This window comes from Salvia splendens, chromosome 11, assembly GCF_004379255.2.
Source record: "Salvia splendens isolate huo1 chromosome 11, SspV2, whole genome shotgun sequence".
NCBI lineage: Eukaryota > Viridiplantae > Streptophyta > Magnoliopsida > Lamiales > Lamiaceae > Salvia > Salvia splendens.
In genome coordinates, this window is record NC_056042.1 from 7,269 (window position 1) to 129,209 (window position 121,941).

Sequence of the window (121,941 nt, forward strand, 5' to 3'; positions counted from 1 at the left end):
AATGACTGATCAGTCGAATTTTACAATGGGAAATGATTTGAGTGCCTCGGGCCTTTCTAAAGCTAAACCCCGATGGTTACTTACGTATGGCATGATAAACTATATCTTTATTAAAAAAAATGTTTTCGGCATAAGTCCACTGAGTATTTTATAAGTACTCAGCCCTGCATATGTTTTCCTTATGTGCAGGTTGAGCGGCGACGAGCGGTTGGCGGTGTTGAGCAAATTAAACAAAATGATAATATGGTCTTGAAACTCCGAGTGTCGTCGTGTCTTCACACATGACTTCACTCTTTCTCTTGGTCGTTTTCCGCTGCGATATTTCTTTTACTTATTAGCAATTGGGCTTGAACTTGAATTTATTCCGTTATTGAATATTTTAAAGTCTTGTTGGATAATGTCAAACTCTTAATCTTTTCCATTAATATTAATGTCTGGCCCAACTCATTATTTAAACCCGAGCCCTCATCTTGTTTTATACTTAATTGCTCGTTTAATATGTTGGTCAAGCCTTATTGATGAAACCCTAGTCTATTTTCCTTGTTATATTTAAGTCTGTTTAAGTCGCGATCACCCGCATTTATTATACCCTAGAAGGGCGGTCGTGACATTGTGTGTTTCAAGCATGAAAAATTGGTGTTTGTTCGATGGAAGAGGAAAACCCTATTTTCGAAACTATGAACCTGAAATCTGTGGCGTACGACCAGTAGCTTCTGATCTGTAATTGACCAATCAAACGATCGAATTTTGATATGAAATTTTTACTGAGTAAACTCCAAGGTGTTTTCTATGTCTCGTGTGAATTTTATCCCTTTTTGTCGAAAAATGAATTTTTAATAAATATTTGAAGAGGACTGCGCAAATCTGCCAGAAACTTGTGTTCTCGCCAAGAATGTTTCGTTTTCTGTTTGACCGACCAAATGACCTCTGAATGATGTGATTCTTGAACTATATGAACATATGAAGTGTCTTCTGAGTCGTTTAAAATTTTCAGCCTTTTTGGGCATTGGATAAATTTATGGTGAATTTTTCAAATGATCTGCGCAGTGCTGTCAGAAATTTTATGTTCCGACCAGAGAGTTTAGTATTTGATATGGCTGATTAATGACGTGATTTCAGTGTGAAAATTTGTATGGATGAACTTGAATGTGTCTTCTATGTTGTGACCAAAATTTAGCTTCATATGAGGTCGGGTGAATTTATAGTGATTTTTACAAAACGGTCGCACAGTTCTGCCAGTTTTCTGCCTTGTTAAAATAACTCTTATTTTCAAGTTTAAAAGTATTATATGATGCATGTATGTCCAAGGAACGTGTTTAATGATGTGATCACGTGAGATAAGTTGAAATATATTATGGTGTGTCTTTCCATCTTTGTGACGTATGTTGGGGTTGGGTAATTGAGAAAAACGATGAGAGAGAAACGATAGGACATGCATAGTAATGTGTTTTTGGTGGAAGGCTGACTTGTGTTGTCATTTACAAGGGTGATTGTGTATTCGTGAACTCGGGGAACGAGAGTTGCCATAAGTTGGGTTGTGAATTGTTAAGCGAACGAGGTGAGCTTTCTTTTCAAACCTCTTTATTTTCTGAAAATATTACGTGGTGTTATAAGGGTGGTTTAACTGTTATGTCATGCTATGTTTTTGTTTGTGAGATTGTTGTCTGATGCCTAGTTCGTCTGAGCTTGCTCCGTTAGGCTATAGGGCGGTGTTGTGAAACGAATTCGGGTCTGAGTAGGGCTGCAAACCCTATCAGGCTGAGTACACTGGTGGGATCGTGAGCCGTCCTTGCTAGTCGGACGGTCTCGTGGGCGAATAGTGTGGCCACACTTTCGTCGCACTGCGATATGATGATTGTGATTGATGGATTGATGTGAAAAGTGGGGAGATAAATTGTCTGGCTAGACTTGAAATATTTTGTGTTCTCGTGATATTTTCTTGCTATCTAAAACTCGAGATCACTGGTATGGATGACATAATTATACTCCCTCCGTACCGCACTACTCGCACATTTCCTTTTGGGCAGGGAGATTAAGGAATGAGTGATAGACAAAGTCAACAATTACGGTTGTAGGTATAAATTGTTACTAAAAATGGAAAGAGTGCAAATAACTTGGGACGCCCAGAAAGGAAATAAGTGCAAGTAGTGCGGGACGGAGGGAGTATTAAAAATGTTTTCGGCATGAGCCCATTGAGTACAACAAGTACTCAGCCCTGCATATTATTTTTCTTATGTGCAGGTTGAGCAGGATGTTGCGGAGGATGTTGAGCTAGCCTTAGGATGCGTTGTGTCTTCATAAATAGGCGTGATCCTTGACTCTCTTTTTAAACCTTTTTCCGCTGCTATATTATTAACTATGTCTCAAGACTTAAATCGTTTCCGTATTGTGTTTTGAGCATGTATGGTTGTGTTAGGTTTTAACCAAGTAATTACGTTGTCTTTGAAAATGGTGTTTTCTGTGAATTAAATTAAATGTTTTACTTTAGAAGTTATTTGGGTCATTTCTAATTAATAGTACAATTTTAACCTTAAACTTTTTTATTTAAAACAAAATTGTTTTTTTTCTGCCTTTAAGTTAATTAAGTTTCTTTTTAAAGACGTTGTCCATGCATGTTGGTCACGATCGCCGCGTTTGTGGTAACCCTAGTATGGGCGGTCGTGACAATCACACATAGCATGCTCGATTTTCACATCACCAATTGAGATGGGTAAGGTAAACATACTTGGATCATTGCATTTCGAAGGCATCCTCCGCTTTTGAATCACTACAGAGATGTTCTCACCGATCAAAATTTTCCCACTAGGTCTAGCCTTCCCAGCTATAAATTCCTTGATGAACTTGCTAAACACCGGCAATTTCAAAGCATGTAAGAATGGTAGATTAATCTCCAATTTCCCAAAAATATCCATGAAATCCACCAGCTCTTCCTTTTTCTTCTTAGCTTCCCCCCGGCTTGGGAAAGGCTTTAGTCGCTTCCCTGCTCCGATAGAGCTTTCAGCTGAGAATTCTCCAGTTTCCTCCCTTATTGCCTCGTTCTCCAACTCCGGCTCTGGATCGAGGAAAAATGGTTCAGTTGACTTAGGCAGGGGTTTCTCCAAACCCCGATCCAACCACAAACCTGCATAAATTCAGAAAACAACTGCGAAACGCACCCAGTTCGAACAATCCAACTCCAAAATTCCAGAAATCAACATGACAGACGTAACAGAAAATCAAACTTGCATTAAAATAAGAGAATATTCAGCAAAAGCAAACAGAGGTCCGAGCTTCGAGCAGCGAAGCTCGGCAAAATCAGCAAAGTATGAAAGTGTAAATTAAATTGTTTCTTCACCCCCACTGAAGGACGGTGTTACAACCCAATCGAAAATATATGAAAGCTCAAAGTGAACCCCAGTGCATGACACCCCTGAATCTCCCCACGAAAAGAACCCAAGTGTGTGAAAAGTGAACTAAGCTACCGGCTGTTAGCGAGCTCTCCAACCGAGAAGACCCCTCCAGCGTGCATGCTTCTGCCTTTTATAGACGCGGACATAGCCTTCTAGAGTCTTCGTAGAAATCTCTATTCTACCCTTCAACTCCGAGGCTTCCTCCGTCAAGCAATTTTCCGCATAATGTCCACTCATTCACCTATTTCCTAGGTCCACGCAACTGTCTTCCTCCTTTCGTGGACCTGGCGAAAATCTTCACACACCTGGCTTAAAACGTGCGTTAGACCCAGAAATTTTACGAATTAAAACCCTAGACCTATGCATGAAATTCCGTCCCTTGTATAAGGTTTAATAGTATAGGAGTTTATTTGTAATTTCGTCCCTTGTATAAGGTTTAATTTTTAAAAAAAAACCCTAAACCCTATGGGAAGCAAGGGTTCTTCTTCCCGGGTTGACAATGGCTATGGAGTTCTCATCGCAGGTTTGGGTCGAGATGGATGCAGCAGCAGTGGTCGCGGTGTTCACTTCAGGATGCGGGGGAGCAGCGGATGTGAGACATCACATGGCTCGTATTCGCATTTTGCTCTCACAACTGCAGGTCAGGTTCTCTCACATCTATCGAGATGCGGGGGAGCAGCGGATGTGAGCAACCTGCCAGCCGATTTCCTGGCAGGTAGGGCGGCCCAGACCCCTGCCATCACCTTCTATGATGCGGATTCAACGCCTCGGTATTTGAAGTCGCTCGTGAGGATGGACCAGTTGGGCTATCCGAACTTCAGATTCAGATATCGAGATGGATGACTTGTACACTTGGTTCGTGGTTTTGACTTATGGTTTCTTATTTTCCCTTTGGATCCCTTGGCCATCATCCTTGTGATTATCATGTTTTTATGGTTCTTTTCTCTTTAGATCTCTCGATTGTTAGATGGGTAGTACCCGGTCTGTGGGGATACCATTGTAGCTTTGTTAGCTCTTGTGATTTGTAACTCTTGTGAGGACCGAGTCACTTTTGGACTTGGTTGATGTATGTTTCTTGGATGTTTTTTTATATAGACAGGTTGGGGGTCTGCCTTAACCCCCGGCCGTGATGGTGTTTGAGAAAAAAAACCCTAAACCCTAAACCCTCCCTTAGCACTCGATCTCCCAGACTCAACATTATAGCACTATGGGCTCTCTCCATCATGTCAAGCTTCTTGATCTCATCTTTATCATCAAGATTCGTATCTTTATCTGGAGTCTTGTACTTCATTGCTTCCCATAGCCCTTGCTATATAAGCACGACCTTCATCTTCACTTTCCACAAACCAAAATCATTCTTCCCCGTGAATTTTTCAAAGTCAAACTGTGCGCCAGCCATTGTCGTCGTCTCCTATTCCCACAGACGGCGCCAATTTGTAAAATTCCACGTTTGAAATAGCAATCAACACACACTAAACCAAACGCACAAGAACAACAATGCACATCGTTTACATGGTTCGATCAATTTGATCTACATCCACAGGAGAACTCGAGTATGTTGTATTGATGAAGTAAACCGAGATTACAATGCAAATCAACGATGAAACTACACAATCTATACAGCTTCTATACAAGATTCCTCTGCTAAATCTCAGTAGCAAGATGAACTAACCAAAGCTAAGATCAATGAGTGAACTCTCTTCAAATCAACACTTCAAGGTCGACGCTCCTCACTTCTTCTTGAGCAAGAATTACAGAGCTCTCTCTTTCTCTCGATCTCTCTCAATATGTGTATCTCTTCTTGATTTCTTGATCATGCTAGAAGTGTGTATGAATGCATATATATACCCCACTCTAACTAACTCCAACCGAGCCGTGATCCCATGCGCTCAACCTCACGTACACCCTCATGCACAACTAACTTAACTAACTAGTCAAGCTTGATGTTGTGAGACGCATTTGGTTAACAAAATCAATCTTGAATAATCTCATCTACCTCGTGCTTGTGATACGAATGATCTTAATATTAGGACATACTACTATATTTTGCAAGGGTTGAATTAAATGATAGAGAAGCTATGAGATGAACACATTGACCAAAAAGCCAAAAAAGTATAAAAAGACGAATCTGTAGATAGGAAATACTAGGAAATACTTATTTACAACCACATCCACATGTATATGAAGGGTTTGGAAAAGAGATAGGAGCAGGGATGGGGGCGGTGAGGGCATTTTCAGGTGCAGGGTGCCGCAGCAGAGATGAAGTATACGTAGCAGCTGTGGCCTTGAAGGGACCTGCTCAGCTGCTCTTCTCTCTCAATTTATGGGATTTGCAGCATTTCATGGTCATCACCAAACCCTCTTCCTCTTCTTATCCTCTTACAGTATATGACTTTCAGCCACAGGATCCTGAAAGTATATGGCTGGCTGCTGCTGCCTTATCTCATACAAAAATACCTGGTACCAATCCAGCGATCTTTCATTCTTATCTTAAATTTGAGCATCTTCTAACATTTATTAAGTAAAAGCAGGAGCTATTCTGGTGAGGAAGCTCTCAAAACTTCCTCAGAGGAAATGTTGGTTTGTAGGCTATACCAAAGAAGATGCAGATGTCCACACATTCAACCCCACCTGGGAAACTCACCTCCTTGTCGGGTCCCATGATTGTCGACATTATACTCAAGGTACTTGTGTCTAAACAGCAGCATCATCATCATCATCATCTTTTTCTCAATGTCTATATGTATTCAGCTAACAATAACTTCCTCTCCTCTCCATGATAGGCCTTGTAGAGCACCTAACAGGCAACAAATGTATACTAGACCATCTCAGGTCAAACTACTAGTAAACTCTCTACATACCTCAATGCAACAAATCACTACTCTCCATCTCTGCTGCAAAATAGATACTCATATCATAAAGTTGCATTCTTTTATTATATAGTAATGGCTTAATGTTCATTGTTATTTAGCATTACATAACTACATAAACATTATACAAGAATCAGACCTTTTTCATCTTTTGATTTGCATTTCAATCACAAGGTAAAAAAAATTCCACTATAATTCAGAAATTTAATCAATCATAGCAAGAATACGAATACCAAATACAAAATTATATACCAACAAAATATCTTTTAAACTTCACAAGTAGTGATGCGCTAGCTAGGGAAGAAAGAGAGAGAAAAACAAAATAGCTGGTTTATTAGTGTGGGCAACATCAACATATATATACTATATAAAAGTGAGATCACATGAGGATGGCATAGCGCAAGCTGTCACGAACCATGAGATGAGTGAGCTCGGATGAGGTCTGTGACATCTCGGCGGATGCCCAGACGCCATCGGGGCCATTGATACGGGGACGGGAGAGGCAAGAGAATAGAGAGAAAGGAGCTAGCATGATGGCGCAGAAGAAAGAAGCCCCGTGGTTCCAGGTAGACGCTGATTTTGGAGCTCCGGCAGCTGCCAATTCTTCGTCGGCTACGCGAGAGGCCTTCTTCTTGCTGATGGCAGCCATTATTCTGGTAAGGCCCATCTCTCTTCGTGTAGAATTTGGAGGAAGAAAGTAGTAGTAGTAGTGGGGGAGAGTGGTAGTTGTTTTCAAGACGCATAAATGTTTCTTTTTCAACCCCACTCTCCACTCTTCTCTATTCACATTCACACGCCTTAATCATCAATTATTTCCCACTAACCTCCCATTATTCTCATTCTAAATAGTACTATACGTTTTCAAATTTCAATTATTTGGATGAGATTTCTCACTCCAAAATCCAAAACTTACAAACTAATTTATTTAATAACGATCGAATAAGCAAAAATTAAACAAACCACTCAGCGAAACATCACCAAATAAGATACAGTATGCAATTCAAATCTCAATCAATGCAAGAGAAAGACATGGAATCGTATTTAAAATTTTAAGTTTCCGATGTGGTTATGTACTATTAATGGTAAAACAATGAAGAAATGGGCACACCATAATTAGATTCCCGCTTAAGTTGACTTCCAATAATCAAAACATCAAAGTTCCACCACCAAAATATTTGGACATACCCTCCGTTAGGCCATCCACAATAGCAATAGCCCAGCCATAGCCTAGCCACAAACTCCTCTTGTCACATCATCAACACTAAAAATCCTCCTGCCACATCATAAATAGCTCAGTCATAGCCTAGCCACATCATAAATAGTCCAGCCACATCACTAATAACAATTATATAAAAATGAAATAATTAACAATCACACAATATACGGAATTTAATTTATGAGACATATACGGAAAATATTAATAATACTATTAAAATTTTAAAAAGTACAATAATTTAAAAAAATTACAATAATTAACAAAAAATACAATAATTCACTCGTCGTCTCCGTCGTCGTCTCCTCCGTCGTTGTCGGCACCATCGCCTCCGCCTCCGTCGCCGCCGCCTCTACTCCCGGCGGCTTCCCTCCGTGCCGCCTCCAAATCCTCCTGCATGCTCAGGAGCAATGTTTGAAGCAAACTCTTCTCCACGGGGTCCACCGCCGCCCGCCATTCGGCCATTGTCTTGACCATCTGAGCGCGCGTTTGTTGACGCGCGAAGAATTTGAGATCCGTTGTGGATTGGCCAAGGGGGGATGCCGACTGGACCTCCTGGGAACCCCCGGCGACCCCCCTCGCCTCCCGTTGAGCCCGCTTGTGCCCAACCGGGCGAGTTCGGCGAGCGAACGAACGAGGGGTCGGGACCTCCTGGGCCGTCTCGGGGAGGTCGTGGGAACCACCGCTGCTGCCGCTGAAATCACCGGTATAGTTCAGTCGTTGCTTCTTCGGTCAGCCAGCGTCGACACCTACTCGGAACTTCTCGGAGTCGTTCAGCACAAGATAGCAGTTCCAGTAGGTGAAGTCCTTATACACCCCCTTCAGGAGGAAGGCTTTCTCCGCTATCCTCCTGCAGTCTTCCTCCGTTTGGCCACTGCTCATCATGCGGAGGGCGTTGGTGTACAAGCCCAAAATTCGGGAGACTGCAGCCCTGATTCGGTCCCACCCCTTCCGGCAATCCTCCCCGGTGCATCGCTTCCCCTCCGGGAAAAACCTCTGGTAGGCTGCTGCTATCTTGCCCCACAAGTTGACGATCCTCTGGTTGTTCGAAACGAGAGGATCGTCGCAAACACTCACCCACGCCTTGGACAGCGCGACATTCTCCGCGTCCGTCCACCTCCTCCGTACAGAGCTGGTGTTGACATTGAAATTATATGTAAAATATGATGTAAGATGGCATTGGCATTGAAATAATATGAATTAAATCGTCCATTTTGACCTTGAAATAATATGCTCTTGACCTTGAAATAATCTATTGTTGACATTTTTATTTCAATGTTGTTGACATTGAAATAATATGGTGTTGACATTGAAATTATATGGTGTTGACATTGAAATCATATGTACAATATGATGTTAGATGGCGTTGACATTGAAATAATATGAAATAAATCTTCTATTTTGTGTTATAATTGACAGTACTCGTTGACATTTCTGTGGGTGCTCGCATTAATCCTTTGTGGGTGTTCTCGTAGATATTTTTTGACATTTCAAGTTGCATATTCACAATAACATTTCTAGTTTTGTTGTATGTGTTTTCATGCCCGAGTGAAAGTTTGCCTATGAGCGGCAGAATGTGTTATGGACATTATTTATTTTTTTTATTTTTTGGTCATTGACTTAACTTATTGATGGTTGCAACTTGATCAGCGAGACGTCTAGCAAAAGGAAAAGCTATAGCCGATGGTGAGTCATGTGGGAAGCGGAAATCTGTGGGGGGCGTCCCTGCACAAACCAAGAGACCTCAGTTAAGGATCAAGAGAACTACTCGTTTTTTTTGCGCATTCTGAAGTCTCTGAACGAAAGGCAGAAAAATGTTGTAAGGCAGCTCAGCTTCGGAGGACTTCTCGATTTTGACGTTACCTCTGTACACACGATAGAGAATATGAAATTATATGTAAAATATGGCGTTGACATTGAAATAATATACAATTAAAGCCAGTTGACATTGAAATAATATACAATTAAAGCCAGTTGACATTGAAATGTAGGGATTGCGTGATAAAATTATAAGCTGAAATCACAAAATCCGTTTAGATTAAGCTGAAATCACAAGCAAGAAAAATTATAAGCTGAAACCACAAAATCCGTTTAGATTAAGCAATCCCAATAATATCGGTTATTCATCGCACCTCTCATTTATCATGCATTGAAATCAGTTGACATTGAAATAATATACAACTAAAGCCAGTTGACTACTCGATTTTTGCGCATTTTGACTTCTCCAAGAATGTCATCACGGAATGTCAGCGGCCAAATTGGCAGAATACTGTACACACGATAGAGAATCTACCTTGAGCTTCGTAAGACATTTCCATTTCCACACAAACGAGGACGTTGACCTTATGCCGGAGAAGAACACTAAAAAGCACGTCGGAGAAGATTTGGGATATGACTTTCAACAGGAGATCGAAGTTTATATTGCAATATTGAATAATTAAGATATGTTATGTTTTGTGGCTGAATGAGTAATGTAATCACTTTCCAAAAAATGATACTAATGGTAGTTTGGGAGAATGGAGATAAATTAGGGAGTCATCATGGTGTGATCACGCCTAGGAACGGTTACAAATAATTCTAGTTATGATTATACCAGATTGGAGTGAAATGAGGGTGTATGTAACTGCTGGCACAAAACGATTTCCATATACACCCCCCGCTGACATAAATTGAACTACCCGGTGACATTGACCTAGTAACCCCTTACCAGTGGTAGATTAGATACAAAGATGGTGTGTGATTGCAGTTTGTAGTTTGCATTTGATCACAACTCTATATATATATATATATATATATATATATATATATATATATATATATATATATATATATATATATATATATATATATATATATATTATGTTAAAATATAGTTATAGATATAAATAATAAATTTATATAATTAAAGTGAATCATGTAATAAAATAAGAATTACTCTATATAATCATTCATATAGTAAATTTATTTTAAATTTAACGAAATTAAAGTTATGACTACTTTTTAGTTCATGTCGATTATACTATGTAATTTCCAATATTTTGGTATAGTTTCAGTATTTAACTATAATGCTTCTTTTAAGAAAAATTAACTATGTTTCTATAATTAATATATCTAGTTGGAAGTGGAACTCTATTTATTTCCACTTGTCAATAATGTGTTTGTAGGACATACCAAATCACATTTCCACTTTAGTATGCCGTGACCATTGAATATTTTCTCCTTCTTGATATGATGGTATAGAATGGGGGAATGGAATGGCATTCCTACCTTCATTTCATTCCTTTACTTGGTATTTTTCTTCCTTAGAATCACCATTCCATTCCATTCCACAAGGGAATAATCATTCCTTCCATTTAGCTAGGGAATGGCCATTCCATTTCATTTTTCTCTTTTCTTTTTATTTTTAATTATAAAATATAGTAGTATTATATTATATTTAAATTTAATATCACTCACTTTTATAATTTTAAAATTTTATAATAAAACTAAAATTTCAGAATTTTTAATTATTAATAAAATTCCATACTACACACATTGCGCGCACACACTATGCACACTATACACACTCACTCGACACACACTACACATAATTTACATATACTGCTCGGAGCAATCAGAGCAATCAGTACAATAGGGGGTAATAATACTCTTCGTAGTGCCCTCCTTGTTGCTCTTCATTGTAACAATATGGACCATCCATTCCTACGAAGAAATCCATTAAAAATTAAAAATTAAATAAAAGCAGTAAAATCCAAAGTAGTAAAATAATCCGTTTGAAGATATCAATCACGTAGTGAATGTTATCCCCGGCAACGGCGTCAAAAACTTGATGCACTTTTTATTAGCACTAAATAATCCTGCAAGTATAAAGGGTATATATAGTATAGCTAAAGGTCAGTACCGGATATCGAACATAGGGAAAATAGACACAAATTGTCTACCTTCCATTAAGCTTCTTCTACTATTTGAAAAACCGAAAGATTTGAAATTTTTTGAAAATAAAAACTTGTAAAAACATAAATAAACAACTTTCGCAGATAAATCACAGAGATAAAGCAGATGAGATAAGGGAATTCCAGGCATGTGCTTTCATAGTTATGGTTATACAGATTCCAACTACAACACCCTAGCACAATTCATACTTCATTAGGACGAGTCACATAAATTTTGCTCATGCGGCACAAAGCATATATTACACACACTAGGGGCGTCAATCCTAGATTTGTAACTCCCAAAGCTCCTAAGACCCTTAAAATGTCACGACCGCACTTTCTAAGGATAGAAAGCCCGGTTGATCGCGACTAGGGGAGGATGAAAGAAGCGGGGAAGAAAGGGGAAAACTGTGGCACAACTGAAACTTGAACTGAAATAACTCAAATAATATATATCAGAGTGCACGATACAAAGGGCGCAAACTTGACTTTTACATTGCAGCGGAAGAGCCAAGAGCAGATAACGTCGTGTATGGAGACACGTCGCATCCGAGTACTATTCTATCGAAGGATCTTCATCGTCTATGCTCAACACCGCCCGCCGTCATCACTGCTCAACCTGCACATTTTTAAAACATATGCAGGGCTGAGTACTTGGCGTACTCAGTGGACACGTGCCGAAATATATTTTCATAAAAACTGGTTATGTCAAGCCACTCTTTGAGTGAACTCGGGGTTTTAGGAAAAGGTCCGAGAACACTAAAACATTTTCATTTTTCCTTTTTAAAAAGCGATCTGTCGATCTATTTTCCTATAACATATGCCGTATCTGACAAACCCGATTTCACTATCTCTTGTTCATTCATCGATCCATTCATCATTCATCGTTCCTTTCATCATTCATCATATCTTAACATTCAAGTGCCGGGGAAGTGGTCACCTCCCACGGTCACCCATCAATCCATTCCATTCAAGTGCTGGGGAAGTGGTTACCTCCCACGGTCACCCATCAATTCCATTCATCGTTGCAGTCAGATAGGCATTGTTCAAAACAAAACATGGCTTGACATAACCTTTGCAACTTTATTTTCCTCGTAAAACCTTTTTTGAAACATACACTCATTTGTTTTTCTTTTATCAAAAGCCGAACACATAACTTTTAAAACATCCCTTTTTTTCTCGTAAACGTATTTGGATCAAAACTCATTTCTGTCGGTCAAAGCCGAACTCAAAACTTCCGAAACTTCATTTTCCTCGTAAACATACTTTTAACAAAACTCATTTCTATCGGTCAGAACCGAACACAAATATCAACGAAGGCTGACACTTCACAAGCACTCATAAGGCAACACATAACATCATATATATCACATCACTTTCACTTTAGGTAAATAGCACTTTTCATAACACTGCACGTCAAATAGCGAGCACGCACTTAACATCACATCTTAAATAGAAAACACACAAAAACACTTCTCATAACAACTTTATAATAAACTGAAAGCCTACCAAAAAAACACTAGTTCGAAAGCCCACATAAAAACACTTTAGTTCGAAAGCCTACATAAAAACACTTTAGTTCGAAAGCCTACAATCATATATCACAATAGAAAACCCGTAAAATACTATTCGTAAAAACTGTGATTTTAACAGAAAGCCTACATAAAAACACTTTAGTTCGAAAGCCCACAATCATATATCACAATAGAAAGCCCGTAAAATACTGATCGTAAAAACTGTGATTTTAACAGAAAGTCTACCTCGTTCTCTTAAAACTCCTTAACTTGAATTCTCCTGACTCCACCCTTAACTCGCGGAGATAACCTTTTTTTAAAAAAAACAACACCGCTTACTAACAAGACTTAAGAAAATTCCTAAACTTTAATTAGAATTAGAAGGCATGCCCTAATTAATCATGGCCCAAGAACTTAATTAGAATTCCGGCTCAAAACCAAATTAGTTTGCATCCCAAGCTCCCTCGTAAATTATTTCCATCCGGCCCAACTGCTCTTCTCCCTCTTTAATTTATTTCGGCCCAAGGATCAATTATTCCAGCCTAACTGTAACTTCCACGGAACTAGCCCACTTTCTCACACCAAATCAGAAATTGGCCCAACTCTCTAATTAAATTATTGGCCCAACAAATAATTTTCGCCCCAAGTCCTTTATTAGCTCACTGGCCCATCCTTCCATTTAATTACTTGGCCCGATTTAAGGTGGCCCATCATAAAATATACTTTCCATAAATTCAAATGGGACTTAGCCCAATACTTAAACTGATCCATTAATTTTATTTGTCTTGGCCCAAGTGGTGACCCATTTACTCACCCCCATCGTGACTCCTTTCACAAAATCTCAAATTGATTTCTCTATCTCTCATCTTTCTCCTCAAGAGTGCTATATCGAATGTGTAAATAGTTTAATCGTCTTTTTAAAAGAAAATGAAAAAAATCCAAACAAAGAAAAAATTCTAATCTTCCAAAAATATTTTCGGAATGCCAGGTTTCTTTAGGGAAATTGCTTTGTCACCTGTGAATCCTTGACCTAGGAACCTGGTGTTTCAATTTTTTGTTTTTGTCCAAGTGTGGTATTGCGAGGGGGAAGCGTTTACATGGGGCAGAGAAATGTTAGTTTGGGAGGGAAGAGAAATGGTTTCGAAATTCAAAAATCACTTTATGGATAGGGGTACGGATGCTTACATCATGCCTGGAACCGTTCTCATTCCTACCTAAAATATCTTTTTTCCCTCCTTATTCTTTATTTCCAAAAACTGAATTTTCTCTCTCACTAAAAACCCCAAATTCTCTCCATTGCAATTACACCGATTTCTAACCCTAACCAGAAATTTCTTCCAAGATCTTTGTGAAATTTTCAGATTCAGGCCATGGAAAACACATCAAATGCAGGAAACCCCGCCGGATCTTCCGATTCCAACGCGACGACGTTCATGGCAGAGTTGATGTAGAAGTTTGGCAGGCCGGAGGAGGCGATGAAGGCCTTCGCCCTGTTCACGTCAATGATGGGGAAGCCCACACCTGCCGCGTCGACGTCCATCAAAACCACTGCACCACTACCACCTCAAGTCCCTGAGGATACGGTTTCCCTACTGTCTACCGTACATGCAGAAGTCGATCCGTTTACTGGCGAACCGGAAAAAGAAGTCACGGTAGGTGGAGAGCAGGAACAACGGACAGATCTGGTTGCGGAGATGGGACAGATGGCGGTTGTTGAGGGGGAAACCCTTGTTGTTTCTGCTGTCGGTGATCTTGAGAGGGAAACCCATGTTTCTGTTGTTGGGTTGTCTGAGGGGGAGACCCCCGTTGTTCTGGTGAAGTTTTGGGAGGGGAAACCCCTGTTTCTGTTTTGGGAATTGTTGAGGGAGAAACCTCTGTTTTTACTGTTGGTGTTGCTGAGGGGGAAACCCCTGTTATTTCTTATACGGTTGTTACTGTTGAGGGAGAAACCCCTATTGGTGAGTCGGAGGGGGCGACCCCTGATGTTTCTGAGAAGAAGGTGACCGAGGGGGAAACCCCTATTTATATCGAGGGGACAACCCCTAGTTTGTCTGGGGAGGCAGAGGCTCCCATTACTGAAGACATACAGGAACCCGCTTAGGAGAGGGTAAATCTGATAGTGGATCTGACGGAAGGGGCAGATTCACCGAGAAACGAAAGGGAAAAGAGAAGGCAGGCTCGCCGGAGTCTGATGGACGTGATAGGTGATCCCGTCCCACCTACTGAAGGATAACAACTGGGTCTAGCACCCATGGACACGGAGCAGGCTAACTCTCCTCGACCTAGCGAGGCAGAGAGTGATGGGGAGGAGCACGAAATGAGTATCCGTGAATGGTCTCTCCGAATGGGGCTGTTCACGCGCACGGAGGATGATGAGGGACTGTGGAATGATCGGGTGGTTGGAGCGCCGAAGTTCACACCCGGATTCAAACCACAATCGGCCTGGGAGTTCATCACCCACCCGAAGGTGGGACAGTTCAAGACCAGTGTTCGAAAGGGTTTCATATAGAGAATCGCATACTCCGATTTGCTTAGACCTTCATCGGTTACAACCTAATGGGAACTGCCAACTCCGCCTTGACAACGGCGGATTTATACTTCACTTGGTGCATGGCCAAGGGAGTACGAGTGCACTTAGGCTACTGGTTAGCTCAGGCATGCCATCAAATGACCGCCAACCCTTCCCGACACATGTACACGTGTCACCTTTTGGGGGCCTATCTTCAGCGGAACACGATTATAAAGATTGCCAAGTCGGCCCCTGAGGTGGTGTTCTGTGAGCCCCCTGAAATCTTCAACGTTGACTACTTTTTCAACAAGGGGTTGTTGTACATGCACGGGAAGGAGGTTTGTTTCTACGAAGTCGATGTAGCGGAACCCCAATTCAAGCGTGAACCGGAAGTTGTCAAGTCTGCAGCAAAGATTGAAGTTGAGGAGATGAGAACGGAGGTAGGATGGATGAATTCAGAAATCAATATGGTCAAGGAAGAGATGGTGGCCCTACGGGGCAGTGTGACTGATTTGGTGAAGAAGTCGTCGGCCCACAGCGATCGGATGGCGGAGGCTGTCGAGTTAATGATGAAGATGACGAAGTGGATAAAGGAGAACTTCTCCGAGCCCCAGACGAAACTGCCTACTGGACCCAGCAAAGTGTCCACCCAGCCAGGGCAAGGAAGTTCGACTCCCCAGCATCCCCCGTCCGTGTCCAAACCCCTGTTAGCCCCATCGGCATCGAAGACCCTGACAGTAAAGAAGCAACTGACCAAGCAACCGAGTGAGGATGTGAAGGAGAAGCCGGATTCACCGGCAAGAAAGAAAGTGAAAGTGACCCGATCGTACGTACCGCCCCGGTCTGGCTCCCGCGGGGGCCAGACTCCAAAGTAAATCCCCATGAACAAGTAACTTTTACTTTTCGGTTTTTCTTTCATTTCCTTCTTTCTTTTCAGTTTATATATGTTTTTTGCCAGCATGTTTTATTTTGTATATATGTGTTGTGCTTTCACACACTTAGCCCAATGTTTGGTCTAAGTGTGATAAGTGGTCGTTCTTTTATGCATGTTTTGGCTTTTGTCTGTTGCACTTCTCCCACTTAGCCCGATATTCAGTCTAAGTGTGAGAAGTTTGTGTTGTTTGTGCTTATCTTGTTTTGTTTATTGTTGAGTGTTTTGTACTGGGTTTTACTTCCATGTTTCCCCTCTTCACTGGGATATCTTGGGGACAAGCTGGAGTGAAGTGGGAGGGGGAGGGAGTGAGTGTAGTATTTGTTTTTGTGATTAGGAGTCTCTAGGTCTAGTCTAGGTTTAATGTTTTTGTCTGTCGCATGAGCTAGTGATATAATAAGGTAAGATTCCCTTAGTAAAAGCGATTGAAGATAGGATGCATGTCAACTTTGAGGCCTTTCTACCTTATAAGCCTATACACTTTAAGCTAACATGTAAAAAGGGGGGGCCACCACCGAATGCTTAGGGAGAAGAGTCTGAAGGAGAACAAAAAAAAAAGAGGGTCCTAGAGGTATAAGCTGGACGAAGTCCAGGAAAAGGAGGTATAAGCTGGACGAAGTCCAGGGGGGAAATAAATTTAAAAAATTGGAGGTATAAGCTGGACGAAGTCTAGGGAAAGGAGGTATAAGCTGGTCGAAGTCCAGGGTAAAAAGGAATATATAAGAAAGGGGGAATATAAAATATAAAAAAAAAAAAGAATCCTAAGAGCATGAAGTAATAAGTAACCTGACCCAGGAATTAAAAGGAAGGGGGACTGTAGAAAGGAGAAACTCTCATAACCCGAAGCATCAGTGGTGTGTCGTTGACTTAAGAGTGAATCGGTCCTAACATCCCTGGTGAAGAATGAGTGATCGAGCGAACCTAACATCTGGGAAATCGACGGGCTCTCTTGACAAACTGACAGACCGTTTAGGTGGAAGAAGGGAGGAGGAGGATTTGAAGACTGTAGTCAATCGGATAGAACTTAAGCTTGTGGGGATGATAGCCTAAAAGTTGAAACTAGTTCATGCTTGTGTGTTTTTTTAAGTGTTGTTTCCTTTTTGTGAGTCTGTAGGTAGGTCTAGTAGTTTGTGTTCTGTTCGTGTCTTGTTCGTAGAGTCGTTCGTGGGAACTGTGCATTGAAATTCACCTTACTTCTTTTTCTTGTCTTTCATGCTTGAGGGCGAGCACGATTTAAGTGTGAGCAGTTTGATAAGGCTAATTTCATGCATAGGTCTAGGGGTTGAATTCATACAATTATGGGGTCTAACACATGTTTTAAGCCAGGTGTGTAGAAGAATTCAACGGGTCGAGGAACAAAGAAGGTGGATTCCAAGGACCATGCAATTATGGTGAATAAGTGAGCAAATTCGGAGGAAACAGCTAGATGGAGGGATCGTGAAGCTGAAGGGCAGAATGGAGATTTCTGCGAATGTTTCTAGAAGATCCTACAGCGCCTATATAAGGAACGGAGCATGCAATCTGGAGGGATCCTCTCGGTGGGGACCTCAGTAACAGATTTAGCTTGCAGCACACTTCACTTCTACACACTTTTGGGTTTTCATGGGGAAATTGTAGGGAAGTTCTGGGTCACTGTTTACTAGTTAGTCGTTGGAGTAACACCGTCCTCGTGAAGGGCGAAGATACACGTTAATCGCTTTCATTTTAGTTTTGTGACGTGAATTTCACCGAGCTTCGCCGTTCGAAGCTCGGCCCTGTTTTCTGTCGAATTTGCTTTAGTTTATGAAATTTCTATTTTCCGCCATTAACGAGTTTTTTGTTGGTTTCGATTATGGATGTCGTTTACTTTGAGTTTGTTGATTGTTGAATTTGGTGAAATCGCTGGAATTGGGTGTTGATCGGAGTAGATCTGTTGAATCAGAAGTTATGGAGCTGAGATTGGCTGTTGTTGGGTTCGGATTGCTTAGATCCGGAGTGGATTAAGCATCCGACGTTTGGATCTGAAACAGAGTGATCAGGATTTATGCCTAGTTTTCGTGCTTTTATTTCATTTCGTCTCGTAGATGTAGATCTGTTTTATTTCCGGTTGGTTGCAAGTTTTCGTCGTCCGAATTTTTATATTTTATTTGAATCTCGGTATGTGCTCTGTTTTCTTCATCTTCGTGTTTGATAGAGTTGAAGTTATGCATGTCATTGTCAGTTAAATTCTTAGTTTGTTAGTTGCAGCTTTACTTCCGTATTTGATATTTCTGGAAGTTGGTCCCCACTTTGGTCTATGTTCTGTTTAGCTATAATTGGTGATTGTTTGCTTTGTCTAGGAAGTGAGTTTAAATTTACGTAGTTCTAAGAATGATCAATGCCTGCACGAAGTTTACAGTTCCTAGATCTAGTATTTGATTATGTGCCTAGGTCTATTAGTAGTTATACCTCAACCCCATTTTGCGTGGCAGCAGCCGCTTTCTGACCAAAAACCTCTAGATGCTTTCTTGCGAGTCCATCTTCGTGGGATCGACCCCTTGCTTCTCTATACTACTCTATAGTATGAAGGGTTGAGGGATCTTTGAACGCAAAAGAGTTTATGTGTCTGTCGTCAGAGTTTTCAGTGTTGCCTTGAGTTCCAAGACCTAGTGCTCTAGCGGATTCATTGCTCGACCCAGAACTTTAGCACGCGTACACTCACACGACACACTCTAGAGCGGTACTTTCAACGACCCATGAGATAAACCGGCTGATACAAAGGGCCTTGCAGCCGGCGGTACCTCGACCTCGACCCGTTGTCCACCGCCGAGCAGTGATTGAGCGGGATCACGTAGTTGCACATCAGCGGCTATATGAAGACTACTTCGCACCGGAGCCGCGGTTTAACGCCAACCTTTCAGGCAGCGTTTTAGGATGAGCAGGGCCATGTTTATGCGTATTGTTTCTGCTTCAGGCACGATGCGGCTGGCAGACCCGGCCACACACCTATTCAAAAGTGCACTGCGGCAATCAGGCAGTTGGCCTACGGAGGCGCGTCAGACATGTGGGACGAGTACCTCTACATCGGTCAGACGACTGCCCTTGAATGTATGAAGTATTTCTGTCAGGGCGTGGTTGAAATATTCCGTGAACAGTACCTTCGAAGCCCTACCCCCGAAGACTGCCAGAAGCTGATGCTGATGCACGGGGAGAAACATGGGTTCTCGGGTATGTTAGGCAGCATAGATTGTTGATAAGGCTAATTTTATGCATTGATTAAAGGGTTGAATTCGTGCATTTACGGGGTCTAACACATCTTTTTAAGCTAGGTGTGTAGAAAGTTCGCCAGGTCCAGGAAGAAGAGAGGACAATTGCATGACCCAAGGAATCTGGCAAATAAGTGAGCATTGTGGAGAAAAATGACTAGACGGAGGAGATCACGAAGCTGAAGGGCAGAATGGAGATTTCTGCGAAGGCTTCTAGAAGATCAAACCCGCACCTATATAAGGAAGAGAGCATACAATCTGGAGGACGACTTTTTTTTGGGCACTTTGCTCTTGGCTCTCTTAGCTCACTCACTTCCACACACTTGGGGGGAATTGTTCGGGAATTTGTAGGGGTTCGGGTCATTTCATTTGTTGTTTGATGTTGGGTAACATCGTCCTTGTGTAGGGCGAAGATACAATTTTTTACTTTCGTTCTATTTATCGTCGTGAATTTCACCGAGCTTCATTGTTCGAAGCTCGGCCTTGTTTTCTGTTGAATTCTCGTTATCTATGCATTTTCTGTTTTCGTATTTACTTTACTGTTGTTGATTTCGATTATGGATGCAAATTGTTTTGAGTTTGACTTAGTTGCTGAACGGGATGTTTGTTTCTCGCGTTGGTTTATTGAGTTTGAGTAGAATTGTTGGAAGCTTGTGTAGATCGGGGCAGATCTGTTGAATCGGAAGTTATGGAGTTGATTTTGTAGGTTGTTTGGTTCGGAATGCTTGGATCCGGAGTGGATTAAGCATCCGACGTCTGGATCGGAAACAGAGTTGGTCGAGGTCGATGCCTGGTTTTCGTGTTTTCGTTTCATTCCGTCTAGTATATGTAGATCTGTTCTATTTCCAGCTAATTGCAAGTTTCCGACGTCCGAACTTTTACATTTTGTTTGAATCTGGATTTGTGTTATGTTTTCTTCATGTTCGAGTTTGATTCAGGTAATGAGATGCACTTCATTGTTAGTTAAATTCTTAGTTTGTTAATTGCAGCTTTTCTTCCGTACTTTCTGTTTCTGGAAAATGGTCCCCACTGTTTACTCGCTTTCTGTCTAGCTATATTAGGAAGTTCTTTACTGGGTCTAGGAAATTAGTTTGAGATCTTGTGGTTATAAGGATGTTCGGCGTCAGCATGATGTTTTCAGTTTCCTAGGTCCAGTGTCTGATTTTCGTTTTTAGGTCTAGTAGTAGTTAAACCTCAACCCAAAATTGTGTGGCAGCAGCCAACAACTTGCCCAGAGACTCCTAAATGCTTTCTTACGCGTCCATCTTTGTGGGATCGACCCTGTTTCTCTATACTAATCCATAGTATAGCTGGTTGAGGGTTTTTGAAAGCGCGGGGGGTTTGTGTGTCCGACGACCGAGACTTCCAGGATGCTCTGAGTTCCTAGACCTTGTGATCTAGCGGATTCTCTGGACCTGAGGGCTCGACCCAGCATAAAAGTACACACGAATCTTCGGTTAAATATGCTTGCTTCAATTGTATGCATTGGGAGTGGAAGAACGGCCCCGCTGCCTGGAAAAGGTTCTACACGACCGTCTACAAGGGAAAGAATCCCACGATGATCCTCGAGGTCGTAGCTGATTATCGGCTGTGGATTTGGCATGCATATTTTGGGGTAGTCGGGTCGAACAACGACCCCAACGTCCTCAACTCGTCGCCCCTTTTCAACGAGCAGTGCCACGGTGTCGGTCCGGCCATCAGTTTTATCGCCAACGGGAACAAGCATGATATGAGCTACTACTTGGCGGATGGGATATACCCTAGGTGGCCCGTCTTTGTGAAGACGATCAGATGCGCATCAGATGAGAGGAATGCCTACTTTGCGGACCGGCAGGAGTCGGCGCGCAAGGACGTGGAGCGCGCATTTGGTGTGCTCCAGTCTCGATGGGCGGCAATTAGGGGTCCAACGCGTTTGTGGCACGTCGACTGCATTGCTGATATAATGTACGCCTGTATTATCATGCACAACATGATTGTCGAAGATGAAGGTGTACAACTGACTAGTTGGGCCAACGACGATAATGAAGTCGATCCAAGCCACGGCGTGGCCGCCCCCAACGTACGAAGTGGGGTACCTCACGATGAAGCCGGCCGCCTCCAAGCACATGCCAACATGCGCCAAGTGAAAGCTCATATTCGACACCAAAAGGATTTAATTGAAGAGTTGTGGGCGCGGAGAACTGCACGGCGTTAGTTTTTTTTTAATTATGTAATTTTTTTTAATGTACCTTTTTTTAATTTAAATAAAATTATTGCATTTTCCCGTATCTGTGTCGTAAGCTGAATTCCGTATTTTGTGTGATTGTTATTTTTATAATTTTGTTTATTGTGGCTAGCCTATTACTTGTCCAGTTGCTTGTCCTGATGATGTGGCAGGAGGAGTTTTTAGTGTTGATGATGTGGCAGGAGGAGTTTGTGGCTAGGCTGTTGCTGGTCTATTGCTATTGTGGATGCTCTAAAGGAATTTGACAATGTCTCACAATCTTCAAACATGGTGATCCGTACAAATTTCGAATATGAAGGACATTCCATCTACGTATTTATAGATTAGAAATGAAATGTTACTACAATAAAAATAAATAAATTAGTTTTAGAAAAACCTCCTACAACATATCTTTAGGACCAACAATCTATCAACCTATCAATCTAATAACTATTTAGTTTTTAATTTATACCTTGATCAATCTATTAACTATATTAGTAGCTTTTTTTAGTAAGTTCATGTCGTTCATTTATTAGCTCCAAATTTGGCAGGAAAAATGGCAATGCTGTAAAAAATTTCAACACTCTTGATGCACTATTGATACACTATTTTTTAGTATTACAACTATTTGCAAATATACAAGACAGAAATAATATAGTTAAAGGTCAGTATCAGAATATCAAACACATGTAATAGAATTACAACTGACTATCATATACTACCAAGCCTCATATACTATCTAGAGAAATAAAGTTTTGGGTTTTAAAATATGAAACTAAACAAAAATAAAGTAAAAGAAACAAAAAAGATAGACATAGAAATTAGATGAACTTCAAGGATAAAGATTTCACTAACTCTTTAGTTATTCTAATTAGTTCTACGTTCATCCGACTCAAGTTTTACCACGATTTCTCTCTATCATGCATCAATACTCATGTCACAATTATTGTATGAACACATAAAGATAAACCAATCAAAGCTATCACCAACCAAAGATTGACAATAATAAAGGTAACAAAATTTCAGGAGTAATCAAGTGTAATGAGTTCTGAACATTAAACATAAAAAGAACTACATGAAAATCAATTACTTTCAAACCTTAAAATTCTAGTATTGTTTAGCATTACATAGACATATGAACTAAAACAATAATTAAAGTATGAGACATGTAATAAACCAACAAAACTCAAGGTTGACTCTTGAATTCTTCATGCTCTTCTTGCCTTGCTTCAATCTCTAATAATGGTGGAAGAATTAGGTTATGAATTGTGTGTCAAGAATGGTGAATATTATGAATTGGGTTATGGGGTATATATAGGCTTGAAAATGATTTAAACTTGGTAAAAAGTTTCCTCCAAGTAATAACAAATATGGAATTTTCATGCCCCGTATGTTAAGGAAAATATTTGTCTTCACAAGTTAATGTCTTCTTTCCTTCCTTGAATTTCCGCCTAAATTTTGCACTTGACAGCTTTGCATGGCCTTCGTAGAATAGCCATAACTTTCGCCACATAACTCTGATTCAGATGATCAAGATACTAACACGAAGCTCTTTCAAAGACAAAGAGAATGGCATATAGAAATCACTGATATGACTTCGGAATCGCCGAAAAAATAAGTTTGCACAGAGGCTGTCGTGCGCGACCGGGCACAGCAGGCCGCTGGACAGCTCCAGAACTCTCTAGACTCGTTTCAACGACCGTTGGCATGGGTCCAGTGGGCCACAGGGTTGCGCTTCTTCCCCAACTTTCAAATTTTGACCTTTTTATGCCCTTTTTCTGCTCTATTTTGCATATTTCTCACAAAACACTGTAAAATGACCAAAATGGATAAAATATGCAAATAATAGACATGTAATGTAACTTTGACACTCAAAACAGACCAAATAATGGCATTAAAACAATGCAAAATCCGAGCGTATCATATTCTCCCTCAATACATATTATAGATTATATGTGTCTGCTCGCTCACTTAACAATTTAATTATTAACATAAAGTTGTGTCGATAGCTGATTAATATACATAACCATTTCGCAACTCGACTGTATCATAAAATTTTATTTTTCATTCGGGAAATAAATTGTACTATACGTTAAGCTAATATCTTTTCTAGGATATATTTCCTATAATTGTACGTGATTAAGATTAGGACTCTCTACATTGCAGACATACTATATTATAGGAATATTTGTTTGTGATTAAAGTATATAGGATTGTATTAAAATGATAACCATATTTAAAATAACAATAGACCACCAATAAGAACCCTTAGATTTAGAAGCAACTTCAATCTTAGCCTGCCACGTGGCAGGCTTGCTTGCTTGTATATCGCATTGTTAAGAATGCGATTCTCAACGTTCGAATTTCCCGTACAATCAAGAAACGATTGTCGTCGTTGTCGAGCGCCCAACGTTTGGGTCGGCGACGAAGACGGCAAGAGGGGCGGCTGAGGGCGAGAAATTCTCGTCGGCAGCCTGAGAGAGTGTTTCTTGATGCAAAAGCAATTGAGCCAAATATACGTTTATTTCATAGATGATTGAATAATTGACTCAATAAAATGATAACAACCTATCCCTATTTATTGTCACACCTCAACCTCTCTGACGTATACTCTATTAATAAATGAATCCCTTAACATTAAAACAATCAATACACGTGTCTAATTCATAGAACACTCATATTATACAAGTTCAAACCAACTCTTATCCGATACATATTTCAAAACATTCTACACAGTAGTGGAACCCTCTCACCACTCTATGTACTATACATTTATCTACATGCAAAATGATGAGGAGGAGAAGGTTGCCAATATGCGTCAGCCGCCGAACCTGATAACACGTGGAGTTCCTATGACCCACGTTAGTCAAAACCTTACTGCATCTTATTCCTGAAAATTTTAGTGGTTTATATGAGCCACAACTCAGTATATATAAATTTCCACCTTTAATCTCACATGATACAAACATCAAGCATATTCTTTTATCAATACATACAATCAGAAATAATATATAACATAATTTAAAAACAAACCATTTCATATTCATATGCATATGCCACTCTATTCAGTTTATTATTCTGTAACAGTCAAGCCTGGTATCTGCCCGGGATTTCCAATATGCTTGACCCGTAGGTCCCATTATGATTTGACCCGAAGGTCCCACTGTGATTTGACCAGAAGGTCCCAATATGTTTGACCCGAAGGTCCCAATATGATTGACCCGAAGGTCCCACTGTGATTTCAGATCCAGGGCAAAACCGTCACAGACCCTCTTTAATCCAATGATTAACATAATCGGTATCATAAACATATCATTTGCACCAATAACATATCCATATCATATTCCATCAAATTATATCAAATAACACATAATCATATTGGATCACATCATATAATCAAATCATTCATTTTGTTTAACACCTAGCAAGGAAGCAAATAAAACATATAAAATTAAAAGTGTGATTTATACACACATAATTAAAACAGATGATCTAACCGAGGATTTTATTCCATCTCCTGTTCCATAGCCATCAATCTGGAGACTGAAACTATACGTGAACTTCCTCTTCTAAATTTTCAACCCTCTTGTTTATTTATTTTTTTTTCCTAAAGTTCCTCTCATTTTAACTCTCTAACTCTCTCCCTCCAAGCCAAAAAAAATCATGTTCTTGTTTCTTCTTTTATTAGTGATATAGTAGAATAAACCGACTCACTTATATATTAACTAAATCTCTCTTTCTTTTTTATGTTCATTTGTGGACGTCAATATCCACAAAATTACCAATCCTACACTTATTTTATACACGTGTGACTCTGTAAGGAGTCCTTATCCCTAATAATGCATGCATATCTATATAATAATCTAACATATTGTTACACTCTACACACTCCTACACGTACACATATGCATTTATTACACTATTTTATATGTATATATATATTTAAGTACATATTTATATAGTAGTACTATATAATTCCATGCATCAATTTCCATGCACACATTTACGTTAGTACACATGCATACACATTTATATTAATCATTTAATACAAATAAAATAATCCATACTCATTATATATTATATACACTTACATAAAAAAATTCCCGTGAAAGGAAACTATCTGTTCGACTATACTGATTGATCGTAACACTAAATATATCTTCTATGGCACACACTTAATATATTATAGTAAAAATGATAATTTAATATGCAATGACAATATAATATGATAATATGCAAAATAATGCATGTTTCGGGTCAGGGATGTCACATTTATAATACTAGAATACTAGCTTATGGAACAAGAAACAAATATAAGAAAAGATATGCAAATCCCTAATATATCTAAACTAATTAATAATGATAGAATACTCGTATCAACTCCCCCACGGTTAAAATCCACCTTGTCCTCAAGGTGGAAACTACGAACCAAGGATGAGAGTCGAACGCAGAAGCTTTGGCGAGGTATCTCCTCCTGGATCAAACGCCCACCGAATAGGCGAACGTCTCCCATCATCTCCATAAAAAATCAACAAAGGAGACCCAATGTGGTCGGCAAAATTCCCCGCCACAACGACAAGCTTGTCCACGCCTCCAAGAATGTTCGAATCCAGCATGTTATTGCGCGGAGGGATCAACCTTGCATCGGTATCGAGCGATGTTGATTGATGATTCATACTTGTAACATCACTGATATTCAAATCTACATAGGCACCGGCAATTATGCGTGAACCGGTGTAAGCACCATCTCCTTTCTTGCCCCAACAATTCTCAATAATAGATTTTGATTGCACTTGAACAACAGGGAATGAGGCGATGACCTTCGGCACTTCCTCAATGGAATCGTCCTCCTCTACATCGTCTCATGATGCCTCTTCCTCATTCTCTTTACTCATATCGGGGCTGCGCGGTAGGTAGATTTCCACAAAAGATAAAACTGGTTGGTCGTCGGGGCCGGTATCTCTACGTTCCCTAGATCCATGTTTCTCACTAGGCAATCTAATGGCAACATTTGATACAGATCCTATATCCGAACTGTCAGCATCACGATCCCCGGTCCTCTTTGCTGCTGTCTCTATTATGGAGTCCTCGAAATCACCAAGCTCCTCTTCGCCCGTACCACGATCACCAACGCAGTCGAAAACTCTGGCTTCAACACATGAATTTGCAATCTGCTCATCTAAAATCGAGGAATCAGATGTTTCATCTCCTTCTTGCTCTCTTATGCCAACACTAACTTGGTAATCTGATTCACACCGACTCCCAAGCGAACGAAGACTAGGAGTAGCTTTCTTCTCCGTCACTAGACTTGGCATTGAGCACTCCATATACCTAGTATGAGAGAGATACGATCTTCTCTCCCAACATAGATCATCACTTCCAAATCTCTCAAAAGATATGTCATCTGTCGGGTATCTCTGCTGCGTACGGAATCCCGACGAGTCCCAACAGGTAGGCAATCCCGGAGGCTGGTCAGCGGTGTGGTGGGGCTGGTGACAGGCGGACTGGCCTCGTGGAGCTCGCACCTCCTCCTGATGGTGAGGTCGGTCCCAGCACGTCTCCATGCGTCGGGACTGGTGATCAAAGGTCGGATAACCGCGGTCCTGCTGCTGAGTCGGTGGGTCCTGGCACGCCGAGCGGTGCGGTTGCGTTGCGTGGATCGGGTGGCGATCGAACCCTAATTGGATTCGTTGATCCCAGCGATCAAATAGGTGGCCCCTCTCGGCGTAGCCACTGCGGCGTCGAGGCCACGCATCCTGCGCGCGCTCGCGGTACCCGATGGACAGGTATCCCGTCCGTGGGCGACGATCAGGTAGATCCAAGCGGCATAAGACGTAGGGTGGTTTTGGCTCGGGATGAGTGGGTGGACGGAGGTTGTCAATGCGCCGCTCTGCTGCGTCCAGACGATATTCCATCATGTCCAATAGGCGATCCAGTTTTGCAATAATAGGGTGTATCTGGTGCGGGGGCTGATATTGTTGGTGAGTACGCATAATGGCGGCGGTGAAGCTCGGTGGTGGGAGGTGATCGGTGGTACCCTTTTTTTCTTTTTTTTTTGGTGAGGAAGATATCTTCTTCTTTTTCTTTTTTTTGATTGATGAGATTTGGGTTATGGATGAACGAAGACAGAGGATGAGCTCTGGATGAAAGCACCAGTTGTTAAGAATGTCATTCTCAATGTTCGAATTTCCCGTTCAATCAAGAAACGATTTTCGTCGTTGTCGAGCGCCCAACGTTTGGGTTGGCGACGAAGACGGCAAGAGGGGCGGCTGAGCGCGAGAAATTCTCGTCGGCAGCCTGAGAGAGTGTTTCTTGATGCAAAAGCAATTGAGCCAAATATACGTTTATTTCATAGATGATTGAATAATTGACTGAATAAAATGATAACAACCTATCCCTATTTATAATACTAGAATACTAGCTTATGGAACAAGAAACAAATATAAGAAAAGATATGCAAATCCCTAATATATCTAAACTAATTAATAATGATAGAATACTCGTATCACGCACATTGCTTGATTATCTCTAATTTCGTATCGCAAATTGTTTGTCTATGTATAGCAGATTGTTTGCCTAGATTGTCATTTTAACTATGGTGTCACCATAGTGCTCTGATTTCGTATCGCACATTGTTTGGAACCATATGCCGAGTTGTTTGCCTATGTATTGCAGATTACATGCTACATCTTTGTCAAGTTGTCTATATATATGTATATACATATGGATTATAATAATGTATAACAATCTTAATTACTACCTGTTGAAAAAACTAGGTAATAAGGTTATACGCGTAAAGAGTTTGGGAGGTTTTATATTTGTAGGGAACCCCGCGTTTGAGGGGCACGATTAAAATACGCCATGAATTCCATTACTAATTTAATTTAGGGTTTGATGGTGAATGGTTGCAGAGAGTATAAATTGGTAATGATGCATGGCATGTTATTACTCTCAAAGTCTCAACATCATCGATCATCATGGAACAAATGCATGTAATCACCCTGGCAATATTTGGTGTCCTCCTTTTGCCGCTTTCGGCATACGCAGCCGTGTACGATGTGAGCAAGGAAGGAGTCCAGAACAGAGATATAACCAATGTAAGTAGGTATATGAATGAGATGAAGAAGCAGATTGATATGATAAGATTGTATTTGTGGTATACAGGCTTTGCTGAAAGTATGGAAGCGGGCGGTGGAGGCGCCGACGGCGTCAAAGGTGTTAATACCCAAGGGTCAATGGACGCTGAAGCAGGCTCTTCTGGCTGGACCCAACAAGGCCCCCATAGATTTCCAGGTGGAAGGCACCGTGACCGCTTATTCAGACCCTTTCGACCTCCCTGACAAGAAGGGAGAATGGTGGATAGGCATGAACTACCTCCACTCCCTCACCGTCTCCGGCGGGGGGATCTTAGACGGCAACGGCAAAGTCGCCTGGACCAAAAACGACTGCCACAAGAACACCCCGTGCACGAGTAAACGACTCCCCTACAACCTCAGCTTCAACTTCATTAACAACTCCCTCATTAAAGATATCACCATCAAAGACAGCAAGTACTTCCAGTCCAACTGCATCTCTAGCCGCAACGTCACCTTCCAGCGCATCAAGATCAGCGCCCCCGCCGAAAGCCCCAACACCGACGGCATCCACATCGCCCGTAGCGTCAACATTAAGGTCCTCGACTCCGTCATTGGGACCGGCGACGACTGCATCTCCTTCGGCGACGAGATCAAAGACGTCCTCATCAAGAACGTCAGGTGCGGCCCTGGCCACGGCATCAGCATCGGCAGCCTCGGAAAAACCAACGAGGAGAAAGACGTCACTGGGATCACCATAGATAACTGCACCTTCATTAACACCGGCAACGGGGTCAGGATCAAGACCTGGCCTTCCACTCCCAGCACCTTGAAAGTCACTGATATCAAATTCACCAATCTTATCATGCAAAACGTCAGCAATCCCATCATTATTGATCAACAATACTGCCCCTGGAATATGTGCTCCCTCGACGTATGTATATATATATATATATATAATACTCCACATATATACACGGTCTATAATCAACTCTAATTCCCAATATCTCTCTCTTCTCTTCTTTTATTTTTATATACATATACATATACATATCAATATGATGGATTTGTTTATATCTCTGCAGAAAGCATCACTGGTCCAGATTAGTAAACTGAAGATTGACAACATCAAGGGTACCAGTGCCACTCAGGATGTGCTCATATTCTCTTGCAGCTCAACTAAGCCATGTCAAGATGTGCACATTGGAAACATTGATCTCAGGTTCTCCGGAGATCCTAAACTCGGCGGACCCACCACCCAGTGCCAGAACGTCAAGTACACTTCCACCGGCAAACAGAATCCACCTCTCTGTGTCAAGACCAGCGCCCCTAAACCTCTACCTAAGTAGATTCTGCATTTTCCCAATTCTATTTAATTTGTTTATGTCCATATTTATATATAGCTAGATTTAATTTCCACAATAATGTATTTCTAATAAAATAGTTACATTATTAGAATGTAATGGAGCGATGAGAAATCATGGATAGTATTATTAATCTTGTTTCCGTTTTTTAACAATTGGAGTATACATTTTCATTTCTTGCCCCTTTGCAGATGTCTATTAAACTAGTTCGTGTACATGTTTAATTTGTTTCATTTTTATTCTTCTTTCATATATGTATATGGTTATACTAAAATGACAATCCAAATTAAAATGACAATCTACCATCAATGAGGATCTTTAGATTTAGGAGCAGATTAGACCTTGACCTGCCACATGGCAAGCTTGTTTGTCTATGTATCGCAAATTCTGTGATTTCATTCGCAGATTACTTGGAACCATATGTCAAGTTGTTTGTCTATGTATCATAGATTGTTTTCCTATGTTTTGTAGATTGATTGCTTTGATTGTCATTTTAAATATGGTGTCATCATAGTGCTCTGATTTCGTATCACGGTTGCTTGGACCTTATGCTGAGTTGTTTACCTATGTATCACAGATTGTTTACATATGTATCACCCCTGCATGTATATGTCTATACTAATTAAAGAACTAGATGTATTTTTTAAAGTCTTTCACTTCCCCTATTCATAATAAAAATCAATAAACTTTTTAACTTTCCCCATATTAAAAACTATGGAGTATTTTGTAAGATACTAATTAAAGAGATATTATTTTTTAAAGTCTTTCACTTCCCCTATTCATAATAAAAATCAAAAAACTTTTTAACTTTCCCCATATTAAAAACTATGGAGTATTTTGTAAGATCAACATAAATGTTACGCTTGAGTAAAATAAATACTTATTTCACAATAAAAATAGGTACGGAATACTATTTTTTTTTATTAATATGGATTCATTATTTAGTTTAGTGACTTTGTGGTTCAAAATCCAATTTCATTAGGACGAAAATAAATATTTAGATTCATCATATTTTCCAAATTAATCATGTTTGGTAGAAATAGTTTATACTCCATAATTTTTATCATCTTTAGATATATGAAAGGGGAGTTTTGGAAAAATTATCAAAAATACCATTATAAGTTAATTAAATTCTTATAATAAATTTGAGTGTTATTATGCATGTAGTCAGTAGTTACAATTACACTCATTATTGGCGACGCGATATCATAACATCTTCTTTTTAAATATTAGCTTATACTTCAATTTTTAATGAGGAAGACGTTATGGAATACTACTTTGTAATCTTACATTAATAATATTTACATAAATGGAAAATAAACAAAAATTACACAAAATTATTAGTGATAGTGAGTGTGGCTTCACCGTGACTGAATAAATGAAGATGGAAAGAAATAAGCATAGATACTGAGTCAAGTCAAACATAAGTTTCAAAGTACGAAAGTGGTACATGGCCAATCAAAATCAAAGTACGATAACTAGGTCTGAGAAATCCTAGTACAAAACTACTAGTGCAGCGTAAGAGACGCGTGTCATTTGGTATCTTAATGCTACTTATTATCGTCTCTGCTCAACATTGCCGCCCCTCGATCACGTTCAACCTGCACGTTTAGAAAAGACATACAGGGCTGAGTACTTGATATACTCAGTGGACACATTGCCAAAACTATAGTTTTCGTAAAAATGTTTTGTCAGCCAGTTGAGTGATCTCGGGGTTTCAACTTAAAAATGCCCAAGTCACTAAAGTATTTCTGTTTATAAAGTCGATTGCAATCTAAGTTCATCATAGATACCATATCTGAAATGTATGTGAACCGGGAATGTGGCCACATTCCACGACGGTCACTGGACCGGTCAACTCATGATCCCCATATGTGTACACTAGTCTGAGTATGGTTTGCGGCCCTACTAAGACCAGAATTCGATTAAACATAATTGGCATAGCTAAGCAGATAGGTTTTTCATAAAACATAAATAGCATGACAAAAACATAAATAGCATAATTCTCACATAATCATGCTAAAAAGGCAAGTTCACATTTGAAAGAAATGCCCACCTCGAAAGCTTAAGTCTTGATCAGAAAATCCTTAATCCGAGTTTAGTTGACGTGCGAAAACGTCCCCTCTAGAAATAAAATATTACTCTAGTTAGACTTTACAAAGTCATTAAACTTAAACATGAATCCATCATATGTGCGGTCATTTTATTCCTTGTATAGGATTCTTGAGCGTTAAATAATCGGGAGATTTAATTATTTGCTTGCTTAATTCGGAAACGTTATTCTCTATTTCTTCATTGTTCAGGAAGCCAAATAAATCCATACTCAAGACTAGTGTACACATATACTCCCTTCGTCCCAGATAATTTGTCTCATTTTTCCATTTTGGTCCGTCCCACATAGTTTGTCCCATTTCACTTTTTACCATTTTTAATAGTGGACATCATCTTCCACTAACTCATTCCTACTCACATTTTATTATAAAACTAATATATAAAAGTAGGATCTACATTCCACTAACTTTTTCAACTCACTTTTCATTACATTTCTTAAAACCCGTGCTCAGTCAAAGTGAGACGAATTATCTGAGACGGAGGGAGTAAGTGTTAATGGTAGTTGTATAAGTTGTAAATAAAATGATGTGTAGGGGTAGTATGTTGTTTGAATTTTTTAAAATTAGAAAGTTCATACTCTTTAGGGATGGACGAAAAAGAAAATAGTCCATACTCTTTGGGGACGGAGGGGGTAGTAGTTTTTAGTATTGTAACAATAATATTGTCATAATAATAATTAAATATAATTATGACTATAATATTAATTAAGTATATTTGAATGATATTAAAAAATAAATAAATTATTAATTTATAACATCACAATAATAATAATAATATCGATTAATAATAATAGTATAAAGAGTGAAGAGAATGAGTGATGATATTATAATATCACTTTTGGTACTAATTTTGTGCATGCCCAAAATATCCTTATGACACAAATGGAAAAATGTATTTGTATAGAGGGCATTTTAGGGTGAAATTGAATCAGGTACCAAAAATGTGATTAATAGATACCAGAAACGATATAAAATAAAGATAATGTACCATTTATGTGTGAAAGTGAAATATCAGATACCATTTGTGAAGTTCACTCTATTTTTTTAACAATGTATTGATATCCGTGACTAAATAATCTTATGCTTTCATTTAATGATCCAATGAACATCATTTAGTTATAGTTAGCAATTTAAAAATTAATTAGCAATATAACACCCACCTAAAAGGTATAATAAATAATTTTACAGTATATAATGACATAAATAAATAATTTGTTGGTATCGATGCATAGTAGTAAAATGGATAATCTATTTTCCCAATCGAAATACGTATAATATACGTCCGTATAGATAAATACAAAAAGTGTGTACGAATAAAATGTTGAATTTGGCCCACCATCCTTTAGAATTACCAATTTTACCACATTATGGTTGGTCCAAGTCAATTCCTATGCTTTCTTTTCCACTTCCACCGCCTTAATATCTCTTCCGCCGTCGCGTCCCCGCCGCCGCCGTAGATGACACTACCCCAGGTAACTCTCCCCCTATCCCCTTCAGATTGACGAATTTCGCTTAGTTATCTTCATGTTCTGTAATTCACGGCCCTCGCTTTTCTGTTTTGGGGTTTTATTTTTCTGCTACTTGTTTATTGATTTTGTTGATTTGTTGTGTGGATGACATAATTTCGGTTTTCATCAATTTCCCAAGCAGTTTATTGTGTTTGTAAGTAAATGCTTACTCCAACTTTGCTACTTCTTTCTTCGTTGTTCTGAATGAGTCGACATAGTCTGTATAAATCGGCATTTGAATTTATTTCGATATTCTGATTAGGGGCTTTCATTTAAGTGTATTATTTTTGTTTTTATCCATTCAACTGTTTTTGGTCAATCTTAGCCCTTAACTGTAGCTGCAGTAATTTTTAGGAATCAAAGATGTGAATTTGTGTTTTCAGCTTGTTGTCACTTGCTCGATGGAAGCTTAGTTATTTTCATTATTTTATTTTTCTTGGTCGTCCATCAAGACCAGCTGATGGTTAGGCATTTTGGGACCTTTAAGGATGTTTTTCGATGACTATATCCTTGTACACTAGATTCCTGGCCTGAGTTCTCTTTGATGTTTGCTTGCCGTGCCTTTTCTTGCTAGTTTCGTCTGCTATGTATTTTGATATTATTCCGACCTTATTTGACAATCAATCTTCACTTACTTTCCTAGATTTCTAATACAGTGTTTCTTGAGTCCATGGCTGCTTCTTTTAGCAACGTTTGGGAGATTAATATAATGCTGTCACAGGTGGATTAATTTACTGCTTTATCAAGTACTATAAGGGAAGGACTTGACGGGTGCAGTTTCTTCAAAAAGAATTGAATCAGAAACAGGTATCTGAAACTGGTTACTGGAGTTTGCAAGCTAGAATATCTAATCAATAAATCAAAACTTCCAGTATATTTGTCAGGTGAGCTGGAGATGAGTCCTAGCACCAACTTACCATTGGCAACATCAAATTCTAGTAAAGAGGCTGCATTCCCTGTGACCTCTGAGAAGATAATGATTGACATGCTGCATACAAAAAGCCATCCTAATGTCAAGCAAGAGAGTGACTCCTGTATAGTGCCAAGTCATTTATCGCAGACACAAAGTTCCGATACGATAAACTATACATCATTTTCTGATAAGGCCTCCCCAGTAACCAAACAAAAACGGTGTGAGGTCCATCAGAGACAAACCTCTGGCGTCACACATGATATTCCAGAACCCCAAATAGAGAGGATTCAGCCGGGTAAGAGTGAAAATGAGAAGGACTCAGTCTCTCAAGTTATTGGAGTTTTCTCTAGAATCCCAAAGGATGAACCTGCTGATTTGCACTTGAGTCAGAACCCTCATATTGGAATAAAAACATCTTCAATATGTGATGGAGAAAGAACTACTGAAAAGAGGGAGATGGTATCTGGTAACTCACTCTCCATACAAAGTGTCAACGAGGAGCCTGCATCGCAGTCCAACAAGCAGATGCTGACTCAGTCCTCTCAACCTGTAAAATTTTTGGAGAAATTGCAGCCCAGGAGGAACCCAGACTCTGGGGGTTGTAGTTCTCCACATGATCAATTAGCTTGCAGTTCGGGTCACTCTGGAAAAGTTTCTGCTGTACCAAAAGAAGAACATCAACCTGACAATTCGCAGCCTAGACAGAGCATACATGATAGAAATCATGCATTACTGAGCAAGGAAAAAACAGGTACTAATACAGAAGTCGAGTCAGTTCAAGGGTCAAGTTTGAGCATGGGAGTGCCTGTACCTGAACCTGGTCAAGAGAGCTATGCATATCCTATGAAGTTTGAGAAAATGGAGAAATTGCAGCCAAGGAGAAACCTTGACTTTGTAGTTCAGGGATCACATGCTGATGTTGAAAGCACTCCCTCTAAAGCACAAGACAAAGGATTAGATGATGGCTACAACTGGAGGAAGTATGGACAGAAGTTTGTAAAAGGAAACAAATTTGTTCGAAGCTATTACAAATGTACTTACCTCAATTGCCAGGCTAAAAAACAAGTAGAGAAATCACATGATGGGTGTACATTAGACATCAATTATCTTGGGAACCATCATCATCAGAAACCACAGCAGAGTCTCCAGCTGACTACTACTCTTCAAGTAAAAACGCCTGAGATGCCCATTACGTCTACATCAAAAGGTAAGTTTGAATATCATTCAAAGATTCTAATTTTTGTATTTTGTATAATGTGTAGTTATTGATTTTGTGATCACCTGTCAGCCAATGTTGAGTCGATCATCAAGCATGTCAGTTCTGATCAACATATGCCAGAACCCTCACCTCAATCAGCTGTTGGAAGAAGTGCTGATGGTTTGTCAGGAGCAGTTTCCTGTTCACATAAGGATACTAAGGATCTAGATGATTGCCCTGATCCCAAACGGCTGTATGTTCATCAGGAAGCTTCTTATATCCTTTATTGATTAGCAATAATCACTGCTATGCTTATTGGCCTGCCTCTGTAACAGGAAAAGAGGCACAAGTTCTGCAGATGATGATGTGGTGATTAGATCTAGTTCTGATTCAAGACATGTTGTTCAAACTTTGAGTGAGGTTGATTTGGTTAATGATGGATATCGGTGGCGTAAATATGGGCAGAAGTTTGTAAAAGGCAATCCAAACCCAAGGTAACTATACTTTCAGTTATGTGGCATCAAACTCTGTAATGACCTTAGCCAACGTTTACGTAAATCAGGCTGACCTTTGCATCAAATACTATTTTCCTTCGGCTGACAGCTCCTCTCCAATTTCTTAAACACCATAGGAAAACCAAGCTGTTAGGCAGCTTTCCACCTAATCTCAGCTCCTTATGCTGTGCAGGAGTTACTACAGGTGTTCAAACACTGGTTGCCCAGTAAAGAAACACGTCGAAAGAGCTTCACATGATCAAAAGTTAGTCATTACGACGTATGAAGGAAAACACGTCCATGACATTCCCACTTCCAGGACTGTTAGCCAAGGCCTAGCCACAGGTGGTGATGCTAGTATGATGAGTCCAAATAGTGAGTCTAGTTCCAAACCCGAAGACAAGAACCCTGTTCCGCTTGAAATGGTTGTTCGTGTCAGTGCAAACTGATGGATCAATCGTGACTGCAGGCTTTGGCATCCTCTCCCCGACTCTAAAGGTGCTTGTTACTTCAGTCAAAATTGTTATCAGCGTGATTAAATTCAGCAACTTATTTTTCTTTATCATTGTAGACAGACACTTTTCTAATTCGAAGAGCTATCATTGTAACAGTCCAGTAGCTTAACTTGTTCATTGGTTGGCCCCAGGCTGTGGAAGAATATGTATTAATTGTATAAAATTGCTAATGTGAGTTATAAATTGTAGTTTAGATTACCCATTGTACATATTCTTTGCCATAGATGGCATTGCTGCTGCTGTTATTCTGAAAGCTTGCAGAGTCAGAGCATTGATCGTCTAAAAAGAACCAGATTTCTTGTAATAGTAATGTATTACAGTTATTTTGCTTCAAGTAAAAAGGTAAAGCATAGCACCTCATGTGACATGTCACATCCAAGCAGAAGCAGACTCTTGATGGTGGCATTCACCAGAGAGCTCAACGGTACGGGCTGAAGCCGGCCATGGTGAGGCACGATCTCCACTTCCCATGTGGTTCGTGCCTCTCGACTCTCTCAGCCACATTTATCCTCTCCTTGTGCTCCCTCGTGCGCGTAACGTCAATGGACTCAAACATCTCCGTGTAGTAATCCAATGCCTCGACGAAACGAGGGTAGAAAGCAGCAGTGTTGGTGTTGAGCTCAAGGCTCAACTAGTGTCACCACCTTAGGGTTAAGCCGTTTCACCATCCTCAGCAGCCTGTCTCTGAGGTTCTCTGTGCTCACGCTCTCGTCGGCTATCCAGTGCAATATGAAGGCGAAATTCACGGCCAACGCCTCACCGGCCCGAATGCCACAGCGTGGAATAAGAAGGGAACTTTGAAGGTGTGTGCAAGCTTAGCTAGCCTCCTCCCCACAATGTTCAACCCTCCTCCACGAGCATAGGCCGATGTAACGCCATCCACCCCCGTTTTCCGAAAATAATATTAGATCAACAAATTTTTAATACTTCTAATGATTTGTTATTAAATTATTTAAACTAAAATTTATAAAACTAATTTGTAAAGAAATCCAGTATTTTTTATTTGCTAATAAAATTATACTACATATTTTAAAATTTTCTTTAAATAAATGCAATAAAAGGGGAATAGATAAAAAAAATATCCAGTCATATTTAAAAGGGGAAATGATTTTGAGACATAATGGCAATCTCATAATGAGGTTAAAATGGTAATTGTATATTATATGGATGGAAATGAGTAATACAGTACTTAATAAGCAATAAATTAATTACCAAACTAATTTAGGAGTTTTAACAATCTATCCCCTTTTGGGCCTTGTAAAATTACTTATACTTTTGTACTCTAGTAATTTTTCTAAAAATTATCTACTCCTACCGGCCAAGCCCCGCATTAATATTTGAATAAATTTAATAGCACTACTCCCCACTCTAACTCATCAAATTTCACACATTGTTCTTATATTCCTTATCCCCCAAATTTAAATTTTCAACAAAAAAATAGTACATGAATATGTACATTCACATTATTGAGACTAAGATATTTTGAAGATATTTTTCAACACTCCCCACTTTTTGAACAGGTCCAAAATTACTACCGACATTTTTTTTGAAAAAAAAAAAAAGTTAGCATAAGTCTAGAAATTGTGTAAATCGTAAACAAATTTTCATTTACTTGAAATCGTTAAGCACATCTTGCTCACTAAAAGTGCTCTCTGGTGGGAAAGTTAGGTAAACTTGCAGTTGGTGTCCGTTTTCAGATCTAAATCTCGCGTATCTGTGCATGTCTTCTTCTAAGATTATCGACTGCCTCCTGTGTGGCCTTTTTCCAGCAAGAAAAACCCAAAAATCAGTAATGCCTAAGCTAATCATCTGCAGCTGAAAAAGGGAGTGTTTGTGAGGTTACTTGTTAGTTAACGAATGGAGGTTGTAGTCATTCGAGCAATAAGTCTGTGAATCTCCATTTGATCTGAAGCACCTTCCTGTACCTGTCAAAGTATAGGATAGGCAAGGACGAGACTGAGACGGGGATGCCCCGTGTGCATCTCAAAAGCTCGACCAGTTCAATCTCGAGCTGCTTAAGGGAAGCACTCGACATCACCTCATCCGAAGGTGGAGGACTTAAGCACCATACACTCACCATTTTGCATTTGAAAAACATGCAAGAATCTGCAGCTCCCACCATACTTACAATAGCCCTGCCTAAAGCTATTGCAGACCTGCATTTCAAGCTGCCTAAAATCGAGCATTTGATAGTAATATGGGGTGTCCCCAAACTGAGGAATCCGAGGTAAAGGAGGTTTAAAAAGTGTGAACATTGTTGTAGGGGCTGGCTTTGGGGATAAATCAAGCTCTAGCTTCACTTTTTCGACCAAGATTTGGAGGGCTTGATCTGGACAGAAGGCGAGGCGTATCATTTCAAGCTCGGGTTTGTCTTTTAGTAGGAGATAACCGATGATTTTTGAGACGTTTTGGGGCTCTATCTTCTCGATTCTCTGGAAAACAGCCTTAGTAGAATTGAACAAGTCCATTGAGAAGGTACGATCTGTAAGTTTTATGTCTCACATATGTGACATGTGATAGAATCCTAAATAGAATTGGATTTTAATATAATATATTAACTTGGTATAAGACACGTTTTTCCCTATTAATTAGCTATCAATTAGTTATAAGTTTGATGAATGGGACGTTTCTTTGGCAAAATCAATTAGTCATATAATTTCCATGACTAATAACCAAAATAATGAACTATATATTTTAATCATATATGGTAAGGAATCAAGTTTGCGATTGCCATTAAACTTGTAAATCAAGTTTGTAATTACGATTAAATTAATAAAAAAGAAACGTTCTTATTATTATTATATTATAGCCACTTTGATGGAAAGGACTTTAATGTTTTATAATTAGGGTTTGTCCTCTCTCTGTCTATAAATACAAGTGTGGTGATCCCATCAAAAGACACACATTACAGAGAACACATAAACGAGGGAAAGAGAGAGAAACAAATCCTTGGAGTTGCGCCACTACACCAAAGTCCGAGGAAGTTCTCTCCGTCTTCCCCAAAGTCCGAGGAAGTTCTCTCCGTCTTCCCCAATCGCTTTCGCTATGGATCATAAAGGTAAGTTTCTGATCCATTATGTTTATAGTTAATACGTGAAATACATGATGTTCAAAAATCTTGCTTTATTCATATTCAATTATGTATTCTTGAATATATTATGATAAATAATTTCCAACACGATCTACTAAGAATCAACAATGCAGCTGCATAAGGATGGGATCTTTCATCTCAAAGAAAAAATAAAAAAATTAGATGAAAAAGTTGGGATAAATGTAGCAAGAATCAGGTCAAGAATGCAGTTTGCAGATCTTTGATAAGATACATAACTTCAAATCAGATTTAAAAGTTGCATAAATGTACCAAAAATTAATAACGCAGAGTTTGCATAAAGTTGAGATATTTCATCAGAAACGCAGCTGAAAACCAAGAAAATCGGATTAATAAAGTTTCATACATAATTTTCCAATAATCAAGAATGCAGTTTGCATAAAGTTGAGATATTTCATCAGAAACACAACTGAAAATCAGATAATAATAATAAAAAAAAGTTGCATAATTTGCCATGAATCAAGAATGCAGCTTGAAAAAATTTATGCTTTTAAGGTTTAACAAACCGTAATCTAGCTTCACATGATTATATCCAAGTATATTTAAGATCAGGTATTAATATTTGTGTAATTGAGCACAAATTTGAAAATGAACGAATAGTTACTACATGAGAAAATTTTAATAAAGCATAGTTATTGTATTTCATCTGCATGGACCATTTTCCACAGAATTCATCTAATTCTTGTCCAAAAATCAATTCTTTCTCCACAACATTACTCAATAAATGCCCATAATCAAACTTGCACATGCACAAGCAGCAAAACAAGATGAAAATCATTGTTTTAGAGAAACTCTGCAAAAATATAGTTTTAAATAATTTGAGAATACCCACCAAAAATTTTCCTCTGAAAACCTGCTGCAGTTGCAAGAATAGCTGTAAAAATGTGGTTGGAGTTTTGAGTTTATTTATGGTGATATAAATGTTAGCTCAAAGAAAAAATAAAAAAATTAGATGAAAAAGTTGGGATAAATGTAGCAAGAATCAGGTCAAGAATGCAGTTTGCAGATCTTTGATAAGATACATAACTTCAAATCAGATTTAAAAGTTGCATAAATGTACCAAAAATTAATAACGCAGAGTTTGCATAAAGTTGAGATATTTCATCAGAAACGCAGCTGAAAACCAAGAAAATCGGATTAATAAAGTTTCATACATAATTTTCCAATAATCAAGAATGCAGTTTGCATAAAGTTGAGATATTTCATCAGAAACACAACTGAAAATCAGATAATAATAATAAAAAAAAGTTGCATAATTTGCCATGAATCAAGAATGCAGCTTGAAAAAATTTATGCTTTTAAGGTTTAACAAACCGTAATCTAGCTTCACATGATTATATCCAAGTATATTTAAGATCAGGTATTAATATTTGTGTAATTGAGCACAAATTTGAAAATGAACGAATAGTTACTACATGAGAAAATTTTAATAAAGCATAGTTATTGTATTTCATCTGCATGGACCATTTTCCACAGAATTCATCTAATTCTTGTCCAAAAATCAATTCTTTCTCCACAACATTACTCAATAAATGCCCATAATCAAACTTGCACATGCACAAGCAGCAAAACAAGATGAAAATCATTGTTTTAGAGAAACTCTGCAAAAATATAGTTTTAAATAATTTGAGAATACCCACCAAAAATTTTCCTCTGAAAACCTGCTGCAGTTGCAAGAATAGCTGTAAAAATGTGGTTGGAGTTTTGAGTTTATTTATGGTGATATAAATGTTAGCTCAAAGAAAAAATAAAAAAATTAGATGAAAAAGTTGGGATAAATGTAGCAAGAATCAGGTCAAGAATGCAGTTTGCAGATCTTTGATAAGATACATAACTTCAAATCAGATTTAAAAGTTGTATAAATGTACCAAAAATTAATAACGCAGAGTTTGCATAAAGTTGAGATATTTCATCAGAAACGCAGCTGAAAACCAAGAAAATCGGATTAATAAAGTTTCATACATAATTTTCCAATAATCAAGAATGCAGTTTGCATAAAGTTGAGATATTTCATCAGAAACACAACTGAAAATCAGATAATAATAATAAAAAAAAGTTGCATAATTTGCCATGAATCAAGAATGCAGCTTGAAAAAATTTATGCTTTTAAGGTTTAACAAACCGTAATCTAGCTTCACATGATTATATCCAAGTATATTTAAGATCAGGTATTAATATTTGTGTAATTGAGCACAAATTTGAAAATGAACGAATAGTTACTACATGAGAAAATTTTAATAAAGCATAGTTATTGTATTTCATCTGCACGGACCATTTTCCACAGAATTCATCTAATTCTTGTCCAAAAATCAATTCTTTCTCCACAACATTACTCAATAAATGCCCATAATCAAACTTGCACATGCACAAGCAGCAAAACAAGATGAAAATCATTGTTTTAGAGAAACTCTGCAAAAATATAGTTTTAAATAATTTGAGAATACCCACCAAAAATTTTCCTCTGAAAACCTGCTGCAGTTGCAAGAATAGCTGTAAAAATGTGGTTGGAGTTTTGAGTTTATTTATGGTGATATAAATGTTAGCTCCCCCGGCGCAGGCCTACCACGCTTCGCGCCTGCGGCGTTTTCGCTGTCTTCTAAGATTACCGACATTTCGGTTTTTCATAAATTTCACATAAGATAAAAGTTGATTTAATCATATACTCCCTCGCTCCCTCATTTAAAGAATCATTTTGACTCGGCACATGCTCATTTATAATTTAGTTTTATAATGTAATGAATTGTGAAGAATTTGTGGAATATGAATGTTCATATACTAAAAATGAAATAAAATAATTAATTTTATAAACGGTGGACAAAGCAAAATAATTGATTTTAGAGCATCCAACAATGAGGTCGTCCTCTTCCATTTAATTTATAAATTATTGTGTGCTTTAATCATATAATCTATGATTAAGCCGTATTTATTAAACTCATTCTTCTTTATTTTCTGCAAGCCTTTTCCTCAGCCACTAAAATAACTCGGAACCATTTTTCTTACTACTTGATTTGGATTTCAAGGGCTTTTGTCCGCGAATCAAATCAACCTTCGATCGGAAGTAGTACTACAATTTAGGGACGAGAAGATCCACGCAGTATGTGTGATTGGTAAATTACTACAGAATTTTTGGTTGGGAATAATGTACCAGTGGCGGAAATTCGAGTTCTTCGAGGAGAAGAAGACCAAAATTCCAGAGGAGATTGAGGCTGAAATTGGATGTTGCTCCAACGGCAGAGGCAGGATCGTTTTAGGCTGCCGCGACGGCACCGTTTCGCTCCTTGATCGCGGCCTCCAGCTAAATTACTCGTTCCCAGCTCACTCCGCCTCCGTTCTCTTCATCCAGCAGCTCAAGGTATGACCTATTACCGCTTCTTTTAACTCATCTGTCTGATTTTGACTATTTTGCCTAATTTCGAAACCTTAGGCATTCTCAAGCTTTGATTGGTGAATGCTCTAGTTTTTATGTTATTGAGGACTGCAGCTAGAATCGACATTTTTTTGTGTTTCTATGGTTGTCGTATGTGTCTTTCAGTAGTCTAATTCTGCAACATTTGATGGCTTTACTGCTGAATCAGCAACGAAACTTCCTAGTGACAGTTGGAGAGGATGAACAATTGCCGCCACAGAAAGCAACTGTTTGCTTGAAGGTTTTTGACCTCGATAAAAGACAAGAAGAAGGGTCAAGTACTTCAGCTCCAGAGTGCATTCAGATTTTGCGAATATTTACCAACCAATTTTCTGAGGCCAAGGTACATTATATATCCAGCTTCATTTCTAGGCTTACTGATATGTGTATGCATATTTGCGAAGGTCGTGTAAACTGATGCAACTTGTTTGTTTCAATTGGTAGCGCAGAAATATATATGACTGCTTATGGAGAGTTTTCTTAATGTTTGTCTTACAGATCACGTCTTTTCTAGTTTTTGAGGAAGCTCCTCCAATAATATTTATTGCCCTTAGATTGGACAATGGCTGTATTTATTGCATTCAAGGCGACGTTGCACGCGAACGGATCAAGCGCTTCAAGCTTGAGGTTCAGAATGGTCAACCCGGAAAAATACATTCTCCTATTACTGGTATTGGGTTCCGTGTGGACGGACAAGCCTTTCAACTCTTTGCTGTCACTCCGAGCACAGTGAGCTTGTTTAAAGTGGAGGCTCAAACACCTACAGCTCAAACGCTTGATTACATTGGTTCTGAAGCTGGTAGTGTGGCAATGACTGATCGCTCGGTAGGTTACTCATCTTGCATATTATGTAGTAGTATTTTAGCTAGTTATACTTGTACCGCACTTTAGCTGTAACTTTTCTCTTGTAATTATTTTTGGATTAGGAACTGATCATTGGCCGGCCTGAAGCTGTCTATTTCTATGAAATTGATGGCCGAGGCCCATGCTGGGCTTTTGAGGGAGAGAAGAAGCTTGTGGGGTGGTTTCGTGGTTATCTCTTGTGTTATTGCTGATCAAAGGACTGGCAAATATACTTTCAACATTTATGACCTGAAAAACCGTTTGATAGCCCATAGTATAGCTGTTCAAAAAGTTTCTCACATGTTGTGTGAATGGGGTAATATATTACTTATAATGGCAGACAAATCTGCTCTTCTTGTTGTGGAGAAGGATATGGAAAGCAAGTTGGATATGCTTTTCAAGAAAAACCTTTACCCAGTGGCTATTAATCTTGTCCAGAGCCAGCAAGCTGATGCTGTGGCTACTGCTGAAGTGCTAAGGAAGTACGGCGATCATTTATATAGCAAACAGAATTACGACGAATCAATGGCTCAGTATATCCATACCATTGGGCATCTAGAACCTTCGTACGTCATACAGAATTTTTGGATGCGCAGAGAATACACAACCTAACAAATTACCTGGAAAAGTTGCATGAGAAGGGTTTTGCTTCCAAAGATCACACCACTCTCTTGCTTAACTGTTATACCAAACTGAAAGATGTTGAGAAGTTGGATGTGTTCATAAAAAGTGAAGATGGAGTTGGGGAACATAAATTTGATGTGGAAACTGCCATCAAGGTATGTCGAGCTGCCAATTACCATGAACATGCAATGTACGTTGCCAAGAAGGCTGGGAGACATGAGTGGTACTTGAAGATTTTGCTTGAGGACTTGGACAGATATGATGAAGCATTGCAATATATAAATAGCCTTGAGCCAAACCAAGCAGGGTTGACTGTTAAAGAGTATGGAAAGATTCTCAAAGAGCATAAGCCAAAGCAGACAGTTCAAATATTGATGAGGCTTTGTACTGAAGAAGGAGAATCTGCAAGTGGGGGTTCCTCATCCTTTCTATCCATGTTACCATCTCCTGTTGATTTTATCAATATTTTTGTGATTCATCCGCAATTGCTTATGGAATTCTTGGAAAAGTACACAAATATAGTGAAGGATTCTCCTGCTCAAGTTGAAATCCATAACACATTGTTGGAGTTATACTTGTCTCATGATTTGGACTTTCCATCTCTTGCTCAAACTGGTAGCAGAGAAAATGGCGAACTTACAGCAGATAGGGAATCCAGTGCTGTTGTGATGTCAAGAACAGAATCTAATGGAAAGATGCAACCTGATGATGCATCCCTAGAGAGAGATCGCCAGGAGAGACGTCAAAAGGGGCTGGTCTTGCTTAAAAATGCACGGCCATCTGAGCAGGAGCAGCCACAATACGATGTTGATCTAGCAATAATTCTGTGCGAGATGAACTCTGTTAATGAACGGCTCTTATATCTGTATGAGAAGTTGAAATTATATAAGGAAGTAATTGCCTGCTATATGCAGGCACATGATCATGAAGGTTTGATTGCATGCTGCAAGAGGCTGGGAACTCAGGTAAGGGCGGTGATACCTCTCTCTGGGCCGGCCTGTTGAAATACTTTGGTGAACTTGGAGAGGATTGTTCCAGAGAAGTTAAAGAAGTTTTGACTTATGTTGAAAGGGATGATATTCTGCCTCCGATTTTTGTTCTTCAAACCTTATCCAGAAATCCATGCCTTACACTTTCTGTGATCAAGGATTATGTTGCTCGAAAGCTTGAGCTGGAGTCAAAGATGATTGAGGAGGATCGTATAGCTATTGAAAAATATCAGGTAGATTTTACGTGATTTAAGATGTCTTAACTTGGATACAGGAAATATTCATACTGATTTGTTTATATACAGGAGGAAACATCATCAATGAGAACATAAATCCAGGATATCAGAACGAATGCAAGGATCTTCCAGCTTAGCAAGTGCAGTGCTTGCACCTTCACACTCGACCTCCCCACGGTACATTTTATGTGCATGCACTCGTTCCACCAACGCTGTCTTGGTGACAACGGGAAAGAATGTCCAGAATGTGCTCCCAAGTATAGAGCTGTTTCAGAGATGAAGAGAAGTATAGAGCAGAATTCCAAAAGCCAAGATTACTTCTTCCAGCAGGTTAGAAATTCAAAGGATGGTTTCTCAGTCGTTGCTGAGTATTTTGGTAAGGGAATCATCAGCAAAACTAACAAAGGACCAGTTGAAGCCCCTACCCAGGCCAATGAGTATTCTAATGGAAACTATTGAGAGCCTCTCGTGCCTATCTGCAAATGATCTGGTAATCTCTGTATCTCGTGCCCAGAATTCTTTCTTCTTAGAGAGTTAGTGCTCGATTTGATCCAACAACTTTTTGGTGTATATTGGATAGATGGCAATGGGATGTGAATGTCTTCAAAAGCTTCTATATGTTTGTATTTTAGATCTTGTGGTTGCTGAGCAAAGTCCTTTTTATCATTGACTTTATTGGAACATTGTGTTTGTGATGCATTTTTTTTCTGGATTTGTTGTGAGGAAGGTTCGTTCTCTCTTAGAACTGTTACAATAATTAAGAATTATCGAATTACTTTCAACAAAAAATGAATTAGTTCAAAAGTTTGGTTATGATGATCAATATGGAAAAGTTATTGGGCCTGATGATGCAGCCTATAGCTAAAGGAGCCTTCGACTGCTTCAATCATACAATGACACTATCTCTTTAAGGATAACGAGAACAATATAATTTTCAATACCATCCTCTTACTCAATTATTTCCTTCAAATTATTGCTCACCTTTTCTCGTTGTCTTTAGCTCTCTGCATTCACAAAATATAATCAGTATAATTTCATAAAACTACCATTTTCCCCAAAAAACACCAAATCCTCAATCTTTTTCTAACAAGGAGAAACTTCAACTTCTTGAATATGTTGATTAAATTCCATTCATCAATTATACGATGCATAGAATATGTTGTGCAATTTTTAAAATTATAATTATATTAGACATTTTCAACAATTTAAATTAAACAAATACTAATGGAGTAATATAAGCTTCAAAATTGGGTAAAATGTGATTTGACAAGAACAAACACGAGACATAATGTTAGTCTTTTTAGTTTAGTAAAGCTTCTCTCTTTCTCCATCCATCTCCTCCTTCTCCTCCTTTTCTACGCCCTCGTTCACTGTAAAAACTCGTCAGCAAATGTAGAAATCAGAGCCCTTAGTTGCCCCAAAAATTCAAAGGTTTGGATTTTGCCTGTTAGCAATTATAGACATCAACTGTATTCTTGCTATATGCGTATGCGAAGTTGGTAAAAAGTTAGAAGCATAAAAGTTATTTACTGCTTTGATCTGATATTTTCCCAATTGAAATTTTAGGTTCTTTTCCCCCTTTTCTTTTTCTTGGAAGAAGGGCCTTGGTTATTTTTCTTTTCTTCTGAGACATGTGCAAAGAAAAAGAGAAGCCGGAGCCTCTGGATTTCTTTATTTGGACTGTTGAGGTAATTCTTCAATTTGTTTTGTTGTTTCTCTCTTTTGGAGTGTTTCAATTTTTTCCCTATTTGTTTGTGATTTTCTTCTTTTGATCTTGGGCTTTCTTGCTCAGAGTTGGTTATTGTAAGGGAGGTTTTGTGATAATTCAGAGTTTGTTCAGAGGTTTGCTGAATATGTAATTTAATTTGTGAGAGTGGTAGTTGTTTTAATATTTTGGTTAGTTTTTCTGCCTAATGTGGGAATTTGGGTTTGAATGCCGAGTGATTGAATAGCCACCAAATAACCATTTGATTTTGGGCTTATTATGAGCCCTCCTCTGTTAGTTGTTTCAGTAAGGCACTTTTGGGAAATTGAGTGTCCAATTGGGGGTGTTGGATATCAGTATGTTACTCGATGTGAAGATCGTGTCTGCTTGAAATGTTGGATCTTGGATAAGTGCATATTGACTTAGACACCAGCCTTAGAGAAGGTTCAATCTTATTCCATATGGGTGAGATATGACTCAGCGAAAAGAGACTCTATGGAATTGGAAATGCAATTCTGATTATAAATGGAATTGTCATATTCCTTTTGCAACAATGAAATTGGTAATTTTTCAAATCGTGCCAAAAGAGTAGTGCTAGTGGATTCTCGAATGAGGTTGTTGAAGCAAGGAGCTGATCACTTCTACTCTCCCAGAATGCACTATTCAGGGATACTTGCCATGTAGATAGGTTTTGTTGGTTACTGGTTACTGATCTGATATGTGTAGCCCAACATAGCTAAATTTACGCATGCTTTTACGACATGCAATTAGGACTTCACGTGTATGTGCATTATGCCTGGCAATGTGGCCCCAGATGCATGTTAGTCATTTCAGTTGTCATGGAAGTGGCGTGGAGCTACACACAGTCAGTGATACCATGCTTTCTCTTTGGATTTTTCTATCTACCATAATTGTATCATGTTATGGGTGCTTTGTCATTATCTTGTTGCATCGGCATGTAAATAAATGTGTTGAGGCCCTTTTTGATTCCTAACCTAGGTTTTTGCATCAACTTTAGGCTAAAAAACTAAAATATATATGTTTTTACACAGCTTGGAGTAAAGACAACTAGGTTTTCTTTCTTGTAGTTTTCCTTTGGATTGAAGGACTGGAAGATGGAAACCATTATAATAAATATTTGGATGAGTACATTTCTAAATTGCATTTCATATCATTTACTCTGAATTTGCCTATTTTGTGATATTGGTAGATTAAAAATCCGCTCTATATTGATTCATCTGAAAGACTGAAACCTTTCCTCTTTTCTATATCAAATCCATTCATTAATACCACGTTAATGCCTTTAACTGTTCTGATTTTAGCATATGACTACACTTTTCAAACCTTTCCAACTTGTTTCGAACTACAAAAGTCATAAAACTGCCATTACTAATTAAATCATGTATCTTTTGGTGTAGCCATATGAGGAAAAAAATGTAGGGAATTGAAGTATTGTTGAATTAAGCAATTTTCTGTTGGATTTTCAATTTGTATGACTCTGCTTTGTAGGATGTTGGCCTGTGGTTGGAAGAAATAAATCTTGGTAACTATCGTGAAATATTCAAAGAAAATGGGGTCAACGGAGAGTATTTGGAAGGGATGTCAATGTTTACAACTGAACAGATCCTCCGGTTCATACGGAAGTGCCACATGAAATGGGGGGATTTTATAACATTGTGCAAGGAGCTGAGGCGAATAAAAGGTCCACCTCCCTCCCTCTGTGTGCGATATTGTTCTTTAAAACTCAGTTAAACACATGATAAACTACAATGTTCTGCTTACTTGTCAAATCAATTGTCTCTTGTGTGGTTGTATGTTATAGTTTAGATATCAATCTATGGACACAGGAATGAAATATGAATGTTGTTTCCCCATTTATTAACATACCAATTAGATGGGAATCTAGAAACTACGTTAGAGTGACATGTGAGAGTTTATATCACATTTTGTAGGTATTATCATGATCATTCAATGTATTAATGATTGCTAAAATGTGCTGGATGATAATCAATATATATAGGGTGTGCTAGTAAGGATTCAACATTTTTCATGTGAAATCCACTTAAGATTTGGTTGTTTTGGTTATGTTATTATCTATCTCATTCCTCATAATGTAGTCTTGGATTTTAATTGTTGTGAAATTGCAAATTTTGACTGATTTTTATCCTGCCTGCACACAGTGGCCTGCTTGAAAGGGGAGCAAAAGGTACGGCGGCCGTGGTGGGCACTGGCCTGTCTGTCGGTGGTGTTCGGGAAGGCTGCCAAACGCAACAGGCAGTCTCGGGTGGTGTCGTTGAAGCTGGAACCTTGATGTAGATTGTCTCGTGTGTTTATTGTACCATTATTGTCTACAAATTTTGGGCATTGTTGGGAGCTGGTTCTTGTATGGAGAAGCCTCTTGCTTTGTCAAAGTTTTCTTCTTTTTGTTTGGGATTTGTCGAAGAAACGACATATATATATATATATATATATATATATATATAGACCAACATGGTTTGCTTCTTCCTTTGTGTCTAAGCCCCAATTGTGGGATGTTGAGGACGAAAGCAAAGAACGGTTATTGTCATAACTTTGAACTTAATAGGTATGTGTAAAATTGCACTATTCATATTTCACTAAATTTCACATTTCTTTAAATTGCAAACTCGTGTTATACAAAATTAAGACTTAGCAAACCATAGAAGAGTGGCCTTGACATGCATCAAATCAAAATTCACCAAACAATGCATGGGCCTTTGCAACTAACTTTGCCCCTGGCAAATGAGGAATGAGTAATACTCCTAGTAGTAAATGATTAGTGTGTGGTCTAACTAAAATTCCTTGTGCTTTTATCTGCAAATTGGACAACAAAATACAGTAATGAAATGAATTAACACTATCAATAGCAATAGAAAAGAAAAATTGCAAGCAATTATCTTCTCCCAAAATGTTGTGGGCACATATCTAGTCTTCATTTACTGTGCATTATTTTTTAATTAATGGAGAACTACTAGTAATTTCTACCCCTAGTATTTTATTTACTACCTTACTTGAACAGGATCTGTTCTATAGGCTCGTACCTCTGTATCCTTGATTTCTAAGGAGACAGGAAACCACGTCTAGTAGATGAACCATGGCTGCCTGGCTAGAGCGTGATTAAGAGCCCCTTGGGTTGGGTTTCCAGCTCATTGTGCAGTAGATGATCCATCTTGGCTTGACTCCGGTCCTGTCAAGATGGCCGGGCAGCTGTCTGACAGACTCTAATACCCCTAGTATTTTATTTTATGATTTAAAAATCTTGTAAATTTGAAGTAGGATTACCAAACCAAACAGCCCCATCTCTCTTCTCTCTCCTTTGCTGTGGCTTGCCCTTCTCCACGTTCCCGAGTCCCTTCATCAATGCACCACCTCATTTTATGGCATTCCACTCCTCCGCCGCATTAGCCATCCATGAAAGCTCTCGCCGCCGCCGCCTTATTCCGCACCTCCGGCGGCCCTCTTTCTCGCAATGTTAAAACCCCTTAAGCCCCCATTCACCTCTCCGATTCTCATTTCCACACGCCGTCTCCTCAGCTTCTGCCCGAATCCCGATTCCCCAAATCAGGGCTTCCCGAATCTAGTCCAACTAGTCTGTGACACACTATCCAATCCGCGTGTCCCATGGCGGGGGAGCTCGGAGCTGAAATCTTTGACGCCAAACCTCAAACCTTTCCACGTAGCTCGAATCATTGAAACCCACGCCAACACCGATTGTGTTTTGCAGTTTTTTTATTGGGTTTCTAACTGCCATTTTTATAAGCATGATATGTGCTGTTATATGTCCATGTTGAATAGGCTTGTTAAAGATCATTATTTTGCGCCCGCTGACCATGTCAGGATTCTCATGATTAAAGCTAGTAGAGATGAGGGGGAGATTAGGAGGGTTGTTGATTTCTTGAATGAGATTGCTACTCACGGCTTTTCTTACACTCTATACACTTTTAATTCTCTTTTGATTCAATTGGGGAAATTCAATATGGTTGTTGCAGCTCTGAATGTGTATAGGGACATATTCAGAAGTGGGATCAAGCCCAGTTTGTTGACTTTGAATACCATGATTAATATTCTATGTAAGAAGGGGCATGTGAAGGAGGCTGAGATTATCTTAGCACAGCTTTATCAGTATGAAATGTTTCCTGATGTCTTCACTTATACGTCCTTAATTCTAGGGCACTGTAGGAACATAAATCTGGATAAAGCATTTGTTGTTTTTGATCAGATGCTAAAGAAAGGGATTGATCCCAATGCGGTCACCTATACTACACTTATTAATGGTTTATGTAATGATGGGAGGGTTAATGAGGCTTTGTATATGATTGAGGAGATGATTGAGAATGGTATCAGACCTACGGTTTACACTTACACCGTTCCTATCACAGCATTGCTTGAAGATGGGCGTGTAGATGAGACGGCTTCTCTTGTTGTAAGCATGAGAGAGAGGGGTACTCCACCCAATGTGCAGACATACACGGCCCTTATCAGTGGATTAGCAAAATCCAACCAGCTTGAGGTAGCAATGGGTTTGTATCACAAGATGGTGAAGGATGGATTGGTTCCTACCACAGTTACGTATAATACTCTGATACACGAACTGTGTGAGAGAAGACATGTAGATGCTGCTTTTAAAATCTTTCAGTGGATGGAACAGCATGGTCATTTGGACAAAACAGAAACGTACAATGCTATGATCAATGGTTTCTGTGAGATAAAAAATGTTGAAAGGGCAATGACTCTATTTGGTGAACTGCTAAAGAAGGGCCCCCCTCCCAATACGATCACGTATAACACTCTAATCAATGGATACGTTGGATGCTGTTATCTAGATAATGCCAGTAGGTTGATGGAGGTGATGAAGGAAAATGGATGTAAACCTGATCAGTATACCTATGCAGAACTCATTAATGCGTTCTGCAAAGGAGATAGGCTTGATGAGGCTTCTGCATTATTTGAGGAAATGATGCAGGAAGGTCTGAGCCCAAATTTGGTGAACTATGCCACTCTAATCAATGGCCTCTGCAAGAAAGGGAAAGTTGAAGATGCATTAGTTTTGCTGAAGAGGATGCAAAAAGCTGGTTGCCATCCAAATGTAGAGACTTACAATGCTGTTCTTAATGGTCTATCTAAACTATATAGGCTGTCTGAAGCAGAGAAACTATGCAATGACATGGCAGAAGATGGTTTGCTTCCCAATGTGATTACATATACTACTCTGATTGACGGTCTTTGCAAGGATGGGGGATTAGACCTTGCATTCAAGGTTTTCCGAGAAATGGAGAGAAAGAATTGCTTTCCAAACCTGTATACCTACAGTGCATTGATTGATGGTCTGTGCCGGGAAGGCCGTGTCGATGATGCAGAGATCTTGCTTGAAGAGATGGTGGCGAAAAAATTGTATCCAGATGTGGTCACTTACACCTCATTGATCGATGGCTTTGCATCTGTAGGTAGACTAGATCACGCATTTTTTCTGCTCCATCGGATGATAAGTGCAGGTTGCACCCCAAATTACCGGACCTACTGTGTCTTGCTCAAATGGATACAGAGGGAGAGCCACATAGTTTCTGAAAAAATCACAGGGCAACTTGAAACTGTGCCCAATCATATTTTAGTCGAAAGGGAAGTTACTGTTGATACCTTCTGCAATCTACTAGCTAGGATGTCCGAGATTGGCTGTGAACCTTCTGTTGATACATTTTCCATCTTAATTGATGGTCTGTGTCATAGTGGCAGAAGCCAAGACGCAGATCTTTTGGTAAAACTTATGAAGGAGAAAGGGCAGACTCCTACTCAGGTTATATATTGCTCTCTCGTCAAAGCTTATTGCAAGAATTTGAGAGTTGACACTGCTCTAGAGATACTTAGTCTGCTCAACAGTAGTGGTTTCAACCTCCCGTTATCAGTTTATGCAGCTCTTATATCGGCTCTTTGCTCTAGACAACGGGCAAAAGAGGCTGAAGAGGTGTTCAACGGTATGCTTGAGAAAAAATGGAATGGTGATGAGATTGTTTGGACTGTCTTGATCGACCGCCTGCTAAAGGGCGGGGAATCGCAACTATGCTCAAATTTTCTTCATGCAATGAACTCGAAGAATATCCCTATTAGCAAGCAGACTCATCTAATGCTAGCAAAGGAAATGTCTAATACCGACAACAATTCTATCTCAGAGAATCAAGTTTCAGATGAATTGCAAGTCCTAGATGACCAAAAACCAGGATAATGTTTCCTGAGTGATACAGTGAATAGAAAACACATTTTGCCATGGAAATACATTCTTATTTGATAACCCTTGTATTTTCTCAACAAGGGTAAGTTTTCTGCAGCATCTCGTGAACGGATTTTAAGCAGCAAATTACAATCAAATAAGTGGTGAGCTGATCATGCTATTTTATTAACATATTTCTGCCTGTTCTTTGCTTTTCATGTTCTAGTATAGCACTTTCAGAAACACGCCTTTCATTGCAGTAATCTTCTTGTTGATATCTGTTTGGTTTTGGTTTTGGTTTCTATAGGGTTCCAATTTTCGTATAGGCCGTATATTGCTCACAAAGATACTATGGAGTTGCCCAGTTTTCGGAATCTCACTGATCAATTTGTCATTCTAGAATGAGTGATATGACCTGGTTGCTCAGTTAACCAATAATTTCAGGTAATATATTGATCTTAAATTTGTTATTTTAGTGCTCAAATCTTTAAGTGGATTTTGTGGTAATATAACATTTATTAGTAGGCATTACGAAATAGTAGCACTATTTTCTGCTTTACCTCTTGGAAGCGCTTTGAATCATAGAACTTAACTATGTGAGCAACAGGTAACATCATATTAGAACAAGGCTAAAGAAAATGCTAACCATCTAATGCCGTAAAAGTATCATTAAATAGTGTGCAATGCCTCAGATCATAGTCCATCACTTGGATAATGCACCCCATTGATATATGTGTGTGTGTCTACTGGCTTGATGATTATTAATATGCACACACTCGATGTCTTAAGTTGGTTGGTTGGATCAACAAATGAAATTGGATCAATGCTATTTTAGGACAATAATTAAGGTAAAATGTGTTTAGATGGATCTTGTTCTTTCAAAACAAGGGTGTTTGCATGCTTATTGAATTCTGGTTCTATTCTGTGACATTTGGCAGCTAATAGTTTCACTTGTTAACAGTCTCTTCATACAACGTGGTGCTGATGGACATTCAACAAGACGCTTCTCATCCGGGCTCTTACATACAGTTTGGATGTAAAATATGTACAGTTTTAGAGCCATATCTGCATATTCAAGAATACAAATTGGATCCAGTTGAATCAACTCATAACATATTATTTTAATGGCTTCCCTCACTTGTTGTATGCCCTTGTATTCTTTAGAACTCACATTAATCTTAGCATGTAAAAATTGAATGATTTTTTTTGTTAAACAAGTGGCAAATTTTCAGTTTCACATAACTTCTACATTCTTGTTAGGCAAACTTACTTGCAAATAATTGGTTGGTCTCTGAGGAGTGTTTCTATTAACACAACATTTTTGCCTCTTTTATATTCAATGTTCATCCCCTTTGGCTAGTTTTGTCGTATAAGTTTCATCATTTGTTTATTTGCTGAAAAAATGTGTGTTTGTACACAACTAGGCAGCCAAAATTTGGTTCAGCGGTTCAACTAAGCAATGAGGGGGCTAAAATTTCAGATACAGAATCGAATTTTGAATTGTTTGAAAGGGCGTCAATTGTCACTTTATTCCACAAATTTCCCTACTAATATTTTAAGTAATTTAAACCATCATCAATGACTCAATAAAACAACAAAAAGGGAACCACCAATGATGCTCGATCTCATATTCCAATAAACACATTCCTCCAACTACTATATCCATTTCTATTTGGCCTCTTCCCCTCAACCTTTAGCCATACTTCAACTCCTTTTGCCTTCACCAAGCTCCCTATCCCCCTCTCTCTAGATTATTTCACTACTCTCTCAAGGATTTCTCTCTTGGATTTTGCTGCGCAGTCGCCCGATTCCCTCCCCCATTTCGTCACACGGGAATCAATCAAGAGGCTGATTGGTAAGCTCCAAAACCAGTGGCAAAAACAATAACACCCCTCTCCTATATAACACACTCACTCACTTACACACACGCACACACACCATACAAGAGAGAGAATGGGGAGGCAAAACAAGGATCCAGAAATAGTTGGTTCATCAATAGTGCTGCTTCAAGAAAGGTTTAAGCAGCTGCAGAAATTAAAGGAGATGAGAAAAGAGACACAGATGCTCAGACTAATGCCTAAAGAAACCGATCTTCGCCATGACCTTGCAGGCACGGTATTTTCATCATTGTCTACAAACAACACTGCTTATCAAGACCCTTTAGCACTCGGGCTCAACTCCACCTCCCATCATCGTCACACACCACATTTCCGAGGCCAACAAACTATTCGAGGGCCTCACAGTTTCTTTGAAACTCCTGATGTTGATACATCACTTCATCTCTAGAAATTCATGACACATATATGTGTGTGTGTGCGCGCACTCTCCCTCTCTCTCTCTTACTTCTCTATCTTCTTGAGCCTTTTTTCTCTATGTAAGAAAAGTTGATACAATAAAGAGAAGCTAGTTTCAACTCGTATAATTCACATTCTTACCTTACATAGGATAGCATGCAAGAAATGCAGCTAAATCAAAAACTTTCTTGTAGAGCTAACCAGAGCACACCCACAAGCAACGGGCGAAAAACAAGTTAAGCATTACAAAGAGGTTGTCCAAAAATCCTTAAAACTATATTGGTACGTTTCATAAATTTATCAAGATAATCGGGACTTGCCTGCTCATGGTACAATGCTTTTGGATGTTTTCTATCAATACAAATGAAAAATTGGTGACAATTTGTGCAAATGGGAATACAGTATTCTCTTTGGCTAGTTTTGATTATTTGTTACAGCATAGAGATTAAGTATAGGAGTATTTTGTTTTACTATAGCTTTGTTGTATATGTATGTACTTATACATACAGACAGACAGACACAAAGTAAAATCTTAATGAACTACTCCTTTTGCAAATCATGACATCTTATTCAATAAAAAACTACAAGAAAAATAAAATATTAACGTTTGATTGCCTCGCCAGATCCTATATCATATAAATGATTCAGAATGGGTATTGACTTCACTGCTAAGGGCTCAACATTGTTTGATACTTCTATAGCAATTCAAATTGATGGAATACATGCATCTTTTTTACTTGTACACAAAAACAAATTATTTTAACCTGAAATCACATGCTCATCTTCTCAATGCAAAGTTGAGAATGCTAGCCAGTATTTGGTGACAAGAAAATTGAAGAATGCCCATACTTAAATGGGACTATGAGCATCACAGAATCACCCTCCTCCCTTAATACAAGTCTAGACTTCACGCTAGCATTGTGTATCGACTTCAGCTGTTGTAGGTAATACCACAGTTCCCAGAATTGAAAAGACAGTATGATGCACAAGCAACAAAACTGAAACATGTTGATGTACAAGGCCTATCCTCAACAGTTAACATCCTTACATGACATGCATTTCGCTCGAACCATCCTTTGATCTGTGCTTTCGTTTCTTGCTCCTGCAAAACAAAGAAACATGTTTTACATGGAGAGAGAGAGATGGGGTTGTAAATGATAAGTTTATGATAAGTACTTCTCATGTGAAGCTGGATCCAAGCAAGATTTAAGTTTCCTATCGATGTGCTTTACATCTTTCGAAGTAGGGGTCTCGAGCTTATTTATCTGTAAAATAAAATAACATCCAAAGCAACTCAGAAGGTGAATGCGGCCGAATATATCTACCAGTTAGGATAATGCAATGCAGAGAAAAGGAAAACTATACCAACACATCAATTGCATTCATGTTAAGGTAGAGCTCTGAAATGCCATGAGCTGGATGCTGCCGATAGTGCACATTTTTCAGGTATCTATCAAAGAATTATTTACAAGGATAAATTTACATTCATCACTGCATAGTTTATTCAGGGTTGTAGGCTTTTGAACCTCTCAAAGTCGATAGCTTTATGCAACTCACAAGATCTTCGTAAAGCTGCCAATGCTAGCTGCAAATGCAGAAGAATATAATGGATTCAAAAAATTTATGAAAATGTGATCATGACCAACGACAAGCAACATAGTTACAGACTGTACAATGACAAAGCAGAGCTACAACTTTCTCCAATTCGATATTGTATCTTAAGCTCACACACTAAGAGACCTATAAAAAGATCAGAGAATTTAGTTCTGAATTGTACCTGCCCTGGTGGGAATAGAAGGGGAGCTTCCGTACGCATAATTTTATCAACTTCAGCTTTGGCAGATTCATGAAAATTCTGCAGCAAAAATTAATAGGTTTAGGTGTTAAAACCTAAATATGACAGGAAAAGATACCAGGGACATTCATGTTAAAATTACGAATTTCTTCCCTTTAACTCACGTATATGAGATGCTAATTGGAATAATAAACTCATCTCTTAATACGACTGATGGCACTATATTGGACTGGATGGATTACACCAAAGTCAATGTAATTCATGCAATAGAATATGCTTTAATCACTTTGAATAAAAGCGATCATAGGATAGGAGAAATAATCATTAACATGTCAAGTATAACCAGAAAGGGACCTTCATAATCTCAGGCTGCCTCTCATTTGCATCACCAAACTCCTGCAGATTGAAAAAACGGTTTAATACATAACTCTTGCTCTTTATTTTGTCATGTATAATTGCAATTAAGAACCTCCATATCAGTGATAAAGCCTTGAAGTGGTCGATACGGTGAATAGACTATGAGGTCAAATCCTAGACTCTGCAGTGACAGAAATCAACATTAATCAATTAAAATGGTACTCCCTCCGTTCCATGTTAATTGAGTCATTTTTCTATTTTGGGAAATTCCAAGATAATTGAGTCATTTCTATTTTTGGCAAAAAGTAACCCTCTCTCTTACTTTATTCTATCTTCATCTCTCTTACTTTATTCACTATCTACACCATTCTTAATCTCCGTGCCGAAAAGAAGCGCCTCTATTAACAAGGAACGGAGGGAGTACAACAAATTCAAAGCAGTAAATCTATGTGATAGTCATGCCTGAAGAACCAGCATTTCATTATCAAGAATCATATGATGATCCTGTTCGATCCCTATCCCAAGCTGCTCTGCTGACACATGGTTCTCCTCGGCCTTACAAGCAGCATATATGCATGTTAACCTGCAAAGCCGAAAGCATCTCAACTATATATAATCAATAGTTCATAGGCTAAGAACCTTGCATGTAAGCATATCCTGGCAATATTCACTTGTATAGATGAGACAGTTTTGTGTTTTGATGGAAGGTGGGTGAAACAATTAATCATATTTGTGCCTTGCTTCTCATATGGAGTACAAATTATTATCTGTGATCTTAAAATTAACTAATATTTAGTCTAAAAGATTAGTGGGTGTGTAGAAGCAGCAATACATTATATTCTTTGGATGATGCTCCATCACGGACCATTGCAAATAGAACCTTTTGAAGTAGATTAGAGCTGTGGCCTGCACAACATGAAACGTTAAGTTTCAATATATAATCTTTACTTAGCATATATCCAGAGACATATGACCTGAATTTTATGGGGAAGCGTGAGGGCATCACAAACATCTTGGATTTTAAACTCGTAGAAGGCCCGCAAAAGTTGTTCTTCTTCTATCTTGAGAGCTTTTGGACGTGAATGCTTGTCAGCTGAACACAAGGAACAGGGTGACATGGAATGAAAAAGTGGCTCTCTTTATTTAACAAACAAATCAATGACATTCGCCATTTGGTAATGAAAATAAACAAATGCAGATTTCCATCCACTAAGATCAATAAAAATAAAATTAAACTCTTACCACTAGCCTTTGCATCAGTTTGTGGTTCAGCATAAGAGAAAGATCCATCAACATCTACTTCCATCCGTGTAGCTCCATACTTTTACCACACATCACAGTCTTAGCATCATTTTCCGAATGTCAATATGCCATATTGCACAAAAGCACGAAAATTGCAATAAGGTTTAAACATCTGAGCAGACAATTGGACAGAAATAGGATGTCGACATCCAAAATTCCCCTTAATCCTTATTATTATATGTTAAAAGATAAGTAATCTCCTTACAGCTTGTTTGATAACTTGATGGACACCAGATCTAGATGACCAACTACTAATCTCATCTCATAATTCTCACCAATTACTAATCTCGTGTCAGACAAGTTACAACTAGTTCGTAGACAATAATTTTGGCGCTTATGCTTCTCCAAATTCAACTAACTTTAACAAATTCACATTCGACAAGAAATGAAATCCAAAAGAGAATTTCTAGGATCCAGAGTAGTGGGTATTACTGAGAAAAGCTACGGGAAACTAAACTGGCAGTTAATTGGTTAGAACACTCATGCATAATGGTTGCAAGACTAACTATATACTATCCATGACTCGTAGATGTTTAAAAACCGAACAAAACAATGAAACATACATTCAATAGGGCGGAAGACAATGCTTCCCGCAGAATATCTAGATCAGCTTATCGGCATATTATCTGGTCCAAAAAGTACAATTTCTAATCCCTACAAATCCAATTCCAATTCACATCCCATTCCCCATATTGGCCAATACTTGAACCATAAAACCTGAAAGAAGAAAACTAATGTACAAAGTCTCTCAAGTGTAACAGAACAAGCATACCTTCTCAAGTGCTTGCTTAGCTCGTTTATTAGCTTCCTTGTATTTTTCCTTCTGCAAAATCCAACAAAACGGTTCATATCAAACAGTACAAACATCTTTCAATTTTCTCAAGCACTGAACAAAGTGGTAAGGGAATGATCATTACAAGAGCCTGAGGCGTGAATATCCACTTCGCTCTGTGTGTCGAAGTCGCAAAATCCGCCATTAATCTCTGTATTACCAATAACAATAATCAATTTTCACACCGTTAAAAATGAAATGCATTGTGAACGAAACTCAAAAGTGATAAGGGTTTTTCACCTTTTTACTACAAAAAAATTGCAAAATTCAGGAGCTACTTCAACTTCAGCAGCTACTTCAAATTCGCGTTTCAGCAATGTCAGAAACCTGCATTTACATCGAGCTTTTAGCAGTTCATCACTCAGTTTCACTCCTTCCAATTGAATTTGAAAATAGACCTAATAGTCCCCATAAGAGCATCTCCAACCATACTCCATAACCCATATTTGCAGTTGAAATGAGCTCCAATCATACTCCAAAACCCGCCCCAGATTGTACTTTTTTTGCATTTTTGAACAGTATCTACCCAGAGATGGAGTAGAACTGTAGCAAAACACAAATCTGCTTTTTAATTTTTATTTTTTTAAATTGCAATTGCACCCTTCCTTTCATTTCTATTTGAAGATGATTACCTGTATATGGAGAAAAGGCCATCAGTTGATTGAACAATGGAGTTGCAGAGACTGGGGAAGAAATCGCATTGGAGAAGACGATGGAAGTAGGCGCCTGTTTTTTAGTCTTAAAATTTCCTATTTAATTGGGCTTCAAGTTAATTAGGGTATTGGGCCAAGGTAAATATAACTGGACATCTTTCAAATTTTAATTAAGATGCATTTGATTGGTCTATCATACTTCAACACGCGGATATCTTTACACTTTTAATTGAGCATATTTTACCTAAGAAATAATATCCTACGTAGCATATGAGCTCCTTAAGTGAGCATCATTCTCATTAAACGCATTTTTAACGTTGTTTGTTTCGATTTATATATTTAGTTTGATTCTAATGCATTAAACAATGATATTGAAATTTTTAATTTCACAAAATTCATGTAAATTAAACCTCGATTTGCTCGTTTTCTCTATAAATTTAAATAAATTAATAAACTAACAAATCAAGCTTTGATTTTTATGAATTTTGTGAAATTTAAAATTCTAATAACACTTTTTAATGCATTAGAATCAAACTAAATATATAAATCAAAATGAACAACGTTAAAAATGCGTTAAACGAGAGTGGTGCTCACGTAAGAAGCTCAGATAAGGTATGTAGCATGTCATTTCTCTATTTTACATACTGACTTTTATTTATTTTTAATTAATTATAATTAATTTTACAATACATAATTATTTTTATATAATTTTTTATATTATATATAGTATGGTATTTAATTTATATAAATATAAATTATTGAAAAAGTGTTATGGGATTAATGTGTAATTTTAATTAATATGTACATAAGATTTAAAAAGTAGTACTAAGTAAATATGGAATATTCTTTTATTTTAGGTTTGGTATATATTATTGAAGTAAAATTAATGTTTGACGTGACATATTCTGAAAATTTTATTTGGATTTAGAGTAAATGGTTGGAGATAGCTAAAAAAACACTCTTTCTTGTTAATATCTGTTAAAACACTAGAGAACCATTTATTCCACTTTTAATCGTACTTATCTCATCTTCCATACAAAATAAAAATGCAATCTTTTTATAGTTTAATTAATTTTTATCAGCACTTCATTTGTTCCATAATAGTGAAGTTATTTTATTTTTTATACATTCTATAGAGTTATTTCTTTTCCTTTTTATAACAAAAGTCAACATATTTCTTTCTCTTTTACTTATGTTCTACTTTATTTTTCTTTTCATCTCTCTATCTCATAATTTATCATATATTGAGTGTCGAAAAGAAACGCATTCACTACTGAGAAATAAAAACAGACGGGGTATTAGAGCATTGGCAATGGGAGCCTATCTCCGGAGCTAATCTCAGAACATATCTCCATTTTTTACTGCCACGTCAGCAGGCTCATCCCAGAGCCTATCTCCCTGCAATGAGAGCCTATCTCTTTTTCACAATATCATTTTTATTTTTATTTATATATTTTATTTTTAAACAAGAAGATAAAAAATAAATTTCATTAAAAAAACATACTAGATTAAAAAAACGTACTACATAAAAAAAGATAGATAAAAACAAGCACACATCAATCGGACACGGGTTCCGGCTCGTCATCCTCGGCAAGACCATCTTTTTCTTCAACCCTTGGATGGTGTTCCAGATGGACTTCTTCACAGATCGAGAATTGGATTTCATGTGCATAATGTAGAGGCCCACCATCGATTGTGCGAAGGCGGCATGACCCAATGCATTGTCAGCCTGGACCAGTGCGGATTGGGCATCCGTCCCGCTGGACTCTGCCTTCCCCTTCTTCGCTTTTGCCTTCGTTGCTTTCACGCCCATTAGGCGGTGAGTAGGCTCAATGGGCGATTGGTCCTCTGACAAGTCTGTTGGCTCCGCTCCGTCGCTGCTATAGCTCTCGAAGAGCGTCAGGCGTGTCCGCACCGATCTCGTCTGCAACGCCTCCTACATACCCATTTTGAATTTGGGAAAATCCTTCAGTTGCTGATATGTATCCCAGTACTTGAATCCTTTTGAGTTGACAGTGCCCCTAAACTCCTTCATCGACAACTCTCTGACAGAGAGTTCGTTCTCTCCGCTACGCATTTCCCGCAAGTTGCAATCGTAGATACCGTGAAATTTAGCGCAGTCGAACACCAGGCGTTTCCAATGCTTGCGTAGATCGCCGGGCTTGTGTGTCGGGGCTCCATCGGGCTTGACTTGTTCGTATCTTTGCGTGATACGCCCCCAGAACCCACCCTCGCCCTGATTGTTGGCTACAATCGGGTCCTCAGAGATATCTGCCCAACAACGAGCAAGAGCAATCGACTCCTTGATGGAGTAGGTACTCCTTGTGCGCCCACCGTCAGAAGACTTGGCTCTCACTTTCTCCTTTCTCTTCCCCTTCACCGTCTTTGCCTTTGGCCTAGGAGGAGATGGCTCCATACCGGACACCTAGTACTCGTCGGTGCTGAAGTTCAAGTCTCTTAACGGAACAGTGGATTCGTCAGTACCAAATACGCTTGGGCTCATCGTTGGGCGGTAGACATCATCGTCGGAACTCGATGTGTTCATCGGTCTACCATCACCGACGTAGCCGCTTTGTGGGAAGCCGGCGTATTGGGTGTCGTGGAGAAAAGGTAGACCTCCTTGTGACGGAATCTGATTTGAACCCATCCCAAACTGGGATGATTGGGTTCCCAACCCGAACATGTTTTCCACAGGAAAATGGCCACCTCCGGGATATTGGTTTCCCGCTAGTAGGTTCGAAAACTGGCCTCCTTGGCTAGTAAACTGATTTTCGCCGGAATTATTGGCATCATTGGGATTCATTTTGCTAGAGAGATGAATGTGTGAAATGATGAGGGACGTCATCGGCCCGAGCCTCTGCAATGGAGGCCCATCGCAGAGCCATGTGCCATCGGTTGGGGCGATTCATCGGTCAAGGGGCGGAGGCGCTGGGGAGGGGAAATCGCCTCCCCCCAATTGCGACCGATGGGCGTCGATGGGGGAGCCGATCGTTCGGCTCTTGCGATCGGCTCCCATTGCCAATGCTCTCAAGTGTGAGGAGAATCTTTTTACATGACTCAGCATCCATTAGTCAGAAAAGCCAAACAACACACCACCAACTCAATTCAACTCCACCTCAGAGAGCAGATTGCATATAAAAAATTCTCACTAGAGAGAGAATAAGACACTGAATGAGTGGGGAAGCAGCTCTGAATCAACAAACACTGCAAAGATGCAATCTTTCTCTGCATTTTCAGCGAAATTTATCTTCCTTACTTTAATCTTACAGAGTATGCATGATAATCTAACGTTGTTCGTTTTTCTCTCCATTTTTTACCCAAATTTTTTTGGGGGGTTTTAAGATGAAGGTTGGATTGATATGAAGCAGGTGTTGTGAGATTCTCGTTCTGCCAAGAAGGGTTTTGCTATTCACCGTCAATCTTGGAAGAGCAACCACTCTACTGGAAGGCTACCAACCCAACTCTCTCACCCTCTCATCTTAAAGGTCAGTTTGATTGAGAAAAGGGTTTCTTTTTTGTCATTTTATTTTTTCATTATTACATTTGATGAATGTTATTGTGTGTGGGAAAGTGAAATAGTATTTTTTGTATGTATCGTATTGGCTTTGTTGAAAGAATGTTTGTTTTTCCTTTAAGATTTTGTGGGACTTAATGAATATGTTGGTTATTATATTTGATGCTTGTATGAGAGCAAATAATTTTATCAAATGATCTTTTCACCAAAGTATAGTATATATACTTCTGTATTGTGTTCCTGAGATTGAATTTTGGTTGAATCAAAATACTATTGAATCTAGTGTTTGATTGGGAAAAGAAAAGGAGAGGGAAAAAAAGAAGGAATTGGTAAGAGAAGTGTTGACTGATTTGTGTGTGTTGTTTCTAGACTTGCCGGGGTTCACGCGTAGCGTATACAAGAGTGACCATGCTTTGATCACTCCTGAAAGTCATGTCTTTGGCCCTTTGCCCGAGTGGTATGTTGATATCGATTTTTCAGCCAACTCATAGATGGTGTTGGCAGATCTTCCGTAATCTTTGTATGCCGTTTTCCAGGAGTAACACATTGGGTGCTTATCTCATCACACCTCCAATGGGCTCACATTTTGCCATGTACTTGGCAAAGATGCAAGGTTAAATTCAACAGTAAATTATTCAGTCGATCTTTTGCTCGATAAAATCTGAAGAAAAAGAAATGCTGACCCTTTGTTTTCTGCAGAATTTTCAAAATCAGCACTCCCACTAAAGGATGTCGAGAGGTCTGGCTAAGAATTTTCCTAACCTCCTATACCAATTCATGCTCAACTTGGAACTTTGCTTGACTTCTAATAAAAACTGTGGCATGACGGTGCTTGCTTAATCAGGTTTGTGTTTGTCCTTCATGGTGTGGTGACTCTCACTGATGCATCGGGCGCTAGGCATAATCTAGAGGTATCAGAGCTAAACAACTATGAGCTATCGCTCTTTACTTCTTGGTTAAAATTTCAAATGACTGTTTGTTTGCATAAGCCATGTAAATACAAACCTCGGCAGCTCCTTGTGTAAAAATCGCAGGTTGATTCATACGCTTACCTTCCTCCGAATCTGAAACACTCGTTGGACTCTAGTGCAGCTTCCACGCTTGTTGTACTTGAGAGAAGGTTTCCTCTTGATCTTTCTCCTATTCTTTATGACTTAGTTATGGTGTTTTTATTATGCGTTTGGACTAACAGGAATAACTCATTTTTCATCAAAGGTTAACAGCCATAGTTTCTCGTTTATCCCAGGTACAACTACTTGGAAAATCATGCTACTGAGCAGATCATTGGCTCAACAAGTGAGCAGCCCCTTCTTGAAACTCCTGGCGAGGTAACACTTAATCAGGAAAAGAAATTTGAAATCTAAGCTTGTTTTGGGACATAGCAGAAAGGTAATATTCATACGATAAATATTTACAACCGGAGATGTTTCACATTTCTGTCTACTCTCCCAGGTTTTTCAGCTTAGGAAGCTTCTTCCCACCTCTTTGGCTTACGATTTCAACATTCATGTAAGTTCCAAATCAGGTTAGTATACGCCTCATATTTGGTGATACATGGCTCATTTGCTAAACTTGTGTTTTGGCAGATTATGGATTTCCAACCTGGGGAATTTCTCAACGTAAAGGTACACTTTCTTTAGCTTCAGAAATCATTCGACCATGTTGTTGCATAATAGGCGAAGAAGATGACAAATTCTGATCTTGTTCTATTAAAACACATTCACTGATTCAAGAAATGCTAGATTTACAGCTGGTTTGACATTTTTGCAGGAAGTTCACTATAACCAGCACGGTCTACTGCTTCTGGAGGGGCAAGGCATCTACCGCTTAGGTGATAGCTGGTACGAGCACATCTGATTTTGATTAATATGTTCAACTTTGTTCCTAAAAGACCACTGTCTAGTTGTTTGTTTGTTATAAAAGAAACATGGGTTGTGATTTGTGTGGAACAGGTATCCAGTTCAAGCTGGTGACACAATATGGATGGCGCCATTCGTGCCTCAATGGTGAGTTACGAGCATATGATATTGCGTTGATGAGACAATATATTATCAACGCGACTCTGACATGATGAGCGTTGTTCGTGTACAGGTATGCCGCGCTAGGCAAGTCCAAGACACGCTACTTATTGTACAAGGATGTCAACAGGAACCCACTGTAACGACAACCAACCCATACATCACGTTCCATTACACATGCGTCCTCTTCCAAGCTCAAGAATCCTAGCAAGCTGATCAACTGTGGAGGAAGTTAGCTGCATTTTTCGACTCATGTTAAACTCTAATCTTGTTATGTATTGTGTTTTCAACTTGTTTCATTTCATCAATACGCGTAGTCGTAGACCCTCGTAGTTTTCTATGGTGCATGCAATGAGGTGTATCGGTCGGCCTAAATGAAGAATTTAGAACGGGTCAGGCCAACACTAAAAGCTGTTTGGGCCTAAAAGCATGGCCCAAAACAGACCGACCCAATGGTCCAATGAGAAGCAATTAATGATCAAAAAGTATGAATATGATTGCATTTTGCCATTCACACACACACACACACACACACACACACACACACCAAAATCTGATCCTCTCTTTCTTAAAACTAGTTCCATCTGTTTTTGTATTCCGAGCCATTTAGTTTTACGTTTTTTCAGCCTTTTTCTGCTATTCTAATGATATATTGCCATTCACAATGGATAACGCAATAGAAAAGGGAAGCGCAATAGCTGAAAACTAGCCGCATTGGCCTTTAAACAAGCAGTTTATCAAAAAATCTTTCAAGATGGAAAAATTAATCAAAAAGGTCTAAGAAACTTCTAAAGATTTCGCAGAAATTGCGAGAAAAGCAAACGTTACATATCATCACTTAATAGAGTCAAACATAAAGGATTTCTATAGGAGTCAGACAGTACTAAAATTAAGGTTACAAATTACTGAACGGATATTCCGCTCCCGAAGGATTTCTTCTAATCCTCCAACTACCTAATCTTTTTTAGGAAAGTAGGATCAATCTAGGCTGTGTTTAAATCTGTACACTTGTGTTTCTCCCTGCAAGTTTGATTTCTACTTTCTCTTCACTTTTCTTGCTGTGAGGAAGCACTTGAAATATGTAAAATTGGAGTTTTACAGATTACCTCAACTCTTAGCCTGTTCCAGCACACGGGAGTTCGGCTGGAGCTTCTTCAGTTCTGCATTCTAATTGAGGGAGCTCGGTAGTGTTTCTGTCGTGCTCCATGCTTGGAACCTGTGTCCTGTGCTTGTCTGGAGTCGAAGCACAGATTTTCCTTTGGCTCACCTTTTCTTCAGATGAATTTTGTTGTTCTCGGATCTCAGAAATGTTTGCTCTCTGGCCTGGACTTCTCTTCTTGTGGAGTTCAGTGTCTCCTTGTAGGAGTTCTTCTGGGGTTGCAGCGGGGTCAAGATCCCAGCAACCCTCGGGCAAGTTAGCACTTTCAACTTTGAGGGAGCAAGATGGGACCTGGTGTGAAAACCGTAGCATCTCTCTTCTTGGGATCCATTGGGTAGCATCCTTGTCTATGTTCCTTCTGTACACTGTCTTATATCCATCCAGCTTAATCAGAGGCGCTACACAGACACCGTTATCTTCAGAATAGTCATCAAGAACTTCGACCATTTCATACTGGTGTCTTACCTCATCTGGGGTTTTTCTGTTCCAATCCGGTGACCAGTTTCGGTATACAGCCCAAATATCTCCACTTCTTGGATATATTCTTACACAACCTCCCCTACCAGCCTTCTCCCTAGCAAGAAGATGAGAGAATATGTTGACTTGCTCCACTGCTTCGGAGTGAAACACTCTAAAACTCCCACAAGATTTGGTAAAACCACAATCCAACCAATTTACGACCCCAAATTCAGTGTCGGATTTTGAGCTCAAGTAGCTTATGTAAATCTTGAATGGTTTGAGTGAGATGATCTCCCGAATTATACAATACAAGCGAGGCATCCCATCTTCTTCATCATAGAGGGCCCATATCTGCTTCGGCTTAAAGCATTCTTCAGATCTATCAAGATCAAAATCATGGAAGTCAGAATCTGGAACTGTTATCGAAATAGTTCTCTTAAGTTCCAATACTTTATTAGCAGCAGCTGATTTAGCAGCTTCGGCAAGCGCCTTTCTTTTCTCAGCCTCTACCGCAGCTGCTTCGGTAGCCAACTTCATCTCTTCAAGCTTCCTACCAATTTCTGTTCTTGCCTTATCAATCAACAACTGTCTCCCATCAATTGCAGGAACAGAAGCTGAACTCCGTCTTGTCAACGTTTCTGGTGCAAAGGGAAGCTTAGCAGCAGGCTTTAATATTCCATTTGCAGTGGCTGTCTTAGGTTCTACATGAACATTTGCACAAACTTCTTCATGTCCATTGGGATACGAAATTCCTAATTCCACTTTTCTCTTCTTGGCAGGTCTCCCCCGTCTGGGTTTGGATGCATCGTACTGACTATTACAACCGTTAGAGCCCACGTGACCAGTGGCCTTCACGGACTGATGCTTGGCGTTAGCTTTTGTCTGGTTTGCCTCTCCATTGGCTTGATAATAGACAAAAGAAGATGAAGACAGTCCACTACGATCTGAGAGGCCCACAGAGTTTCCAGCTGAGGTACCCTGAAATGATATATTAGAAGCATACTCAGATCTATATCCAGTATGATGTCCCGACACCACATTTGGTGCACCGTAACCAGTTGCAGTGGGTATATATGCAACCCCACGACCATGGCTTCCATGACCATAACCATTCTCAGACACATAAGAATAGTTATATTGGAAAGTACCATTTTGCGGGGCCAACCCAGTTTCAACGGCAACAAAGACACCACGACAATTTTTGCAAGAAAGCCGTTTGTTAACATATTTCCTAAGATACTCATACTGGACATGGCAGGAGGAACAAACAGTCCAAAATGTATCGAGTCTTCCATGGGCAGTAAACTTGGAAGGATCACTGTACCCAGCAAACAAACTTCTCCGCAGATCATAAGCACTTCTATTAGCACTATCAGATAAGAGTGTCCATGCTTCAGAAACTAGCCGGAAAGCCCCATCAGCACCAACAGTTTTGTTTTTATCAGGGTGTAGCATTACTGCCATTTTCTTGTACTGCTTCTTCAATGTGGATTTCTCAACAGATGTGTCCACTCCAAGAATTGAATAAAAGTCAAGTTCTCCGTTAGCCAGTGCATCAGAAGCTGCGTAGACTCCAAATGTGGCCACCATCTGAGATATGCCATCCAGTTCCTTACACAATGTCTGAGCTCTCAAAGCATACTTCTGTGCTCCAACGAATTTTTTTTCCAAAAATTGCTTCTCAGCCAATGTTTTAGCTCTAATGGCTTCCTCTGTATTGGATCCCATATCAAGTTCCAACTACAAAACCGACCTAAATCCTCAACAAAAAACTACAAATTACAAGCCGCCTATGTCAGATGACAATCCTATGGCCATACGAAAACAGTGACTGCCTGGTGCAGAAAATGAAAAACATATCATATAGTAACATTAAATTTCAGCTGTACACATAATAATATCACGATGATTAAACATAAACAAATCAAATCAACAATAGGTTCAACAACAAAAATTTCAAAAGAAAAATAAATAAAAGTCCTCCACTGCTCAAGCTAAACTAGATAATCCAGACGCACCAATCGTTGTGTTGTGTCACTCAGCACCAATCAGAATAAATAAATCAGTCGTAAATTGAAATCATCCACTTCACGCAACAAACACAGCGAAAAACATGCAAAAGAAATCGCAGAAAATTGTTGGAACTAACAGAAACAAACAATTGAAGACACGCAAACATCACTTCAACGACGTTTTCACAAAATTCAGCCCAGTCAAACAATTTCAAGCTTAATTCAACCCAGCGCCAAAATTAAGCAAAACCTCCGAAAAGTCAGTTCAATGTTCTTACTACAAAAGATCTAAGCTTAGAAACAGCGAAAGTTCAGCAAGAGACAACCATTTTAAGCCCAAAAAAAACGAACCAAACAAATGGAGAAAATCACAAAATCTAATCGAGATTCAAAAAATCCATAGTAAATTAACTACAGAATCTCCTGATCCTCCAAAATTAGCTTCGGATCTACACAAATATCAGGTTTAATTCATATAAACATAAATCCACCGCACCATTCCAAAACACCACCAATTGAATTTCCAAAAAAAGAAATACAAATAAACCGAAAAGGAAAGCTCACTTAAGATCAAGCTCGGAGCTGGCGACCAGCAGAATATTCCGGCAGCCGACGGCAGAGATTCTTCCAAAAATCGGAGCACCAAAAATAAAAATAAAAATAAAAATAAAAATTAATTATACTGTGGAGAGATTTAAACTAGTAGAACAACTATACGCAGCAGTTAAAAAATTGTGTTAATATATGGAGTATATAAATAAAATTAAAATGGAACCAAAATACGGAGTATGGCAATTAATAATTACTAGTATACTATTATAAACTATTGTAGTTTTCTGAAAGTAACTAGTTATAGCATTTAATCTTGGGGCGGCATCCTATGCATTATGACTTATGCGCACCAAACTAATTGTTTGAAAAAATATATATAGGAGTACATCAATATTACATTAATTTCAAGTTATCATTTTATCTACAATCTGATTAACAATTGTAAAATAAAAAAAAATAGAAAGGCTCATCTTAATACTACACGATATGTAGAAAATTATTTGTGTTTTTAGTTAATTGTTTCGAAAATATTACATAATGGCAGATAAGTTTTAAAGTAAAAGTTTATAAAACATAGATAGAATAAAATAGAGTGAATAAATTGCAAATATTAGCATTTTGTGGGGTAGTAGAGTAGTAACATGGAGTTGTGGGCCACAAAAATAAATTATGGCTTATTTTTGCTCAAGTTTATAGTACACAAGGAATAAAATAAAAGTTGAAAATTAAAAGAGTAGTAGTAATTTATTTTGAATGCTCTATTTCCAAATTGTTCTTCGACGAGTTGTATATAAACATACGTAGTAATTATTTAAAGGATGAAATAGTATTTCTTAAAATCTTACAAAGCTCACACCTACATGTTATCCAACAACTAACTAATAAAGTAATTTAGGGGAAATTTAATTAAAAGGGACATTTTTAGTGGGCTTGGGTAAAGCCCAAGAATGGTACTAGCAATAAAATTAGTATGGCTCGTATTAATCAGCGCAGAAGATAGCTGGACCTCGTAGTCATGCCTAGAAGAGGTGGATCGACTTGTCATTTTAGATCTTTATTAATTGTAAATTGATTCCAATATTCAAATAAAAAAATTCCAACATTTCTATTCGTTGACTGTCTTCTGGTATTGTTAAACAAAATAAAGAAACGAGGAGATAGTACTCCACATGGTAAGCACAAAACACATACTCCTACTACACACATGACATGAGCCTTCCCTGCCTAAGTGTTATTTTTCTTATTTTTTACTTGTAAATTTTTGAAATTTTGGAGAATCATCTTCTTCTGCCCTCACAAAATCAATGGCTTTGAAGATAAAACTTTGAAGACTGAATTGTTGGAAGGGGCTGAATTTGAGTTTTCGAAATTACAGAAGAAAGCAATAATGGACGCTGGTGATTTAAAAGAGAAGATAATGAACAGTTAATATGATTGAGTTTTAAAATGCTCCTATTTTGATTCATTAAGTATTAAAATATTAGTGTAGGAGGCGTACTTTTTCAAGTATCACTTTTTTTAGTCTATTCCGGAGTCTTATTAGGTTTTCTTTTCAATTTAATTATACAAAATCTTATTCTTTCTACACTTTTTCATAATTTTTATTAGGAAAATTGATGATTAAAATGTGAAAAAAATACTATACAGTAAATTGATATCTGATTTAATTATATAGAATTTTGTTATTTATTAACAACAGGATTATAATTTTTCATCCTTGTTTGATTTATGTGGGCAATTTGTATGAGTTTATGGTTGTATGATAGAACGTTTATATTGTTTTGTTTTATATATACTCCCTCGTCCTAGAGGTGGGAAAAAAATATTGAAATACCGAGATACCGCACTTATCGTAGCGGAAAAAATACCAATTTTTAGGTATACCGCAATTTACGATATGGTAACGATATCAATTTTCTTATATTGTGGTATACCGAAATACCGTAATTCGGTGTACCACGGTATACCGAATCCTCGATGCAACAAACGAGGATAGTGCTCAAATAAGGTTCTCATATAAAGTATATAGCGTAGTATTTTACTGTACAGTAAAGCCCCTGCTGAAATTATTTTTTGCGTCCGCAAGTGCACATGCATGTATATATCTATGTTTTGCTTGTGTTATGCTTATGGTGGTGTGATGCACGAGAGAAGAAAAATAAAAGGTTTCCGAATTTGATTTGGGAAATTCTTCTCAATAAAATCACAAGGAAACTTCTTTATCATAAATTTCCAAAAAACAGACAAGTTTGTAGATCATTATATTATATAGCCAAAAAAATGCACACTGTCCTAATCATTGGCATCTTATATTCACCATTTTGTGGTAAAAAAATGAATCAAGAATTTCACATTTTCACTCAGCTTCTCTTACACATACAGAGAAGTAAATCACTTTCAAGAATTCATATAAAACATCAACAAAAGGAGAACATATACACTTGGAACATCAGTAATATCAGTCAAGCAACAAACTCTGGAATGCTGTGTTCATCAGTCCTCACCTGTAAGATCTCCCCAACGAACGTTGTGCTTAGCTGCAAGATAGTGTGCTCCCACGGGTCCCCTGCTTCCGTACGGATAGAGCTCCGGTGCGATTTTCCTCTCTTCCAATTCCTTCAATAATGGCGTGAAAAGAGCCCATGCAGCATCTAGCTCGTCACTCCTGATGAATAGTCTTCGCTCCCCTGCTATAGCGTCTAGAAGTAGTCGTTCATAAGCATCCGGTATCTCTCTCGTGTACCTTCCCCGACATCATCAAAATAATAAAATTTGGACTGTAGAATGTGGAAATGGGATTAAAATATTCAATCTTTTTTACCTGGCTTTATAGAGAAGATTTAGATCACTACGGTCTAGTCTCATTTCAAGGCCGGGGACCTTGTTATTGATTTTCAAATATATGGCCTCGTCCGGCTGCACACGAAGCACTAGCTCGTTCGTGGCCAAGTCCAAATCCGTCCCAAAGGTGTGCTTGTACAGATTACCGGGAACGTGCCTGAACTGAACTCTAATCTCGGCTCTGATTTCAAACGCCATTAGTTAGTGTCAGGATATTACAATTCAAAACTTAAAAAGATCCTGACTTACATACCGTCTCGTGTGTAGGGCTTTGCCAGCTTTCATGAGGAACGGAACGCCATCCCAACGAGCATTATTTATAAAGAGGGCCGCAGCAGCAAATGTCGGAGTAACGCTATTATTTGGTACAGTAGGATCGTCTGTATACCCGAGGTACGTTTTGCCACCCTTGCTCTGCCCCTTGTACTGGCCAACAACCACGTTTTCGAGCAGCAACTGCTTCATTGATCGCAGAACTTTCACCTGATTGGAATGCAGAATCTCAAAATAAAACTCACTTGAGTGCAAATTTTCAAGGTTTTAATACCTTCTCGTTCCTTATGTCTTCAGCATCCAAGCTGACAGGAGTCTCCATTGCAAACAATGCTAATATTTGCAGCAGATGGTTTTGCATAATGTCTCGGATTATTCCATAGTTGTCGAAGTAGCTGCAACGACGAAAGAGACATTTCACAACCACGAACAGAATTCATAGTAGGTTATGTTAAAGAGCCTCACCCTCCTCGTCCTTCTGTTCCAAAATCTTCCGAGAATATGAACTGGACGTTGCGGATGTAGTTTCTTGACCAAAGAGGCTCAAAGACAAGATTTGAGAAACGAAGCACTGATAGGTTCTCAACCAACTCCTTGCCCAAATAATGATCAATTCTGTAATAAAGTCAAGCAAGCCTGGTTAACTACTCCATAAAACAACGAGGTAACTCTTCTTGGATATTACCGGAATATTTGGTCCTCGTTGAGAAACTGTTTTAGACATCTCGTCAGCTCACTAGAAGACTCTGAGTCACGACCAAACGGCTTCTCTACAATCACCCTTGTCCATCCAGTTGTTGAAGAAGCTCTGGTGCTAGCACAACGGGCCACATCCACAAATATGTTTGGGGGAATCGATAAATAAAACAACCTATTCGAGAGTCTACCACCCTGAAAAATAATTTCATACAACAAGCTAAAACTGTCATGAAATTATTGATATGTTCAAAACAGCATTATCAAAAGATTTTGGGATAAAACTTGATTCATCTAATCTTGATAATAAATGATTCACACTGCCAAATTTCACGTTTTCTGGGGTAGAGATGTCGAGGTTAACACTTATGCATAGTAAACACGCGGCTCTATAAGTGCAATAACAGTTCATAGTTATATGCATTCAGCGATATTTAGAAGAAATTGTTCGTGGCGTGTGTGCATACAACAGAACAAGAATTAGAAATCCGAACCTCTTTTTCCTTCAGTTTGCAATCCAATTCCGAGAAGTGTTCCTTCGAATTGTACTGACCTGAATGGTAAAAGCACCTCTTTAGAAACTGTGTCATTTTGTCATCACAGTTTTCTCTGGAAAACAACAATACGAAACAACAGTTAGACTTCGAAATATCACACATTAGCAATTCGTGTTTTAAGTTAATGTTATTGAAACAAATGGAAAAACCTCTGATCAATCCTGCAAGTCAAGGTTCTGCTGATCATATTTCTCAACTCCTCATCATTCATCTTGGTCCGAGAATACCCAAAAATGACAAAATTCTGCAGAAATTCAGCAGCCTTATTCACTAACACGAACTCGAATACTACTTCTATGTTCTAACCATGAAACCAATACAACACCTCAGGTAGCCAATCCTCGTAATAGAGAGCAAAAAGAGCAGGAAAGATCTTCTTCTTTGCAAGATCGCCTGATGCACCAACAACTGTGATGCTTAGAGTAGAATCCCCCTCAGCTGAATCAGAAAAATTGGGCTCTTCAGCAAGGGGATTGACAACTGAGCCCTCTACAAACACAGCAGCAACCAGTTATAAACCGAAACAAAACAAAACATGATGAAGAAAACACACACTAGTTGAAATTAATAAAAACCTCAAATGCTCAAGTCTATCAGAGAATCACACAACACTAAAGTGATCAATTCTTGATTAATTTGTTAAGAACCTTTATGGTTTTGTTGAATTTTACATGCATGCCTAAAACAACTCATACAACCATTCAAAATTCATATCAAGAATCATTCAAATGTAGCTCATAGAGCTTCTATTTCTTCATACAAATCTGAGAAACCATAAACTTCATCAGTGTTCATAACAACACACATGAAATTATATGAATTAAAAAAAATTGCTTGAATGATACATCAAACAGCCTTAAAGTAAAAAATTCAACACACGACACACAGAGAAACATAGAAACCAAGAAACAGAGATAAGATCACTGAAACCATACCATCTTGCAAAGAAACGGCATTAAGAGGATACCCATTGGATGATCTTAGCTCAAAATCGCTTCTTCTAAGCTGAATTCTTGCAAAACTCTTGGGAACCCACTTGGAGAAATGGCCTGAAATCGCCATCTTTTTTGAACTACACAAACTCGTATTGTGGAAACAAGAAAATGTGGTTGAAGATGATGAATGACAACACGGATTGCTCAACAATTTAGCCATAATATATCCTTTTCAGGTGGAAGCTTTATATTTCTGCTAAATCACACCTTTCATTCAAGAATATTATGGCCTCCTAAATTGGAATTCGATTGCTTGGGATATTTATTTTTATAGTATTAGTATTATTTTCTGCTGAAAAATACATTGTTGTATGAAACACACGAGATTTTTTTTCAAAAGCATAATCCTTTATATGAGGTTCAGAATTTATCTTTTCAACATTATCTATTCTTGAACATGAAAAAAATAATCAAAAATACAAAAAAGAGGGTTTTGGGCCAATTTTAAATATTGGGTCTTGAAAACTTTGATACTCCACATAGTAAGGTGTGGCCCAAACAACAAACAATGGATTATATCCTCATCAAAATATTGTCATCATTTATTCAGTATTTCTTTTTCACATTTTATCAGCTGCCAACCCATCAGCTTATCTACAATATTCCAAATTATGACAAAATTTGGCTGTAAGGGCATCTTAATTTGATATTGTTAAGTATCTTTTGTTATGCCATTTAACAGCCAATTTTTAAAATATTAATGGAGTTGAATGGCATTACAATAATACTAGTATACTCCGTATATAACAAGGCCTGTTTGTTCACATTGGAAATATATCAATCCCCATCACTAAAATAAAAATATCACTCAACTACTTTTCAAAATCAATCTTAATTAATCAGTCCCTACCAGTATTAAATTCCCTATAAGAAAAAATGGACATAAATTAATAGGTTTAATGGCCCCTTGTATTATTTCATCTTCATGATCTACCTAGTGAAATTTCCTCCATTATTTCTTATTGCACTTTACTACAATAATTGGCTTATTAATTTAGTGTGACGTGAACTAGTGAAATAAAATATTAAAAATTCGTGCAATTTCTTTGAAGAACAAAATCGTTTGTCACACAATATATATACAATAGTGAATTTGTTTCATGCACTTTGAATTTCCATCTTCACTTTCTTGATAAAATCTTCACATTTCCTCTTCAACTCTTCTGTATCAAACCCTTCATCATCTTCTTCATCATCATCATGTTCATCCCATTTTTCTACCTGCAAATCTTCCTCAGCTAAACCTGCATCAAGATTGATTTTTTCTTCAAGAATTTCTACATTCTCAACACCCTTTTTCTTGCTGTCTTCAACACCACTTTTCTCGGCCCTGTTAGAAGTGTCAAGATCCTAGAGCTCAAAGATGATGAAGTTGGTGATAATGTTAAAGATCAAGAAAGCAGAGCTGACGTGCATGGAGGACGTGGCAGTCGTGACATGGACTCATGCACACTTGGAAAAGAGAGTGCACGAGCTGAAGCTTGTTGTGTGAGCACTAGATCATTGCCATCTCAGCCAGCTGGATCCTGTACGTTCAAGGAAGCATTAATGAAAGGATTAGTGTGTACAAGAGTTTGTTAGTTTTGATGTTTGTTTGTGTAACTGAATAGAGGTCTAGATGGTTCGATTGAGTAGTATAAAAAACCGAATCTGTAATCTCAATCAGTGTTGAATGAAACAGTGTTCTTGAGCTCAAATTACAAACTTTCTATTTTCAGCTACAATGCATCTTTACTTTACAAATATTGATCTTGGTCTCTTCCTTTATGGTATCAGAGCAAGATCTTCTTGATCTTGTCTCTTGTTATCCCTTTTTCTTCTTTTGTTTGTTTTCAAGGAATGGCAAGCTCCAACTCATCTTCTGGAGGGGTTACTCTGAGTCAAGGAACTCAACCCTCTTATGCGCAATTGCCACCAATCTCTGTAAAACTTACAGATACAAATTTCTTGATGTGGCAGCAGCAAGTGGATGTCACGGCCTACGGCTATGGGCTTGAAGGCTATCTGAATGGTGAGAAACAGCCACCACCTAAAACAATCTTTGTAGCGGAAGGAGAAGGAGGATCCATCACTCCAAATGAAGATTTTATATCCTGGCAAAGGCAGGACAGAAGGTTGGCAGCTTGGCTTCTCTCTTCACTGTCAGAAGGAGCTCTTGGTTTAGTCGTGGGATTGAGGTCTGCAAGGGACATCTGGAGTGCCCTTGAGACAAACTACGCTAGTAGATCAACTGCCAAGATAATGCAGTATAGGCAAATGCTGCAAAATCAGAGAAAAGATTCACTCTCCATGAGTGAATACATTGGAAAAATGAAGAATTATATTGATCTTCTGGGATCAGTGGGGTGTAGAATATCTGAAGATGAGCAGATTATGCACATCCTTGGTGGTCTTGGTCAAGAATATGACCCTGCAGTGTGTGCTATAAGCTCCAGATCAGACTCTTGGAGTATAGGAGATGCCACTGCCTTCCTCCTCACTTTTGAGTCCAGAATGGAGAATACAAGGTCCTTCTCATCTAGCACAGAGGGCTCACAGCCTGTGCTTAATCTGATGCAACAGATAACTCAAAAGAGAGACTTCAATCCCAACAGCAACTCCAGATCTGATCAAGGAGGTGGGAGAGGAGGCTCGAGAAACCAGAGAGGAGGAAGAGGTGCTAGAGGTTTTGGCAGAGGCAACAACAAAGTGATTTGTCAGTTGTGTGAAAAACCGGGTCACACTGCTGCTAAATGTTGGCACCGTTTTGAGCAGAATTTCACTCCTCCACAGCCTCAGCCACAATTTCGACCAAGTTTTCAAGGTTCACAACATCAAGGATTCTTTAATCCCTCTGCTCACCTGATGCAGGCAGCAGCAACAAGGTCTCCAGCTTCACTCAACTCAGCTGCAACCTCAGAATTTGGCTTTGATTCTAGTGCATCAACTGCTTGGTATCCAGATTCTGGAGCCACTCATCATGTCTCTGGTGATTTAAGCAACCTGAACACCAGCTCTGAATATGCAGGAGGTAAGAAACTCTTACTTGGGAATGGATCTGCAGTAGCTATCTCTAATATTGGTGAATCTGAGCTGAAACCTCATTCTAGTTTCTCAAGAAAACTGATGTTGAAAAACCTATTACATGTGCCTAGTATAACCAAAAATCTTTTGAGTGTGTCTAAGTTTGCTAGAGATAACCTTGTCTTCTTTGAATTTCACCCTGACCATTGTTTTGTCAAGGATCTGGGAACCCGGGAAACCGTGCTCCGGGGAGTTTTTGACAAGGGATTGTATCACTTCCTAGTAGACCACTCACCAATCAAGAGAAGCCATAGCTCCATCACCACATTTCCTGCTCAATTCAATCAAGGCAACCCGGCTGTCCACTTAGTTAGCTCAGCCATTTCTGCTTCTAGTGTTAATGTAAACCATGATGTTGATTCTCATTTAACATTGTGGCATAACAGATTAGGACATCCCTCTGTAGATATTGTGAAAAATGTCCTTAAGAGTTGTAATGTTCCTGTTGAATCAATCAATGAAACTCTTTTCTGTGATTCTTGTTGCATATCTAAGGCACATAGACTGCCATATAGTGCTTCAGAATCTGTAGTCTCTTCTCCTCTTGCCCTTGTGCACTCTGATCTCTGGGGACCTTCCCCAATTACTTCCAGAAATGGCTATAGATACTATGTCTCGTTTGTGGATCACTGCACAAGATTTGCATGGATTTATTTGCTAAAAACTAAAGGTGCTGTTATAGATGTCTTCAAAATGTTCAAAGCATCATCTGAGACTCTTCTGCAAACTAAAATTAAGAGCCTACAATCTGATTGGGGAGGAGAGTTTCAGGCCTTGACCTCTTTTCTCAGAGATAATGGGATTTCTCATAGGATTTCCTGTCCTTACACTCCACAGCAGAATGGCTTGGCAGAGAGGAAGCACAGACATGTAGTGGAGACTGGTCTCGCACTCCTAGCACAATCTTCACTTCCAACAATCTTTTGGGATGATGCTTTTGCTGCTGCAGTCTACCTAATCAATAGGATGCCATCTAAGGTGATCAATAACATCTCACCTTTTGAGAAATTGTTCTCCAAGAAGCCTGACTATACTGTTTTGAGAGTGTTTGGATGTTCATGCTATCCACTGCTCAGGCCATATAACAATCACAAGTTGGAAAATAGGTCTGTGAATTCAATTTTTCTTGGATACAGTGGATCACATAAAGGTTATAAGGTTCTCTTGCCAGATGGAAGAGTGATTGTATCTAGAGATGTGGTTTTTAATGAGCATGTTTTCCCTTACAACTCTATTTTTCCTCAGGCTACATCAGATGCTTCAGGGTCTTCTCCACATGTTGTTATTTCTCATCTGGATCAGCTTACTGCTGTATCCTCTGAATCTGCTCAAGTTCCTCCTTGTTCACCTACTGCTCAGACTCCAGGTTCTGATGATATTCCTTCTGCGTCCTCTGATTTACACCTTGATGCAGATGAGCAAGGCTCGAGTCCAGGCCCAGAGTCAGCCTCTAATGCTGCCCCTGTAGATGAACCTCAAATATCCAGTAAACATCACATGACTACCAGGTCTAAGGCAGGGGTATTCAAGCCTAAACTCTATACTCTTCAAGCTTACTCTCACTACACTCCAAAATCTGCTCAAGAGGCTCTTCTTTTACCAGCATGGAAAGCAGCTATGCAAGCTGAGTTCTTAGCTCTTCTCAGGAACAAAACTTGGATTTTGACCACTCTTCCACCTGGGAAAAATCTTGTTGGCTGCACATGGATCTTCAAACTTAAACTTCATCTTTCTGGAGAGATAGCAAGGCACAAGGCTAGGCTTGTTGCTCAAGGATTTTCACAACAGCCTGGTTTTGATTTTACAGAGACATTTAGTCCAGTAGTGAAACCAGCAACTATCAGACTTATTCTCACAGTGGCTGTCAGCTATGGTTGGAAAGTGACTCATCTAGATGTGAATAATGCCTTTCTGAATGGAGAGTTGAAGGAGGACATCTATATGAGGCAGCCTCTAGGTTTTGAGCAGGGAGCACCGCATTTGGTTTGCAAATTAAATAAGGCTATCTATGGACTCAAACAAGCCTCAAGAGCTTGGTTCTACACCATCCACTCTGTCCTTCTCTCTCTTGGGTTCATTCAATCTAGGGCAGATGCCTCTATGTTTATCAGAAAATCAGGTCCAGACACTATCTATCTCTTAATTTATGTGGATGACATGCTCATCACAGGTAATAATACTACAGCTACAAAGAAGGTCATTTCTCAACTCAATGCTCATTTTTCTCTTAAAGACCTTGGTGAGGTTAGTCTCTTTCTGGGTGTTGAAGTTGTCAAGACCTCTCATGGTCTCCATCTCTGTCAGTCAGCCTACATCAAGGATCTCCTCAAAAAGGCTAACATGACTGGAGCCAAAGGGTGTCCCACACCCATGGTTTCCACCTGTGAGCTCAGTAAAAATGTTGGTTCCCCTGTGCCTAATGCTAAGTTGTATAGGAGCATTGTTGGTGCGCTTCAATATGCGGCCATTACAAGGCCAGATATCAACTACTCTGTCAACAAGGTTAGTCAATATATGGCTTCTCCGCTTGACACTCACTGGAAAGCTGTCAAGAGAATCCTTAGATATTTGTCTGGAACATTGGATTATGGAATCCAAATTCAAGCTTCAAATGGAATACTTTCAGCCTTTTCTGACTCTGACTGGGCCTCGGACCTTGATGACAGAAGATCCACTACAGGGTTCTGCACTTACTTTGGTAGAAGTCTCATCTCGTGGTGTGTAAAGAAGCAAACAGTTGTCGCTCGGTCCAGTACAGAGGCTGAATACCGAAGCCTAGCTCATACTGCTGCAGAATTGGCTTGGCTGAATTCAACACTCAACGAGCTCAAGCTCTCTCTCACAACACCACCTGTCATTTGGGTGGACAATTTGAGTGCCATAGCGCTTGCTTCTAATCCTGTGCTACATGCTCGCACAAAGCATATTGAGCTTGACATTCATTTTGTTAGAGACAAGGTCTTGAAGAAAGATCTAGATCTTCGGCATGTCCCCACTCGCGATCAAATAGCGGATATATTTACTAAACCTCTGAGTCTACAACCTTTCCTGAAGCTTCGACAAAGACTCGGTGTAGTTTCTCTAGCTTCACTCAGGTTGAGGGGGGATGTTAGAAGTGTCAAGATCCTAGAGCTCAAAGATGATGAAGTTGGTGATAATGTTAAAGATCAAGAAAGCAGAGCTGACGTGCATGGAGGACGTGGCAGTCGTGACATGGACTCATGCACACTTGGAAAAGAGAGTGCACGAGCTGAAGCTTGTTGTGTGAGCACTAGATCATTGCCATCTCAGCCAGCTGGATCCTGTACGTTCAAGGAAGCATTAATGAAAGGATTAGTGTGTACAAGAGTTTGTTAGTTTTGATGTTTGTTTGTGTAACTGAATAGAGGTCTAGATGGTTCGATTGAGTAGTATAAAAAACCGAATCTGTAATCTCAATCAGTGTTGAATGAAACAGTGTTCTTGAGCTCAAATTACAAACTTTCTATTTTCAGCTACAATGCATCTTTACTTTACAAATATTGATCTTGGTCTCTTCCTTTAGGCCCGATCATCGTGTGTTCTTGCCATTTTCCGGCCTGAATCAAGGGGCGTTATCTTGCTAATGAGGCCGGATGACTGTATGATGAAGACAAGAATCCCATTGCAGAGGAGAAAGATGCAATTTCTCTCAGTTGTGTAGGTGAAGAGTTTGAATTTGAAGTTGAAATTCAAGTTGAGATAGTCATAGGATTGGAGAAAGAGAGGGGTGAGAGAGGAGTGGGAGATAAAGAGAGAGAGGAGGGAGAGTGGGAGGAGGATTTGAGTGATCTTCTTGAGATATAAGAAGCTATTTGAATGGTTTTTCATCTTCTTGATTTGATCATTGTAATGAGCCATGATTTTGAGAGAGACAGAGAGATGATGATATGTGGTGAGAGAAGATATTGTGTAGCAATTTTAAGTGTGGCAGGTGAAGGTGATATTGAAGGGTTTATATAAAGTATTTTGGAGTGAAAATTGGGTTAAATAATGACTTGTGAGTTTACGAGGGGAAGACTTCTTTTCTTTTTCTTTTTCTTTTTCTTTTTCTTTTTCTTTTTTTTTCCTTTTTGGCGTAATAAAATGACTTGGGAGGAGACTTCTTTCTTTTTTTTGAAACAAATATAGAATGATTTATTTGACAAATTTATGTGATACTCCCCCGTCCGCCCTGTCCGCGAATAGGAGTCTCGTTTTTTTCCGGCACGAGTTTAAGAAATGTTAATAAAAGTGGATGGAAGAAAAATAGTAGAATATGGGTCTCACTTGTATATATTAATTTTAAATGATAAGTGAGTAGAATGAGTTAGTTGTAATATGAATATCTTTACCATTTAATATTATGAACCAAGACTCATATTCGTGAACGAATCAAAATAGAAAAATGAAACTCCTACTTATGAATGGAGGGAGTATATCAGAAAAGGATTATTTCTTTTTCTTATATAAGTCTTTTCAAGGTAAGTAAGCGAAGGGGTATATATCTTAGCGCATCCGCAACGGCGGACGTCGGACCGGCGTGCCGGATGTCCGGATGGGACGTCCGCCATTATGTGTGGGAGGGACGGATGCGGACGTCCGCTGCGGACACCGCAAATCCGCCGCTTTCCAACGACGTCCGTCGTGACGTCCGCCATTGCAGGTTCCCAACGGACGTCTCGATTTTTAATTTTTTTTTATAAAAAAACTCTATATATACGGCTCGTTGAACTTCATTTCATTCGCACCACTTGTTTTAACGAGTTTCTCTCTCTCTATGTTTCTTTTATATATCCAAAATGGCTAGTGGTAGTGGTAGCGGTGCTGGTGGTAGTGGTGGGGGTGCTGATAACGTACGCCGGCGAATTAAAGAACAGTTGCGGGTCGTTACGTCCAGGAAGACAAATCGCTCGGTACAAGCGGCCTTGCAGCAGCAGCAGCAGCAGCAGCCGGCGGTACCTCGACCCATCCATCGTCGAACTATAGTACCCCGAGACCACATCGCTGCACACCGTCGGTTGTATGAGGACTACTTCGCTCTGGAGTCGCGGTTTGGGGAGAACATGTTCTAGCGACGTTTTAGGATGCATCGTCCGCTATTTCTGCGTATCGTAGGTGCTTTAGAGCGTCGATACGAGTATTTCAGGATGAGGGAGGATGCGGTTGGTAAACCCGGCCACACGCCCATACAGAAGTGCACTGCCGCAATTAGGCAGATGGCATACGGAGGTGCGGCCGACATGTTCGATGAGTACCTCCACATCGGCGAGACGACTGCCCGCGAATGTCTGAAGTATTTTTGTGAGGGCGTTAGGGAGATATTCGAGGATAGGTATCTTTGGAAGCCTACCCCCGAAGATTGCCAGGCTCTGATGGATACGCACGGGAGTCAGCACGGGTTTTCGAGAATGTTGGGCAGCATAGATTGTATGCATTGGGAGTGGAAGAACAGCCCCGCCGCCTGGAAAGGGGTGTTCACTACCGGTTTCAAGGAAAAGAATCCCACGATGATCCTTGAAGCGGTAGCTGACTACCGACTGTGGATTTGTCATGCGTATTTTGGAGTATGCGGGTCGAACAACGACATCAACGTCCTCCAGTCGTCGCCCCTTTTCAACGACCAGTGCATGGGCATTGGTCCGGCCGTCAGTTTCGTCGCCGACGACAACCAGCACAATATGGGCTATTATTTGGCGGATGAGATATACTCTATGTGGCCCGTCTTTGTGAAGACGATCAGATGCACAACAGACGAAAAGAAGATCTATTTTGCCGGTCGTCAGGAGGCAGCGCACAAGGATGTGGAGCGGGCATTTGGTGTGCTCCAGGCTCGATGGGCGGCAATGAAAGGTCCATCACGGCTGTGGTATATTGACAGCATCGCTGATATCATGTACGCATGTATTATCATGCAGAACATGATTGTCGAAGATGAAGGTCAAGCACTGACTGATTGGGATGATGTTGATGTTGCAGGTCCAAGCCACGGCGTGGCCACCGCCAATGTACGTATGGGGATACCCCATGAAGAGGCCGATCGAGTCCGTGCATTTACCAACATGCGCCAACGACAAGCCCATATTCGACTCCAGAACGATATAATTGAAGAGCTATGGACGCGGAGGGGTCGTCGTTGATATTTATAATGTAATTTGGTTTAGACTTTTTTTTTGTTGAAATGTACTTTTTTTATTTTTTTATTCAATGAAATTATCATTGCACTTTCTCCGCCCGTATTCGTGTCGAAACTTTAATTGTGTAAATTTTTAATTCGGTAAATTGTTTAATTTGCTGAATTTGTGAATTTTTATTATTGTGGATGTCCGTCGGGATGTCCTTGGGGATGTCCGCCATTGTGGATGTCCTTATGACGTGGCAGTGCAGTGGGATGTCCTTATGATGTGGCAGGAGGTGTTTTTGGGAAGTCCGTTGAGATGTCCGCTGGGACCTCCGCCCTACTGTGAATGCTCGTAATTGATGGACTCTTCAATCTCTCTTGTCTATTCACATGGTCCTCTTATTAATATCATTGTAAGGGAGTATCAAATATCATTCCGTGGATGACCAAGAACACCATTTCATTTCCTTGACACTTATTCTTCTATTACGAACGATATACTCCTTTTGTCCACTATGAGTAGTTTCATATTTTTTGGCACGAATTTTAAGAAATATTAAAAAAATAATTAGAAAAAACTAGTGAAATATGTATCCTCGCTTATATATAATACTTTGAAATAAAATATCATGTTTATTACTATTTATCGTAAAAATTATCTGGAACTCCTATTTTTGAAGGGACCGAAATGGAAAAGTGAGATTCATAATTGTAGATGAGGTATTTGCCAAAAATTATATGAACCAATAATATTAAAGCAATAGGAAAATATGATTTTATTATAATGGATATTAATTGTTCAAAAGGGGCACTAAAATTAAAACTCGTGATAATTAATGGGTATAATTAGAAATTTAGAGATGCAAATGGTCCCATCGATACTTACAAATTTGGCCCCATATTCTATTGTAATCCAATGTTACCCTCACATGTTTATATTTTGTGTATTAGATAATGTACATTTTAAAGATGATAAAAAGCTTTGTGTTTATCTCGAATTGATTTTCTTTATATTATATTTATCAAATACTACTTAAAAGATAGTAGTAATATTGATGAATAGTAGTAAAAGATAGTCAAAACTCCAACCGACCCACCCCTTCTAATAAATGACTAGGACCAGCGTTTTAGACTTGGAATTTTCAATTTAGTAGGTAAGAATAGTTCCCCGATACTATTGATTTTGACAATTTTTTAATTTACTTTAGATCCTTGAGGATGATATTTTGTAAAAAATTTAGGATAAGATTGAAAACAACCTTATTCCTTAAAAGATAATTTAGACGTCATATTCATATTCATATGTGTAAATGTATGTCTACTATTTTTACAAAATTCTCAATATAATCATAAATATGATCTACTAGTATACTCTATATAGTGTGACTTGACCAGGTCCCACGGTGAAACAACTCAGAACTTTCCAACAACTTAAATTTTGTTTTGATCGTTGGATTTTGATGCCAAATGGGAACACAAGTTTTTTTTCCGCGTGAAGAAAAATGAATTTACAGTTGACGTGGACCAGAAAGACCAAGGGAAAATGATATATTTGCATCAAATTTTAAAAGGATACGGTACGTATATGCTCGAAAGGTGGCTTCAAATTTTCTCTTCAATGGAAAGAATTCAAGAAATAAGTGATTTACTGAAATTAACAGATACAAAAAAACTAGATTTCATCACAACTTACCATCACATAGTTGCAAGTCTTATTCATATTTAAAAGCAGATTATTCAGTTTATAAGAAATTCTTAACATTAAACACACAACATAAAGGAAAGGGCTTCAAATACTGGAACCTCGGAGTCTCTTATTCCATTTCACCTTCCACCAGCAAATTATTCCAAGCGAGAGTTGCAAACTTAAAGGAAGACGAACACCGCAACTGAAGTCCAGAAACTGTCTCGCCTAACCTGTAAATGATTTTCAAACACACAAATCATGGATATTACTTAGCTGCTAAAGAACTCGATGCTTGTTGTGAACAGTTAAAGAAGATGCTTACTTACACTTGAGGAGGCTTTCGACGAATGGAAATGCAACAGGACAATCACCCTCAAATTGCTCATCCAGATCAAGTGTCGTGAAGGACTCTTCCACAAAATCGAAGATGAGGTAGCAGATGGATTCATCATCATGTTTAATGATGAAGAATATTTCAGTATCCCTAGCAGCAACTGAGTTGATGCTGTGGACGTTGATAAGATCTATGGTGGACTTAGATCTCAAGTGCCACCGGGAGTTCTCCAATTTATATACCTCAAGATAAGGATCTTGATTTTGGTTCAGTGCATATGTTCCTGGATTATTGAAGTGAACCACTGACAAGCAGCCCTCTATTTCAGTCAAGAAACTCCACACATTCAGAGGGGTGGGCAGGCAGATCTTGGTGAAGCTGTCGTTCATGTCAACTGAGAGAATACGAACAGGAGTACCAGGTTGATCTTGTGACCATACAAACCAGTAAACTGTTCCAGCTATACTAGCATAGTAAGGGCAGAGTGGGTTAATGGGACTACTCTGCGGCCGTTGCACATCCTCAGAAATTCTTCGCCATGCTGTAGAACCAGAGGTGTATACCTCACACTTATATTTAACATCTTCCCCTTTAGATGAATCCGAGAAGAAGCGAAATGCTTTGAAGTCATTACTCTTGGGGTCAAAACCAACCCCAACCGATGGAATCACTACCGAGGGACTTCCTCTTGGAAGTACAATGGAGTCACGAGTAATCGGGTTGAAAATGTTGATGTCCACATCATTCAGACCATCACTATCTTCATTCACACTGGATATGAGACCATTCAAGAAACAAGTCATCTCAGGCGAGCAAACTTCGTCAAAACCAAAAAGGGGGACATCTTCAATGATTTTCCCATTTCCCTCCAGTAGACATAGATGATTGATCGTATCATAGTCCTCCGGATAAGGACATATGATATATTTTGGTTTTTTCTTCGACCAGTTTAGTTGCAAATGAGGAAATTGTGGTTCAGATATCAATTTCAACCAATGTTTGGCAACACATTTGCACGCTACAACTGTTTTCACAGGAAGCCTGGACAAAATGTTTATTATAACTTCTTCAATGTGTCCAATTGGTGGAACATAGTCAGACCGCAAACGGGCGAACTTGTTCCCAATCTCAGACATGACAACAGCAGTGTTTAGCCTCCTGTGTTAAGAGTGTTGACATAGGCCACTTAAAATTAGAAATTTTCAGCACGATATAACAACAAATGGAACTCCGTTCGCATCAAAATTCTAGGAATTTTAAATAAATGATAACTCACTTATTTAACAGAAAAAAAATGGATAAGGAAATGCATAACCAGTAATCTAACTATAACTTAAATGTTGTGGAGAAACTGGTGCTCCTATGGCTAAGTTTAGTTCATTAAAGTTACTCCGAGCAAAAGAAACTGAGTTTATTTTCATGATTGTACCGCAAACGGGCTAACTCATATGCTAAATTGTAGCAGAATTATGTCCGAGCAAAATAAAATTAAGGAAGTCAAGGAAAATCACCATTTTCTGGAAGAGAATGATTCAGAATGCAATACATTTCAAGGACTTAAAATTAGAAATTTTAGGAAGGTCATTAGAAATAGATGAATCAAAACATTAAACTATGAACTATAACAAAAGTAAACAAGAGAACTACAGTTTTATTGGCAGAAAGACTACAGACTAGCCACAAAAATTATTTGCAGAGTGAAAGAAAACATCGAGACTCCATTAATCAATTAAATAAAGGAACAAAAACACTAAGAAAAAGCTGTACAATCATGATAGTAAATGAGATTGGCCCTAATTGGGAGTTTTTCATACTTACAAAGAGGGAAAATAGACCATAAGGCATAACAATTTTACTGTTGAACTAAAACCAAATGCGAATACCTTGTTTTCGTTCTTCTGTAATAGACTAAATTGTGCAGCAGGTAGGTGATGGAAAACCAAATATGCATATATCTTGAACCAGAAAAAGAAAATGAAAGGAAGAATGAAGCAATCCCAATTTATCTCCTCAGTGGTCAACTTTGCAAGTTGTAACGGCTCCTTTTGAATCACTCATAATACCGAGTGCAACGTGGTACTAGCAAATCACAGGCAAACACGTGACACCAGAAATTACTATTCGTTTGACACGATTTGTTTCATAAAGTTCCCTGCATGCAAATTAAATTATGTTCGACTAAATTATAAGCCATTCTCAGTCATTTAATATAGTTGTATGGCATTTTTCTCTTTCACAGTTGGCTCTTTATTAAAAGGAAAAGGTGAGCATGTTGACATTTTTGTATTAAATGATACTGAGAGAAACACGGTTGTTGGTTCAGCCATCAGAGTGAGTATTTTTTCCATAGATGGTATACAAGGGCATCATAAAAATGAAAGTTATGGAGTACTATTAAACATGATACCAGAAGTGGAATTCTCACGAATCTGTGTTTCACTTAGTTTTCCATGCTAAAAGAGGAACACATATAATCCCATTCTAAATAACTTTATTCGGAAGATCGATAATTAAGAATTGCTGGAATGGAAACGAAAAGGTGCCCCTTCCAATTGATCAACTCACTTGTAAAAATATTCAAAACTCAAATTAAGAGTTATTACCGCGACTTCACCTTCTTGATTATCTTCTATGGCAGAGGTCCTATGCTCTCAGTGAAGCCTTCTATTGGTCATGCTGTTATAAGAATGGCATCAACAAATGCAGCTCTTTACTCCGAGTTCTCAAATCTGTCCAATCCTATACCCAAGCAGCATGAATTCCTAAAATATAAAAAGTATTACAAGCTTCATCAGTTTCAGGAGAAAGCAGAATAAAAGATCAGTACAATTAATCAGTGGTTCTTCACCAAGTGTAAAACATGAATTTAATACAAGTGGAACACGAGAATTAAAAGTTTTTCTGAGAGATTGAAGCACAAAAACCTGCTTGAAGAAGCACTGTAAGCTTAGAATATTCCTCAAGAATGTCTCCATGCATTTGGAGGCTACTTGCCATGAGATTAACTGTTTAGTGTTGCGCATTTCAACTGCAAGGGCATCCATATCGGTAATAACAATCCTTTCTCCCATGAATCTAACAAAAAACCTTGCATAAGGGCAACCAAATGTCAAGATCATAGCTCTAATTCGATTCAAAAATAGGTTAAGTTCAAATGAAAATCCAGACAATACTGAAATTAAACCCGAGCTGAATCATGGCCTAAATAGTATAGCAATAATGGTTCAAAAGAATTCAAATTATCACCTGAATTTTCGATGAAATCCCTCACAAGATCAATCAGCTCCGGTTTCCATCCGACTGTAATTCAACGATGATTGGATCCGCTAACAAGATAATCGGGTATTGGGCTTTAAACGGGCTAGGTATAAGGTTTATGGGTTAATTATTGGGCTTTTAAATGGGTTTTCGATTTCTGTGCATATTTATGGGCTTCTACCAGGACCATAAGTGATAGCTTGAAAATTTTATGACAGCATGTCCACTTATTCTTATCACCAAAATTTACAAAAGCATAATAATACTTCGGTCCAAAAAACATAATCTTGGTTATTGACGATACGCGTTTTATTACGAAACAAAATTAGTAAAAGTATATTGAAATATTGTTAGAGAAAAATGAAATTATTTTTTGTTAATGAATGTAGAAATATTTTTTTCTTAAATTTACTTACATATTGTTAAATAATAGGAGTAGATGGATTTGGTGGGTATGAATAATTATGAGGATTATAAACTATCAAATGTCGTATATTTGTAGACCAAAAAATAATTATGAGGCTCTTCCAAAATCTTTTACCTTCTTCACTTATAACAAGAACAAATAAAAAAACTTTTTGAATTCTCCAATTTCAAAATCTATAAAAAAAATACTATTTATGTTGGACTTAATCGGTTTCTTGCCTATAAAATTGTATGCGATAAAAATAATTTAAATTTGCAAAAAGATGACATTTAATGAGAAACGAGTTATTTTTAACATATGAAGAGTCGAGATGATGAATCTATAGATGAATTAGTATTTAATCACATATATTCTATAATACGTTAGTTTAATTATAGTTTAGGTTAGTAAAAAACGTTTTGTTCTTATTTTTTTATATGAAAAGTCTAAAAAAATAATTTGGAGATTTAATGGTGGTTCTCGCTTAATTATACATAGTAGCATTTATTGTAATAAATCATAGTAAAAAAAAGCCAACAATAATTATTTATAATTATTATAAAATATATATAATGGTATTTATGTGATTATTATCAAAATTCATCTTTTACATATGTATACATAATAGATACCATATGATTTTGTTAATAATCAATCGCATAATTATAACAACTTATTTTCAAGACACAGATTGGCTTTCATTATAATGACAATAACGTATTTGCAACCTCAGAAGAGCAAAACACGAGAAGGTCTAATTGAGAAGGCAGTAAGAGCATCTGCAACGGTGGACGGACGGCGTCCGTCCGTCCATACCAGCGGTACGGAAGAGCTCGTCCGTCGCTGCGCTTGCGCTGCTGGCACGGCGCTGCTCGATGCATCGAGCACGTCTGTGCCAGCGAGCAGGTGACGTGGCATGCTGCGATTGGGCAACGGCATAGCCGTTGCCTTTGAATTTTTATTTTTAAAAATCAGTTTTTAATAAAAAAAACTGATTAAAAAAATAATATTTTTCCACTTCCCAAAAAAAAATATATCCGTTTTTACCGTTTTCTACCACTTTTTCCCCCAAAAATACACATTTTCATCTATAAATACCCCCACTTTCACACCCAAAAATTCACACCACATTCTCTCATTTACATTCTCATCTACATTCTCTCATTTCCATTCTCATCTACATTCTCTCATCTCCATTTCTTCCACACATACAACATAACAATGTCCGGCCAAGGCGATCACCCTCCGGACTCCAACGGTTGGAACCCCGATTGGTTCGGTTCACAACCGTTTCCTAGTCCGGAAACGGAATATTCGTCCCCTCCTCAAACCCAAAGTTCGGGCGTTCCGAGTGGCTACCGGCCATACCCAATCGACGACCAAGATGCCCCCGAAGGGCGATACGGGTGGACACCCGAGCGAGGTCGACCGCCCCCTCCCAAACTCCGACTCCTCCTACTCGCGGTATCCACACAGCGTACTCGCCGGCGGAGATGGAGCAATTGTTCAAGGCGTATTTGTCAATCTCCGAAGATCCGGAGGTTGGCACGAACCAATCCGGCGATCACTTTTGGTGGCGCATCTGTCGCCAGTACAATGAAAACCGGCCGGAGGGAACAATCGAGCGTAACGAGAGTATGGTGCGCAACGCCATCTACCGAGCCAACGAAGAAATTAACAAGTTCCAGGGGTATCACCTCCAGGAAGAGCGGTCGGCGGAGAGCGGCCGGAGCGAGGTCGACATCATCAATTCCGCCATGTCGACCTACCAATCCATGAAATACAAGGCGTTCAAGTACCTCAACATTTGGCAGGAGACGCGGTCGCATCCGAAGTATAGGGGAGACGTAACATCCTCCTCTAGTGGCTCCTCCAAACGGTCAAGGTCGGTATCCCTATCCGACTCCGGCCCGAGCGGTTCCCAACGCCGACCGCAAGGAAGGAAGAAGGCGGGGGCCAACCGCCGTCGCGCCGCGACTCCACCCGACGATGCTCCCGACCCCGCTCCCTTTCCCGTTCCCTATGCGCCACCTCCACCCTCCACCTACTCGTTGTGGACCCTTTTGACCCAACTCAATATGGCCGATAGGTCAACTATGACGCCCTCGCAACTTCGATCGCACGAGGCCATGATATTGGGCCTCCAAAAACAATTGGGGGTAGTGTCGCCGGATGAGTAGTCTTCCACGGGGATATTTTTAGCTTTAATTATGTAATTTTTAATTTTTAGTATTTTAATTATGTAATTTTTAATTTTTAGGATTTTAATTATGTAATTTTTATTTTTTAGGATTTTAATTATGTCTTTTTTATTTTATTTGTAATTTGTAATATTATTTCAGTTTTTTTTAATGAATTTTAATGTTATTGAAATGTTTTCATTTAAAATGAATTGTGCTCGTCCTTGCGGAAGAACACAGCTGTGAGTGTTGTGCTCGTGTCTAAGAGCAGGCAGGAATAGTGGCGCCGGGCCCACAACCGTGCTCGTTGGCAAGAGCACGGTTGTGGGTGCTCTAAGCTCAAACAGATCCGAAACAAGCACTTCACTAATCTAACAACAACCATATGCATTCTCTCCCCAAACTCAAAATTTTGTTATTTTTCAGAAATTGTATTTTCACCGCCTTATATCAAAGCAAAAAACTATACTACACTTATATTGAAATAAACAAGATTTACTAAAACATACTACCTCCGTCTCATGTTACTTACACTTTTCATTTTGCGTCGTAAATTTGAGATTGATTTTTTAATGTAATTAAATTAGAATTTAAAGTGTAACAAGACATACATCAGTTAATAAATGAGCTCTTAACTTAATCTAACGTATTAATTAAATACATTAATTCTAACTTCAACTAACAATAGTGTAAATAGTTTGTGACGAACCGAAATGGAACAGTACAAGTAATATGAGACAGAACATAGAAACAATTTATACACTTATCAAAGTGTATAAATTGAAAATTTATACAGAGCATAGAGTACTACTTACTACTACTATACTACTATATTCAACAATTTATCAAAGTCGAAACATAAACAAACAAAATTCTCATATGTTAAGAGTATTTCAAACTGATTTCCAGCACAAACATAAACTACTATTATCACTACACTTATCTTATTCACCAGAATGCCTAGAAAAGGCGTCTTTTCTCCCATATCGACCATGACTCCAAGACGAGCTGGTCTTCTCAATACATAGGAAACGTTTTGTCTTTTAGGCCATCCACAACGCTATTCTTAAACCGTTCCTTAAACTACTATTTGCGGGCCCCATTGTACTTTTTTACTCCATTCCTTAACTAAGGAACGGAACCTGCAACCCTCCGTTCCTTAACCGTTCCTTAAATTACTATTCATTCATTCAATTTCATTTTTTATTTTTATTTCCAACTCAATTCAATTAAAAAAACACACTTTAATAAAAAACACACAACATTAAAACAAAGTTACAACTTAAACTTAAAAAAAATAAAAAGCACACAATTAAAATCCTAAAAAAATAAAATTACACAATTTTAATAATTTCATCCGCCAAAGTTTGCCCAAATGTGCTCAATTAGATCCTGTTGGAGTTGGGTGTGGGCGCTAGAGTCGCGTGTCCTTGCACGAATAGATAACCATTCTTGTATAGACGGATGCGTTCCACTTCGAGGCAGACTACATGCGGTTGAGCTTCCGGGGGATTCGGGGTCGAACCAATTTCCCGCCTCGGGTCCTTCGTCTTGGACAATCATGTTGTGCAAGATTATGCACGTATACATGATGTCGACCATGTTCTCCATGAACCACGTACGAGCCGGGGCTTTGATGATGTTGAAGCGCGCTTGGAGAACCCCGAACGCCCTCTCCACATCCTTGCGAGCAGCCTCCTGCTTCTGCGCAAAAAGATCCTGCTTTGGGTTAGCAGACCCACTGCACGTCTTCACGAAGGTAGGCCACTTCGGGTAGATGCCATCGGCGAGATAGTACCCCATTTTATAAAGCCGGTTGTTGGCGACGAAGTTGATGGCCGACGCTTTACCATCCAAAACTTCGGTCAAGAAGTCGGACTGGTGGAGCACGTTTACGTCGTTGTTCGACCCGGGGACCCCGAAGTACGCGTGCCAGATCCAAAGGCGGTAGTCGGCAACGGCCTCGAGTATAACGGTTGGGTGGGTGCCTTTGTGGCCGCTCGTGTAGGACCCCTTCCACGCCACCGGGCAATTCTTCCATTGTCAGTGCATGCAATCGACGCTACCGAGCATCCCGGGGAATCCGTGCACTGTTTTGTGAAGGTTGAGCAGGAACTGACAATCGGTCGTGCTTGGCCTCCGGAGAAATTCGTCGGTGAAGGCTGCCCGGACGCCTTTGCAGAATTTGAGCAAACACATTCGCCCAGTGCTGTCTCCGATGTGGAGGTATTCGTCGAACATGTCGGCCATTTGTCCAGTCGCAAGCTGTCGGATTGCTGCAGTACATTTCTGCAGCGTCGTGTGGCTGGGACGGCCGACCGCATCGAACCCTTCCTGGAAGAACTCTTCCCGGGCTGCCAAAGTATTCGCGATGTAGAGAAATAACGGTTTCCCCATGCGGAAACGGCGACGGAAGTACGTATCTCCCCAAACCGGGTTATCGCAGAAGTAGTCGTGTACTAACCTTGCGGCGGCTTCCTCCCGGTTACGATGGATGTACGTACGGGAGCGTCGTTGGGGTGGCGCGGCTTCTTCCGCCTCCCGTCGTCGATCTTCTTCAAGTGATTGTTCCAATATTTGACGCATTTGTTCAAAAGGATCCATTAATTTGATTAAATTTGGGAGAAGAAAAACAGAGTTGATTTGAGATGAAAATTGGGGTGGAAATAGAGAGGATTTGAGAGGAATAGATGTGTGTTTGTGAGTGAAATGAATATGAAATAGGAGTATTTATAGAGTAAATAAATTATTAAAAAAATAAAAAAAAAATTACAAAACGGCTAAAAAAACGGTAACAATACCGTTGCAAAAAAAAAATTTAATTAAAATTTGAATTTTTTTTAAAAAATGAATTATTGGGTCACGTGACGAAACCCACTCACGAAGCAGCGAGTGGGCGTCACACGTCGAATGGGAGGCCGCCACGTCGCCTCGGCGCGTGGCGGAACGTGTCGTGCCGCGGGCCGCGGCAACGACACCCGGCACTGCATGGGCACGGTTTGGCGACGACACGGCGGCTGCAACGCGTGCCGCCGCGGAACCGTTCCTCCGGAACGGCCTAGGCACCGCAACGACACAGCGTTGCTGGTGCTCTTAATGACTCAACATTGTGAATCCCCATGTTTGCAAGCGAAAGAAAGCTTAGGGTATAAAAAACAATATTAATAATAAAAAAAGCGTTATATAGTTCATAAGAATCATATGCCACAACAGTTTTGGTCTTTTTAGAGTAGATAAATAATTGACTTTCATGATCCGATACAAATAACAAGTCACCATTGGCTAAAATATTGATCGGGATAACAACTCCATAGATGTTTGATTCGGCGAAGGTATATTCTTTTGTCCAAGAGTTTGTATCTCCGTAGTTATTCATCCTCCAAATAACACGCACATCATATGAAATGACGCACATATATAGTTGATTGTCCAAAATTCTTAACCTACATCTCGATGATTTATGGCTGGGGAGAGAAAAACTGGTGTAGAGCTCAGATTCAAGATCAAGGCAACACACAAAGAGATTGTTGTATTGTAAGTCATATGACAACCAATGAAGATTTCCATTAAAAAACAAAGCAATCGTTCCTTTTGGAGTGCCTACAGGGTGGCCTGGTGCTCCTCCAATGCATTTCCACAACCCTCCTTCTCCTCCTCCTTCTCCTCCTCTTTTTCCTCTTCCTAGAGAGTATACATACCAAGACTTAGATCCTTGAATGCCACATAAGATCTTGTATTGACCACTTATTTTATTCATTGCAAATCCTAAAAGGGGTACAAATCTAGAAGACAATGGCAGAGGAAGCGTGGCTTATTCACAAGTCATTGGATTGCATATGACAAGATTATAATTACAATAATGTCACACCAGACGCAGACCATCAACTGAATCGATTATAAAGAGAAAATATTTTGTGAGGACTAGGCAACTCGAATGTGAGGAGTGGCTTGAAGGTCTCATCATAGACCATGCACATGTCATATTTTCGGGGAACAAAGGCCAGACATGGCTTCCGGGAATACAGCTCACCCCGTTCCCCTTCTCCTTTTATCTTACTATACCATGATTAGCAAACATACATTATCATGCTTCTAATTGGTAGTCTTTGCAGAATCTCTCTCGTAATCTCTGGCGGTAGATTTGTAAACAGTTTTTCCTTTTCCTACCATCATCACAAAATTATAGTATTAGAAAAAAATGTTCTTTTAATTCAATTTATAATCATATAATTAGGATTGAGGGCACCCGCAATGGGGCGCCCGATGGCGCCCATCGTCCTCGAGCGCGGACGATGCCCACATTGTGGATGCCCGCCATCGTCCGCGCCCTACGTCGCGGATGATGACACGCATTTTACTTAAAAAAATGCGTTTGTCGGGGATCAAACCCGTGCCTATTGCTTGGAAGGCAATAACCCAAACCATTGGACTACAAACAATAGTTGAGATATCTTGAAAACTAAATTGTTTTATACATTTATTAAGATGATAATGTGATAAAAAATGATAATTTATGATTAAAAGGTAGAATTCGGTGAAATGAGAATTTGCTTCTTCGAGTTATTAAGATGATTATGTTGTGTGATTGAAATGAAGGTTTTTTATGAATGTATTAATTTTTAATTCGTATTGTAATTTATTAATTTTTATAAATGTATTAATTTTTAATCAATGTAATATTCGCCGGTTTTTAGTTACTCGTTGTGTTTTTTAATTAATTTGCATTACATATTTGAAAATATTTAAATTAATTAATAAAATAATATTAAATATATAGGGCGCGCCTTAGGGCGCCACGTGAGGGTAGGAGGATAAAATTGATAACGTGGCGCATGGGTAATGGTCTGAATATGTTTAAATAACCGAAACAAAAAATTGAGTACCTGCGACTTGGACCAATAGATTCCCATCTTTGACCTTTTTCTCCCTCCACTGTAATATTGGGAGTTGGATCCCCTGCGGTGCACAGCAGTGCTGTGCACCTCACAACATAATTTTTTAATAATAAAAAAAAAATATTTTTTTATTGTGGTGTGAGGTGCACAGCACTGCTGTGCACCGCAGGGGATCCAACTCCGTAATATTGTCGTCTCAATCCTTCTTTTTACTCCTAATTTTAAATCAACCATGATTCAGAATATAGCTTAGGGGCTTTACACATACGCACAAATTGTTTAATATAGACACAGTTGACTTGGGTCATATATATTGCCACAGAAGCATACATCTTTAATCTCAAATATTATTTTATAAATTAAAAAATCTTGTACGAATATTGTAATATGATACACCCTAATATTATTTTATAAATTAGAAAATTATTGTTTTGATTATTACGTCAATTACATATACAATACACCCTAATATTATTTTATAAATTAAAAAATCTTGTTTTGATTATCATGTCAATGACATAATTAAGTTATTATGCCAATTAATTATTTGAATTTAATTAATTTTAAAATTCTAACAATTTTTTGATATTCTTATTTTATAATATGTAAACAGAGAAGTCAGAGAACTACAAATTTAATTTAGTACCTGAATTATTTCATAAGATTAAACATTGTCCTCATTCTTTAAAAATATTCTGAAATGGGTATAACCTTTGACGTAATATCGTTGGAAGAATTAGAAGCACCAAGGGCGTAGAATAGCATAATCGATAAGTATATTGAAGATAACAGCTTCATCAAATGCCCACATGAGCATGCACTCTATGTGAAAAGTAAAGGGAAATGATATCTTAATAGTGTGCTTTTATGTGTATGATCTTATATCCACATGGAACAATCAAAGCATGTTCGATTAATTCAAGAAGGCCATGATTAAAAGAATTAGAGATGACAGACATTAGGCAGATGGTATATTGTCTTGGTGTGGAAGTAAAGAAACTTGAAGGTGAAGTATTCATCACACAAGAAAACTATGCAAAGGAGATTCTTAAGAAGTTCAAAATGGAGGATTGCAAATCAACCAACATACCGAGAAAATGTGTGGTCAAGCTATCTAAGAACGTAAAGGAGAAAAGGATCTGACACTATATAAGAACTTGGTTGATAGCTTACGGTACTTAACTTGCACAAGGCCAGATATTTTGTACGCCGCGTGCTCGTAAATCGCTACATGGAGAATCCAACCACTACTCACTTCAAGGTAGCAAAGAGAATACTCTAATACCTCAAAGGTAAGATCGCCTATGGTGTATTCATATACTAATAATTATAGGCTTGTTGGCTATAGTGATAGTAATTGAGCTAGAAACAACGTTGAATGAAAGAGTACAAGTGGATGTGTTCTACAGTGCCTTCACTTGGATGTTTAAGAAACATTGTCACATTATCAACATGCAAAGCTGAATATATGTGGCTAACAAATCATTCAGCTAACAAGTCGGTAATTGCGTTATCTAAAAATTCCAAAAATGAGCAAACAACTATTTGTGTGGATAACAAGTCGGTAATTGCGTTATCTAAAAATCCAGTATTTTATGACCGAAGCAGGCACATTGGCACCCGCTACCACTACATCAGAGAATGTGTTGCAAATCGGTACCCGTTATCTAAAAATTCAGTATTTCTATATGTTTGTTATGTACCATTGTTTTGTCAAAGTTGCTAGTCTGATCCGGACTCTACAAATAGGCAATGATTGATAATATGTAGTCTGTAGTATCCGTACTCCAAGATTTTCCTTCTTTAGAGCATCTCCAATAGTTTAGGACGTCAAATAGCCCTCAAATAGCCTTCACACTGCCACATTATCAGCACTACAATTCTCCTGTCACATCAGCTTGCCACATCAACTGGACATCAAATAGCCCTCACATAGCTTTCACACTACCTATCCACATCACTAATAACAATTATATAATTTAATTTACACTCGTATCAACATACGGAATTTAATTTACGAGACAAATACGGAAAATTCGAATAATAATATTAAAATTTAAAAAGTACATTAATTTAAAAAAAAAGTACAATAATTAAAAAAATTACATTTAAAAAATTACATAAATTTGCATAAAAACTAACGCCTTGCAATCCTCCGCGCCCACAACTCTTCAACTAAATCCTTTTGCAGTCGAATATGAGCCTCCGTCTGACGCGCGTATATATAGTGTTTTCGAAAAAAAAAATTAAATTAAATCCGACGCCGGTTTGGCGCCGATCCGGGACGCACAATGGCGCCCGTGAGGATCGGCGTCGGAACCTGCGTCAGCGCGGGAATCGGCATGGCGACGCCGATTTTGACGCCGATTTCGCCGACGCCGGTTCCAATGGTTCGGCGTCAAACCGGCGTCGGTGAAAAATCGGCGTCGCGGTGGTGACGCCGGTTATTGGAGATGCTCTTACTAGAAAAGGCTTGACAAATTCATTCTTCTATAATTATGATATTTAATGATATCCTCGTGTACAAATTTATTGTAAAGTCGCATTTCAAGATATTATACACAATGGCGGATCCAGGAACAAAATATCTTGGGGTCGAACAAGATAGTAAATATTTATTTAAAATAATTATTTAAATTAATTATTTTTATAAATATATTTTTTAATATAAATAATTCATGCGAGTATCGATATTCTTAAAACAACATACTCCACTTTCTTCGTCCCGTCATAAGCGAGACGCTTCTTTTGGATACAGAATTTAAGAAAAAGACGTTTATGGAGCTAAGTGAAGAAAGAATAAAATATGATCTTAGATAAAACAAAGATGCAAATAAATAATAAAGTAAAAGAGAACCATTATGTTATACTACGTATTTCGACAAAAAAATGACATACACATAGCATAATTTTTCTGTAACATACCAAATTTTTAAAGATTTAAAAAATTGAATGTGAATAATAAGGTTGAAAATTTAAATTATAAAACTAAAAGTAGAAGAAATTAAGAAATATTTACTTTATATAAGTAGGTAGTTAATTTAGATAAGTTGATTTTGATATACTGAAAAAAACATATTACTTCTACTATTTAACATTAATTGATATTTTAAGATGAGAATATATTTTTAATGGACTTCTAATAATTAATTCAAATAAAGAAAAATATTTCAAAGCCCATTTTATAATTAGATAACATATTTAAGATATTTAATCTTTTAAATTTGGTTAAATTTATTGATGCCGGTTTATTCTATTTCACGAGTGAATATATGGATGAGAAAACAATAATGACATCTCCAATACCATTCCTCTTTCTCTTCGAAAACAAAAATCGCGGAAGGACTCTTCCCCTCCAACTTCTTCGTTCTCGACAACAGTCTTACTGCAAATTCTCAATAGTATAAGTGTATAACTCAACTCTGTTTAGTACCAATTCATGTAGTCGTATCAATATAGTAATTATATAGAATAATTAGATAAATTTATTGATCGTTCACAATTTTATAACAATCTTTGTTATAATAAGTATAATATCCATTAATTGCATAGCACAGCGTAGTTGACCTTAGTCGAAGCAATTAATTACTGGATCAGTTATACTAGTATTTAATCGAAATGTTTATCGAAGTATCAAGTATGTGCAATAGTTTTATTAAATTTTAACACATGGGTTTTAGTTTAGATCATTACACTTTTTTATATTTTTGTACTAGTATAAGAAAGCATATTTATATATATGTCGTGAAATTTCCTGCTTTTTGTCCATTAGCAATGAATTAAATAAAACACAATTCAACTTGTGACCTTATCTGCTTAAACATACTAACATATACGTTAGAAAGGAGCATTTCCATCAATTATATTGGATGAAGAAGGGATAGTTGGATTTGACATTTGAGCCTCATCGTAAGTTTTTGTTATATGGTAAATATTCCATTGTATATATATTTATTTAATTATTTAATACTATTTACTTTGGCATGGACCGCTATTTAGTTATGTACTCACTTATAAAGTTTATCTAAATGCTATAGGGGACAAATAAAATCAATCATTAGGCAAAACTTGTATGCATAGTTCAATGTTTAGATATCTTACTAGTTACTAGTCATATACTAGTACTATAATACTAGATCAGATGTAAGAGAAAAAAAATGAAAAATGCCAAAATGAAGTACTACTACATGTCATGGTATTCATTATTTGACACAGTGACAGATTACAGTATTAATATAAAGTTAATATATTCATTATTAATCTAAATTGTTCTTATTCTTGAGATTCGATCTTAAACATTGATTTATAGGAGTATATACATCAATAATTTATCTACTGTAAATATTCACTATCCAATAATTAAAAATCGTTCCCACGACCCACGTATTGAATTTTAAACTCTCAATCACCTCTCATTTAATCACATGAACGATGCTTACCTAAAAAACTCGTTTAATTTTATCTAAATATACAGCTATTAAATTTTATGGAACCCACACTAAATAAATACTCCTGCTAGTAACATTCACAAAAAGCCCATATGAAAATGAAAACAAAAAACGCCTCTTGAAATTAGATTCCCAATTCACAATTCTGACCTTAAAAAAAAGTAAAATCCCGTCCCAAAAGCCATTCAAAGAAAGATTAAATCTTTATCAAACATATGATATGATTACATGAATTATATCAAAACCCCCATTTTTCTGTAATGTTATTTTGAAGTATAAAAATACTGGAAATTGTTGACTGTGAATTCAAGAAAGCCGGTTAGTTTAGTATTACTATCTGTTCAAACCTCACCAACTCACACACACTGAGCCATCCAACCTCACACCCTTCTCTATATCTATATATAGTCGACAGCGAGCTTTGCTGGAGTTCCATTCTTCGGTTGTATTCTTTTTTCTGCTGTTCCATTCTTAAGGTAAATATTTGTTGATGAGGCATGTTCAAATGTGTTTGATTTTAGTGTTTTTATCATCTGGGATCAGATTTTCTTGAAAAGGGTCTTTCATGTTTCTTACAAGTTTCTCAGTGGCTGTTTCCCCTTTGATATCTTGCTTTTCTTAGATCTAATTCTTGAGTGTTTCTGAAGCTGTATGTTTACTTTGTATGAGATCTATATGTGTTATTGTGTGTCTGTGTGAAATGATGATTCAGACTGGATCAGCTGGCTTAGTGATTATAGTTTTTGAATTGTTGTTTTCTATTTCTAGATGAATTGATTTTCAAGAATAGGTTGGATTGTGCATATATATATGTATATGTATATGTATATGTATATGTATATGTATATGTATATCACCTAACAGCTAACAGCTTACTTGTTATGTGAAGCAATAAAAATGGGATCTTTTAGAAATTTGAGGATCATGCACAAGATTGTGTTTTTATCTGCAGCTTCATGCTCTTTAATCTGTATTATTTTTGCATCTAATCTCAATGAATTTCGCTTATAGCAGGCTTTAATCTTGCTCAAAAGTCGATCATGGCACCAGCAGCTGCTTCAATCAACCCAAGAGGTAGCTTTGTTTACTTTACTTTTCTTTCTTTTTTTGTACACAACCAACTAGCTGCAATACATACTAATGCTAGATTTTGCTTCACTTTGTGACTTGTGTTTGTTTTTACGTTTTGTTGAATCTTAAGGTGTTTTTACTTCTCATGATTTGTTCTTGAATTTTGTTGAATATCCTCACATTCAGTGTCCAGAGTGCTTAGTAACATAGAGAAGTCCTGTTTGTGTTTAAGAGGGGGCTTGATAACAAAGGAAATTAATAAAAAAAAAGCTGGTTCAAATGATTAAAAAATAATACTACTCCGTACAAAACAGTGATTTTGTCAATGATAAAATATTATGAAGAAATATATATGTATGGTCTTCTCGCGAGTTAGATTCATAGTCGTATCCTTTGCTTTATTTGTATTTGTTGCATATTTCATACTTACTCTGTAACTTATTTTGTTCTTGTGTAGCATTTCTTGCGATGCTTGAAAAAGCTTATGTTTTCTGATATTCGGTCTTCCTTATAGTCGAAAACTTCTAAGCATCTCCCTTTTTTTGTTGGTATTTGGTGCTACATTCTTGATAAAAATTTGTTATTTCTTACCTTTTATGTCACATAGATGTTTGTATCGTGGGTGTTGCTCGAACACCTATGGGTGGTTTTCTCGGTGCACTTTCATCAGTACCAGCAACCAAGCTCGGATCTATAGCCATTCAGAGTAAGATCACAAAATCTACTCTGTGTCTTTCAATGTCAGTGTTACGGGTTTTTAATCTTATCTTTCTACCTACCATCAACATCTAGGTGCTTTGAAAAGAGCAAATATCGATCCATCACTTGTCCAAGAAGTATTCTTTGGAAATGTACTCAGCGCAAACTTAGGACAGGCTCCTGCCCGCCAGGCAGCATTGGGAGCCGGGATCCCGAATTCTGTAGTCTGTACAACCATCAACAAAGTCTGTGCCTCTGGAATGAAAGGTCAGTTTCATAACATCTGAAATTCGCTAATCTCCTAAAGAAGTTTATTTTGATCGTGTTGAAATGCATTTCACCTAATGTTTATGCCATTTTTGGTCGTGACTTTGAACATTTCTGTGTGACATGGCAGCGACCATGCTAGCAGCACAAAGCATCCAGTTGGGTCTCAATGACGTTGTAGTGGCCGGTGGCATGGAGAGCATGTCGAATGTCCCAAAATACATCGCAGAGGCGAGGTTGGTATTCGTTATCTGTTCAAGAGATGAATAATGACAGTCTTATTCTATGTAATGGTGTTGCTTAAAAACGAGAGATGATGACGTTTCATCACCATACTGATAAGTCACTTCTTCTCTGTCTTGTCTTATTCTAGGAAAGGATCTCGACTGGGACATGACTCTCTTGTTGATGGAATGCTGAAAGATGGACTCTGGGACGTTTATGGCGACGTTGGCATGGGTGTGTGTGCTGAATTATGTGCTGAGAACCATAGCATTACAAGAGTGCAGCAGGTTCTTCTTTACCATTTCAGACTCCATGAATATGTATTATCCACTGCGAGTTTCCATCTCATATAGTATTGTAAGCAAAGATTTGCAGCAACCGGCATTTTGTACGATGCTTATAACACTGTAGTGCTTATTTTGTACAGGATGACTTTGCAGTCCAAAGTTTTGAGCGTGGAATTGCTTCTCAAGATGCCGGTTCCTTTGCATGGGAGATCACTCCAGTAAGATAACTGGACATTGGCTTGTAGATGGTGTCGAATTTTCGGATTGCTGCTTTATAAACGCCCTTTTCTTGGATGCAGGTTGAAGTATCCGGTGGGAGAGGGCGACCATCCACCATTGTCGACAAGGATGAAGGTCTTGGAAAGGTGAAGCTTCAAAAATGCTTGAAATATTTTGGGTTTTGCCAAAAGTTATTATCCATTAGTCCATATACGCAATACGTAAAATTTATCAATCTTCATTGCTAACTACTTTCTTTCCATGTCAGTTTGATGCTGCAAAGTTGAGGAAGCTGAGACCGAGTTTCAAGGAAACGGGAGGAACTGTCACAGCTGGCAACGCTTCTAGCATAAGGTTTCACACATTCCCTTTCATCCTATTAAGTTAATCTTAATTACACAACTCAGTATAATTACATGAAAATATCAGCAAATTTTCTTGATATCTCTATTGATGAGTGAATTTGATCTCGTTTTTCAGCGATGGTGCCGCAGCTCTTGTTTTAGTGAGTGGGCAGAAAGCTCTGGAGCTCGGGCTTACAGTCATCGCAAAGATCTCCGGATATGCTGATGCCGCCCATGTACGTCTGCTTTTACGCATTCTTATGAATCTTGAACCATCTCGTCGCCTGTTTGCTCATTTATAATGTTGACCATGTCTTCAGGCCCCAGAATTGTTTACAACCGCCCCAGCTCTTGCAATTCCCAAGGCACTCAAGAATGCTGGTATAGAAGCATCTAAAGTAGACTATTACGAAATCAACGAAGCTTTCGCTGTTGTGGCTCTTGCAAATCAGAAGCTATTGGATCTAAGTCCGGTGAGCTCTTAGCCCTATGAAATCACTAAATAAAATCGATAATAGATAAAAATAATATCTTCACACTCCCGTACTTGTTGTGTTTTGATAGAGATTTGATTGTTCTAAACTTTGTTAAATACATATTTTGCAGGAAAGAGTTAACGTACACGGTGGAGCTGTGTCTCTGGGGCATCCTCTCGGTTGCAGTGGCGCTCGTATCTTGGTCACTCTTTTGGGGGTATGTTATCCTCTCTCGACCAATCTTGCGATTCCAAACAAATTCCTCATGGATCATTGAGTGTTGGAGATTAGGGAATCAAGATTTTGTGCAGCTTTAAATCAATAGGCATTGATGTTCAAATCGCGTTATCTCAGGTTTTGAAGCAAAAGAACGGGAAGTATGGTGTTGGTGGTGTTTGCAACGGAGGAGGAGGTGCCTCAGCCCTCGTCTTAGAACTTGTGTAATCCCACCCAGTTTGTGGTATGCCAAGGCTCAAATATTACTTTATCCTGCTTGAATAGTGTAGTCAGTGCAACCGGCCTTAAACGACCGAAAAAACTAGCCATGGAGGCGAAGTGTCCCTCCCCTCATGATTTCTAAATATAATTTTCATTGCGTGTTGAAAAAAAAGTCGGTCTTGGGTTCAGGTTGAGGTTCAAACTTCAAACTATAATTAAATGGCCATACGAGGTAGTTTTGTGTCGACCATTTTGGTTATAATCCGGTTGTGGCGTGTTTGTGTTGATATATATTAATTGTAACTTTTGCATGATTAAAGGCGTTCAATTTTATAGTCGACTAACGTTCGTCCCTGTCGCAGATTTCACTCAACCGGAAGCAGAAACAGCCATGGCTGATTTATAGCAGCATTGAAGAGTTGGAAAGCAGAGCGAAGTAGATTAATCAGTACCTTCTCAGTTTTAGATAAGAATCCTTTTGAGTTATTTCTTCATCCAATAAATTGAACTTAGATTAGTAGAAAAGAGTGTGTTTCTGAATCATTTTACGGTGTATACTTTTATCTCAATAAATGTTCTTGTTTCATGTAGTATTTTATTTCATTGATATACGCAGTAAATTGGTCACGGATGTATCTCAATGTTTTGATGAATCGAAATATGAGATATAACACGAGAATATAACAGATAAAACCAATCTAGTAGGTCTGGAGATCCTCCGTTGGAGTTTCAGACTCGAGAAGTCCCGAGCTTGCGTTCAAAAAGGCGCTGTAGGAGGAAAACCTGGAGGGAGCTAGCTCCGATAAGAGCTAACGACTCAAATATCGCCTTGTACACCGCTCTCCGGCTCATTGATTCGTTCACTGCCCTCAAGAAAACACTAGTTTAAAAAAAGAGTTTGAACACAAGAAGTAGGGGAGGGGGATGGATGTACCAATAGCTTGGCGATCGGTCTGAGCCTCGAGCCAGTGCTGCTCGAACTGGATATTGTAGAGAGCTTCTTCGAGCTTGGAGATTTGCTCGACAACAGGGTTGAAATGCTCTACTCGTTAAAAAAAAAGACAGACAGATGTTTGAGTAGGAGATGATAAGTGGCAAAGAAAGCGAAGAAGGCAGGCGTGTACCGTTCTTGGCGTGCTGCTCATAGCTCTTGTAGTGGCCGACGAGCACGTCGAAATCGATGGTCTCGTGGAAGGGAGATTTGTTGGTGAAGCAAAAGTGGTAGATCCCTTTTCTTTGAGCCATGAATTCATATTTGTCACTTATCATGTCATGGAACTCTTTGATCTCCTCTCCACCTGGCCCCTTTATCTACATTCAATAAACAAAGACGGTAGTAATAAATAATTATTGAGTGTGAGTTGTAACTTAAAAAATAGTCTGTACTAACGACGAAATCGACGCCTTCGTCCGTGTGATGCCAAGCATTATCAGCCTTGATGACCACAAAGGAAGCATGAACAACATCGCCTTCATACAGAATATTGTGAGAGAAACACTCTTCTTTGTCGATCACAAATCTTATACCAAATCCTAACTTCATTAAACATACTATTACCGTCCAAAACATCAACATACCCATCTGAAAAAACACACAAAATTATTCATTAGCGATGCAAAATCAAGATATATGAGGTTTGATTCATGGGACTTCTTACTGTAATAAAAAAAAATTGGGAATTACTGTGATCTTGGGATTTTTTGTTTAGAATCTTAACAAAAACAAAATTGCTTTCTTATTTTAATGGGACGAGTAGTTTGAGAATAGTCTCGCTTCGCTTACTTGGTGGAGTGAAGATCTCATAACTTGTGGTTAAAAATGAAAATAGAACACTTCTTTAGTTTGTAGTACTATTATGTGGAAAAAGTGAATTTTGGCACTTCTTTCATCATTTGATCATTTTCATACACAAAATCTCTAGTTATGTCACATTTTTGGGATATACTCTGTTTTCAAGTACAAAAATCATCCATTTATTCAGAACCAATTGCAAATGTAGGTCACCACAAATTGAATCTAACTCAAGAAATTGTTCAATCTACCATTAGGAGAAGGGGAACTACAGATACCAACTCAGTCCATGTACGAAATACAAGATGAAACACCGTTACGACATCATCTTCCATTTCCACCTATATATATATATATACCATCACTTCTGGAGACATTGTCATCCTTCAGCTAGCCGCTCCCATCCAGTTGCACCATATATTGCTGCCACGTCATGAGAAAAAAAAAAGAAGACAAAATTACTACACAAGCAGCATTTGTTCCACACGCAAAATGCATAAAACCATCTGTTTGTATTGTCGTATGAACCAAAAACAATACACGAGTACAAAGAGAGGTGATTTCCCTTGTCGTTCAAAATGTTTAGCCAAAACGCTCCATTCAATCGGCCCCCACTCCTCTATCTCAAAGCAATTGCCGAGTGCAGCTTTATAACCTGAGTCGACATACCTTGGCAGTATCGGTAAGAAGGTCAGTGCCAGCTCTTGTCCTAATAACACAACAAGTTTGATAAAACAGCCTAATTTGCATCTTTTCTTGGTGGAGTGAAGACATGGAAAAACAAGTAAATCCAATCCAATAAGCATAAACTCAACACCTATTCCAAGATCAGAATGGCAGTCATCCTAAACATGTAATTGAGCTCCAATATCTGCTAAAATATAACAAGTTTATAAGTATTCTTTAAGGACTGATGGAATATTATTTTTACAAACTTTATCTAATGGATGTTTCAAGTTTCGAGAGCCTCAATTATTTTAATACTAAATATTTATTTGGGAATTACGAGGGCCTCAATTGCAATTTTCAAGTTTCAAAATAGGCACTTTAACAGGCTCATTCAAGTTTCAAGTAGTAATTTATTATTTGGGAATTACGAGGGCCTCAATTGCAATTTACAAAACTACATACAGTTACACTCTCCCCTCTACTACAGCAACAAGAACTTTTTTTTCAAAGAAAATGAACATGATAGCAGCAAGCTCCTCAATTGTTTCCTGCAACTCTTCTCTCCCGCCTCTCAAACCCAATTCCCATCTCCCAAAATCTTCAATTTCTCTTCCCAAATCCCCAATTTCAATCCATAATGACTCGAACCACAGCTGTGAACTCATAAAAATCTCGCCTTTAACACTCAAACCGGCGAAATTGCGCCGCCGGAGCTCGTTAAACGCCCAATCCCAGCAAGACCCACCTATTGTTTCTGCTTCTCCCGATGGAAATGAGACTGGCGGAGGCGGCAGCGGTGGAGAGGAGGAGAGGGACTGGACAACGTCGTTTCTGCTGTTTGCTTTCTGGGCTGGTCTCATGTACTACGTTTTCTTCCTCGCTCCTAATCAAACACCGGTAAATTTGTTTTGTGTTGTTTTGATCATTTCTAAGTACTTTTTATGGTGATTGTGAATTGGGATTGTTGATTTCAGCTGTAATCTGATTGTGTATATTTATGATTTGGGCGGAATTATAGGTCACGGATGTTTATTTTTTGAAAAAGCTACTGAATTTGAAAGGTGATGATGGCTATGAGATGAATCAAGTGTTGGTGGCTTTGTGGTATATCATGGGTTTATGGCCCTTGATTTACAGTATGCTGCTCATCCCTACTGCCAGAAGGTAAAAATTCTTAACTGTATATGTCGAAGGCGAATCCGTTTCTCGACTTTCTTGAAGGTTTCCCCTTGTGATTTCTGAGCTGTTGGGGAGAAGAACCTAGAGTTAGCTTTTGGTGACGATGTCCAAAACAACAATTTCAATGAAATGTGTTTAGTGTCTTCTTTTACCATGATCAACTCTGTGTGTTACTGTTTTTTGGTTTCTTAATGATTTCTTCTCATGATTAGGTTTTGCTGAAATGTCCAAAAATACCATTTAATGAAACGTTTTAGTGTTTTTATACTGTGTTCTGTGTTTCTTTTTTTTTTGAATTTCTTGGTGGTTTTGTTTCGTCTTTGTGATTCCAAGAATTTATAGAGAAGAAACTGTTGTCTTTTGGTGAAATGAAATGTCCAAACAAACAATTTAAGTATGTTAGTATGCTCAACTTTATCTGGGATGGTTTTGATTAGTGTTTCAATCATATGTGTACGTGCTGTTGTTTTTGCAGCTTGAAAAGCAAGATCACAGTTTGGCCATTCGTTGTTCTATCATGCTTCGGAGGTGCATATGCTCTCATTCCCTACTTTGTTCTGTGGAGGCCACCTGCTCCGACTGTTGCAGAATCGGAGCTGAGGAGATGGCCTTTGAATTTCCTTGAATCGAAGATAACTGCCGGGGTGAGGACACTCTTTACACTAAATAGGTTGTCTACAAAGAAAATCACGTGCATGATCCACCATTTATCCTATGAGTCACTCTCGTTTGAGTATAAACATTTCGTCGTAATGTGTATTCATTTTCATCTTGTTGATTTTGATAGAATATGTGCAATTGTATGAAATGCATACTCGTAGATTAACATTGATTTGCTCTAGAGTTTCATAACATCACTTGAAAACGTAGCTAACTGACTACTTCTCAGGTCATGTTGTCTGCAGGGGTGGCGATAATGGCTTATGCAGTTTCATCCGGTGGTGATGTGTGGAAGGAATTTTTCCAGTATTTTCGAGGGAGCAAATTTGTGAGTATTTCGGTTCTTTATTCTGCAATGCATTTTATGTTCGAATATAAAGTTTCCGACCTCAATTTAGACTCTTGTTGTCAGATCCACATCATGAGTATTGATTTCGCTCTCCTCTCAACGTTCGCTCCATTCTGGATCTACAATGACATGACTGCTCGAAAATGGTGAGTTAGGCTTACGATTTAAAAAAAAATATATCCATTTTTTTCTAACAATGTTGTGTTGTTATCTTGTAGGGATGGAAAAGGCTCTTGGCTTCTTCCTCTCTCACTAGTCCCATTCTTAGGCCCTTCCCTTTATCTTCTCCTCCGGCCCCTGTTGTCTGTTGCTCGAGAGACAACTTCAGACAAGGCTCTTTGAACGAGGCCTCCCGATGAAAGAAGAGCTAAACTTGGTGCCATATAGAAAGGTTGAAGGAATCTATGCTGCGATGAAGGTAGCATGTTCTACAATATACTTGAAGAAGTGAAGAAAATTTTGATTATTGTAGTTTTGTTCATAACATATTTTTGATTATTGTAGTTTTGTTCATAACATATGTTTGATTATTGTTGAAATTGGGAATGGAAATTTGATGATATGATATGATAGAAATACATGAATTATTTTTCTAATTGAGATCCATTTGTCATTTGTGATTCTAATTAATCTTATCAACTCTCCAAGTTTTATCCATGGATGGTGTGAAAGATTAATGGTCTATCTAAATCTAAGGTGTTATTTATTGAAATTATTATTATATTATAACAATTGAAACTCTCTTCATTTTAAACTAATCTTTAAAGCAAGATAAGCGAAATACATGGAGAAATCTTTGCATAATATCAGCAATTTTTCTTGGTGTTAAGTGAAGTATATGTTTTAAAACTAATATTTTTGTTTGTATAACACTTTGGGTTATAACACCCAAATAACTTGTTTGGTACAAAATACACAATCATCCTTTAATATTATAAATTATATTTTTGCAAATATTATACTGAAATATGATATTCTACATACCACACCTTAGATGGTACAATTAATCAAGTTCATATGTAACATTTGATATGTTAGTGTATCTAATCTATATCTCAAACAAATCTATCATATAATGTAAAAAATAATCATACTTTAATGTTTTGAAATAATTTCACAATATATATAAGTTGAAACACTATTGATATTCATAAGTAAAATCTATGACTTGGGATAACATGCATTGATAGAATATGAAACCAACGATGTACTTATCTATTTACCAAATTTGTTGTCTTGTTTAATTTGGGGCAATAACTCGATTACTTTAAGTCGAATCACAACAAAAACAAAAAAGAAAGTTGAAAGTTAAATCCTAAATTGCATTAAATATGATGCCCTTTTAATTTTTGTGAGTATTCTATAACAACTAGTAATTAATTCTAACAACAATAAATAAGGATTGCCAAAATATAAGCTTTTGTAGTATATAGTATATAGTAACATATCCAACACTATAGACCAAATATTATAAAGACTTTTGGTTAGACTTAGTAATTTTTGAAATTATAATATAAAATTATAATTTATCAATTTTTCGTAATTGTCTATATTGACCAAAATCAAAACATATATAAAATCACGTTGTTTCGAATAAATTAGTGTCGTTTCAATCAACAATCAAAATAGAATGACATTATTTTGCTCAAAACAACACCGTTAGTAATTTCATTATATTTGATTTTATCATATTAATTTGTACTTTAACCGCTGTGTAATAATTGGAAAAAATGAAAAAAATAGTATAATTTCATAAGTTATGATACTGACTAAAAGTTACAGAAATGGTAGTATAATTTAAATAGCATCCATCCCAAATTTTAAATCACATCATTTACAAAAAAAGAGAGTATTCTATGTCTGCATAGTTGTAATTCAACCATTTTCATTATTTGAATTTTGAGAACAATATTATTTTAGAAAAATAAATAAATTTAATGCTCCATTTTTTAACGCTTTCACACACACTACACAGAGTAACTTTAATAATTTCAATTTATTTAACAATCATCACTCTACAAAAACCCTTTGCCCCAAGTCTTCCCCTCCTCTTTCCCTAAAATACGAAAATCACAGCCCCTCTCTCCCTCTTCCCCCTCGCTCTTCGATACAGAGCTTCGTTTCATTACCAATTCATACATACTATTCTCCATCTGCGCGGAATTTTACACCCAACTAAGTGTTTTTATACACACACACACACACACACATATATATATATACAGAGGTATTTGGGGATTCAGGAAGAAGAAGATGAGCAGTGGGGTTAAGGGAGGTGCAAGTAGGGTTTCGATTCCGAGCTGTGTTAAGAAGACGATCGATAATATAAAGGAGATTACTGGCCAGAATCACTCCGAAGATGAGATTTATGCAATGCTCAAGGAATGTTCGATGGATCCCAACGAAACTACTCAGAAGCTTCTACTTCTTGGTGAATAATCCTATTTCTATATCAATCTATGTATTCTGTTTTTTTGAATAATGGGAAAACGCCTTTTTGGATTTTTATTTGTGGAAAGGTTTTTATGTATGCTTGATGTATGATCTCGATTTTTTTTATTTTGATCCTCGATGTCATTGTGGTCGGGGGATTTGATTGTTGCTCTGCTCTTTCTTTGTTTCGTATTAGCTATGTAATCACGCATGTGGTGGTGTTCTACGTTGATTCGATTTCATACTCTGTTTTATTTTATAGTGGGAATTGGAAAATCTACGGAGTTTTGCTTTGTGTTGTATTTTAGTGATGCTTGACTTGCACGTGTGTTGATATCCCCCCCTTTCTGTACTGAGCCAGCTTCTCCGATAAGAATTTTTTTTTTTCATCTGCCCATTTTTTTGTTTTTGTTTTTCTGTCTAATGTTTAAGATTTCAGTTTCGTGCTTTATGTTTAATTCTTGTATTCTGCTACAAAAATGGCTTTCTTGTGGTTCAATAATTTTGGAGTGACTAAAAATTCATTGAAATGGGTTTATGAATCTCGTGAGATTATGTGGCATTCAATAATCATTGTATGATATTGGTGGGTGTATAAAACGTTGTCCAAGATGTAGTTATATATATGATTCCCAATAATTAGTAGTTCATCAATTATGTAGCCACAGTATCAGTGCAAAATCCCCAAATTGCTCAAAATATAATCATATGCTACTTGCTTCAAGTTTGGGTTACGGAAGGCAATCTTATTTGCATGCTAAATAGGTGTACAATCTTATTACGATCCAAATATGATTTTTTTCAATTTTCTGAACAGCAGACTGATATCTATTTTAATACTCTCAAACAGATACCTTTCATGAAGTAAAAAGAAAACGCGACAGGAGGAAGGAGGTACTGCTTCGTTCCACTTTAAAGATCTGGTCCCCCTCTTTTTGTTGTTCGACCTGCCTTGGGAATCTGTTTCAGCTTTGTCTTACCGAGACTGTTCTGATATTTCATTATGTGCTTAATGCCAGTCACCAGAAATACTGTTGTAAATCGCAACAGTGCACTGGAAAAGGACATCATGTTTCTTTGTAGTAAAAAGTCAAGGTCTGATCGTGACTATAAAATCTCATAATAGACCGTTTACTTTCCCAGAATCAAAATAAGGAGCCTGCTGAGAAGTGGAAACCTGCTCCCCAGACAAGAACAAATAGAGCTGGCCGTGGAAACTATCCATCACGATACATATCTCATGGTGAACTTGCATTTGATTACCGTTCCATATCGTATCACTTAGCCTTTGATAGTTGAATTATTCATGTTCTGCTGTATCCTTTTTGTAATCATAGTATCCTACTAGTTATTATCATGCTCAGCACTGCTCGTGGAGCACTGTAATTGAGCTGTTGTGATGATTGGAATAAATGTAGTATTGATGTTAGGGTGTAAATTTTATTTACTTGCATAACCTTTGTGAAGTTAGAAGATCTGGTTTCTCACCATTTGCACTATGGCATTTCCTTGTATCTTCTCATTTTGTCAGATGCTGGTGGTGGAAGATATTTGCCTGCTATAAAGGAAAGTTCTGCCAGTCACCTCACTGAGAAAAGTACTAGCAAGGCTCCCTTAGCTGCTCCACAAGCTGTGAGAAAGAGTGAAACTTCTTCTGCTACCAGGTGAATAGATGGCTGTGGCCTTCCATTAGGCATATATTCTTTTGTGCTTCTATTTCGAATAACCAAACGTACTTATATGATGCCCATAAGTATATTTAATGCTTTGGGAGACCCTCACTCCCTGTTCCCAACCTAATATTTTGTTGAAGTCGATATCTTGTTGTCTTTGCAGCCTGATTACTGGTGTATCTAATGGTCCTTCTGGAATTCCCCCTCAGAGTGCTAATCCAACTGCTATCCATAATAAATCAGAGAAACCTCTTCTGGTTTCCTCATCGATTGATTCTGTGAAAACCCCCAATACTCTGCCGGTGAAGGATACCCATCAGCACCAGAAACTGGAGTCATCTGAAAATGCTGCATCGATTCCTTTAGCCTCAGGGTCTTATTTCTCTTCTTCAGACCCAGTGCTTTCACCCTCTCAAGATTCTCCACCCCCTAGTGCAGTAGGTAACATTCATCATGAAGTGGGAAGACAGCAAGCCCCTGATCAAATGGTCGATAATAAACCTACTGGGAACAAATCAACTTCTCCTGAAATCTGTATGCTGATTTTGTTTGTTCTTATATATATTTACTCATTTTGAGAATATATTGACGCCTTTTGAGGCACCATAGAAAGTTGCTTATGGAATTATTCTGTTATTTTGAGATTTGTAGTAGCTGCTTCAGAGGTTGGATTTGCCATTGAGCAAAAGATGCCAAATGATCTCCAGAGAGTTGGAAAGAATCAGCATTTAGAGTCTACACAAACACCATCTTCGACGGTTGGTGTTTCTTCTGGTAGTAGGCCCTCATCTAATTACAGCAATCGGTCTCAAGTTATTGGTCCCCAAAAAGGTATTCATCTTTAAGATGCAATATTAAAAGTTGGTATACTCAGTGATTTGGTTCAGTTTTTACTGCTTGATGGTTACCGAACTGAGTATGTAGTTTAGATCGTAAAGAACTATTATTCAGAAGCGTACATATTTGCGAACTACTAGCGATTTTCATTATTTCTCTTATTGGTTATCGTTTGCTGGTTGAAGTCAAAAGTTTCAACTTGAGCAGAGATATTAATTTTTTTAGTTTTGAAATCCACACGATTGTGTCTTTCTCGGATGAGATGATACATTCAATCTTGTAACGTACGCAGTAAGCACATTAGAGTTAGGTTCAGAAGACTATGTGTTTCAGCAGTATCTAGCATTGATCTTATGGAATGTGAGTTAGGGGCCATGAATTGCTTACAGTGGTTGCATGCATCTTTGAAACAGTTGGTCCTGGTAAAGAGTGGAAACCAAAATCTACAAACCCCAATGTTAGTCAGGATGCTAATGCAGCTTCTCTGTCCGACGTTTCTACTGTGTCCGGTGGAAGTCATCTGGAACCACTGACTACTGCTGCTGCCACTACAAAAGATGCAACTCTGGAGCTGCAGAAGAAGTTAGAGGAGTCGCACATTTCAGAGAGACAACATGTGATTATGCCTAATCATCTACATGTCCCTGAAATTGAGAAACTTGGGTTTTGTTTCGGAAGTTTTGATGCTTCCTTCGCTCTGGATATCAATCAAAATGGTCTGACAGTTGATAAGAGTCCATCACCGTCAGAATCCTCTGAGACTGTTGATGAAACCGTGAAGGATCTGGAATTAAGGTGCCTTTGTCCTTCATAAGTTTATACTTCTCTTTGTACCTTACCTATCATTTTTGCTGTGCATGATATGCTTTGGTATGACAACAATGTTTCTCCAATCTATGTATAGTATCAGTGTAGTTGTATATAATTGATTGTTGAACTCACATATTCAGATTGTGTTATTCATAGACATTCATTCATCGGTTACACATTTAATGATATCGTCTCATTCTCTTTTGATAGAGCTCTCTTGCAACATTAACTGGCACCATTCATGTAGCATCTTGTCTGTTATGTTGTAGATGTTCATTCATGTAAACAGTGTTTACATTCCCTTTTTTCACGGTGCTAACCTGAAACATCCTGCTTGAGGCTCAATGCTCTGTTCTGTTCTTCTCAAATATTTTAGTTTCCTTTTGGTTTACAGCAATCAGGCTTCATTAGCAGCTGTGGAGGATACTGAAACAAAGTATCCTGAACAACCCCAATCACCTTCACAAGGACCAGAAAAATTTGCATCTGGTGAGGTTGAAGTCTCATCCTCTATTACCACTGATTACAATGAGCCCGTTATGGAGGTTGCTCCTGGAACACAGCCACATCATGTGGTCCAAACTTCTTCAAACTATGGTTTTGGTTTCATGCCACCACTATTGGGTAGCCAGCTTCCAACTTCTGAAAATTCAGAGCCTCAGGCTCGTGATGCTCCTCGACTTCCAGGCTTTGTTGTATGTTTTCTTGTATCATTTGTCCGTTCCTCTCACACTCTGTGTTGATTGCTAAATAAGCACATACTGATCACCGATGCATCTTAACCTATGAAATTCAATATCTTCAGTGACACTATTCTTGCCATTCAATATATTTTTTATGTTGGTGTGTGTCTTTACAATATCAGCTTCTAATGCCAATGATATGCTGAACAGATGCCACAATCTTTTGACCCAGCAAGCTATTATGCACTATTTTATCGTTCCGGCATGGATAGTGATGGCCGCATTTCCCCTTTTCTTGCTGCTGGAGCTGCAAACAAGTATAATGGAAATCCTGCAATGGTTTCTGCACAGACTTCTCAGAATCCTGAAGAGGTTTGGGCCCCAAATCTCTAAAATATCCTTACAGGACATACATGTGCATAAATTGCTTCTTATAACAATGTTGTTTTTATGTCGGAGGATGTTTATGGCTTACAATTCTGTTTTAGTTAGTATGAAAACTCACTGGTCAAATTGAATTTGATTTTTTTATGCTGTTCGTTTCACTTTCTCACTTAGAATAGTCCTACAAGCTGATTGATGTAATGTAGTTGCAGGGTGGTGTTCCTTTGGTTCTGTCTACGGCATCTCCAACACCGCTTGCGACTCAAGCTACTGGGGTAATGCAGAGCTCTATACCGGCATCACCACAGCCTCATCCTGTGTTCAGGCAACCACACGGTGTTCATCTACCTCATTATCCTCCTAACTACATTCCATATGGTTCTTATTTCCCCCCGTTCTATGTCTCACCACCACCCGCAATTCATCCGTTCTTAAGCAACAGTGCCTTTCCTCAGCAACCTCAGGCTGGCAGTCTGTATCCAACTGCACCTGGGACAGCTGCTAAATATTCAGTTTCACAATATAAGCAAGGACCAAATATAGGAAGCTCTGCTCCCACTGGAGTACCTGGAAACTATGGGCCGTATGGTCTTTCTCCAGCCAACTACTCTTCTGGCTCAGCGCCAGCTCCTGTTACTTCAACATCAAATGAGGATATTGGTGTACCACACGTAAAGGAGAATAATGTCTATAGTAGTGGCCAGCAGGTATTCTTCATCATAAATTTTTACATTAGCAATATAAGGAGTTGCCCAATGTTAGTAATTTTGATATAATACCTCCCACCAATGCCATCTGCTTACTTTTGTTGCAGAATGAAGGTTCCGGTGTATGGTTTGCCACCCCAGGTCGGGATATTCCTACCTTGCATGCAGGTTCTTACTACAATCTTCCTCAGGGTCAGCTGGCTTTCACCCCAACCCAGATGGGCCATGGAACCTTCACTGGCATCTTCCACCCCGGACAGGCAGTAACACCACAAAACGTCCACCCTCTATTGCAACAGTCTCAAGGCATTACAAATCCTGCAGACATGGTGGGACCAACGGGCAATGTTTACCAGCAGCAGCCGCAGCACGCACAACTTAACTGGCCAAGCAACTACTAAGAGAGGATACAGTGTTCCTTGAGGAGGTGACAATTCAAACTCCCATTCATTACTTCTCTCAGTGAAATTTCCAATCATGCTCTGATCGAATGGTAAGTTAGAAACACAAAGAATGCCAGAAAACTGAGTGTAAATTAATAGAAGGGGGGGCCAATGAAATTGGCTGATATATTTTTGTGGTCTTCCTATGACTGGTAACTTCTCTTTTTAAGTTAATTGAGGCCAGAAAACGCGCCAACTGTCTCTTTGTTGCTCCTCCTCGATGGTTTTTGACTCTGTAATCCTCCAGAGACCTTTTTTAGGTTTTAGCTTCCTTGTTAGTAGAGCTTTTATATTCTTTTGGTTTTTGGTTGAAAGTTAGAGTTGTTATAGGCGGCGGCTTCACATGTGAGGTTCCTAGGTGTTCGTTCTCTCCCCCTAATTGTTTCGCCCTCATCATCTCCCCGCCCGCGTCTTTCCTGTAAAGTGAGAATTTTTTTGGTAGCATGGAAGATGTACTTTTTCCCAACTGTTGTAACTGGGCTTATTATATTCATATGGGGAATTTTATGTTGCTGATTAGACTAAATAATCAAATTCAACCTTTTCTCTCGTTTTTTAGAAGAATTTTCTTCTGCCGAATATTTTTGCTGTGTTTTTCTATGCCTTTTAAGTAACACTTAGGTGTTGACTAATTACAATTAGATGGCCTATGCTTTTATTTTTAGTCTCTAATGTCAAGAAATTCTCCCTACATTACAACCAGCTAACACATTACAACTATCAAACCAATTAAGCTAACTAATTTCTTGTAATTATTGATTCTCCTAACTAAATCCCATCCGTTAAATCTTAATAAACCTTTTCCATCAACTAGTTCTAATAGCTCAACATATCTTTAGGCAACCAAAGAAGAAAAATGCTTAACATCTTTGGCTTGTTGAAGCCTAATAATACCACCGTCTCCATTCAAGAAAGGCATGCCACAACCCCTGCCCCTGGACTCTGGCAATCTCGGGCCATCAAGATCGTTCATGCCGGATGGCACACGGAGCGCTACTACATGGCCACTACCGCGGCTACTATCATACAAAAGAATCCCTCTTTTCTCCTGGCTCGGCCGGAAATCTTCCGGAGGCCTTGGGACTCAGTAGTCCGGCCTGAAGAAATCCTTGTCCCTGGCCAGAAATACTACGTTGTGTCTGTCTGGACAGTGCATAAGCTCATGCGTTGAACCATAAAGCCCGACATGAGTAGCCCGAGTTTTTCATCGATTGACAATGCTTCTCAGGACGGGCTATCATCCTTCAATGGGATTTCTAGTGAAGCCCGGGATAAAAATCACAGCCCAAAACTTGCATGATAGGTTTACGGGCATTGGTTCGATTGATAAGCAAGATTCTAGTGGTGCAACCTCTAATCCCTATGGTAAAAATATTGGAAATAAATGTTCAAATGGTTCGAAATTGAAATTTGGGAGAAAGGAGAGGGCCCGAATTCAATTTGCATGGGAGCCCGCACTTCAATCAATCACGGAATGAAAGATTTTGGATTATGTTAAATTCATGTTATAAATTAATACTATTAAATAATAAGTTGATCTTGTAATTTTCCTCCTTTATTTTTGCATTGTTTCAAAAATAAAATTAAAACTAAAGTTTTTGCATGATATTTTACATATTAATGGAGTTGGGGCTAACACTTTTTACCTAAAATCCGATAAAAAAAAGTTTCACTAATAATTAAGTCAGGTTTGAATAAATGTTGGGTAGATCCAACATGCATCATGCAATATTGAGGAAAATTTAGGTATTTTTTTTTTGTTTTTGAGATACAAAAGATATTTCCTTTCTACTAACATATATTTGAGCCTAATTTAGGTGCATATATACTTTTCTTTGTGTAGGAAAGTAGGTCAAGGTCAGACAGTATGGACCATTGATTAATGAGAAAGTTTTTACTTTAGAATTGTAAAGATTATGCCATATTGGCTAAATTTAATTTTTTCTGTATTTTTATGCTTTAATTATTTATTTTAAATTAGCTTAAATCTATATTCCTTTTGTCGGGCCTCATCTACTTATTTATTGGACTAGGGAAAATATTTAGGAAATATTCATTCAAATCAAATGTTTATTTTCTTGGTTTTAAATAGAAGATAAACTAAAGTTTTTTTGGTTATTTTGGGCTGGTTGAGTGATATATATTCAACATCAAGGTGACTGAAATCATTTAACATCTTCTAATTAAGTATAAATATGATATATATATAAATAATGATTAAATAAATTCGAGTTTATAAATAGATTAAAACATGTGTTGGAATTAGAGATTGGACATAAACCTACCAATTTATGATTTATACGCAATAGACATCAACCGACTAATATCCAATCGTAAAACAGTTGCACCACGTGCTTTTAGATTTGTACATTTATTTAGCTTTTGAGTGAGGATTTGTTTGTGCAATTTCGAAATTTTGTACACATTGTTGAAAACTATACTACTATATTTTCAGGAATATTATTTTTGCATTTGTTAGGAATATGAGGCTTACAAGAGCAATGA

At 38.4% G+C, this 121,941-nt stretch overlaps 15 protein-coding genes, 1 non-coding gene and 2 pseudogenes across 30 annotated transcripts; 12 read left to right on the forward strand and 6 right to left on the reverse strand.

Moving 5' to 3' along the window:
* The first annotated feature begins 5,166 nt into the window (after positions 1-5,166).
* On the forward strand, positions 5,167-9,404 carry LOC121755177. Its single transcript, XM_042150463.1, has 4 exons — positions 5,167-5,849; positions 5,921-6,073; positions 6,173-6,221; positions 9,123-9,404. The coding sequence occupies exons 1-4, from the start codon at positions 5,603-5,605 to the stop codon at positions 9,160-9,162; spliced, it is 489 nt and encodes a 162-aa protein (XP_042006397.1). The 5' UTR covers positions 5,167-5,602; the 3' UTR covers positions 9,163-9,404.
* A 19,356-nt stretch (positions 9,405-28,760) lies between these two features.
* On the forward strand, positions 28,761-30,374 carry LOC121755077 (polygalacturonase-like). Its single transcript, XM_042150358.1, has 3 exons — positions 28,761-28,882; positions 28,950-29,792; positions 29,944-30,374. The coding sequence occupies exons 1-3, from the start codon at positions 28,763-28,765 to the stop codon at positions 30,205-30,207; spliced, it is 1,227 nt and encodes a 408-aa protein (XP_042006292.1). The 5' UTR covers positions 28,761-28,762; the 3' UTR covers positions 30,208-30,374.
* Positions 30,375-33,215: 2,841 nt separating this feature from the next.
* On the forward strand, positions 33,216-37,159 carry LOC121755983 (WRKY transcription factor 1-like). The gene is made up of 6 exons (XM_042151439.1): positions 33,216-33,225; positions 34,598-34,648; positions 34,726-35,961; positions 36,043-36,205; positions 36,288-36,446; positions 36,640-37,159. Exons 1-6 carry the CDS (start codon positions 33,216-33,218, stop codon positions 36,893-36,895), a joined length of 1,875 nt encoding a protein of 624 aa, XP_042007373.1. The 3' UTR covers positions 36,896-37,159.
* A 220-nt stretch (positions 37,160-37,379) lies between these two features.
* LOC121755984 lies at positions 37,380-37,856 on the reverse strand (annotated as a pseudogene).
* Positions 37,857-43,010: 5,154 nt separating this feature from the next.
* On the forward strand, positions 43,011-46,894 carry LOC121755488 (annotated as a pseudogene).
* Positions 46,895-47,432: 538 nt separating this feature from the next.
* Positions 47,433-50,510, forward strand: LOC121755489. The gene is made up of 4 exons (XM_042150782.1): positions 47,433-47,599; positions 47,735-47,856; positions 49,383-49,575; positions 50,054-50,510. Exons 2-4 carry the CDS (start codon positions 47,800-47,802, stop codon positions 50,182-50,184), a joined length of 381 nt encoding a protein of 126 aa, XP_042006716.1. The 5' UTR covers positions 47,433-47,599; positions 47,735-47,799; the 3' UTR covers positions 50,185-50,510.
* Positions 50,511-50,892: 382 nt separating this feature from the next.
* Positions 50,893-51,112, forward strand: LOC121756691. The gene has a single exon (XR_006041067.1). It is a non-coding gene; the product is annotated as a small nucleolar RNA U3 (small nucleolar RNA).
* A 66-nt stretch (positions 51,113-51,178) lies between these two features.
* Positions 51,179-55,335, forward strand: LOC121753626 (pentatricopeptide repeat-containing protein At1g63400-like). Its single transcript, XM_042148849.1, has 3 exons — positions 51,179-54,257; positions 54,401-54,537; positions 55,055-55,335. Exon 1 carries the CDS (start codon positions 51,361-51,363, stop codon positions 54,106-54,108), a length of 2,748 nt encoding a protein of 915 aa, XP_042004783.1. The 5' UTR covers positions 51,179-51,360; the 3' UTR covers positions 54,109-54,257; positions 54,401-54,537; positions 55,055-55,335.
* Positions 55,336-56,046: 711 nt separating this feature from the next.
* Positions 56,047-56,379, forward strand: LOC121755987. The gene has a single exon (XM_042151442.1). It carries the CDS (start codon positions 56,047-56,049, stop codon positions 56,377-56,379), a length of 333 nt encoding a protein of 110 aa, XP_042007376.1.
* A 677-nt stretch (positions 56,380-57,056) lies between these two features.
* LOC121755893 (cyclin-H1-1-like) lies at positions 57,057-61,447 on the reverse strand. Of its 3 annotated transcripts, none has more exons than XM_042151329.1 (15): positions 61,306-61,447; positions 60,914-61,000; positions 60,759-60,824; positions 60,614-60,664; positions 59,782-59,860; positions 59,514-59,632; positions 59,372-59,445; positions 59,002-59,122; positions 58,652-58,720; positions 58,537-58,578; positions 58,165-58,242; positions 57,914-57,972; positions 57,753-57,837; positions 57,564-57,652; positions 57,057-57,489 (listed from the first exon to the last, which is right to left on the reverse strand). In XM_042151329.1, exons 3-15 carry the CDS (start codon positions 60,816-60,818, stop codon positions 57,432-57,434), a joined length of 984 nt encoding a protein of 327 aa, XP_042007263.1. In that variant the 5' UTR covers positions 60,819-60,824; positions 60,914-61,000; positions 61,306-61,447; the 3' UTR covers positions 57,057-57,431. The 3 variants fall into 3 exon arrangements, 2 of the variants coding, with proteins under 2 accessions (XP_042007263.1, XP_042007262.1); XR_006040876.1 differs by having other exon boundaries at positions 57,440-57,489; positions 57,753-57,809; XM_042151328.1 differs by lacking the exons at positions 60,914-61,000; positions 61,306-61,447 and having other exon boundaries at positions 59,782-59,880; positions 60,759-60,826.
* A 2,966-nt stretch (positions 61,448-64,413) lies between these two features.
* On the forward strand, positions 64,414-67,168 carry LOC121753531 ((S)-ureidoglycine aminohydrolase-like). The gene is made up of 13 exons (XM_042148731.1): positions 64,414-64,596; positions 64,695-64,811; positions 65,210-65,297; positions 65,377-65,453; positions 65,540-65,579; positions 65,685-65,751; positions 65,875-65,960; positions 66,087-66,168; positions 66,293-66,349; positions 66,427-66,465; positions 66,611-66,681; positions 66,793-66,846; positions 66,932-67,168. Exons 1-13 carry the CDS (start codon positions 64,539-64,541, stop codon positions 66,999-67,001), a joined length of 906 nt encoding a protein of 301 aa, XP_042004665.1. The 5' UTR covers positions 64,414-64,538; the 3' UTR covers positions 67,002-67,168.
* A 485-nt stretch (positions 67,169-67,653) lies between these two features.
* On the reverse strand, positions 67,654-71,364 carry LOC121755970. Of its 3 annotated transcripts, none has more exons than XM_042151421.1 (2): positions 71,053-71,364; positions 67,654-70,229 (listed from the first exon to the last, which is right to left on the reverse strand). In XM_042151421.1, exon 2 carries the CDS (start codon positions 70,202-70,204, stop codon positions 67,973-67,975), a length of 2,232 nt encoding a protein of 743 aa, XP_042007355.1. In that variant the 5' UTR covers positions 70,205-70,229; positions 71,053-71,364; the 3' UTR covers positions 67,654-67,972. The 3 variants fall into 3 exon arrangements, with proteins under 3 accessions (XP_042007355.1, XP_042007354.1, XP_042007353.1); XM_042151420.1 differs by having other exon boundaries at positions 67,654-70,307; XM_042151419.1 differs by having other exon boundaries at positions 67,654-70,311.
* A 1,964-nt stretch (positions 71,365-73,328) lies between these two features.
* LOC121755818 (glucose-6-phosphate 1-dehydrogenase, chloroplastic-like) lies at positions 73,329-76,728 on the reverse strand. Of its 2 annotated transcripts, none has more exons than XM_042151219.1 (10): positions 76,343-76,728; positions 75,733-75,896; positions 75,557-75,651; positions 75,345-75,459; positions 74,840-75,045; positions 74,620-74,769; positions 74,429-74,549; positions 74,135-74,337; positions 73,862-74,062; positions 73,329-73,783 (listed from the first exon to the last, which is right to left on the reverse strand). In XM_042151219.1, the coding sequence occupies exons 1-10, from the start codon at positions 76,560-76,562 to the stop codon at positions 73,534-73,536; spliced, it is 1,725 nt and encodes a 574-aa protein (XP_042007153.1). In that variant the 5' UTR covers positions 76,563-76,728; the 3' UTR covers positions 73,329-73,533. The 2 variants fall into 2 exon arrangements, with proteins under 2 accessions (XP_042007153.1, XP_042007152.1); XM_042151218.1 differs by having other exon boundaries at positions 74,135-74,364; positions 76,343-76,727.
* Positions 76,729-87,272: 10,544 nt separating this feature from the next.
* Positions 87,273-90,938, reverse strand: LOC121753705 (F-box protein At5g07610-like). 6 transcript variants are annotated; one of them, XM_042148947.1, is made up of 6 exons: positions 90,851-90,938; positions 90,529-90,691; positions 90,219-90,366; positions 89,488-89,756; positions 87,593-88,762; positions 87,273-87,500 (listed from the first exon to the last, which is right to left on the reverse strand). In XM_042148947.1, exons 4-6 carry the CDS (start codon positions 89,553-89,555, stop codon positions 87,398-87,400), a joined length of 1,341 nt encoding a protein of 446 aa, XP_042004881.1. In that variant the 5' UTR covers positions 89,556-89,756; positions 90,219-90,366; positions 90,529-90,691; positions 90,851-90,938; the 3' UTR covers positions 87,273-87,397. The 6 variants fall into 6 exon arrangements, with proteins under 6 accessions (XP_042004881.1, XP_042004886.1, XP_042004880.1 ...); XM_042148952.1 differs by having other exon boundaries at positions 87,597-88,762; positions 90,208-90,366; XM_042148946.1 differs by having other exon boundaries at positions 90,208-90,366.
* Positions 90,939-102,913: 11,975 nt separating this feature from the next.
* Positions 102,914-107,407, forward strand: LOC121753586 (acetyl-CoA acetyltransferase, cytosolic 1-like). Of its 2 annotated transcripts, none has more exons than XM_042148799.1 (14): positions 102,914-103,267; positions 103,803-103,865; positions 104,470-104,568; positions 104,655-104,828; positions 104,959-105,064; positions 105,202-105,340; positions 105,481-105,558; positions 105,640-105,705; positions 105,828-105,913; positions 106,040-106,139; positions 106,224-106,376; positions 106,510-106,596; positions 106,734-106,839; positions 107,180-107,407. In XM_042148799.1, exons 2-13 carry the CDS (start codon positions 103,832-103,834, stop codon positions 106,821-106,823), a joined length of 1,212 nt encoding a protein of 403 aa, XP_042004733.1. In that variant the 5' UTR covers positions 102,914-103,267; positions 103,803-103,831; the 3' UTR covers positions 106,824-106,839; positions 107,180-107,407. The 2 variants fall into 2 exon arrangements, with proteins under 2 accessions (XP_042004733.1, XP_042004732.1); XM_042148798.1 differs by having other exon boundaries at positions 103,806-103,865.
* Positions 107,408-107,507: 100 nt separating this feature from the next.
* LOC121753588 (transmembrane emp24 domain-containing protein p24beta2-like) lies at positions 107,508-108,639 on the reverse strand. Of its 2 annotated transcripts, none has more exons than XM_042148800.1 (5): positions 108,601-108,639; positions 108,208-108,399; positions 107,942-108,128; positions 107,752-107,859; positions 107,508-107,680 (listed from the first exon to the last, which is right to left on the reverse strand). In XM_042148800.1, the coding sequence occupies exons 1-5, from the start codon at positions 108,619-108,621 to the stop codon at positions 107,547-107,549; spliced, it is 642 nt and encodes a 213-aa protein (XP_042004734.1). In that variant the 5' UTR covers positions 108,622-108,639; the 3' UTR covers positions 107,508-107,546. The 2 variants fall into 2 exon arrangements, with proteins under 2 accessions (XP_042004734.1, XP_042004735.1); XM_042148801.1 differs by lacking the exon at positions 108,601-108,639 and adding an exon at positions 108,502-108,521.
* A 1,132-nt stretch (positions 108,640-109,771) lies between these two features.
* LOC121753742 lies at positions 109,772-112,062 on the forward strand. Its single transcript, XM_042148990.1, has 6 exons — positions 109,772-110,175; positions 110,297-110,442; positions 110,933-111,101; positions 111,347-111,445; positions 111,530-111,612; positions 111,685-112,062. The coding sequence occupies exons 1-6, from the start codon at positions 109,792-109,794 to the stop codon at positions 111,806-111,808; spliced, it is 1,005 nt and encodes a 334-aa protein (XP_042004924.1). The 5' UTR covers positions 109,772-109,791; the 3' UTR covers positions 111,809-112,062.
* A 1,418-nt stretch (positions 112,063-113,480) lies between these two features.
* LOC121755730 (GBF-interacting protein 1-like) lies at positions 113,481-119,982 on the forward strand. Of its 3 annotated transcripts, none has more exons than XM_042151092.1 (11): positions 113,481-113,897; positions 114,750-114,793; positions 115,043-115,142; positions 115,431-115,563; positions 115,736-116,106; positions 116,224-116,403; positions 116,823-117,204; positions 117,614-117,914; positions 118,113-118,274; positions 118,493-118,993; positions 119,101-119,982. In XM_042151092.1, exons 1-11 carry the CDS (start codon positions 113,720-113,722, stop codon positions 119,392-119,394), a joined length of 2,646 nt encoding a protein of 881 aa, XP_042007026.1. In that variant the 5' UTR covers positions 113,481-113,719; the 3' UTR covers positions 119,395-119,982. The 3 variants fall into 3 exon arrangements, with proteins under 3 accessions (XP_042007026.1, XP_042007028.1, XP_042007027.1); XM_042151094.1 differs by having other exon boundaries at positions 118,499-118,993; XM_042151093.1 differs by having other exon boundaries at positions 116,227-116,403.
* Positions 119,983-121,941: the final 1,959 nt, after the last annotated feature.

What these genes read in the sequence shown, in the direction of transcription:
- LOC121755177 (XM_042150463.1), top strand. Translation starts at nt 5,603, where the DNA reads ATGGGGGCGGTGAGGGCATTTTCAGGTGCAGGGTGCCGCAGCAGAGAT. An exon ending in ATCTCATACAAAAATACCTG is followed by an intron (nt 5,850 to 5,920) that starts GTACCAATCCAG and finishes AAGTAAAAGCAG; the next exon opens with GAGCTATTCTGGTGAGGAAG. An exon ending in TTGTCGACATTATACTCAAG is followed by an intron (nt 6,074 to 6,172) that starts GTACTTGTGTCT and finishes TCTCCATGATAG; the next exon opens with GCCTTGTAGAGCACCTAACA.
- LOC121755077 (XM_042150358.1), top strand. Translation starts at nt 28,763, where the DNA reads ATGGAACAAATGCATGTAATCACCCTGGCAATATTTGGTGTCCTCCTT. An exon ending in AGAACAGAGATATAACCAAT is followed by an intron (nt 28,883 to 28,949) that starts GTAAGTAGGTAT and finishes TGTGGTATACAG; the next exon opens with GCTTTGCTGAAAGTATGGAA. An exon ending in GGAATATGTGCTCCCTCGAC is followed by an intron (nt 29,793 to 29,943) that starts GTATGTATATAT and finishes ATATCTCTGCAG; the next exon opens with AAAGCATCACTGGTCCAGAT.
- LOC121755983 (XM_042151439.1), top strand. An exon ending in CATTACGTCTACATCAAAAG is followed by an intron (nt 35,962 to 36,042) that starts GTAAGTTTGAAT and finishes ATCACCTGTCAG; the next exon opens with CCAATGTTGAGTCGATCATC. An exon ending in AAAGGCAATCCAAACCCAAG is followed by an intron (nt 36,447 to 36,639) that starts GTAACTATACTT and finishes TATGCTGTGCAG; the next exon opens with GAGTTACTACAGGTGTTCAA.
- LOC121755489 (XM_042150782.1), top strand. Translation starts at nt 47,800, where the DNA reads ATGTGCAAAGAAAAAGAGAAGCCGGAGCCTCTGGATTTCTTTATTTGG. An exon ending in TCTTTATTTGGACTGTTGAG is followed by an intron (nt 47,857 to 49,382) that starts GTAATTCTTCAA and finishes TCTGCTTTGTAG; the next exon opens with GATGTTGGCCTGTGGTTGGA. An exon ending in GGAGCTGAGGCGAATAAAAG is followed by an intron (nt 49,576 to 50,053) that starts GTCCACCTCCCT and finishes GCCTGCACACAG; the next exon opens with TGGCCTGCTTGAAAGGGGAG.
- LOC121753626 (XM_042148849.1), top strand. Translation starts at nt 51,361, where the DNA reads ATGTTAAAACCCCTTAAGCCCCCATTCACCTCTCCGATTCTCATTTCC.
- LOC121755987 (XM_042151442.1), top strand. Translation starts at nt 56,047, where the DNA reads ATGGGGAGGCAAAACAAGGATCCAGAAATAGTTGGTTCATCAATAGTG.
- LOC121755893 (XM_042151329.1), bottom strand. Translation starts at nt 60,818, where the DNA reads ATGGCGGATTTTGCGACTTCGACACACAGAGCGAAGTGGATATTCACG. An exon ending in AACTGATGCAAAGGCTAGTG is followed by an intron (nt 59,633 to 59,781) that starts GTAAGAGTTTAA and finishes CCTTGTGTTCAG; the next exon opens with CTGACAAGCATTCACGTCCA. An exon ending in GGCAGCCTGAGATTATGAAG is followed by an intron (nt 58,243 to 58,536) that starts GTCCCTTTCTGG and finishes TTTTTGCTGCAG; the next exon opens with AATTTTCATGAATCTGCCAA.
- LOC121753531 (XM_042148731.1), top strand. Translation starts at nt 64,539, where the DNA reads ATGCAATCTTTCTCTGCATTTTCAGCGAAATTTATCTTCCTTACTTTA. An exon ending in CCTTACTTTAATCTTACAGA is followed by an intron (nt 64,597 to 64,694) that starts GTATGCATGATA and finishes GATATGAAGCAG; the next exon opens with GTGTTGTGAGATTCTCGTTC. An exon ending in GGGAATTTCTCAACGTAAAG is followed by an intron (nt 66,466 to 66,610) that starts GTACACTTTCTT and finishes ACATTTTTGCAG; the next exon opens with GAAGTTCACTATAACCAGCA.
- LOC121755970 (XM_042151421.1), bottom strand. Translation starts at nt 70,204, where the DNA reads ATGGGATCCAATACAGAGGAAGCCATTAGAGCTAAAACATTGGCTGAG.
- LOC121755818 (XM_042151218.1), bottom strand. Translation starts at nt 76,562, where the DNA reads ATGGCTAAATTGTTGAGCAATCCGTGTTGTCATTCATCATCTTCAACC. An exon ending in TGCCGTTTCTTTGCAAGATG is followed by an intron (nt 75,897 to 76,342) that starts GTATGGTTTCAG and finishes CTGTGTTTGTAG; the next exon opens with AGGGCTCAGTTGTCAATCCC. An exon ending in AACGAGGACCAAATATTCCG is followed by an intron (nt 74,770 to 74,839) that starts GTAATATCCAAG and finishes ACTTTATTACAG; the next exon opens with AATTGATCATTATTTGGGCA.
- LOC121753705 (XM_042148947.1), bottom strand. Translation starts at nt 89,555, where the DNA reads ATGCATATTTGGTTTTCCATCACCTACCTGCTGCACAATTTAGTCTAT. An exon ending in TACAGAAGAACGAAAACAAG is followed by an intron (nt 88,763 to 89,487) that starts GTATTCGCATTT and finishes CTCTTAACACAG; the next exon opens with GAGGCTAAACACTGCTGTTG. An exon ending in GAAAGCCTCCTCAAGTGTAA is followed by an intron (nt 87,501 to 87,592) that starts GTAAGCATCTTC and finishes AATCATTTACAG; the next exon opens with GTTAGGCGAGACAGTTTCTG.
- LOC121753586 (XM_042148799.1), top strand. Translation starts at nt 103,832, where the DNA reads ATGGCACCAGCAGCTGCTTCAATCAACCCAAGAG. An exon ending in CGGATCTATAGCCATTCAGA is followed by an intron (nt 104,569 to 104,654) that starts GTAAGATCACAA and finishes ATCAACATCTAG; the next exon opens with GTGCTTTGAAAAGAGCAAAT. An exon ending in TCTTGGTCACTCTTTTGGGG is followed by an intron (nt 106,597 to 106,733) that starts GTATGTTATCCT and finishes GCGTTATCTCAG; the next exon opens with GTTTTGAAGCAAAAGAACGG.
- LOC121753588 (XM_042148800.1), bottom strand. Translation starts at nt 108,621, where the DNA reads ATGAGATCTTCACTCCACCAA. An exon ending in ACGAAGGCGTCGATTTCGTC is followed by an intron (nt 108,129 to 108,207) that starts GTTAGTACAGAC and finishes TATTGAATGTAG; the next exon opens with ATAAAGGGGCCAGGTGGAGA. An exon ending in GACCGATCGCCAAGCTATTG is followed by an intron (nt 107,681 to 107,751) that starts GTACATCCATCC and finishes TCTTGAGGGCAG; the next exon opens with TGAACGAATCAATGAGCCGG.
- LOC121753742 (XM_042148990.1), top strand. Translation starts at nt 109,792, where the DNA reads ATGAACATGATAGCAGCAAGCTCCTCAATTGTTTCCTGCAACTCTTCT. An exon ending in AATCGAAGATAACTGCCGGG is followed by an intron (nt 111,102 to 111,346) that starts GTGAGGACACTC and finishes ACTACTTCTCAG; the next exon opens with GTCATGTTGTCTGCAGGGGT. An exon ending in ATTTTCGAGGGAGCAAATTT is followed by an intron (nt 111,446 to 111,529) that starts GTGAGTATTTCG and finishes TCTTGTTGTCAG; the next exon opens with ATCCACATCATGAGTATTGA.
- LOC121755730 (XM_042151092.1), top strand. Translation starts at nt 113,720, where the DNA reads ATGAGCAGTGGGGTTAAGGGAGGTGCAAGTAGGGTTTCGATTCCGAGC. An exon ending in TCAGAAGCTTCTACTTCTTG is followed by an intron (nt 113,898 to 114,749) that starts GTGAATAATCCT and finishes ACTCTCAAACAG; the next exon opens with ATACCTTTCATGAAGTAAAA. An exon ending in CTTCTCAGAATCCTGAAGAG is followed by an intron (nt 118,275 to 118,492) that starts GTTTGGGCCCCA and finishes GATGTAATGTAG; the next exon opens with TTGCAGGGTGGTGTTCCTTT.